A 121,896-nucleotide genomic window follows, 5' to 3' on the forward strand; every position below is an offset into this window, starting at 1 on the left:
GAGGTGAGTAATAGGATACCAATGATGTAAGATTGTCTGTGCAATCCCAATACTTGTCTGAAACATAAAACCATTTCTTTTTTTCTTTTATAAATGTTCTCAAAGTGAAAAGTGATATTTGGGCAAGCAAATTATTAACTTTGAAAACAGAACTTTAAAAATAAACAAAATTAAGGACCTTGATGTTTATTGCTTCAACTTTAAATATTATCATGAGAGAAATGATTGGCTTTGAGGATAAATGTTAAATGGAAATAGTTTATTTTTAAGCATTATAAAGTTGCAAATTATCTCCAATAAAGTATATTGAATTTCATAATGTTTACATTTTTAAGTGAGAGAAGAAACCAAATTGGCATAGCATAAATTAAAACTTAAAATATAACCATATTATTAAAAAAATAAACTAAACTCCTAGAGTTGATAATCTAACAACAAAGCATTTTTGCATATGTTTATACTTCTTTCAATTCCAAGAACAGAGTCAGCACCCTAAAACAATTCAAAAGCCCTTAAACAAATCTTTTAGATTCTCAGCATTTAAATTTTGGACTCAACGTATTGCTACAAGGCTTTGCTGTTTATCTCTTAATCCTTTATTGTTTAATAATCTTTCTTCACAGATGGTGACATGCAAATTATATTTTCCCAATGTAAATAGTGCTGGGAATGCAGATTTAAACCTGAATAAATCAGATTTGTCTTAGGTGGCATTGACAATGAAGAGAAGGACACATGGAGGTGCCAAACAAACTTCTTGTTTCATTCCATTCCTTATGGCCTTTTGATTCCTAAGCAGGTGGGAAATCATCCAAACAGATTGTATCTCAGTATTAACTCAATCTTATCAACTGTTTACATTGAATTAAGAGTGAGTACTTGTCAATTCATATAATTACTTGAAGATGTTTATGCTTGCATTGCCATCAGTGAAAGGAAAACTGTCTGAACTTTGGCACAGTTATATCCTGTGTTCAATAAAACCCCTCTTTATGAACTGTCAGCCCCTTTCCACTTCCAGGTGACAAATGTGATTCCCCACCATAATCTAGAATTCCTCCTCCTAAGTGATAGTACCACCAAAGAAATCTATTCTCATTTAATTCAGTGGTCATATCCAAATTAAGCATATAATGCAATGCTAGGATGCTAAATACCAATTTAAAAAATTAAGAAATAAGAGGAGGTTTTGGTAAACCCTTACAACCAATGCCATTATTAAAACAAAACAAAACTTCTGAAAGCAGTTACTGTGTAAATAGCCTAAACAGTATTTAAAAAGAATAGACTTGGCACTTCAACTCACATTTCCATTCAACTGACTCTTTCAAATATGGTTTTGGCTTACTGAGCATTGGCAGGTGATTTTAAAGCTGATTTGGACGTGTGTTATGAGTGAGAAGTAGAAAACTATTTTTTCCCTTAATTTCCCAAACATATTTTCTGCATAATGATGATGATACTTTTTCTCCACAGTATCTTTGGTTTTCAAGGAGCACAGGGTAAATATAAGCAAAAAGAGGTCCAGATAAAATATTTGACGTTGGTTTCCAAGACAGCTTAACATTCAAAGAATTTGTTTTCTGTAGAATCAGCAGGTGTCAAACCAGGAAACCACCAGCAACAGAGCCTCAGTGATTCCAGTTAGCTGGGCATAGGCAGAATAAAACCAACAGGTATGAAGACTCAGTAATTAGAAAGAAAGACATAGGCTACAATTTGCCTAGGTCTGCAACAGCTATAACTTAAGTAAATAATTATCAACAAACAGGCAGAATGGCAGAAGTCAGAGATAGAACAAATTTGTATACAGAGAATAGAGGAAAAAGGGATATGATATCAGATCAACATTCAAAGCCATGATACTAAAATCTGTCTTCAATTTAGTACATTTGGCAAGAGAGAGAGGTCATTTGAAAGATACCAGCTCTTAAATTTAACTACTGTAGATTTTGATTAACTGTTCTAGGGCAGTCTTGGATTTTGGTATGTTTTTGAAGATCCTTGGGTGATTTAAATTGCAGCCAGAGTTAAAAAGCACTTGTCTAGAAAAACATAATAAGCAAATCTGAATGAAAAATAGCCAAAATTGTATGCAGATTGGTTATGGCTTTTTACATAAAAAGACACTAATGGATCCTTACTGAGATATTTAAGATCTTTCCTGGCAGTCCAACTTGTTGGAGTCTATGTATTGTAAATCTTAATAAGAAATACGAATTTTGTCTCCAAATATGTATTTTGCTCAGTTCTTAAAACGCTTGGAATTACCTGAGGGATAAGAGTGATAAAGTTGTCTTTTGTTATTCATAACAAGCCCCTTTCAACCATATCAGAGTTAATTGTTAACTTTTGGAAAGCCCCTAAAGATACAGGCTGGTTGCCAGGGAAACCAATGGACCATTAGAGGGCTGGAACTTTCAGCCTTACTCTACTCTCACCAGATCTCTGGGAAGAGGAGAGGGACTGGAGATTGAAACAGTCATCAATAGCCATTGATGTAGTCAATCATGCTTATGTAATGAAATCTCCAAAAGGAGGGGATTTGGACCGTTTTGGGACTGGTAATATGAAAGTAAGCAGATTAGGCCCACAATGGAGTCGCTCATTGCTAAGCCTTTATCAGCACACCAAAATTTACCTGAGTTTCTGTGCTTTGCTTTCCAAGAAAAAGAAGCTCTGGTTCAACCAGTCAGTGCTTGCTGACTCAGGACAGGCCACCTGACCCAGTTCCAAGACTTTCTTTCTCCATATGAAGAAGGCAACCTTGCTTTAACAAGTCAGCAATTGCTCAGTATAACTTTCTTGTTCCCACTCACTTTAATCTGTAAAACTCTCTTTCTTGCATTGTATAGCTCTTCGGACCTCCTTTCTGCTAGATTAGATGCTACTTGATTCATGAATTGCCAAATAAAAGCTTAGATTAGTAAATTGTCTGTGGGAAAAGAAAATTAACAGTGAACATGTAGAGGTGCTGGGAAGGTGGTATGCCTAGAAAGGAAATGGAAGCTCGGTACTCCTCCGTCATATCTTGCCCTGTGCTTGTCTTCCATCTGGCTATTTCTGAGTTATTTTCTGTTATAATAAGCCAATAGTCTAATAAGTAACTGTTTCCTGAGTCCTGTGAGCCACTCTAGAAAATTTATTGAATATAAGGAGGAGGGTCTTAGGGAATCTCTGATTTATAGCCAGTTGGTCAGAAGTATAGGCAATAACTGGTACTTTTGATTAACATCTGAAGTGGTAGTGGGAGGGGACAGGTTTGTGGAATTGAGTCTTTAACCTGTGGGGAATGACAGTATTTCCAGGCAGGTAGTCTGAGAACTAAATTGTAAGATACCGAGTTGTTGTCCACAGAGTTGGGGAATTGCTTGGTATTAGGGAAAAACCGACACACATCTGGTCACAGAGGTGTCAGAAGTGAAGTACTGAGAATGAATAAGAAACACAGAAGTGTTTTTCCTTTACAGGGTTCCTAAAATTATACACTCTCTTTTTCTCCCCTGTCTGCCACACCCATTTCAGGTTCTCCCAGTTAGGCCTACGTGTGAGAGGATGTACATCATCAAACTTGGAGTCCCCTTAAGGAACTGGGTTTTGTTTGTTTGTTTTTTAATGTTTTTATTAAGTTTATTTATTTATTTTGAGAGAGAGAGAGGCAGAGAGAGAGAATCCTAAGCAGTCTCCCTCCACACCCAAAGTGAGGAGCCTGGCACAGGGTTGAACCGCAAACCGTGAGATCATGACATGAGCCAAAACCAAGAGTCACGCTTAACCAACTGAACCACCCAGGTGCCCCCCTCTTAAGGAACTGTTAACCAGTGTTGACCAATGATTGTGGCTTTTGAGTTCTTTATGGAATCATTGAATTCTTCTAGTATTTCAGCTATACTCTAATGTTATACAAAATGTTTGATGTTTATTAATGAAATCAAATTTATATATGTGAGAGGCACAGATCTTAATTCTATAAACAGTTTGAAGAGATATGATGAATGTACATACCAGCGATCATCAACCCAATCAATATATAGCACATTTCCATAATCTCAGATTTGATCACCTTATATCAACTTCTATTTAGTCAACATGCTCCAGGGGCAGCTCACCTATTTCTATCCCCATAGATTAGTTTTGCTTTTTCTTTAAGACTACATAACAGCAACTATACAGTATATGCTCAATGTCTGATTTCTTTCACTCACCTTCATGGTTTTCAAAATCATCCTTGTTGTGTGGGTATCAGTAGTTCTTTCTTTCTGTAAGTAAGTAATGTTTCATTGTATGAATATACCACAATGTATTCATCCATTGTCTTATTGATGGACCTTTGACTAGTTTACAGTTTGGGGCTATTAGGAACAAAGCTGGTATAAACATTCTTGGAAAAGTCATGTTGGGGAAGTGTGTTTAAAATTCTCTTGAGTAAAGTGAAAAAGAGTGAAATTGCTGAGTATGGGTAGGTGTATTTGAACTAAATAAGAAATTTCCAAATATTTTTCCAAAGAGTTTTACCACTTGGTACCCAGTGATGGTGGAGAAGAATCCTAGTTGCTCCATATCATCATGAGCGTTTGCTGCTATCAGTCTTTTTAAAAATTTTTTGATGTTTTATTTTATTTTTGAGACAGAGAGAGACAGAGCATGAACGGGGGAGGGTCAGAGAGAGGGAGACACAGAATCTGAAGCAGGCTACAGGCTCCAAGCTGTCAGCACAGAGCCCAACGCAGGGCTCGAGATCACAGACTATGAAATCATGAACTGAGCCGAAGTCGGATGCTTAACAGACTGAGCCACCCAGGTGCCCTGGTGCTATCAGTCTTTTTAATTTTAGCCATTGTCGCCAGTGAAAATAGTATTTAATTGTGGTTTGAATTTGTTTTTCCTTGATGACCAATGATGAAGAGCAGAGCTTCTGAAAATATGGTTTCTGGACAAGCAGCATCATTAGGAAAGTTGCTGGAAATGCAAAATGTGTACCCCACCCTAGGCTTAATGAATCAGAAACCCTGGAGTTGGAGCTTAGCAATCTGTGTTTTAACAAGCCCTGATTCATGATTAAATGAACTCACTTAATCATGTGATTTTTCATCTCTTAAATTCTATAGCAAAAAATATAGGTAAAAGTTAGATATCATAATTTGTATTTAATAGGGATTATTTTGCAGAATAGAAAATAATTATGCTTATATAGATAATTTTCTTGGTTATTCCTACAAACAAAACTAGAACTCAACCAAAATGCAGACACACACACACACACACACACACACACACACACAACACACACAGCACACATACACAACGCCCAAGCAAACAAAAGCAAACAAACAAAAAAATAAAATAAACTAGAACTCAGCCAATTTGAATGTCTTCAAACATTTAGTGCCCATATATGTAGGTACCTGTTTGACTTTCTGAACAGTAAAACTTAAATAATTCCTTTGAATTCAAGGAATAAATTAAGAATGAGATTTTAAGGAAGAATACTATAGCATATCAGACATGTAGAGTCCTGTAAATACTGTTATTTCCTCCAGTTTAATATTATTATCCCCAATTAAAACCATATTATGCTATACAACATGTAGCAACTTTACAATTAGCACCTACATTAATGTTCAACGTTTCTAACATGGCACAATAGTGGGCATATTACAATCTTTATCATTAGTTTAAACCACTGTTAATCATCATAGAGAAAGTTTCCCTTGTACTTTAAGATTTTAATAAAAGTAGGAAAAAGTTATTTAACTCGGGTTTGTGCAAAGTCACATTTCTTTACAGTTTTCCAAAATTCACACGGTCTTAGGTACTTAATGTTCAGTGGTATTCCAGATTATTTTATCCACCCTATTTTTGATTTCATTTTTGTCCTACGTATTCTCCTCACCTTACACACATGCCAATCCACTTATAGAATTCATTTAACTCTGAATTTCCTAAAAAATATTTACAGTTGGGATTTATGTGTATGACAAGTTTAGAGTAACATTGTAGTAATGAGTTGATCTTTCAGCAAAGTATTATAGTCGTGCTAGATAATAGACATTCTCATTCTTGGAAACCTTTCACCCATGCCCAAACCGGAAATTTCTCAGCAACTACAGTTCTCCACAAAATCCAGTCTTTCATTTTGTTTCTTGGACTTTGGTTCCCCCTTTTCACCTTTTCCAACAAATCTCCCACTCATATTATCTCCTTTTCTCTCCCCTACTCTTCAATTTCTCAGTATTCTTTACTGTCACAATATAGACATGTTTTTATTCCATTGTTCTGTTCAACCCATGCCTTTGAAGATCACAGATGTCAACCCCAAAGAGCATGTGAAACTGTCAAACTGCTTTAGAAACCACCTACAAAATAAATGTTATATCAGCTATTAAAGTTTATATGTATCTGTACAATATATAATTACATATATGTATATGTAAGTATTGAATGTGGTACATTAGCAGCTTATTCTTATTTGACAGATGAGGAAACTAAGGATTAGAGAAGTAAAATCATTTGTCTAAAATTTTCATACAGTAGGTAGCAAAGCTAGAATTTGAACCTCAAGCCCCCTACGTTCTATTACAGCAAACTGCACTTCAAAAGATGGTGGTAGGTAGCCTAGATGGAAATTGCCCCCTCCACCAACACCAAACACACTCACCCATAGGACCAGCTACATAATTGGCAAGACTTAGTGCTAGATGAAATGAGGGACCCTTGTTCAAAAATGAACAATTTCAAGAAAACAAAAGTAGATCATCAAATGAAGTGCAGGCTCTTCTTAGCATGGAATCTTATGTAACTGAAGTTGGTCCTGCTCTCACATTATCCATTTAGTAATCCACTCATTTTCTACTATAGGATACCAGTGTTCCATGCAATTTCAACTACCTCGTTAGAGATTTTCCATTTCCTTATGTTAGTTTCTCTTATTTACTAATTTTCTATGTGCTTCCTGTGTTAGGTTCAGCACAGGGTTCTGTTGATATAATTTCCTATCTTGTTTGCCTCATGAATTCCCAATAATATTCTCTCTTTTTTCAAATAGCCATATATTTGAAGTCCTCACAGCCCACTACTTCAAGAAAATAAATTTTTTAGCTTGGCTGTATTTCACATAAAGTGAACTGGGCCCATCCAACTCTGGAGCTATTACACAAGACTTGCTCCATGTAATGGATCCATATAAAACTATACATTAAAATGCAAATAGTAGTTTATTGCAAACTCCTGCTAATTCTGTGGAATGTATCTCTCAATAACTTCATGTAAATTTAATAAGAGTTTTTCTGAGGGGGGGAAACACTTTTTTTTCATTTTTGGCAATCAGTAATTACATACATTTTAATCATATGATGATATACTACTTTTCCCTTTTACCATCACAGTGGAAATTTAAACCTAAGACATTTTAACATTTTAGAACTTAAGCATTCAGCTATATCACTATGAGGCTCAGTGGTTTTGCATTGCATAATTTTGAAAAGCGGCTTTTCATAAAGTGCATGCATGATATTGAATTGTTTAGCCGCTTTAGGATTGACTGTATAATTCTGAGGCATAAAAATAAAAATAGGGTTTTATCTGAATGTCCTCCTTAGCTAAATTTATAGTTTCATGCTTTTTCCTTTAATTTACATTGTTTAAATCTTTAAGGAGATCTCCAATAAATAGCACTCCTTTTCCCTGCCTGAGTTCTGATCCAATTGAGAAAAAAGAGAATATATGTTTTTAAATGTTTATTTATTTATTTTTGAGAGGGAGAGCACAAGTTGGGGAGGGGGGGAGAGAGAGGGACACAGAGAATCCCAAGCAGGCTCTGTGCTGTGAGTGCAGAGCCTGATGCAGAGCTCAAATTTATGAACTGCAAGATCATGACCTGAGCTGAAACTAAGAGTCAGATGCTTAACCAACTGAGCCATCTAGGCTCCCCAAGAATATTTTTAAAATGGGACACAAGATAACCCTTTACAATGGAAAAAGTGTAGGCTACAGCATATGACTTACAATTCTGAATCTCAGATTTATACAGATTACTCAATGCATCTCCAGGACAGCCTCTGACATGGAGGTTTTTAGTTATCTAATGCTATATGAGAATGTTATACCCAAAACTTTGTAAAGTAAAACAATCAATTAGTATGGTCACAAATAACGGGAGACAGATTTGGCTCTCTTAACCTAACAGACCTATTCATCTAGAGCTGGGCTGTACACTCCCACGATCTGGGGAAGGAGATAAACAGTTTTGTTGCAAAGTCCTGTACCGATGTTATGACTAGCTCCTCAATGCCAGTCTTTTGTTTTTCTTTGGGATTCTCCTGAGACCACTGATGGACAAATCACATTTACTGTTAGAAATCTCTGAAATAAGTCAGAATAGAATTTAAAAAAAAATACAAAACTCCAAACCACTGTATTTTATTACTTATTCCACATTTTGATATTCTGTCTAGTCCAATAATCTAGCATACATTCTGCAGTGAAATCAAATGGCAAGATCAAAATACTCCAATAATAAAATATCACCTTGATAGAGATGATCAAAATTTACATATAAACCTACTTTCTTTATCAAATTCCATTATCTCTAATTTTTGCCTTTCCTAGCCCTTACTTTGTCCTAGAGGTGGAGAAAGGAAAATCCACCAATCAAACTTCTTTATAAGTTGGATTCTAAAATAATTAGTAAAATCAAAATCCCTTTCCCCCAGGAGTTAAGTGTCCAAAGAAATTAAAGTCAACAATACTCTCTTCAAATTCATACGTTGTTCAAACTTAGCCAGAAGACTCTCAATGCTTGTGTAGATTTTTTAGGCTACCTCTCACTGGAATAAGATTTATTATGAAATTTTTATGGCCTCACAAATGGAATTAATTTCATGTCAAGTTTCTGATGTTCGTCACTTTTAAAGAACACTTAAAGATGATAACATATGCAAAATTAATGTAGAATTAGTCCCACGCTCACCAAATTTAAAAGCGAGCCAACCTTTTTCCCAAAAGCGGTTCCTCAGGCAAAATTATGTTCCTATAATCTGGTACTTAGTGTTGCCAAAAACAATGGCAGAAACTCAGTTGTTTCTGAGGAAAAGAGGCTTGGAAGAATAAGTATCAGATCAATCCTCCAGGATGTTTTCAGACTATAATACTTGTGAACATAAATTCAACAGAGAGAAATATCCTAGCAGAATTTTAATTTTGCCAATATGCAATAACCATTTCTGGGAGAAAACTCTAATCTGCATAATGTTTAAAGTCTTCTTTCCAAATGATTGAGTATTGCTGACTTCTTGCAAAGTTTAAAAATATAGAGTAATGGAAGTCTGTGTTGTCAGGTCTTAGGTCAGTTTCCCTGTAACCAGAGCCTGTGGATTCTTGTTCCAGGGATTTATTGAGGGTATGCTTTCTGGTAAAACCTATACGGAAATGAAGACAGCAGAATAAATCAAGAGATGATGCTAGACGAAGTTGTGGGTTTACCTGAAGTTTAGATTTAGCTTGACCCAGTGGAGAGCTCTGTAGAGTAATGGCACAGAGGATACAACTGGGAGTTATAATAGGACTCTCAGCAGCAAGGGAATCTGACAAAAGAGATCTGCATGAGGCACCAAAAGCATCCACTAACAAAGGGTAAATGAAAGTAGGAAGTTTGAAAGAACAGAGTTTCTACTGATTATTAAAGCCATATTCCATAAACAATTATCCCTGAAGTGGGTGATAATTTTGAGTTTGCAAATCTGTGAAAAGCTGTCACTGAACACCTTAAAAATTTGATACCGTATTTTGAATTTTACTTTCAATCAAATGAAGATACATGAATAGGAAATTAATGAATCCAGAATCTATTTCTTCTGCCAGGAGATAATTTAAATGTAACAATAACTTTACAGAACAAATTGCTGGACCTGGCTACTAGAAAAGGTTTGGACATGAATTTTGAAAGTATAACATATCTTGGTTCTTTCTGAATAAAACCTAAAATGAATAAGCTTTCAGAAACTGCTTTAAAATTTTTTCTCTTGTTCCTATTAACTACTTTTGTCAGACTGAGATCTACACTGTCAGAGTCGAAAGCAAGGAGAATGAAAAACAAAATAAAACATTGAATCAGTTTAGATGTCATTTTCCCGTATAAGTAGCATTCATTCAACCTGTATTAAATAAGTTAACAAGCAAAGAGAAAAAGAAGTTCATTTGTCACTGTAAAACTTTTTAATACCAATGTATATAGAGTTGCTCCAAGAGTGACATCAGGTGCCTAACTTAGGGAATCACCACTTCATGTGAGAGTTCTGTTGAATCACAACTGAGGGACAAGTTATGACCATAAGAGAGATTCTCTATGTTAATCATGTGTACAAATAATTTCAAAGGATGTCTTAAAATTTGTGTGTAATTCTTTATTTTTTCACTGTTTTATGTTCTGGTTATAGCTATTGGAGAATGTATATATTTTGTTATCTGTTGAATAGAATGACAAAAACACCGAGCCTTATATCTTTGTATGAATTTTCATTCAATTTTTTAAATAATTAATCAATATTATATTTTACAACAGTGTTGGTCCAAGATGAATTTGAAGTTTAAAAAAATAACAGAAGAAAATAGTTTCTTTCACCAAAGCTAGTTTGAGAAGCACTGCTCTATAGGGTATGTGAGAATCAACCACCTTGAAGTTAAAAACTAGCTCCTTGCTCTACCTGTGCCTATAAAGTTCAAGACTGAGCAGCAGCAAACTTGTACTCTGGAGCTGTCCAAACCTGACTAAAATAAAATAAAATAAAATAAAATAAAATAAAATAAAATAAAATAAATAAAACTATGCTTTTGCTAGGTCAGCGCCCCAGGCTAAGTACCTCCCACTCCTTGTGGTAAGCAACCAGATAAGGTGCATCCAACACTACTGCCAAGGTCTACACCTTTCCTGATGCCTCATTGACCTTTAAGCTTCTGCTAAGACAACAGTTCACAGGGTCAGTACTGAGAATGGTGTAATCTTTTCTGAGAAGAATGTTTTTCCTTTTCCTCTCATCTCAAATGCCCACTCGTCACCCTAAAATCGTTATCTTACTTTCTTTTTCTTAGGAAAAAAAAATTAAAGAATCAGGAAAGAACATCTTTATTTCATCTACTACATATCCAAAAACCTAACTTTTTTACCTCAAAAAGGATGGATTCTCTCTTAGACTGGCTCTCCTTGTATGTACAAAAATTCTATCCCTTCTCTCCTCAACAACAAAATGTTTTATGATTATTCTTTTTTCCTCATCTCTTTGATTTTCCTCTTTCTACTGAATTATTTACAAATATGATATCATACTTCACTCCTTAATATGGCTCATCTCCTCCAGCAAATGCACTATTTTTCTGTTCAGTTCTCTCTAAAACCAAGTTAGATCCATCTACTCCCCCCATCATTCCAAAGTCTTTGCTCCTGTTGAGGTTACCGATGGCCTTCATTGAACCAAATCCACTGGTTTACTCTCATCTTATCTGACCTGGGAGACTATTGATTCTTTTTTTTTTTTTTTCTTTCTTTCTTGAAACATTTACTTTTTTTGGAATTCAGGACTTGATGACCTACGAATTTTCCATCTACCTCATTGACAAGTCCTTCTTAGATTCCTTTGTCCAATTCTCCAGACTACTTTCTAAATGTTGGAATGCCCTAGATTTCTCTGTCCTTGGCCCCTTTCTCTTCCTTGGATGTGTGCAATGCCTGAGTGAATTCATCTGGTCCTGTAGCTTTACACCTTCTATTTTTTGATATCTCCTAAATTTATATCACCAATACTGGCATTAACACTAAAATTTTCAACCAACTATCTAATTAACATCTCCACTTGAATGTCTTTAAGCATCTGTCACTTAATATGTGCAAACTGAACACTTGGATCCTCACTCTCCAGACTCTCAGCCACTGTTTCCCATTTCACTAAATGGTGCCAGGATTTGCACAGTTGTTCAAGACAAGAACTTTGGCATTACATTTAACTGCTCCCTTTGTCTCACAACCCAGAGAAATGTAGGTAGAAGCCATTGACATTACCTGCAGGTCTAGACCATTAAAAACAGCAGCAGATTTCCATTCTCTTTCCCTTTTACCTTCTTAGCTAAGCTGGAGGCAATGTGTACTGAGGCCTTAGAGGGTAACAGAGACAACATTTGCAGGCACCTGGATCCGTGAATCATCAGATTGGAGAAAAATCTTCCACGTGGGTCATCCAGTAAAACAAACATTAGACTCTTGTGTAAATGAAAAATGAGCATTTGTCAGGTTAAACTACTGAAATTTTAGAGTTGTTTGTCAGAGCAGTGTGGCCTGTCCTTACTAATATAAAAGTTCCTACTCAGAAGGATGGTATTACTTTTCAACAAAAACAAAATTGATCATGTGCTATTGGTTTTGTGGTGACACAGCAGGAGGCAAAGGAACTGAAAAAAAAATAATAAGCTTGAAGGCTGGTGAGCCATATTATTTTGTGGCAAAATATTTAATAGAAATTTACCTGCAATAACTTGAAATGAACACTATATACGTACTGAGCCTATAATCTTATAACAGTGCCTAGAAAGTGCCAGAATGATATTATCCATCAGCTATTATGAGTTCCTTTTTAGAAGTCCTTATAAAAGAGAGAGCTGCCCATAAAAGAAGTAGCTCATTTTCAGGGAAAGATCAAAGGGAATGGAGAAATTTCACCAATCAAGGGTATTAAAGTTTTGGAAAAATCATTACTCTGGACCCTAAATAGTTAAGAGATAAGACAAAACAGGAAAAAAGAAAAAGAAAAAAAAAACTTTGAGCAACAAAAATCCAAGAAAGCTTTTAAATTAAACTAGGTGACTTAGTTTTGCAGGCAAAGTCAGATCAAGAATATTACTCAAGACCCTTAGTCTCTATAGCCTCAAGGTGGCTGTCATTAATCAGAGAGGAGGTAGGTGGAGATAATAAAGGAAAAAGTCAAGCATGGGAAATAATTTTAGGTACAAATTTGTGTTTATTGCCAAATAGATCTGTCTGAAAGCCAATAGATAAAAAGCTTCCTAAGTTTTCAAGAAAATTGTATTACCAAAGAAACTGCAAGCCTAGTTTAAAAAAAATAGTCTATGGCTGTCTACTATGTTCTAAACCTCTACTGTAATAACCTAACAGTAACCTGACAAGCAGGTGCCACATCTGTGTTTCTCTAAAGAAGACATACTTCCCATCATCTCTGCTATCTGTGGCCATGGTGAATAGTAGACAAAAATAAAATAAAAAAATAAAAAGAAATTAAAAAAAATACTTTCTAAAGAGAGAGGAAGGAACCATGAAAAATATTGTTTTACAGGAATGTTATCAGAGAACAAAACCAGAATCTACATGACATTTTCCTTACCCCAGGTTAGGTTTTCATAATGCACATCCAGCAGATTCTGATAACTTTTGTGAAGCTATGACTGCTCTGAATATTCCATTCTGCCCATTCTGAGCCAATTTTATTATAGTTGTTCCATCCTCAGTTTATCATTATATATTGGGTATGGAGATGCATATATTTTTAAATAACATACATTATCAGTTCATAACACAAACAATATCTAGGCCAAATAAAAATAACTGCTCATCACCTGGAGAACATGGGCTAGTAGTTAAATGGAGTTATTAGAATAGGGTCAACTAGTAGCTAGATAAGATTTTTTAGTTACCTCACATAGGAAGGAGGTGATGTGTCCTGTGTATTGGGCAATGGTGAAATGAATATTTGGTGGCCAAATGCATATTGTGGCAGAGACTGGCTAGATTTGAAATATTTTACCTTTTTCTTCTGCACACATAACTTGATTATATTTCACAGTTTTGCTTGCTGGAGTGATGAGATAGAGTACTGACCAATGGAATAATGGTGGAAGGTATCTACAGTTGACCATTGACCAACACAAGTTTGAGCTACTGGGGTCCACTTATAATGGGTAATTTTCAATAATTATATATACTTACAATATTGATACAGTAGAGTACTATTAAGTATATTTTCTTTTCCTTATGACTTTCTTAATAACAGTTTCTTTTCTCTAGCTTATTTTAAGAACACAGTATATAAGACATGTACAAAAATATGTCTTAATTGACTGTTTACATTATCAGTAAGGCTTTGGTCAACAGTAAAATTATCAGTAGTTAAGTTTTGGGGGAGTCAAAATTATATGCCCATTTTTTTACTGCATAAGAGGTTGGTATGCCTAACATTTGCATTGTTCTAGGGTCAGCTGTATAGTCTACTAAGCCAGACTCAAACAAACAAACAAACAAACAACCCTATGAGATCCTCCATTCTTTCTTTCTCTGATAGGGATTGTTTTGGCAGAGTCAAAAGAAGCAAGAAGCCTAAAATACTGCTTGACAAATAGAAAGGAAGCAAAAAAGCTGTACATATCCAGGAGACTTGCCTAACTAGAAACTGGGCTAGTATTGGAATGATAAATAACGTTTTATTATGTTTGCCCTGAAAATGCTTTATTTGTTATAGTTGTTATCTTTTTCTGCTAATAGAGTAGGTGGTATTATTTATGTTATTATTATTTTATACTTTTTAAATTATATTTTCAACCAATACTTGACTAGGAGTTACTTGAGGGCAAGACAAAGCCTTAGTTTTTATTCTAATCACTTATTAAAATATCTTTCAAAACACATTCACTGGGATGTAACCTGTTCAAATAATACTATATGCTATACCCCATTGCACTGTAGTGGTAACTTCAGAAGCATTAGAAGGTTAATATGAGGTATCTCATTTTTTAATATCTAAATATATATTAACATATATTAGTATATATGTTAATATATACTAATAGTATAGTATAAGATGTTATATATCATATGAGATATATTAATGAGATATGATATGGAAGAACATGTATTTCTTTACAAATTTTTGAAATGTGCTAAAATAAATACTACCTGTCCAATATTTGGGCAAAACTTACTAGCTTTGGTGTGATAAAACCTGGAAAAAAAAACCCTCAAGCTCAAGATAATATTAATTCAAGTGAAACAGAGATAAATCTACCCTGAAATTGATTTCATTGAAATCTTCAGCAAAATTCTTATTCCACTAAGAAAAAAAAAAACACACTAAGTCCTAATTATAAACCCTGGATTTAGCTGTTAAGACTAAAATTAAAGTTAAATTCTCCAATGATACATTCACTGCAGTAATCCTTATTTTTAGTGCCATAAGATACATGACAGATTCCTATGTATCACACCTAATCATGAATATATTTTGGATTAAGGTATCTAATTCCTATAGAAGAAGACAAATAGTAACTTACCTCTATGTTTAAAGGACTATCCTATATTTTCCCAAACCTACATACCCATTAAAATTTTGTGTTATTTCTTAAAATATCCTGTCCTCTGCAGTTTGTTTGTTTGTTTGTTTGTTTTTTGGTAACAATCTGCAGGTTTAAGTCAGCCTATTAAATATCTTCTATGAAAAAAATTTCAGTTTATTTCAAATGATTTACCACTAATAATACATATACTTTAACCCAAACTTACCTAGAATAATGTTAATATTTTATTGGAGTAGAATATTACCCTTGAAAACAAAGGGCAATTCCTGAGTCCATTTTTCTGAACTATAAGCTTTCTTTTCAGTGTTTCTTATAATTTTTCATTTATCACAAGTGTCTGATAAGATAATTTTCAAATTCTTTCATGTCATTTACTTCTATAAGGTGAGTTTTGGTGATAGATAATGCAGGTGATCTTTGTTTAAGTTTGGTTTGAAAAATAAGTGTCTAGAAATGTAGTGGGCAGATTTTGAAGGCAGCAGAGATGTAGTCTATGTGGTCACTGAAACTGGTGACTATTATGAGGAAGATGTCTACATGGGCCACTTGAGATCATGTCATTCAGCTCCCATAACGTCTAATTCTCACCGAGACAATTGGGAAGCAATGAGCTTCATTTCACATATACTTCCTCTGGCCTCTCTAAGACCCTCTGAAAATTGGAAGCTGGTCAAATTCTTATTCTGAAAAGTAGATAATGGGAGAAAACTGTCAGTTATAAGAAAGTCAAGTAGAATTGTAGGTATAAGTTTTCCGTCTCTTAAAATAACTTAAACATTTGAATCGATAAAGTCAGTATCTACTCTTGAAGAACCCAATCACTGACTTTGAGGGTTTTATTCTATTCTACTGGCAGCTATGGCCATTCAAATCTGGTTTTAAAAACTAAGAAATAAGAAATAAATGTACTGTTTAATTTATCCAGGCACAGGAGATGCTGGGCATGATCAGAAACAATAGTCAAAAATCAACTCTGAGAGCAGAGCCCAGTTCTGCTTCATCTTTATGTTCCCAGCGCATTATAAATTGTAAATATTCCTGTGAATATATTAAGAAAAAAGAATTGGTATATTGGTCTAAAGGAGAAAGATGCACAGATGGAACATTTAGGGTTGGACTTTCAATGACAGTCTCACTCTGGTGGGAAGTTCACACTGATCTTCAAAAGACCTCTCCTGATAGCCGGATTTTGGTTTTAATGGAGTAGAATCTATACTTCATTCTCTGAAACCCAGTATTTATTTATTATGGAAAAGTAAATTTATCATGGGTCAGAGGAAATATTTACATTTAAGGAAAATAATGCCATGTAATGTTTTAAATAAAGATGTGACAAAGCCAAAGTAGTAATTACACAAGGGATTTACAGGAATAACACAGAAAGCAATGTTTCCATAACCCCTGGCTCCTCTTTCTCCCTCTTGCTGAACTTGAACTTGTGTCTTTGTATAAACATGTTTGCTTCTTTGTCGTACAGAAGATTGGGTGAGAAAATAAAGCAAACTTTATTAACTCAAATAAAAAGATAGGTGGGTCTGTTCAGGAAACAAGTTTGGATTATTGTCTGGAGGTAAATTTTCTTAAGGGAATCTACAAATAAATTATGCTAACGTTGAAGTTCTTTAAATGTATTTTTTTTTCCTGCAGAATCTTTAAAGGATATATCAGGTAAGAAACAAGTAAGGGAGACAAATAATAAAACAGTCTTTATGATGCATAAAAATTACCTGATTATACTAAGGTAATACTAAATAAATTTAGTAAAATATGAACTGAATTTATAGACAAAAAATTACATTCACAAAAGCAAACAAAATGTCTCCCATGATAAAATATGTGTTTTTCTTTGAAGAATGAGTTATGGGATAGTAGTATAGGATAGTAGGTTATTATGTATCATAGGATAGTAGTATATAGTAGGATGTAGGATAGTAGTATATTGTTACATGATAAGCTAAAATGGAAAAGATAGTAGTAAGTTGAATAAAAAATTATTAAAGTTACATTGGAACCAGCCATATAGAAGATTGAGGTGCAGTGGATGAATATCATCTAATTCATTATCAAGTCCACAAGAAAAAATAAATCAGTCCATTTTTGTATTTATAATTTATTAATTTTAAATAAAATGATGCTTTAAGTTAAGCAATTTAATTGAAACATCTGATACCTTTATAAATTTAATTAATTAGCTAATTAATTTTTATTTAAAAGATTGATCCAATAATCCTGTACAATCACAACAGCAAAATGCAGTCGAAACTGTACTTTCTACTCCAAATAATATACAATAAAACCAAATAAAATGAGAGAACAGGTAGCCAATAATTATTATAAGGACTATTCTTCTGTCACATGTGCACACATATAGCAATATTATTTAGTATCATCCTTTGAAAATATAAACCATTAAATAAATTTTGTTATTTTAATCTAGTTTGCTAAATAAACATTGCCTGGTAGTCAATATATAATTCACTTTCCAAAAACTTCTCAAACTGATGTTTAAGCCACATCTTCAATTCCAACTAAAGTAAAGTGAGCTTAAAGTTGCCCTTTGTTTTTTACCTAGTTAAAACTGGAATAAAATTAGTAGGTAAATTAAAGCAACAAATAGTTGCTGAGATATATTTTTTATTAGTAGAAGCGGAAGATGAATAGACATTCCTGGGTGGCTCAGTCGGTTAAGTGTCCAACTTCAATTCAGGTCATGATCTCATGGTTCGTGGGCTTGAACCCCCCCATCAGTCTCTGTGCTGACAACTCAGAGCCTGGAGCCTGCTTTGGATTCTGTGTCTCCCTCCCTGTCTCTCTGCCCCTCCCATACTTGAACGCGCTCTCCCTTTCTCTCTCCCTCTCTCAAAAATAAACAAACATTTAAAAAATTTAAAAAAAAAGATTCATGGACATTTCTAAATTCAGAGCTAACAAAATTAAATTTTAAAAATTAACTTTGCCTAATTCTTGCATATTTACCTGGGTAAGTAGAATTTTCATCTTTGAAAATATACTTTTATGGTTTATATAAATGTAGCAAAATATCTGGATGAAGAGTAAAAAATAGTATGGCCAATCATCCACTTATTCTAGTTACTCACATAAATCATACTATATGCTAAAATTCATGTATTGAAAAAAAACAAGGTAGACATAAGAGCATTCTAATGTTTTATACTAGCTGCGTCAAACATTTAGTTTCAGATACATAGATTTGTAAATTTCAAAATGGAATTCCTTCCTTTCCTCCAGTATTTAGACATTAGTTGAAATTTATGAATTCTGAAAAACACATAACAAGATAATCTATAAAGTCAGAAATTTTCCTCCTCATTAGTGAAAACTGCCTTACCGTGTAAAAGTATTATTATTTCTCTCTTTCAGAAAACATTCTGAGGTTTTAATTTGTTTGCTGTTTATTAAACAAGCTCTCTCAGCTTCCATTATATCATAGTCTTTTTCCTTGTATGCTACTTTTTGTTGCATTGCCTGTTTTTTCTCTGCTTAATTTGTTTTTCCTCACATTTTACTCCTGACCACATGTTTTTCTCCCACTGTACATCATTCAGTAAGTCATTCCCGATATACATGGTACATTTTGGAAATTTTCTGGAGTATTATTGGTTATCACGATCAGGAGCATGTTTAGTGCGAAGGGAATAATTAATTATGCTGAATGTCCCGCTCTCTGTGGGATAATTTTATGAAATGAGAAATGACTCACAGCCTGAACAACTTTAAAAAGTTTCACCAGACATTCACGGTAGTAAACGTGATGAAATATTTTGAAGTGAGCATCTAACTCCAATTCACATGAAATTCAATTGATGTTTAACCAAGGGTACTATTGTAATTTTTTTCTATTTGGCCTTTACCAATTACCAAGTCTAGCTTCCTTTGACCTAAAATGCCTAAAGTCTCCTTACCTCTCCTCTTTTGCTCCCAGCAATTCAGTTCTGACACTACCCAGAGTTGGGACAAACTTTACAAGATAAGGGCATAGGCCTCCAAAAAACTGTCCTCACTTTAGATACCAACCTTGAGCCCAGGAGTTCCCATGACACCAGCCCTCTTGACAAACTGGCAACATGCTTGGGGGTTTCCACTACTCCCTCAGTTTGAATAATTCACTGGAAAAAGTCACAGGACTCAGGAAATGCGCTATACTTACAGGGTTTTTGTTGTTGTTATTTTTGTTTTTGTTTTTAATAGCAGAAATGGATACAAAACAGGACCAAAGAAGAGATGACTAGGGTGAGACCTGGGGGGGTTCTAAATGCTAAGTTCTTCATCAAGTCAAGTTACATCACTCTCCTGTCACACTGATGTGTAACAGTACACACAGAATGCTGTTAACCAGGGAAGCTCACCCAAGCCTCCGTGTCTAGAGATTTATTGGGATATCATTACACAAGCTAATTGATTGAATCGTTGGTCTGGCAGTTGAACTCAATCTTTTGGCCCCCTGTCCTCCCCAAAAGTCAGATATCAATTGGATCAAAGCCCCAACCCTCTAATGACATGGTTGGTCTTTCTGGTGTGGCCAGCCCTGATCCTGGTTTTCCTCATTAGCAGAAACCCAGCTATGGTCACAGGGCACTACCTTGCATAACAACGGTACACCTGTCACTTATGAAATTTCAAGGATTTGGAAGCTGCCTCCTAGGAACCAGGGATAAAAGCCAGCCAAATTCTTTATTACACAACACTCCCTATTACCTTTCCTTATTTCAGATTCTCATCATCTTTCCAAAGACTTGTGTTATCATCTAAGTTTTGTTCCTACTTCCTACGATGGTTCTGCTTCAGATCCATTGTCTGTAATCTTATAGGAATAATCTAGCTAAAATGCAATTTGAGCAATCTCAGTCCTTTGTTTGAGTCCTTTAGCAATGCTCTGAATTAAGCAAATCTAGGTTCCTTAGCATTATGTACAACACTCTCCGAAAGCTTCACCTGCCTAGTTCTCTAGTCGTATTCATACCCCAAATTACTTTTTTCCATTTGAAAAAAAAAAAACTTAGTTGTATATCCCTCCTAAAGTGACTGATATTTCTCTTTTGGGTGCTATTGCTCATTCTAATTTCTTTTTTAGAAGACCTTTCCCTCCCTCTGCATAACTGCATAACTCTTTATAATTCAAGATTCAGATTAGGCAAAATTAAATCTTTCTTGCTCTACTCAGATTGGGTGGGGTTCCATTTTTTTTGTATGTGTTCTTTTGGTACTCTGTACACTATTTTTGGGAAGTCACTTATTTTCTATTAAAAATTTTATTTATTTAAATGTCTACATTGTAAAATTACCCCTGATACTTGTTTTCTTCTTTTTAATTTGTAAGAGAGACCCGAGTTTTTATATGGCTCTTAAGATTTCCCACAAGAAAGACTACATTTTCCAGCTTACATCATGGGTAGTGTGCCATGTGATTAAGTTCTGATTTAAGGGATATAAGTGTGATGTAAGACTTCCAAGAAGTGCCCTAAAAGGGAAGAATTGGTCCTGTCTTTTATGTTTTTTTCTGTGTGCTAAAGTGAAAATAATTCAGAATGGAATCAAATAGTGCCATAAGGTGGAAGCCATGTGTATCGGAAGCCGGTATGAACTGTTTCCTGAATAATTGTTGTCTTTATCATTCTTAGACTATCTTGATTTTTTTTTTCCACAAGAGAGAAATAATGTCTGTCTTATTTAAGTAGCTATTGTCTTGGTCACTCTGGCCAAAATCCAGTGCTGATTGCTATTCTTCTTACAAAGTGTAAGCTCTTATTATCTTCTTAATTTCCAAGAACAAGAACAATAGCTAGAACTGTATGCACTCAGTCATTGTTCATTGAATTGAAATAAAATATAGATGAAAGAGCAATTGATTTCTATTTATAAGGAGATAATGAAGTATTTGTTCAATAGTTTTAATAGATTTATTCCACTGAAATAGGTTTTTTGGATAATGATAATTTAAAGTTTTAAATATATGAAATTGGTCAAGCGAGTAAATATCAGTTAGATAAAAGAGACACATTTTGGAAAGACACATTTGGCCAAATTACCCAAATGGCAAAATCTATTATAAAAATAGATTGTATATTTCAAATAGATTGTATATTTCAATATTATAAATTGCATATTTACTTTAGTATTGAAAAGCTTAAGGTAAAAACATAATTATCAATATACAAATTAATGGGAAAATATTTTGGTTTATTTATTTGGTTTGCTTTCAATAGAGTATATCTTTATCAATGTCAAACACAATGCTCCCACTTTTGGGCTTTTATTACATCACTTCTTCCTTGTTTTCCTCTACTTCATACTTTCCTATCTTCTTAGGCTTATTGGCTGACTCTTCTACTTCTGTTCAAACCCTATATGTTGCAGTAGCCCAGGTCCTGTCTATCAGCCCCTCACTCCCTGGGGAATCTCATTGAATCCATAGCTTTAGTTACCATCTATAAGCCTGTATATCCCAAATCTGTGTTTTCTGTCTGTACCTCTCCTTGAAATCTCGATTTGTATATCCAAATATTTACTTAAACTTTACATTTTAATACCCAGTAGTCATCTAAGACAACATATTCAAAACAGAATTATTGAAATACCACATAAACTACCTTCCCAAAAACAAACCTGCTTTTTTTTAAAGCAGTTTTTTAACATTTATTTAGTTTTCAGACAGAGAGAGACAGTGTGAGTGGGGAAGGGGCAGGGAGAGAGAGAGGGAGACATAGAATCCTAAGCAGGCTCCAGGTTCCAACCTGTCAGCACAGAGGCCAATGCGAGCTCAAGCTCACAAGCGGTGAGATCATGACCTGAGCTGAAGTCGGACACCCAACCGACTGAGCCACCCAGGCGCCCCAACAAACCTGCTTTTATACCTGTCTCCTATCAATGAAGTCCATTCAGTAGCTCATATCAAAACCTTAGATCATGTTTTTGATGTGCCTTATTTATCATATCCATTTGTATTCAATGACAGATTCAACTCTAAAAGATATCCACATCTCTTGGAATATATCCAACTCTTTCTATCAAATCTACAACTCTCCTATATCAAACATCCATCTCATTCATTTGAATCACTACCATAGGATCTTAGATAGTCTCCTCTTTTTGTCTTGTTCCTGGGCTCCTAGTTTCCCTCAGAAACTTTTCTCCACATATGGAGAAAGTCCTTTTACATGTAAGAAGGAACATGCCATTTCTCTACTTAAAATAAGACATTTAATATATGTTTCAAAAGAGTAAACACATTCTTATAAATGGATTGATTATTCTAGTCTTAATAATAGGAAGATGATACTTCTAATACAATTGAGTTAAAAAACACTAAAAGTCCCTTATACAAGATGTGGAATAGAATAATATTCAGCCATAAAAAAAGAATGAAATCTAGCCATTTGCAACAATGTGGATGGATCTAGAGGGTATTATACTAAGTGAAATATATCAGGGAAAGGAAAATACTGTGTAGTTTGTCATATATGTGGAATCTAAAAAAACAAAACAAAACAGAAACAGACTCAAAAAATACAGAGAACAAACTGGTGCTTCCCGGGGGGATGGAGTGGGAGGGATGGGTAAAATAGGTAAATGAAATTAACAGATTCAAACTTTAGGTTGTAAAATAAATGTCATGGGGATGTAAAATACAACACAGAGAATATAGTCAATAATATTGGGAAAACTTTATATGGTGATAGATGATAACTATACTTAGTGGTGAGCATTTTGTAATATATGTAGGTATTGAATCATTATGTTGTACACCTGAAACTAATATAACATTGTATGTCAACTACACTTCAATTTAAAAAATTCCTTTATGTGTCATTCACCTATATATCTATAAAATATAATTCAATGTCAGCAGTAAAGTCATATGTTTTATAATCTGTAAAGTTGGTGAATTGTGGTACATTATCACACACAAATGATCCATCACATAAAGGTGTATTAACAGAACAATAATAATTTGAGTCATATGCTAAAAATAAATGAAACTGGTGATTTGGTTTCTTGTTTATTGTGTGTGTGTTTCCTTATTAACATATTTCTCATTCAAATCTGGTGATAAAAATTACTCTACTTGGATTGTTTTCCAGTGAAAAGATGGAATAAATAAAAAGAATTTCTTAAATACAGAACAATGAAAATTTTATTTTCATTTTGTTTCATTTTGCTTTAGAGATCAGCTTCCCTTAGAGGCAAAGTGTTTTCCCTTCCCATATTATCACATTATACCTTGATCAAAGTATCTCAGTAAACAAAGTCATCTAGCCCTCTATTACTAGGTAAACTCCCTATTATTGAATTTTCTTTTGTTCCCCACTGAATTAGTGTCCATTTGCTACTGTAACTTTTTACCACAAACTTACTGGTTTAGAATAACAGAAATTTCTTTTTTCTTTTTTTGCATGTAACAGTAGTTCATTCCTTTATTTTTATTATTTTTTTCAAGTTTTTATTTAAATTACAGTTAACATAATGTTACAGTATAACATTAGTTTCAGATGTAGAGTCTAGTGATTGATCACTTACATACAATACCCAGTGCTCATCACAGCAAGTGCCCTCCTTAATGTGATCATTCTGTCTGTAGCTCAAAAGTTTAAAACCATCTTATTGGGCTAAAAGCAAGGTGTCAGCATGGCTGCATTACTTCTGCAAACTACAGGGGTCTGTTTGCTTGCCTTTTCCAGCTCTGAGAACACCTGCTTCCCTTGGGTCAGGACCATCATTTTTTATCTTCAAAGCCAGTACTGTCCAGTCAAGAGCTTCTAAGGCTGCCACCTCCCTGGTTCTCTCTAGTGTTTCCCCCTTTCACTTTTAAGAACCCTGTGATTGTATTGAGCCTGTCTTAGTCTGTTTAGGCTGCTGAAACAAAATATCAGAGTGAGTAGCTTATAAACAACAGTAGTCTACTTCTCACAGTTCTGGAGACTTGGGAAGTCCAGTATCAAGGCACTGGTGGATCTGTGAACTTCTCACTGTTAATTTCACATGGCAGAAGGGGACGGGAGCTCTTTTGGGCCTCTTATATAAGGGCACCAATCCCAATTAAAAGGACTTTGCCCTTATGCCTTAATTACATCCCAAAAGCTCCACCTTGAACACTATCACAGTGAGCATTAGGATTCAACATATAGGGGTGCCTGGTGGCTCAGGCATTTGTGTCCAACTCTTGATTTCAGCTCAGGTCATGATCTCATGTTTCGTGAGTTCAAGCCCCATATCAGGCTCTATGCTGACAGTGTGGAGTCTGCTTGGGATTCTGTCTCTCAAAATAAATAAACTTTTTTAAAAAAGGAATCAACATATAAATTTGGAGGGAGTATTACAAACAGTCAGTCCACAGCAGGGAACAATAGTAATAATCCAAGATAATCTCTGTATTGTAAGGTCACTGAATAGCAATTTTAATTCCATCTGTAACCTAATTCCCCATTTTAATGTAAGCAAACATGTTCACAGGTTTTTGGAACTGGGCCTTGAACATCTTTGAAGAATTATTACACTTACCACATCACCAACTGGTGGACTACTCCCGTTGAGTTGTCAGGGGATGGAGAGATATATTTTAGAACTCAAAAAGTGCAAATGATGTGTTGAAAATTAAATTTTCCATTCTCAGATTAAACACATTTTTATTCATCCAACCACATCTTCAGTAAAACATTTATTAGACACTTACTCTACCTACAACCCTTGGAAACAGACACACCACCCATTCTGATGAAATTTATAATTCATTGGGGGAACAGGCACACTGGAATTTGTGTGAATGTTACAGAGATACACCCAAAATTATGGGATTTGTTACAGATCCCCAGATAGTCAGTGGTAGCTAGTTCATTAAGAGAAGTGGGAAATTATTTCACCTAAAAGAATTATTTCCCAATAGTAAATATTAGACATTGAGGTAGATGGAGAAGTTATCCAGAGCCTTTCAGTATAGTTCAAATCACATCATGTAAAAGTCTGGCCTGATCTTAGCACTTTTTGAGATAAAATTCAGTTTCTTAAAAAATGACTGGAATGTTTGTTTTAACCATAGCAGGTAAACACTCCGATTGTTACACTAGTGATCAGATTGTTATCAGACACATCAAAGACAGGAAGAAAAGAGTAATGGTGGTTTTTACTACAATAACATAGCAGTATAGTGTATAGGCAATCTAGAGAGAACATTAAGCTCTGTGGGAGCAGTGCTAGAGTATGAAGCCATTTTCTTTGTTACCATAGAAACAGCAAAATGTCAACTATTTTTAGAGCTTTGTTCCAAGATTCAAGCATCCATGCTAGTTATCAGTATGTTTAAAGATGCCAGAAACATATGCCAAGTAATATAGCTAGAAATTTAAGTTTGTAAGGTAATTTATTTCCTCTAGAACATTTTAATAATATGCATGTCCCCCACATTTAGTGGTATTTATGCAAATAAATGTCCACACTTTATAAAAGATTATATAAACAAGTATTATTTTATATACACATATTTAATAAAATAAGTTACTTCCACACATGGTTTTTCAAGGGTGAGTATAACATTATAGTGTTCATAGCTATAAACACTATAATTAACTTGGTACACAGACACTCAATTAGTTGGTCTCTGTTATCACTTAGCTAATTTCTTTCACCTTCAATAAACATCTACTGAAAGCCAGGCACCCCACTAGGTACTGCAAATATAAGGATGACAAAAGTGCCATATTTTTCCCCAAGTACGTATTTTCAAACGTGAGCTTGACCTTAAGATGCGTTATATTATAAAACCTGACAAAAATTTTAGGACAAACAAATGTTAATTAAGGTGCCTTTCTCCAAAAATAAAATGTTGGTTCTTAATTTTTGCCAAGAAGCAAAAATGAAGAATGGATTCATGTTTAACTGTAATTTTCTTTGTGTTTGATGCTTAATGAAGATCCTCTGGCAAATAAGAATGTAAAATCCATCTGTGCAGAATGCTTTACATATTTGTATATAATGGAAAATTAGTAACTTTTATGTTTTTATGGGTAAGACATAAACCATGCAATTAGGAAGAATTATGCAGTTATCAAAATTTTGAATTACCAAAAGTACTGTTCGCTCATTACTATGTATATATAAGATGTTTATAATTCATGACCTTCATCTTCTTTTTTTATATTTTAACTTAAAATGTGTGTTAGGGGTTTATAGACAAATGTAATTATTGAAAGCAATTTGAGAAGAAAGTGATCTGGCAAAATATTCTCACACTGAGATTTACTTTCTTAGATTACCACTGATGCCTCATGAATTCTGTAGATAGAGACAACTAATTGAGAATAACATGGTCAGAAGACCTTTTGCAGGAAAAATATCCTCTCATTTGGAGTGACTTAAATACTGTTGTTACACAGTCTTTAGTAGCAAGTTAAAAATCAAGTTATTAGGCAAATTTATCTAACTTAAATGGATCAAAAGTCCATATTTAAAATTAAGATAACAAACTTGTATGGATTCCTTCAATAGGATTGGTGTTTATTGGTTAAGAGGTAATAGGCAAGCCTTGATAGCAAAAAAAGAAAAGAAGTGGGGGGAGCATGGCTGCAATAAGCTAAAGTTGCCATCTCTTTAACATGTGGAAAACATTTTACAATATTCCAAAAATACACATACAGATATCTGCATATTTTTTAAATGGCATTTGATGGTACTTTAATGAGTCACATATCCTGAGATAAAAAGTTAATACAATTATCTAGATAATTGCATGTCAAATTATTTAGAATCTCCAGCAGAGAAAAAAATAAAGATTTTACTCTAATTGCCAATTTCCATTTCCTTTTGTGCTAGAAAATATGTCTTTGCATAGTCTGTTCCTTCCTAAATGTGAAAGCACGAACACATTATTCTTTACATTGACTCTGCAGTTTGCTGTAGTCATAACTTGACCACCAAATGACCTCATGTAGTGCATGCTACTTAGGTTTGCCTTTTGGACTGAGAACTCATCTTCCAAACTGATAGAAGTGTTGACTGCATTCTCTCTAAGAATTGCCCTCTGTGGAAATCTGTTGTCTCGCCCCAGGCTTCATGCATTCATTGGGGCAAATAGCATCCAATGATGGAGGATATATGAAAGTCTGGTCTTTATTATTTTCTCAATCAATATCCCATATATTTCATATGATACCTAGTATTGATTTACATGACCATCCCAGGTTCAAAGCTCTCTGTGAGATTAATTGATGCTTCTGTTAAAACAAGTCACAGTTCGACTTCTCCCTCTACTGAATCTTGGTCCCTCATGCCCCTATAGGAAACTTTTCTTAGAGCTCTCCCGAATAAACCTCTTGCACTCAAATCACCATATTAGAGTCTGTTTCCAGGGAATTCCAATAAATACCTTAAAGATGTATTTGGAGGGCTAAACATCAACTATATAACAAAACGAGCAGAGGGTTGAAAAAAGTTGGTTTTTACCATTTATTTACCTGTTATTGGTTAACACTTGTAGATCTCACATACTACTGGATTGCTTTATTAATAATTATCTATGAAAATGAATAAGTTCTTTTGCATACTTATTGCTACTATATTAGGTAATGTATAGGCAACTTCACATTCATTAGAGCTTATTTTTCTGCATTTATAATCTATGTAGGTGACACCATTGGTAATGCCTTAATTGGTAGTCTTTTCTTTTTGGTAATGTAAAAAGTATATATAACATAATTTGTATATTCTAGGGCCAAGAATTCCTCTCAGGAAATAATTCACATTTTTCCTTTAATAAAAAAATCTGATTATAAAAATGAGTTAAAGATGTATATGCTATCCTTATTGTGTAATTCTTATTATCTTCCTCTTAATAAACCATGTATTTCTAATCATCCTTCACTTCTTTATTACCTAACACAAAGTACATTTACAATAAATGAATTAATTATGAATAAAATAATTGATTCTTACACTGAGCTGCCATATTCATCAAGAACAGGCAAATAGCACAAGTTAAGGTCAACTAACATTTATATGTTAACTTCCTTGTGCTTTTCTTATGATGTAGGTTAAGCAGGTTGGTTAGTGTATAAGAAAGAACCTATTTGGAAGGTTAGATCAAGCTGAGTTCATACTTCAATTTTGCCATTTATTTGTATGACCATTGCAAGTTAATAAACCACCTCATTTATTTTTATCTTCTTGGTTTGTCTTCATTCTTTCTTTACTCTCTTCCTTCACTTCTCTTTTTTTTCCTTCCTTAACAAAAATTAATTATAGTCCATCTGTTGTGGACTGAGTGCTATGTGGGTGTTTACAAACAGGATTGTGCACAAAATAAGTTTATATCCTTAACTTTCTTACTATTTTAAATAGTAAATAAGAAGAAAATAAAAGGGTGGTGGTGGTGGTGATATTTAACTCAGTCTAGAGTTTTTAGGAAAGGTTTCCCAGAATATATATTGACAAAGATGGATTCAGATACAAGATTTTGGTAAGATGTAGAGATAGTGACTGAAGAGGAAGGAGAGGATCACTGACAGAGGTTATAAGCAAAGGAATATGTGGAAGTGTGGAGGCAAGAGAACAGAGTATAATGGGAACTTTGTGTATTTTAATTTTGGGGACTTATTTTACCATGAGCGAAAGAAACGCTCTTAGGTCTAACCAAGAAAGAAGAGGGACGTGTAATAAGAATCCAGGAGTGTCTGTAGGTCCTTTGAATGGCTGCAATCTGTCATAGGCAAGCGATCATGATCTGATCCTTTGGACCACATGGTGTTTTATGTCTGCTGCATTCGGCATCTCTGTTTCAGTCATCCCTGTGTTTCTATTTTGCTCTAACTTTTTTTTCTTCTTTTTGTGTATAATGGAAACATCACTTTCCCAATCCCACATCTACATCACTACTCATTTCAGAGACCAGCAGAATCTTGATAAGGAGCCCTATCTCCCCAATACAGTTTACTGCAAGTGAAAATTCCCATGGGATCATATGTCTTCCTGATATCCAACCTTACTCTAAATGGATTAGAAAGATGGTATGGTTTGGACATTGTGGGCCAACTTGAGAGCTCATTTCTGTAGAAAATGATTACTAAAGGAGGATTGCCCTTCTGGGACTGGGGCATAGAGTGGTTGGGGTAGAGGAGGGAGAGATAAAATATTTATTGCCTTGCAAGTTATAATAAGGACTTGGGACTTTATGCCAGAGGTATGAAAAATAGAGATTTGTAAGTGACATGACAGGATTTTCTTTTTTAGAAAGTGTACCTCATGTGTCAGTGCAGAAAATTTATTTGAATGGGTCAATATTCAGTGTAGGGAGACTTGTGTAGCCCAACTGAAATACAATTCACTAGTGGCAAAAGATTAATAGTTCATAGAGACTGGAAATAAAACCAGGTCACAATGAAAACTGCAAGGAGCCTGCAGGATTACATTGTCCTCAAGGTTACTATTAGGATTTCTATCAGGAGCAGATCCAGGATTTGGGAATCCAAAACACTGACAATTTGGGGATATTCTTTAATGAAAAAATACATAAAAATAAAATTTGGAATAAGTGCAGATATTTATTTGTATCAGAAAGGAGATAACAATGAATTTAAATGTGTTTCCAACTCAACTTCCCCTTTCACAATTTCACGAATGCTTAAGATACCCCATTGTCACCCAACATGAGGGGAAGCATGGCAGAGAAGAAGCCAAAGTGGAAATACACAATGGTCCTGACTGAATGCAGTAAAAGTTACTGAATTTTTGGAAAATTTAGCATACATATGATCATATGAACATATTGCTTAGGTCCCTTCTAGAGACATTAAAGGTTAAAGGGTATTGCAGCTTAAGCTTTATTAGTTTCATTATAAATCTACCTCCAGTTATTAAATGTGACAGATCAAATTATTCCAGGAAAGCTGAAAATTCCAGTGTCCCCACAAAGCTATAAATATGTTTGAATCAATCTAATATGTCAGGAAGAGAGTAATGTTATTCCACAAGACCTCAGATGTAACTTAAGGCTATATTCAATGACTATTCTTCTTGTATGTATAGTAAATAGAGCAATATTTTAAATGCTTACATGTGCCCAGTAGTCAATGCTCTGAAAATGAAAAATACATTGTTTCTTGGAACTATATGTTGTTTGAAATTTTTAGGGTTCAGGTTTACTTAGGATAATCTATTTACTTCTAAGTTACTTTTACTTTTTTAATATTTAATATCCTGAGTATACTTTGAGAAATATTCTCTTTCATTGTCTGCAGATGACTGAAATGAGTGAAGGAGTCACAGTTCACTGGTTGTATTCATGCTCCCCTAAAGGGGTAGCATCCAGGTTTAAGAATAATTATCCTAAAGTATTCATTGTCCTTTGAAAAGTGATTTTTAAATAGATATACCAGGAATCCTTGTCTTACAAGAGTACTCGAAATAGGCAACTTTTAAAAACAAGTTCAAAGTTTATTTCCACTGAGTGGATAGGGAGTTCTTTATGGTCAAATGAGAAATAAGAGCCTAATTTCTTGGACTTAGAAAATATTACAATATAATAAATTTTATAAAGGGATTTTTAAACTTAAAAATTGATAGATTTTATATCTACATGACTTTTTATTCATCTGGTTAACCAGAAAGTTTCCTGTATGTATTTCTGAGCAAGATAACATTATTACTTGGTTTTTATAAAATATCTCCATGTAGAGCATGTCGTTTTACTTTTTGTAATTTGTGAGTGTTTGATGCTCATGAAAAATGTCAGATTGACATCCCTAGATACCAGAGTCCTCAATTTGTGATTTATGTAAGCCTTGGGGAAGCACAGCCTTCTCAATGATCCTAGCCAACATAGTTACAACAGAGCAGTTTAAGCAATAACTGGATGGCTCAGGGCTTGGCCTCTTTGCTGAATCTGTCAGCCAATGTACCAATTAACTCAAATACAATTTTTATGATGTGTACCAATTTCATTGGAAAAGTGAATACATGGCTGTAGGTTTTACAGTTGCCTCAAGAAACAAAGAGCCTAAACTAATTGCAAAAGCTGTCACTATTGTCATTGAGCCACTGAGTTGAAAAGTTTACTGAGCAATCTCTCACAGTTTGCTTTGTACCTACAGTCATGCTTTTACCTAAATTATATTATTTGCCTTGGAGGCAAACACAAAACAAGGAGAAATTAATTAAATAATCATATAAAGGCAGAATGTATTTTATTTACATGGTCATAAATTTCACTGTATATATTGAAAAATCTCATTCTTCTCAATTATAATGCTTACTAAATCTATTGCTAACACTTCTTATCACGAAACATTTGGCCTTCATAAAAATGTTGTTTTTAAAATGTGTAAACATATCCTATATAAGATCTGTTTCTGTGACTTGCTGATGATTCCTAAAAAGATGAAATGTGTGGATGGCTTCTCTCTTGATTATGAAAATCAGACAATCTTGTGGATCTGTGAAACTAAAATAAAAATGAGACACTTCTAAGGAAACAGAAGAGTTTGATCTGAGGTTAATATTGGGTAGAAGGGAGGAGGGTCCGTGGACAGTTAAGAGTTAAGGAGAGTCTGGTTCCTTGTGCAGAGTTTAGGCTGAAGGAAAATGTACTTGTCCCTTTTTTTACTTCCATAATGCCATTGGTGGGTTATTGCTTTAAAAATGGCCACTGGAGTCAGAATAGCAACAGCGTCAACCCAGATCTGACTGGAATCAGAGACTATACTGTCTAGAATAAGAATTAATAAAATATGCCTAGAGAGACAGACAGAAACTTTTCCCACCCCATCACCTCACAGGTTGGGCTAGAAGATCATAATTTGGGAATTAGAAACTTCTGGAAAAGAACAATACCCAAGCATGAAGCATGGAGAATGGCCTGACGGATAAGGTCACCTGCAAGATTAGGCTGAATGTTCAACTATAGAGGTCTCCTTGCCCTGGAGCATATTTTTTAACCCCCTCCCTTAAATTCCAAGGACAGATGCTAAAACCAGACTTTTAGCCTTTCTTCCCTCCCTAACTATCTAAGGTAGCTGAAAGAGAGCTTATGGGGGTGGAGGGAATAATAAGAAATCTAAGGAACCAAAATGCATACAAAAATAAGACTACAAATTGAATGATTTATACTACACAAAACAGAATTAATGTAACTGTGAAATAAAAATAATAAATAGGTCTAAAATACCCCAGGGGCGCCTGGGTGGCTCATTTGGTTGAGTGTCTGACTTGGGCTTAGGTCATGATCTCGCAGTCTGTGAGTTCCAGCCCCATGTCGGTTCTGTGCTGACAGCTCAGAGCCTGGAGCCTGCTTCTGATTCTGTGTCTCCCTCTCTCTCTCTGCCCCTCCCCTGCTCATGTTCTGTCTGTCTCTCTGTCAAAAATAAATAAACATTAAAAAAATAATAATAAAAAAATAAAATACCCCAAAGCATTAAGTAAAAATAACAATAATATTAAGCAGAAACACTAGAAACATCTATGGAATAGACAGTATTTAAATTTAAAAAATGGTAGCTTGGAAGAAAGGCAGAATGTATACAGCAGAAAATCATCTTAAGAAACTCCTTTAAAGAAGATAAAATGATGGGGCGCCTGGGTGGCTCAGTCGGTTAAGTGTCTAACTTCAGCTCAGGTCATGATCTTGTGGTTTGTGAGTTCCAGCCCCACGTAGGGCTCTGTACTGACAGCTCAGAGCCTGCTTCGGATTCTGTGTCTCCCTCTCTTTCTGCTTTTCCCCCACTCATGCTCTGTCTCTCTCTCTCTCTCTCTCTCAAAAATAAACAAACATTAAAAAAAATTTAAAGAAGATAAAAATGAATAAAAGTTTGGCAGTTCATGGCACTGTAAATAAAAATTAAGATATGTGGAGTCTAGTAATAGGCATATCAACATCCTCATATCTGAAGTTCTGGGCACAAAAAAATGTAGACAGGGAGAAAAATACTGAAAAGATAATGACTAAGAACGTAGACTAACAACAACCTAATCTCAAGACCAACTTAAATTAAAATTTTTTGATAATGAAATATAAAAAGAAAATTCTAAAGCTTCCTAAGAAAGATAGTATATTCTACAAAGAAACTAATGAAATTGACACTGAACTCCAACACTGGATGGGAAGTTTTTAAAGTGCTACTGGCAAAGCCCAAAGCTAGAATTTAAACTTAGCCAAATTACCATTTCAGTGGAAGGGTAAGGGGTGCCTGGGTGGCTCAGGTCATGATTCTCAGATCATGGAGCCTAGCCCTGCATTGGACTCCACACTCAGCCTGGAGCCTGCTTGAGATTCTCTCTCTCTCTCTCTCTCTCTCTCTCTGCCCCACCCCTACTTGGCTGCTCTCTCTCACTCTCAATAAATAAATAAATAAATAAATAAATAAATAAGATGTTTTCTAGGGCTTTCTATCTATAGATCTTCTTGCTTAGTAATTATATGTGAATATTGACTACCATATTGGTAAGAGCAGTCCTAGATACTTCCATTCCACACAAATACCATCTTCAGATTTATTCTTCCAGGAACTACTCTGGCAAGAAAATAAATCAAGGAGGATTCTATGAGATATACTACAAGTGTAAGTAAATTAATAGTTTAGTGTAGCTTATTGTTATTTAGAAAAGTAAAACAAAACCAACAAACGAAACATACATCTATTACAATCAGAACTAAATTACAAATAATGTCAACATATTTGGATAAAGAAAGAAGTGAATAAGATATAAGGAGATGAGCACCCTATATTCAAGGAAAAGATACTGGTATTTATGAGCTTAACAAATTGAAACAGAAAAGGATGAAATATGTATGTATATAAATGTAAAATGTGTAACTTTTAAAATGGCATAAAATGTTGATCCATCTAATGGAAGCCAAGAAAAAGCCAGGAAACCAGGAAGAAAAGAAAAGAAAGAACTGTGATAAATAGAAAATAGAAATTTCAAAAATAAGTTCTAATTTAACAATATTTTCTCATGAATTAAAAACACAGATTCTTAGATCCATGATAAAAGGCAAATCAGCAATGTTTTGCCCTAGAAGAGATATATTAAAAACTATATATGTATAGTTTTTTATGTTTATTTTTGAGAGAGAGAGAGAGCACAAGCAGGGGAGGGGCAAAGAGAGAGGGAGACAGAATCTGAAACAGGCTCCAGGTTCCAAGCTGTCAGTGCAGGGCCTGACACGGGGCCTGAACCCAGAAACCATGAGATCATGACATGAGCAGAAGACAGACACTTAACCGACTGAGCCACCCAGGCATCCCAAAAAACTATATTATATTTAAAAATGAATAAAAATATGAGAAAAGAAAGCTTCAAATAGAAGGGAATTCATGTGTAAAACAAAGAAAAAGAGATGATATCAAGTAGATAAAAGAAACAAAACAGATCTAATAAAGGAATGTCAAAATATATAAAACAGCTGAAAGAATTATAGGAAAAATATCTCAAAATACCTTACGATATTCTTATATTTATTTGAAAAATGTATCAAACTAGCAGGAAAAATAACTGAAGTTATAAAAATTTGAACATAAGTATTAACTTTGAAATATATGTGTATGTATATATGTGCATATACATACATATACTTTACATTTCAAAAAATACATATTCACACTTAAAATGTGAAAAACAAAACTGTGCACATAATATACAAAAGCAAGTCTCAATAAATTTGATAGAATCAACAACTTAGAAATGATGTTTGTTGATGACAATGTAAATTACTAAATATGAGTAAACCATAAAATCATATAAAAATTATGTAAAGATAAAGTACAAACATATTTGTACGTGTATGTGCATATACTCTTACTAAATATGTTTTATTTTTTATAAATAAAGTTATAAAGATCAGTTAAAAATACTTAGAAAAAAAGAAAATGAAAACACTACATTTCAAAAGTGTAAGGAGTAGCTGATAAAGTAGAACTAAAAAGGAAATAAATAATTTTATGTGTATTTAAACAGAAACAAGATGAATTCTAAAAAAAAGTACCTGATTTTAAAAGTTAGCAAAAGATCAAGAGATCAAACCCAAGGCAAACGGAAAAAATAATAACTGTAAAACTAGAGGTCAGTAACATAAACAATAACAACCAGAAGAAAAATCAATAAAGAAGATAAACAAAATTAAAAAACAGCAACAACTGTGTTTTAAGGAAGAACAATAATTTTGCCAAATCTCTGCAACGAGGGATAAAATAAATGAGAACATGCAAATACAATTCTGAATGTAAAAAAGAAATAATTGCAAACACCACAGAAGATTAAGAGCTTAATAAAAGAACATAGTGAACAAATATACACCAATGAATTTGGAAACTCATGGAACTTAAGAGAAAACAAATAGCCTTTTATAGTCTTATATTTTCTATCTTTTCATTTACTTCCAGGGACTTTTCGTTTACCTCATAGTGCATAATTTTAAGATTGGCTTTAAAGTCTTTATCTGATCAGTTCAACATCTGGGACATCTTGCTGCTGACATCTTTTTATTGACTTTTTTTTTTTTTTAGAATAAAACATTTTTCTGATTTGTTTGATGTTGAGTAATTTGTATTTTCATCTTGTGAAAATATAATATATATACTCTGGGTTATGTTGTAAAGCTGCTGCAAAATATTTCAGTCTTTGTTTGAGGAGACAGTCAATCCTGTTAGTCTTACACAGTAGTTCTGTGTTGCTTTTTATTGGAGTTGATTGTAATCTGAGTTCAGTTCTTCAAGACTTTGCTGAGCTGGTTTGAGTCTGACCCATGCATGTCAGAGGTTAGTCTGGAACTTGTAAGGGTTCATGCACAAAATTAAGGATTCTCCTTCTCTGGTTCACTACCTCTGTATCATCTCTTCATTTTCCAACCTGTATAGGCTCCCTTTCCTGTTTCCTTTGGCCCAGAGTATACTATGATTTCTGTCAGCATTTTACCACTGGCATGGTATAGCTTCTGGACTGAGATATACTTATGGAGCATGACCTTAAGAAAAATAAAACAATTTTTTTTTTACTCTCCTCCATAATCCACCTGCTTTTGTTCACGTTTTCAAGCTCTCAGGTATTTGTTTCTGTGTTTTGCAGAGTTGGTAGTTGTAATCAGTGGGAGAGACAGACTGAAGCCATCACCATAGGAGACTCTCCTTTGGGTTTTATATTCATATTTCTGAATACTAAGTAACTAAAGAGTATACTGCTTTAATTCCCACCCCTTTTAAGATCTTGGAGATATTCACTGCATTTTGATTTTAAGCAGTGTGCCTTTATGGAGAAGTTACCATCTGCTAATAAGCACAGGAAGATAGGGTTGAAAGATGCAGCACCTGATCTCAAGAACTTTGAAAATCAAGAATAAAGACAGTTTAGTTATTTAAAAAAATATGTATGATAAGGATAACAATAGAGACATGTACAGGATTCTATGAGAATTCAGAAAAAGAGCTGTTAACATAGCCTGTTAACTCTTCCTAGAAGAGGATATTTCTGAACTGAACCTTAAAGATGTGTAGTAATCACCTAAGTGAAGAAGTGAGGGATAGGGGAAGAAGTCCTAGGCATGAACAAACAAATCAAAAAATAACATATTGACTGGTATAGGGAGGCTGGTGAAAACTTTAGTGAAATCACATAAATCAGTATTAATACCACAGCAGGTATGCAAAAGTATTGATGGAGAGATTAGTAAGATTGTATAAATGCTAGGGGAGAGACTTGCTCTTTATGACATTGTAGAAACAAGTGGAAAGGCATGCTATGGGGAAAACTAAATGGCCTGGTAGGCTATGGTGGTAAACCTGATGGGGCTAGAGGGAAATATTCCCTGAATTAAGGCAAAGAAGATAGAAATGGAAAGAAGTGAATGGAGTAGATTCAGGGAGATTATGGAACTGATGTGAGAGGGCTTGGTAGTGGACTGGATGCTCCAAGTATGGGAGAAGTCCCCGGATATTTCCAATTCTTGCTTGTTTTATAAGGAAAGTGGTTCCATCAAGGATCAATTTAAGAATTATGGGTTGAATCTTGAGAAAAGAGACTGTTTGATTTAGATTATGTTGCAATTTGAGATGCCCATAATTTTCTCAAGTGAAGACACCAAATCGGCACTTAGATGAATGCAACTGGAATACTATCTCTCTATCTATCTATCTATCTATCTATCTATCTATATTATATATATATATATATATATGTGTGTGTGTGTGTGTGTGTGTGTGTGTGTGTGTGTGTATACATATATATATATATATATGTTAGAGCTGCATGTAAATCTTTGTCATAGCATTATAGATGTTAGAGATAGAAGGGACGTTGGACATTTAGTTGATTTCTGTTATTTTTCAGAGAAAACTCTCCAAATAGAGAGTTAAAGTGATTTGTTCAGTTGGTAATTTCAGGCAAACTAGGGATCAAATACAGGTATGTTGTATTTATATCACACATATTAATACCATGCTGCCCTGCACTACTGTTCTATCTTTGTGGGGTAATACTGTTCTAGAAATTAAAAATCACATGCTCAGATGCAGGTACATGAGTCACAGCTTGATTTTATTCCGTGGAATTTCAAAAGAGTAGATTTCATTCCTGCTCACAATTTATGTCTAAATTTCCAATGACAAAAGCAATGGACAGAACAAAATGGGAAAACTAGTGGAAATGAAGAAATAGAGTTTGAGTTTGACTGAACCTGAATAATTTGAAAAATAAGTACTTGAACTAGCTAACAATGGAGGGTGTATATGTATATATATATATATATATATAGTGTCTAGAAGACAATCTGGCACAATAATAAGCTCCCACTCAAGCAATTGTAGCGTTATTAGTTTGAAAACACAGCCACTGAGGTTATTCCTACAGTGTTCATTAAATTGTGAAAGACTATTCTGAAACTAATGGTCTAGAAGAGCTAAAGCACTGAGCAATCCAAGGGAGACAAGAACTACTGAGGTGTGTAGTTATCACCTGAGGATAACTTTCTTGTTCAACAAGTTTCTTCTTGCAAATGAAACAAAATATAACCACTCATGAATTCACTCTTTGCTCCAAAAGCATGTGTATAATACTTGATATAGTTGGAATTTTCCTACAACTATTAGAAAACCAGCTTCTGGATCAAAACCAGATATATTTTTGCTGTCATAGCCAAGGTAATGTAGAAAACTTCAAGATTAGGGGATTCATTCTCACTTGTCGATGGAATTGACTCTGTTTTTGTCCTCCAACCTTTGACTAATATAAATGCCATGACTATTCAAGAGGATCTTGATCCTGTTTATTATAGCAACTGTGAGATGGAGGGAAGTGGTTAAGTCAAACCCCCTTTTATTATGATTTCAATAGATCTACATTAAACCTATAGTGATCAAAACCAGAGATCTGTGAAAAGCAGTAGTGAAGCATAAAAGTGTAGCTAAACCATCGAAGTCACTCTGTTCCATACTCGGAGACCTGTCCCGTGAAGCTCTGCTCCACTGCCAGGCTTGGCTAACTGACAGACTAGCCTGGAATGTTTCTATAATTGTGATATATTAAGGAAAGTCTGTGCTCATTTAAAAACAATAAGAACAATAATGAAAACAAAAACAAAAACAAAACAATGACAGGCCCCAATCTGGTAATTACCAGGTTCTGATAATGCGAGTGTAAATTTGTTTTCTTAAGTTCTATAAACAAGTAGGAGTTTGGATTAGATGGCTTTGAAGGATTCACTTCCACTGTAAGAATCTGTGATGCTGTGGTTTGTTTAGTGATACATAGAGATTCCTCTCTGGCCCTTCAGAAAACCCTTATCCCCAAGATACTGTTAAAATCTCTTGATCTAGTTAAGCAGAAATATTTTATCTTTCCAGACCTTTTAAACATGTACTTAACAAAGTATACAGTTTCTTTACACTGACTGAGAATATGAAAAAAAAAATGAAACTCTGGCTGTCAAACTCACTTTGAGGAGATCTTTGAGGATTCTTATTTCTTTATGATCATGACTCTTAAACTCTTTTTTATTCCTTTAGCAGCTAAGACCATGTTTGGCACATGTGATCCATATCGAAACATATTATCACATATTAATCACAGTACTGAATTACAAGCAAAACCAACCCTAGCTGATTTAAACAAGAATGAAAAGTATTGATTACATTTTAAGTCAGAGAATTTCTGGGAGAGCTGGAAAGTCAGGGCACCAAGAAAGGGAAGCAATGCAGCCAGAACCTCAGCCAACATCATGTCAAACAGTGTCAGTCCTGGGTTGGCACTGCTTCCTGCTGCCATCACTGTGCACACTGGCACTTGAAGCTGGTGTCACTGTCACTGTTGGCACTAACCCCAGGATTCCTGTCATTGCTAGTCTTGCAACACATGGAAATGGACGTTGCTGCCTCTCCAGTTACTGCCAAAAGAAATTCTCTGTATTCATTTGAGTCCATTTCTTCGGGTTCAAAATCTCAAGAGACACATCTCATCAGCCACCCTTAGGTCTTGTGCATATGCCTCAGCTCCCAGGCAAATGTATGGCTTTCCTCTTAAACACACAAATGAAAGACTTTCTCAGAAGTAGACAGCCAAAAGAATTACAAATGTCTATAATAAAGGGGCCGAAGAATTAGCTGCTGAAATGAACAGATGAATAAAAAAGTGAACATAGTCACCTTGCATAAAAAATGCACTTCAAATAGACAACGATTTATACTGCAATGGAGAGATCAAAGAAGCCTGTCATAAATAGTAAATTTTATTTTTTTAATAAGATATCCACAATGAGCATCTTACTGTGCAATGTAAAAAATAACAAGAATGGTTAGTAGACTACTAAGGAGAAGAAAAGAGAAGAGAGACAAGGATCGTAGTATTAAGAAAAGTGCATTGTATCCATGCCCTGCTCTGGTCTATATGCTTCAGAAATTTTAGACCAAGTTGAGAAATAAAACTGCAATCAGCAGCTGGGTTACTGATAAAGCTAGGTTGGGAGATGCCACTTGGAGCTGGAGTCAAAATGGATCTAATAATTCCCTGCACTATCTGTGTCCAGGTGAAAGAGAAAGAAGAGAGAGAACTGAACACCCCACATCAAGGTCATTTGTGTGATTAGTCAACTAACTCACTTTACTTCTAAAGAGAAGAGTAAGAAGTAGGGCAAGAAATTCGGGTTATTTTAGGAAACATAGCATAGAATCAAGAGAAATTCTTAAAGGGTTTACCATATATTATTCTTAAACTTCATTTCGTAAAATATCAGACTTCACTATTAATCCTAAGGATTAACCATGGTATAACCATTTCACCTGTTAGTTGAATTATTTTCCCCCAAAATTCATATGATGAAATCCTAACCCCCAATACCTCAGAACATGACACTATTTGGAAATAGGGTCATTGCAGATATGGTTAGTTAAGGTGAGATAAACTGAAGTACATTGGGCCCCTAATCTAATATGACAAGTGTCCTTAAAAAAGAGGGAAATTGGAACACAGAAGCACACACAAGGAGAACGCCATGTGGAGAAGAAGGCAGAAATGTGAAATGATTCTTCTGCACAACAAGAAATGCAAAGATTGCTAGCAAACAACCAGAAGCTAGGGGGGAGACGTGGGACAGATTTTTCCTCACTACCCTCAAAAGGAACCAGTCCTGACAACACCTCGATCTCAGGCTTGTGGCTTCCAGAACTGAGAGATAAAAAATTTCTGTTATTAAGCCACTCAGTTTGCAGACCTAGCAAATTCCTACACAGTTCTAGGGAGATCGACAGAAGTCAGGACAGTCACATTTCCTATTTGCCAAAAACACTGCCCATTTATAACCACAGATCCTTTGAGGCTTGTATTTAGTCTAAATTGTCCTTCCTTCTACTTCCTTATTTCTCCCACTCTTCAGAGCCAACTTCCTTCAAAGTATACACTTGCTGTTTCTACTCTCATTATATTCCCACTCCTCAAACGAGAGCAATCTAACTTGTTACTCTTACTCACCAGTTCACCGAAATTGCCTCCTTGAAAGTCATGAATGACTCCTAGGTTAAGATTTGTTACATGATGTTCAGAACTGTTTAAATCATTCCCTTCTGCAGCCTTATTGATTTTTTTAAATCTCTACTGACTATTATGACATACTCTTCAGCTATTTTGTTTAGCTCTTAGCGATTAAAGACCATTCTCATTTTTCTTTTCTTCTCCTTCTGTGAACTCACCTGTAAATGATTTTATGGACACTACCTCTATATTGATTACATTAGAATCTATATCTTTAACTGTGACATCTCTCATGAGCTCAACTGTGTATTTTCAAAGTTTTGGTGGACATCTCCACCTGATTATCCATATATTATATATTATATATATACAATTATATATACAATATATATATAATATATATAATTATATATACAATATATATTATATATTATATTGTGTATATACATATATATATGTGTGTGTGTGTATATATGTATACACACGCACATATATATGCGTTTGTGTATTTGTGTGTATATATATATATGTATATGTATATGTATATATATGTATACACACGCACATACACACACACACACATATATCTTTTAAGACTGAACTTATCATCTTTGTTGCTCCCATCACCTGCTCCTCCACAAGCGCCTCCAGAGGTAATTTTTTTCAAAACCCACTCAAAAACCTAGGTGTCATTCTAGATTCTTCCTTCCCTGTCCCATCCCAATTCAGTAAGGCATCAAGACTGATAGAGGATTTTTCCTTACAAATAAAATTTCAAATAGCACAAAACAGTTGAAACTCTCTTGTTATCAAATGCATGATGCATTCTTTAGCATATATAGCAATATTTGACAGTCTCCTAAGTACCCCAAGCTGTAATGAACATATTCTTCAATAGACTCAATTTGAGCAAGCTTTTTTGTTTACCTCAAGGTCAAGTATGTGTGCTTTCTGTGTGTTCCTTTAATATATGTTCCATTGCTGATGGCACTAAATTTTAAACTCCTTGTTCAGTTGTCTATTCCCTGCATGGTGAGTTCCTCAGGAGCTAAGACTTAATTCTATGGCCTAAAAACCAAGATAGTAATTGTAAGGTTGATTGACTACATTTGTTGAATAATTGGAAGATACCAGAATGTTTGGAAGCACTTGTTACTTTCAGTGATATCATAACTGGAGAGAGAGAGAAAGAGAAATTTTACTGTGACTGAACTTGAATGACTTCCTCTGAATGTCAGAATTCCCCAAACAGTAAAATATCACTGACATAAAGTAAAAGTATACTATTTATCCTCAGGGTTTCTTTGAGATATTAAGTAGCAATAACCTGAATTGTAGCACATCCCCATCCTGTAAAGAACCATATTTCAGATTTCTCTTTCTCCACCTGTGTACATGACCAGAAACAAGGCAAGTTAAGTCCCCAAAAGGAAATCTATCTGTTGTGTATACAGTTGACCCTTGAACAATGTGGGGGTTAGGGGTACCAACCTCTCATGCAGTCAAAAATTGGCACATAACTTTTGACTCCTCCAGAAACTTTACTAATAGCCTACCATTGACTGAAAGTTTTACCAATAACATAAACAGTTGATTAATACATATTTTGAATGTTATATATATTATATACTATATTCTTACAATAAAGTAAACAAGAGAAAATAACATTATATATATTATTTATTTGTTTATCATATATATATATATATATTTTTTTGTATAGGGAGAGACAGTGTGTGAGTAGGGCAGGAGAGGGAAAGAGACAGAGAGAGAGGCAGAGAGAGAGAGAATAATAGCAGTCTCCACACTCAACACAGAGCCCAATGCAGTGCTCCATCCACAACCCTGGGATCATGACCTGAGCTGAAATCAAGAGTCAGATGCTCAACTAACTGAACCACCCAGGCACTCCAAAAACAAAATATTAAGAAAATCACAGATTGGGGCGCCTGGGTGGCTCAGTCGGTTGAGCGACCTACTTCGGCTCAGGTCATGACCTCACAGTTTGTGAGTTTGAGCCCCACGTCGGGCTCTGTGCTGACGGCTCAGAGCCTGGAGCCTGCTTGGGACTCTGTGTCTTCCTCTCTCTCTGCCCCTGCCCCACTCGTGCTCTGTCTCTGTCTGTCTCAGAAATAAATAAACATTAAAAAAAGAAAGAAAGAAAATCATAGGGAAGAGAAAATATGTTTATAGTACCATACTATAAAAAACCCACACATAAATGAGTCCACAATTCAAACTCTTGTTCAAGGGTCAACTGTAGTAGAAAATGATGATGAAGGGGCACCTGGGTTACTCAGAACTGAGCATCTGACTTCAGTTCAGGTCATGATGAGCCCCACGTCGGGCTCTGTGCTAATGGCTCAGTCTGGAGCCTGCTTCGGATTCTGTGTCTCCCTGTCTCTCTGGCCCTCCCCCACTCACACTCTGTCTGTCCCTCTCTCAAAATAAATAAACATTAAAAAAAGAAAGAAAATGATGATGGATTGGCAAGAGACAAACAGAAATCTACCACATTCCTTTCTTCCGATTCATTTTACAAATTTAGCTTTTACAAATGATTCTATTTCAACAAATATTTCTACAACTATAATTAAAAATTACCAGACTAGACAAATGTAAATGATGAATGCAATACATAGATGACAAAATTTAGAATGCTGATGAAGTCTGCATGACTTTGGGGAGAAAGCTGATATGACCAGAATAAAGAATTAATCTTCAAGGGGTGCCTGGGTGGCTCAGCAGGTTAAGCATCTGACTCTTGATTTTGACTGTTGATTTTGGCTCATCATCTCTCAATTCATGAGTTCAAACCCCACATTGGGCTCTGCACTGAAAGCATGAAGCCTTCTTGGGATTTTCTGTCTCCCTCTCTGCCTCTCCCCTACTCTCTCTGTATCTCTCTCTCAAAAATAAATAAATAGACTTAAAAAAAATTAATCTTCAAAATCCAATATAAAGAAATCATATTTATCCCTTTGACAGTAAATATTTTAGAAATCAGTGAAATGAAACTTCTAAAACTAAAGTAACAAGAAAAGTCACGAAGTGCAAAACATTAGATTAAAAATGGTTCCAGTTCTGGATCTGGTTCCTTCTGGTCAATATTTAGAAAACAGAGTTGTGAAATTCCCACTCTACTTTTTAATGATCTGCCTTCCTGGGGCACCTTGATGGCTCAGTCAGTTGGGCATCCAACTCTTGATTTTGGCTCAGGTTGTGATCCCACGGTCCTGGGATTGGTCCTGCCTCAGGCTGTGTGATGAGCATGGAGGCTGCTTAAAATTCTCTCTTTCTCCCTCACCCCTCTCCCATTTGCATATTCTCTCCCTCTAAATAAATAAAAAAAGAATATACCTTCCTAAAAACCTGCTTCTAGTTGTCCTGAAGTAGGAGATCCTAGATGATCCTTGTCCTTTGTCTCAAAAAGATCAAAAGAAACATTAAAGGCCAGAGATATTTTTGTGAGTAAGCACTAGAGTAGCAAACTCAGATACTTTCAAGGAAAGTAACAAAAATGAAAAAGTAGTCTCATTTGGTGAAAGTATCTGTACTTTGGCGTAAAGTAACAGCCATTGGTGATCTCTGAAAAGGACTGATCCAATGATGCCAGGTTTTCTGAAATTATTTTCCAAAAGAAACAATAAAAATATATTTATAATTTTTAACGTTATTTATTTTTGAAAGAAAGAGACAGAGCATGAGCGGGGGAGGGGCAGAGAGAGAGGGAGACACAGAATCTGAAGCAGGCTCCAGGCTCTGAGCCATCAGCACAGAGCCCGACGTGGGGCTTAAACCCACAAACCGTGAGATCATGGCCTGAGCAGAAGTTGGTTACTTAACCAACTGAGCCACTAGGCACCCCCCCAAAATATTTTTAATCTAAAATCTTCAATATTTAAGTATTGATTTATTATTTTATTACATTGTGCAGGCAGAAAAATCCCAAGTCTGCAGTCTTGACTTAAGACAGCCAATTTGCCACCTCCGGTTTACAAAAGTCCTTGCTACTCTCCTTGATAACAAGAGAAACATTTTGTGTTGTAATTTTTAAGTAGGGATTTTAATTCACTAAATAGCTTAGCTTTTCACATTGTATTGTTTTGTACTGTCTGGTGGTCCTTCATGCGTGGGCCACTTGTCTCCAACAGCTGCCTCCTTCAGGGTAGAGATAAGCTTATGCTTCTTTGTTTTCTCTCTCAGAAATAATGCACAGTAGGTATACAGTAACTCCTTGTTAGTGGGATAAAATAAAGGTCCTGGGCTCTTTAGCTTGCCTCTTCTAAGCCCTTTGAACACATAACACAAATAACAAAAATGTTTCATAGAATGTCCTGCCAGATCCATGGCTTGGTCTATCATTTTACCCTTAAATCAAAAACAAAAACAGCAAACAGATACCTTGCTAGCCCCATTTTTTGTGTTTCACATTAAAAGGTCTGCACAGTATTAAATGCAGGTTTAAGCTTTTGATTAAATTAAATTCCATTTATCCATTCAACAGATATTTATTGAATTCCTGTTAAGTGTTCTGCAGACTTCTAGGTGCTGCAGATGAAGCAGCTAATAAAGCAAAGTTCCTGCCTTTATGCCTAGTAAATATTTGCAAGAGGTTTTGCAAATAATATGCTTATAATAAGATCTGTTTTTTTTTTTCTGGTCTTTATTTTAATATTAGAAAATACTTTATGTTAAAGATATAATTTTTTGATTTATGATCTACTCTTAAGTGAACACAAGAAGTCCAGTTAGAAACTTTGAAGTAGTTATACTCAATAATTAAACAATCAAGAAAAATCCATTCTATTTTGTTTAAATGATTCAAAGGGAATTGAAAGTAATGGTCTATCTGGCAGAGTTGTGTGTAATTATTTTCCATTAATATTTGCAATAGACCAGAACTCAGGCTTGGAAATATACAGTGCTATGGGGGATATTACGAAAAAGACTAGAAACTAAGTAGGCTTGTATAATGTTGTACTAAGTAGCATTTTATTGTTGTTATATAAGAAAATAACATATTGCTATTGCCATTAGTGCAGCTAGCATGGAGATTCAGACCTTCAGGAATAAACCCTGATGGGGTGATCTCTGACTGATGTTAACATTTTCCTCTTAGCAACACATACTTGCAAACAAAACAGCATATATTTGCTATGACCTTGGGGAAACATCAGTTTCCTAAAGATAAATTGACCAACATATAAAAGGCATGTAATTCCAAACTAATCAAACATAAAACAACTTAAATAACTGGCATTCAGGAAATGAGCACAATAAAAAGGAGTGCAGAATCATGTCCTTATCTTGAATTCCTTTTACAAAAGTTGCAAATGTTAAAAGGATGGCTACTGCTTACACAAGTACTTCAGTATTTTTGCTCAAGCTGTTCAGAGCCTCCAGACCTCCCAGGCACATAGAAAGTTCTGTCATTCCTTCTGATTCTGCCCTTCCTTGTTTGCCTCTGGGTGAGTGTGGGGAAAGAAGTAACCCATGAGGTCTATACTAGAGCCAGCGTTTCCTGGCAAGCCTGATAAATGAACAGCAATTAGTAGAGTTACTTGCAAGTCAAGATCAAGCAGCAATGGTGAATTTTTCGTCTCTGCTTCGTCCCTACCTCTCCCTACTGTATTTCATGCCCTGTCACAATCCTCTTACTCCTTAAAGTGCCTTCCTACTTTCCAGATCATCAAATAGCACCTCTGCAAGCATGGTAGTAGGTAATCAAAATTAGTGAATTGACTTTTATGATTTTTTCTTAATATTTATAAATTTACCCAAAGGCATAGATGGTCTTGAGTCTGTACATATTAAGATTGTTCTTGAAAAAGAAAGTGCACAGTATGGGAAATAAATTTGTTTAGGATATGACTTTTTGCTCTTTAATCTCAAAAATTACAATGAAGAATAATGCATATGTTGAGAAATTTGGTGATTACTTCTTGTCTCTGGCAATTAACACTCATTTCAAGGAATAATTTACTCCTCACACTCACAGAACAGATTATGAATTTAACATGGTATAATCTGGAGACTGTAAAACAGGAATTAATGGAATTAGGTCCTGTTTAAGCATTCTGTATTTAGAATAGTCAAAAGACTAAAAAAAGAATTCCTATTTGGATTTCTTTTTGGATTTTCACTTTGGATTAGGAAAAGCCCAGGAAATCACCTAATAAACTTGCTCAAATTCTGTGAAAACTAATTGTGAAAGGCTCATTATTGTTGCACTGTTCATAATTGTATTACAATCAGCTTTATTCATCAAAAAGTTCTATGCAAAATGTGTCTCTTTGCAAATCCACCATTGGTTAAAGTTCTGCCTTTTAGAGTCACAAGAAGATGCAGGTTATGTCTCCATATATGGCTAGATTCACATATATTCCACATAGGGAATATTTAGTAAAATATAGGGTGCAAAAGGAATGGAAAATTAATACATATGGACCTTAAGTTTGGAAGTACTGCAGGAAAAATTTTAGTCCCGCAATAAATATTCATTAAGCTGTGCACTACACTGGTGGGCACTGGAAAAGGTTGTTAAAATAAATTGTGTGAAAAATATAGCTTCTGAATTCATATATATGGCTAAAATGCATAAAATTCTTTCAAATTTCACTTTGTTTTTATGAACAGTGTCTACCATTTATATTTCTTTGTATTTTACAATTGTATGATTGAGCTCAATAACCTTCTCAACCTAAAACCACATTGCCAGACCTATCTCCAGCTACTCCCATGCATGCACTATTTGCTCCAGGTGGCCTGAGCTACTCAGCCTTTTCCTAAACATCATTTTGGTTTTATTCATCTATGTCTGATTCCTTTCTTCCAATAGTTCCTCCTATCTCTTTGAATTATCTATTGAAATTCTACTCACATAATCTTTGTGAAGCCTTTCCTTGACTATAGTCAGAGAAGTCTCATGGCAAAGTACAACATTATTAAGAACAACTATTCTGCTTTTTAATAAACATGTATATGTGTGTATATTTATATATGCACGTGTGTAATTTTCCATATTGCATCATAGATTCCCCCCCCCCAAAATGCTATTTTCAAATAAGTGTTATCTTCTTATGGATAAACACATCAATTGGTTGTGTGTGGGCTATGCCTGCAGAAATGGATGCTTCTCAGTCTACATGTCCTCATAAAGAAGCTCTGCGGTCTACAGACCGATTGCTTAAAAAGGATAGTCGAGAGGGAAAGGGTCAGAATATGTTTCATAACAGATGAGATTGTAGTGGAGACCTGTGGACAGATACACTTTAGAATGATAGTATCCACAAATTTCTAATCTCTGATTAACACCGTAGAAATAGATCGGAAATTTTCAGTCATGGATCAAGATTGGAAGAGTTACAAAAACACTAGAAACTTTGTAACTTTTGCACATACGTCTTTAAAAAAAAGTTTTTACCTTTTTTTTTCTAGTTAAGCAAGGTATACTTGACAGCAGCAAGCCATCTGTGATGTGCAGCTCCCACTGTCCTGTCATCCATTCCTTTTGCTCCTGCTAATGTCCGTCAAAAAATGTTCTATTAATGAAGAATTTTTATTAAACTTGATCAGTGGAAAATTCCACTCTGGTCTTAGCCCTGATGACTCTCTCAGAACCTCACTTATTGGTTACTTGGGCCACCTTGCAGAATATGCAAGTCTCAGTAAGATGAGCCCACGTAGAACAGTTTAGCGGTAGCCATTGGCCTGGGTTGCATCTGAGAAATCCCAAGCTGGCCATATAGAGAGAGAGGGGAAGACTAGAGCCCTGGAGAAATGGCTCACCTTGTTAATAAAACCTCTTCTATACCATCTGATTTGATGCCAAAGCTCACAGCTTCCCAATATCATATGAGCTATACCTATCTAATTGCAACACATGTCTTGTTGGAAAGGTGGAAAATTTAATCTATTTTGCTTTTAAACACTTAACGAAGATTGAAAAAGAAAAAGATGAAATTGAATAGGTGTAGGAGTTTTGAGGGATTTGAGAGCACACGTTTTCACATGACCACAAGAGGCAGTTATCACACAGCAAGGTTTGTTAAGGGGTGCTTGGACATGGTTGTGTCCAAGAAAGAGAAGTGAAGTGTCTCATAGCATTAAAACTATCCAGACGCTTACAGTGAGGAGACATGATCTCGAAGGGTAGGAGAGCAAGGGAATTCCCATGGGAAAGAAGGATCACAGAGGAGGCTAATGAGTGTAGGTGATGTCACTCAGCAGCATGCTGCGGAGACTCTGGGTCAGAAAGCCCCAGAAGGGTAGCAACAGCAATGTGGGGTCTTTATGGCCTGGGAATGAGGTCTTTATGGCCTGGGAATAACTTCTCTATTGCTAGCAGATGGGGGAGGTGAGGTTTTGCAGGGTATGCAAAGCAGGCATGCTCTAAATGGCTAAAAATCTGCTTGTTTCAGCTATTTTTAAGTAACTGGATATGTAAAAATTTGAGTTTGGCACTGGCAGGCTGAATCTTCCAGAAATAAACAACTTAGGTGCTAATACGCAGAGGCCATCTTTGGCTTATTTATATAACAATAGGATCGCACTTCATAGGGAAAAGGATTGCACTTCATCTCTGGAGACCATTTTAATAGGACATGAGACTCTGGAATGTATGTTCTAGCATAAAACAAGAATGAAGGACAGCAGTTTAATGGGATCTGAGAAGCCAGCCTGAGCCTTAGCAGTGGAAAGACCTTAAACGGTCCCAGTAAAGGTATACAGTACCCACCAAGGGCCAGTACCCTCTACTGAAAGTAAATTCCATTATGCTTTCCAAAGCCTTTCCCTGTTTCTTCCTTCAATCTCACAGGTACAGTTCTTTTCCAAAAAACACAAATAGAGTTCTTATCAGTTCAAAGCTAGAATTTCTTTTGTCTTCTTCAAAGTGGTTTAAACATTTCTATAGATATTAACCATTATAACCAGTTCATGCTTGATTTTATGCAAAATTATATGTGTAAGAATTATATCCTACCTAAAACAAAGAACAATATTTTGTTCTTTAGATATTTAGATTATTACCTTTATGTATTTAAAGTAGATTATGTGTCGGGCTGTCTTGTGCCATACCTTGGCAACAAATCTTGGGGTGAAAGACACAGTTCTTGGCCTCATAGAGCTTGTGTTAAAGAGTCATCCAGGGCTAAGGTATGTAACTAGACTGTCTTCCTAAACAGCTTGAGTGGATAAAATAGTGCCATGCCAATATATTCTGGGAGTGTTATCAGGTAAGCTTATACATTCTAGTTATTGTAAGAAGTCCAGTAGATCAGTAGCAATAACTCCCTCCATTTTGTGTTTTGTGTGTCTTTTAAGGCTTCAAGTCTCTGGAGAGAAGTCTGGTCAAGATAACTTCCGTATAGGTGAGGTGACTACAAGAAAAAGGAAACTAAATGCTGAATGATGGTCTGCAAGAAGAGAACCTGGCATGGCAAATTTCCTGGCTCCTCCAAAGTCCACATGTACTAAAGCAGATTCCCCTTTTTGTGTTAGGGAATCATAGGAGTAAGTTTTCCACTCATATAACCCTTAAGGAAGGATTCACATATAATTAGGACCCTTGGGTACTAATTAGACCTGAGATCGTTCAACTCTCTGTTGCTTCATGGGCAGGTGGTTGAAGAGATTCAGGTTGTATGTTATCAGGGCCATTGAGTACGAAAGTACTCTTACTTAAATGAGGTACCTCAGAAATGGGGAGAATGCTATGGCATCTTCCTAGGACAGGCGATTGCTGCTTACTCCAGTGAAACCTTACCAAAGTGTTAGGTTTGTGGTACAGAAGTGTATTGGTTTGCTAGGGCTACCATAACAAGGTACTACAGACTGGATGCGCTTACACAATAGAAATTTATTGTGTCACAGTTCTGGAGCCTAGAAATCCAAGATTAAGGTGTCAGTGGGATTGATTTCTTTTCTTGGGCTTGAGGATGGCTTTCTTCTTTCTTCTGTCTTTTCTTAGTCTTTCCTCTGTGCATGTGTGTGTCTGACATTTTCTTAAAGAGAGCAGTCATGTTGGATAAAGTCCCACCTACATGACTTCATTTAACCTTCATTACCCCTTTTAAAGCCCTATATCCAAATATAGACACATTCTCAGTTGCTGAGGATTAGGACTTCAGCATATGAATTTAGAGGGAATATCATTCTCATAATAAGGGGCCATGACTGAATCCTGCATTCTACTGATATATCTACTTAATGAGAACATTGTGTAGGATTCTTAAGGAAACAATAATTTGCAAGCACCTAGCTCAATAAAGACAACATCTCTTTGTCTTGAGCACAATCTCTATTTTAGTTCATTATTCATATATGAAATCACTATATGAAAGACAAGAATGCCTCAATAATACTAAGTTGTGGTTAGATAGGGTGTCTGCTCCTTACAAAACTGATAACCCTACCTTAAGTCAAACCGATCATTCTTCTAAAACAATTGGCACCCTTGACCCTGTAGTCAGAGATTCTGTCTTCTGTAATGACAAAGGGTACAATTCTCCTAAAAGGTGACCTTCCATAATTATAAGGTGATTTTCTGTAGCTGCTTATTCTGTGGTATAATTGACAGCTATGCTCATTAAAGAAAAGAAAATCACGTATTTAGTCTTTGTTGGGGCCAACCACTTGTATGTGAACAATTAGTATGCAGTTGAAGACAGCGGTAGGTGTGTTCTAGGCAGAGAACAGCAGCTATAAGAGCACACGCACAAAGAGGAGACAACTTACAAAGAACTGCGGTGTTTGGTATGAGAGTTGTGTAAGGAAGGTATTTCTGAAAGCAGAAAGTGAGGCAGAAAGAAGGAAAAGTAAGTCACAAAGGACTTGGGACATAAAACTAAAGAATTTCAAGCTTATTCTGAGGCTTTTTCCCTATTATTGTCATTGTTTTCTTTTAAATGTAAATTTATTTTTGTTCTTTCATAAATGATCCATTACTCAGAATATGTGCCTCCTGGGAGTTATATGGAAAAACAGAATTGCAAGTTCTCACTGTTATCAACATACTTTAAAAGTTTAAAGTTCATGAAAATATTATGCAGGTGCTCAAAATATATGATGGATCACAATGCATATCATAAAATTATTCAGCAATGCAACCTGTGCACAAGAGGAATTGGAGTTAAATGATTGAATATTCATAAGCAAGAAGAGAATACTGAAAACAGATATGATACTTAAATTCTCAGTTTCAAAGGTCAAGACAATTAATTGGCAAAAACTCTCAAATACTTGATTAAATTTCTTTTAAGTGACAGTGGTTTCTGAATTCACTTGTAAGGTACTGTCATACCATGTGATAAATGATAAACTGTAATTCAGACACTGAATTAAACTCTGGAGGTTGTGTCTATGCCTTTAAAAATATTCATGGCATTACTTTATTCCTCATGAGTGAAATGCCGCTATTTATTTATTTATTTATTTATTTATTTATTTATTTATATGCTGCTAGTTTAGATCTTTACTTATGGATTTAACTTAGGAGTTTCCCAGAGAAAGCATTCTACTATGGGCCTGCAATGTTGTGATGCTTCCTTTTTTTGTGACCTCATCCATTGGCTTCACCCTCACTTCATTTATTTCAATAGAATGCTGACATTTGTCTAATATTATTTCTAGGTTATCCCTACCAGGCTTTTGACCTTTATCCTCCAATCTGAAATGTCCTTTACATAGGTCATTCCTGTACATTATAGAAAATCTCTCTTCTGCACAATACTCTCTTCCCCATACTTTCTCCATATGAGCAGTGAATTTGAAAGCTCCCTACCCATCAACTTATCAACTTACCTTATCATTGGTCTTCTTTATTTTAATGAAAGAGTATTATGTGATTACAGAGTTGTATATGTTAAAGAAATAAATTATTCTGACACTTGTTAAAATGACAAGGAAGACTTTTTTCAGGACTATTGCTATGAATGTCAATACTATTGCAATAGAGAATAAAAATGGGGCTCAATTCCGAATACAAGGACAAGCAAGAATTTATAACTAATGACCAGAATGAGGGGCATCAGTGGATGGAAAATTACTAAGAGATAATAAGGGTAGGAGGATTTTTGCTAACCCAGTTTAACAGAATTCTTGCTGAAGGCAGGCCGGAAGACCAGATATCAAGGGTGGGGGATGAACAGTTTGATCAGATATCAAGGGTGGGGATGATTCTCATTAAACTGACTTAGCAGGATTCTTGCTAAAACCAGAGTAGGCCAACTAAAGACAAGGCCCAAGGATAAGGCCTAGTTAAAAAGTGTTCAGAGGAGCCTGACTAAAGTTTGAGCAAGGAGATAATCTTTGTTAGTAATCTAGAGTTACTTCTTTTTATAGGAAATATGAGTTACCTCATTGTTTTTTGTCTTTTTTTTTTAATCTGTCGGCTAATTAAATGGGATTTGTTAGCTAAATTATCAATGCTTTCTCTGGAAACTGCTCTTCAACTGTTGCAAAATAAAATTAGGAACAGTAAATATGTGATATCTTATCTAGGTTTCTGGTGAAAACTTCCCAACCCAACCTTTGCATATTCATCTTTTAGCATTTGTTTCCCACTTTTAAAAATAAATTCTTCTTTGCCAAAATGTGTGTAAAGTTTTTGTGACTCAAAACACTATGCTTACTCCCTCAATGTTCTTGAATTTTAATGTTTCTCCTATTTAAACATTCTTTTCTTTAACTCTCTGTCCAGATTCTCTGACACATACATATATGTCTAAACTACTCAGATGTGTCAAAAAAATAAACTACTCAGATGTATCTGAAATTTCCTGCTGACCTGTTCTCATCTTACATTAATATCATGCACACAGCAGTAAGTCTTTGTGAGGGGGAGATTTTGGCCTTCAATACTGTAAGGGATTATGTTGGCAGCCATTTCATTCTTCTCATTTTTTAAAGCTTTTTCCTCATTTCCCTCTCTAAACCTATGAAGAGTATTTTAATCATAATATATTTTTCTTTCTTCCAGCAGTTTGCTTTTGGAAATGTCTATTGTTGCATAATAATAAGAAAAACAATCTTGACGTCCTTGACCAATAGTGCATTCTTTTTATAAAAATCAGAACAATTGTTCTAAACTTTCTTCATATTTCTATTTATTTCCCCAAAGTTCAACAAATAGTCTATAATTTTATGGCCCCTTGTGATGTACCACTGTGCTTAGTAAATCTTGACCTCTGACATTCTGGTCAACCTGTGTAGCAGAACTTTTGTAAGAATTCTCTAAGTCAATGTTGAATAATGTCAGAAACTGCAATTTGGATGGCCTCCCTCTTCCAGTGTAAATGCTACTGTTAACACACATTGTATCATTGTGCTAATCATTCCATCTTCTTCTCATACATAACAAAAATAAGCAGAAAAATTTCCCCCAAAAGCTCTAAAAGTCTTTGTTCATAAACAATACCGTTAGATGAAGCATTTTTATCTTTGCATGTGTTGGTCTTCTCTGACTACTGTATATGTGTTTCTTCATTCCTTGATGCCTGACATTCACCTACTTAAATGTCTCCTTCAGCGACTATGACATGGCCTTCCGTCACAATCAAACATCATGAAAAAGTTGTTTTCTTCTTCCATTCCCATCACTATGGTGACTATGTACTGGACCAATCATCCCAAAATGAAAACAAGAGAAATACTAAAATACCAAAATAAAATTCTAATTTCTTATCAAATGTGCAATATGAAAGAAAAAAAAAGGTTACTGGAGCCAAAAACTTTACAAAGACAGAAACAGGTAGCTGAACAATGTGCTAAAGTAGCTTACACCTTAAGGAATTTTAGTATGAAAGGATCTACCTGCTCACTGAGTAACCTCTGCTAAGTATCTGCTCAGTTACTCTTTGTCAGGGCTGGATATTTTGTTAGAATCCTGACACATTCCAGTGCCAAGCACAAGCCTTCTCACTATCCTTGGTCCTGAAATGCTCCCTTGTCCCTGCTTCAAATATTTCTATTCCATCATTTTGGTACTTATGAGAATCAAATGAAGAATTCTCAGCTGATTGCTCTGTACCATCTGATATAATACAAGATTCTGTGAAATTGTCCTTGGGACCAATCATCTTCCTCGGCAGTTCCTGTGCTACTTTTCTTCGCCATCTGAACTCAGTACCATGCCAAACATGAGAATTTTCTGAGAAACTTGCAAATAATGAAAGAAAGAAGGAGGGAAAGAAGAAGGGAGGGAGGTAAAAGAAGAGAAAATTGCTCACAAACTATTATTTTTAGATTCCCTCAAACTATTTACATCCTTCCAGCCATCCAGTACCTCAAGTTTAGATTCCAAGGTGGGAATGAGAGAATTGTATTTCAAAAGTTCTCTTTCTTGTTCTCCCTCTTTTTCATGTTGTCTGTCTTGCCCTTATTTTCATGTTCTCATTTTTATGCTCTCTCTTAAACATACCTCAACACAATACCAAGTTTTATTTTATCCTGTGGACTTCTTTAAAATTTTCCCTGAAAAATGAAATGTTTTTTTCTGAAATGTTGTCTAATTAAATGTAGCTAATTGCACAAGCTGTCATTTACTCATTAATCAAAAATACATTGAGCATCTACCATCACCCAGAACTGTTTTATACCTAAGGACTAAGTGATAAATGATATAGGCAAGATCCCTGCTCTGATATAACTTACTTTTTAGAGGGTGGAGACAGATTAATATACAATTTCAAAATAGTACAAATAAAGAAAATACCACAAATTATTAAGTACTTTGCATATACTTATACCAGGGTAAATACATATAAAGTAACTGTTGTCAGACAATTACATTATATTGAGGAGTCAGGGAAGATTTCCTGTAATGGTGACATTAATCTGATATTTTAATCAAAAGAAAGAACTAGCCATGTGGAAATGATGGAGAGGAACATTCCAGGCAGAAAAGAAGACCAGAGTGGCTGAATTGTAATGAATAAGGGGGAAAGTTTATTGAAATTTTGCAGCAGTCAGAGCATATTAGACTGTAAGTTGGGGGAAAGTATTTAGATCTTATTTAGATGCAATGAGAAGTCAGTGGAGGGGATGATATCTTAAAATATCAGTCTAGCTAGTGCCTGTACAAGTGATTCTTAAAGATTTCGGTCTCAGTGTTTCGTTAAATTATTAAAACTTTTGAGTACCTCAAAGAGCTTTTGTTTGCATAGTGCATATCTATTGATAGTTCCAATAGAAGTTTAAACTAAGTAATGTGGTGTTATTTATTAATTAAGTTAAAGACAATAAAAAATTACATGTCAACAAAAACAATTTTTTATTGAAAGTAACTAAATTTTTTAAACCATAAAAAGAATGAAAATATTAACATTGCTTTACATTGTTACAAATCATTTCAAAGTCCGTCTTAATGTAAGAGCTATATTTTTATATATGCTTCTGCATTAAATCTATTGAAATGTACTTTTGGGTTTAATTATATGAAAAACAAATCTTACCTCCCATAAATATATAGTTATAAAAGGGAGGAGTAATCCATTATTTTATGTTATTTTATTACTTTATGTTATTTATTTATTTATTTATTTATTTATTTATTTATTTATTTTTGAGAGAGAGAGAGAGAGAGAGAGCAAGAGAGAGAGTTCGAGCAGGGAAGGGCAGAGAAAGAGGGAGAGAGAGAATCCCAAGCAGGCTTAGTGCTGTGATCACAGAGCCTGATGCTGGGCTTGATCATGAGATCATGATCTGAGCCAAAATCAAGAGTTGAACGCTTAACTGACTGAGCTACCCAGGCATCCCATAAATTAGGGGAGTATTTTAATAGCCCTATCAGATTTCTGTGGATATTCCTCTCTCATACCATACCAAACTTGCAAGTGATAGTTCCTTCAAAGTTAGTTTCAATGTGCATTTTGAAACCATTAGTGAACTTTTCATACTTAGCTCCTGTAAAATATCTTGATTTATCTCACATTTAAAATGAACACTTTACCATGCATAATTTGATAGAACAAACATTATTCAATAAAAAGATATAGTTGCATGAGCTATGCATCTCTTCTTCTTGACACATTTAATCAAACATTTTTTTAAGTCATACTTATTAGTATCACCACTGACTTTACCAGACAAGTGTTTAAGTATTGGGAAGTTGTTAAACTCATGGTAGTAGATTCAGTTTTGTAAACTTCTGACTTTTCTCTTGAAAGATAAAATTTTATAATTGGCAATAAACACTATCAGTTCTTGAAGTGAAAATCTTGTTTAGTTCATTTTAGAGAATACCTATGACTAAATAACTTCAGTTTTTCTATGATTCTCTCAAATAAAAATATTCTATGAGTCAGAAGCTGCTAATTCGTCTCACGTCACCAACAGTTGAGTAAGTTTTACCTCATACAACTATCATACCTTTGAATGTAACAAAAGTGTTTTGTATGTACGTCACACAGATATTTAAAAGTCATGAATTTATAAGCTGAAGTTTAATAAATTTAATATTTTTCCAGTTTATCAAGGGTATTTGTAAATTAAACTGACTTTTTTTTAATTTTTTTTTTAACGTTTATTTATTTTTGAGACAGAGAGAGACAGAGCATGAACGGGGGAGGGTCAGAGAGGGAGACACAGAATCTGAAACAGGCTCCAGGCTCTGAGCTGTCAGCACAGAGCCTGACGCGGGGCTTGAACTCACACACCGTGAGATCGTGACCTGAGCCGAAGTCGGACGCTTAACCGACTGAGCTACCCAGGTGCCCCAAACTGACTTTTTTTTAACTGTAACTCTGTTGGTGACAAACATAACGACCAGCAGTATAGTCTTATGTCATTGCCTCCATTTGTGCTAATACACCAGCTGTTTACCTACCATCGCTTTTGCATCACCTGTACAAATGCTCACACAGTGAAAAAGGCAAATAATATGTTAGTATCATGATAAAAATGGTTTTGACCTCAAAGACACGCTGAGTCTGAAAATCTCATGGTCTCCCTGAAGTCCATGGACCTTACTTCAAGAACAAACTGGGTTAGAGAATAACTGAGGTGGAGGGTGAAAACAGAAGCAGTTGGGAAGCTTTGTGTAGTTCTTGAAGATGGAAATATGAGGTTTTCATTCAATTTGGAGGTAATGAAACCATAAAGAAGTAAACAAATACAGATTATGTTTTGTAAATAGGGCCGATAGAACTTAGTGTTGGATGTGTTGTGAAAAATGAAGGTAAGAGAGGAATCAAGAATAACGCCAAGATTTTGCTTTCAGGAAATAGAGAGCCTCCAATGACACTTATTAAGATGAAGAAGATAGGCAGGGACAGATTTAGTGTGAGAAAATGAAAAGCTTAACTATGGGAGTTTTAAAGAAACCCTTTCCATATTCTCAAATCTTGGCTTTTTCTCTCTAGATCTAAAAAGTCTAGTGTCTAATTTAAAACCTGAAACTGGACAAAGTCTTCTTCATTATAGACATTCTCTTCTACCCTTTTCACCTTTCCTATTTGCTTGATATAATGGTAAATAGCTAAATAAATGAATTTTTAAAAACCCTAACTTTAAAACCACCCTCCAAAAACCACTTTAATGAGAATGTATAACTTTAGAGAACAGTTCTCCAGCTACCCTCATTTCTGACATCAGTAGCGAATTCAGGGATTCCAAAGACAACCCTCACTTCTGACACCAAATGCAACTTTGGGCTCCTTAAAACCACCCTGAGGTTTGATAACCCGCTAGAAGGACTCATATAACTCACTGAAAGTTGTTATACCCACAATTATAGTTTATTATAGTGCAAAAATACAGATTAAAATCAAACAAGGGAAGAGACACATGAGACCGTCAAGGGAAGTTCTAAGCATGGAGCTTCCAGTTGTCCTCTCCCAGTGGAGTTATAAAAAGTGCTAACTTTTCCAGCACAATGTGTGATAATCAAATTGTCAACAAGGGAAGTTCACCCAAGCCTTGGTGTCCATAGTCTTGGGGCTTGGTCATATAGACATGGTGGACTATTTATATAGCTGACCTCACTTTCTAGGCTCTCTGGAGTTTGAGCTGATAATAGATGACCCAAAGTCTCCACCATATATCACATTTTTATACAACTTGGCAGAATTTAAGATCTTCAGGTAAACAAAAACACTTTTATCTAATAAAACATCCCAAGGGTTTTGAGATTACCTTTCATGATAAAAGGGCAAAGTTCACATCTCTTCCTGAGCAAAGGTAAATCATTTACCACACTGACAATGGGTTGTTTTGTTCTAGGTAGTTTCTTCTAACCCCTTCATCCTTCCTCTTGGCTTAGCCTTAATGGCTAAATGACCAAATAACTAAAATGCTCGCTACCTGTCTAACTCCTCATTCCTCAAAATAATACTTAGTGAGAAAGGAAAACATATTAGGTGATATCTTAAAATATTTTTAAATGTATATAAACAAGTTCGGTGTCATACTTGGCTAACATATTTTGAATATTTGCTATGTGCTAGGTACTGCAATTTTAATTCTTATGATCTTATGAAAATAATATTTGCATCCTAATGTTATAGGTAAGGAAACAAGGCCTAGAGAAGTTAAGCAATTTGACAAGAGTCATAACCAAGGTGTATTTGTCAGAGCCACGGTATATATGCCAGTGGGACTCCACAGAGCCCTCTCCTGATTACTAAGCTGTATGTATCAATAAATGAGAGGTATTGTATCTATCTTACAGGTATTACTATTATAATCATTTACAGTTCCTTCTCTTAGAATCCTAAATTTATTCTTCTCATTCATTTAGGTAAAATTTATTCTTAGAGATTTTTATTTCATTTAATTCTGGGCACTTGACTTTCTTAGCACTGCCTATCCACATTTTACATATTGTCTCTGACAATGTGCATGGCTATGATAGCTTCCTTTCCACAAAAATACAAGGTTATACACTATTACTCTTCCTTTAAGTACAAAGCCTAAAGTACTCTTAATCTTTATTCTTCTTGCTTAGCATACTCTACATACTGCACATTGTTCTCAGTGTGTAGAGACCCCCTTAATATATCTTTGACTATTTCCTACATCTTCACCAGTTTCTTTTTCTAAGTGAAAAGCACTTTTAGGTGGTTATTCCCATTTTTTCTTGTCATATTTCCCATCCAAAAATGTCTTTCACTGAAAAACTTTCACTAAAATTATAAAAGTAATCACAGGATTCTTTGAAGTAATTATATCGCCTCTTGCCCTCCCCACAGTTTTTTTTTCCCCGTGAGAATCATTTAGTGTCAACCTTCAGAAACAAAATACTATTCAATACTTTTAATAGTCATGTTCTCCATCTCCTTTTTATGGATAAAATTTCCAAGACAAATCTATCCTTTCAGTAGATCGTAATTTCTGAAGACCTTATTTCCAGTGATTTCAAACACTGTCAACTGTTTCTACATTAAATGAAATAAAAAGTGGATAGAACAATTTGGCAGCATAAGTACTAACAACGGATACCCTCTCAAAAGAGCTCCAAAATTATCTGACTAAGCACCTTCCTTACCTCCTGTTCAATTTTATTCTCTTTCTTGTCCTTTCCCTGTTGTATTTTTTTTTTCTTCATCATTCCTACATTACTACATTATATCCAGTGTAAAGTTGTGGAGGTTTTTGCTTTTAATCCTAATATCCCTCTACTTAGAGGTTTCTACATGTGTCTGAGAAGAGAAGTTCATAGTGTTATTACCTACAGCTAGATAAGAACTAGTGTGGTGTGGTTAGAATTCCAAATGTGGGTCTCCCAATTCTGATGGATCTGCTTCTGTTGCTGTCACTTTACATTCATCTCGTCACCTGGCTCTTCTATATCACTTGTAAAACCATCCATTATTATCCTCAACCCTGGATCTAGTTCTTTGAACTTGTGTAAGATCTAGTTTGACTCCTCTTCTTTTTTTTTCCTTTCTCTTCTTTCTTTCTTTCTTTCTTTCTTTCTTTCTTTCTTTCTTTCTTTCAGAATGCTACTTATACACCCAGGTAAAAATTGTTTAAAACCATCCCATTTACCAAGGTTTAAAGGGGGAAAAAAAGAGGTTAAATTACCATCTCAAGGTCACTAAGCCAGATGATGATAGATAGGCCTAGTTAATAGAGTCCCTTATTTATCAAGCTGCATTACTTCTAAGTTGCAATATAATAAATTTTATACTTTTTAAATATCCTATACTAAATAAAAATTAAATCACTAAAGCATGATTTTTATAAGAATTTAACTGAGGAAGATGGTATTCTTTCCAAAAATGCTTTATTCCAACTCAACTACCATGATCTTTCCTTTATGTAGTTTCTAAAAATTATTTTTGCCTTGAAACTTCTTGATTAGACAAACATAGGTTTTCTCTGGTGACAAATAAAATGATGTTATGTTGGTTCTTCATCACAATCACATCATCATAAAGATGTTGGCACAATTAAGGTTTTTAGTAGAAGTAAACTTATAATGAATATTCATGTGATTTTTGATAAATTGCTGAAACATTTCCTATGAGTAGTAGACTTAATTCATAGGTAAATTCATTCAAAACATGTAATTTTAACTTTCAGCACTTCAACTTACATTGCAGTTAAAATGGGATATTTAAGCTAATCTCTCTTAACATTATAAATAGAATCACTTACATCAACAAGCAGTTTCTATGTTAATTCTGGCACCACCAACTTCCCCTTCATTTAAATGTAATAATATTTAAGAGTTATTTCACTGTAGAACTTTTAACCAGATGATAGCAATAATTTCTTGTGAAAACAAATTTAAAATTAAATATCAAAATTCCATTCTATCAAATTTTGAAGGATTCTAACTAATGAGCACATCTTCTGATATCTTTCCCTATATGATATATTTGGGAAGTTATTGAGACTTCCTTTTTGTTTCTCTCATGATGGATGAAGTTACATTGTGGCAACAGGTAATTCCCAAATCACAGTGATTGAAACCTAAAATGAGATCATTTTAACTTGCACTACATGTCTATCAAGGGGCACAATATGGGACTCAGCTTATCACCATCACCTTAGGTTCCTTACCAATAGAGCCACCCCCGTCACAACTGGTCCTAGTATTTGGAAATATTGCCTGACCACTATTTACTTACCACCTCCAACCACCCCTTCCCTCCTAGTGAATTCTTTTCTTTCCCCTTTTTTTGCAGTTTTGTGTTCCTGTTTATTTTTTCTTCGTCATTCCCAATATCTCTCCTTATCTTTAACTTTATAGTTCCATCATCCCCAATTTTGAATTTTCTAGTTTACTTGTGATCTCTCCTTCCAGAAGTTTCCAGTTACTACTGAGGATAGAAGTATACCATATTTATGTCTGAATCTGGGAGGATACAGAGAGTTCTGAATTTGGTTTCACTATCAATTAAATGTTCAGCCTTAGATGACATATGCCACTTCTATTCACAATTTATTGCCCCTAGCTAGTTATATGACTGCATGTAGCAACAATAACCTAGGAAATACAATACTACTGTAAAACTGGAATGAAGAGAGACAGAAATATTTAGTGAACAACATCAATGCCAGACAGTCTACTTTATGCCTATCAACTTGGTTCATTTTTGTTTTCAAGGCAAAAGACATTTCTTTCCTTCCAAAAGGAGATAACCCTAAAATTCCATAAAGTCAAGACCCATCCCTCAAACCCATGATCTCTAAGTGATGAGCAGTAGTCACTACAGCAGGTCCAGTTGTGATCCTCTCTTGATCCACAGATATATCAGAAAACTGTATGCCCACTTCCAAAAAATCTACAGTGATTGAAAACAAAGCAAAACAAAACAGGACTATCAAAGTAAGCACTCCCATTCACAAGTAGTAAAAAAAGGAAAGGATGTTAATGGTCCAGAGCAATTCTGAAATCCCATGGTCAAAAGCTCCAAGAAGACCCTATACTGTTTGTGGCAAGCATATCTCAGTTGAGCCCTGATTCCAATGTCAGGAAATTCTGGTCATTGGCCTCTTAGATCCTTAGCTCTTTCTCCAAAGATATCTTCTCTCTTCTATTATTCTGGCACTTCTGAAGAGGGTATTGAAAACTTTGATGTCATTAGGGACTGATCTGCTTTCTTAGCCTACCTCTCATCCATAGAAAGCTGAGGACTTCAAATAAGCACAGATATTTTTTAGCCTAGGCTCAGTGGTTACTTTGGCAGGATAACTCTCTCAAGAAGTTAGCTTCAAATCTGTTTGATTCCAGCCAGTCCCATGAGCCATGAGCTATATCCAGAGTTAATGTATCTCTCTTGGTTTAACTATAGGAACCTTGAGCCTCTTCAGGCACAGTGGGAGAGTTGTACCCTTAAACTCGTTCCCTGAACTATTTTGTCCAATGAAATGAATATACGTTCTATCACCTTAATCCATCAAGTAGTTTTAACAATGGATGTGACAGCCAAACCATTGATTGCATTCTTGCTGCACAGCTGAGTTTTAATCAACCTTTGTTGTTTGAGGAATTTCTCAATAATATCTTTTATTGCTCGGGATTGAGAAGCAATTGCTTTTTCCAATCCTATAATTCCTTACATTTTTGGATTCTCTCTATGCTCTCTCGTTTCTGCTTACAAACTGGCCAGTTATTTTTTAATGCATTTCTTCATCTCTTCTTTGTATTTCTCAAATGCAGCCAATGATAGCTAGCACACATTACTAATATTCTATTTTCCAAACACATTCCCGAAAGTGACAAGGTCAGAAGATTATCTGCATTGCACATTTTACAGCTTTATCATCATGTATTTCTCCATTGTATATCATGGATGAATATCTTTCTAATCTCTAATAACAGTTTCCTCACTACTAGGCAAATTTCTTATAGCAATGCAAAATATGTTGTTTTGTTATTATAGCACTTGTCTTTCAGTGCCAAATTTGCATCAGTTAAGATAGGCTATCTTAGGCTGTGAAAAAAAGAAAGATAGGAAGGAAGGAAGGAAGGAAGGAAGGAAGGAAGGAAGGAAGGAAGGAAGGAAGGAAGGAAGGAAGGAAGGAAGGAAGAGAGAAAAAACCCCTAAGTATCAGTATTTAAGGAAACAAAGTTTTAGCTTTTGTTCTCCTTATATGTGCACTGTTGTTTAGCAAGAGTACTGTATACATACATAATCTTAGTTCAGGAAACTAATCTATAACAGCAATCTTGTAAATATTGCTGCTTATGTGTTAGGGTTTTTTTTTTTATTGCTTTGTAAAAAATTACCACAAGCTCAATGGCCTAAAATAACACTTAAAACAATGTACATTTATTATCTTATAGTTTTTTGTGGATCAGGGCCTGGGCACAATCTAGCTGGGTATTCTCCCATCATATCAAAAAATGGCAGTCAGCATTCTTTATGGAACCATGGTCCTCATCCAAAATCACATGGTTGTTGGCAGAATTCAGTTCTTTGTGGATGTAGGACAGAGGTCTACTTATGGTTGTTGACTGCTACTCAGGGTTTGCTCTCAGGTTCTAAGAGTCACTCATAGTTCTTTACCACTTACCCCACTCACAGACAACATGTCAGCTCACTCTCTTAAGGTAAGCAGGAGAATTTCTCTTTTAAGGGATTCCCTGATTAAATCAAGCCTGGCCAGAATAACTTTTTTTAATTCAAAGTCAACTGATTAGGGATGTTAATTATATCTGTAAACTCTCTTCAGATTTTCCATATAATGTAACCCAATCACAATAGTGATATCTCAGTGGGTCTTCTCCACTTCAAGGGAGAGGGGATTGTACATGGAATGTATACTAGCAGCAGGAGCTTTAAGGCCATCTTATGCCTACTATGTGTTATAAGAAAGAACAAGAGAAAATTTGAGGGTTCTGTCCTGCCATTCAATGCCCAGACCATAGTTTCCTTCTGCTCACAACCCATTGGCTAGAACTAGCCTCATATCTCTACTGAAACAGAAGAGGCCATAAAATCAATCTTACCATATTTCTGAAAATATTAAGTCTTTGATCAATGATTCCCACATAGCCTGCAGATAGAAAAATGTGTAGAAATCACTATCTACTAAATCTTTTAGATATCTATTAACACAGACTCAAAACCAGTGATATAAGAAAGCAACATTATACACTTGTTTTTTGTTTTTTTGTTTTGTTTTTTAATCATACATATTAGTCTGAGTGTAGAGCCCAGATTTGGAATATGGAAGAGAAGGAAACAGCCTCTCTGAGGTTAAAGAACTTGCCTTTGGTTATACTAGGCGTTAGTAACAGAGTTAACATTTAACCTAGTTTGCCTATGCTCTCTCCACTGTCCAAGCTATTTTCTATGTACGTGGACTGTGTAGGAACACTGTTCTGTGAATTTCCAGAGTGCTAGAAATTTGAAGTAGAGATTTTTCATGCTTGATAAACAATAATCATCTAGTAATTTTTTTCATTGATTTGCTCAAAAACAAGTATTGATCATCCACCACATTTCAGGCATTAGCTTTGAAGTAGAAATAAAACAATATTAAGATACAAACCAGTACTTCAAATTTGTTTCATTAAATTTAAAGATAACTGTGTAGAAGACTCTTCTGAAGTTTCACAGTAAAAAAGTTTCATAGTTTTTAATAGTAAAGATAGAGACAAGGAGCTATCTTACCTCAGCTCTCCCTTTCCTTCTTAGTATGAGAATTCTTTTATTCTACGATGTAGGAACATAACTATATTCTGCCTGTGAGATGTAAGTATAAGCCTTGGAGTCTGGTTTAACAGCCAAATCTAATTCTGACACCCTTCTACCATTCAATGTTCTTGTCATCATTCTTAGAGACGTCAGTACCCATGAAAATGATTTGCACAATATTATGACTTCTCAATTTCTTAGTCTTATCAACCCCAAAGATCTATGTTACTTCCTGATCTCACCCAATCATCCACATCCCCATCTTGATTCATAGTAAGAGTTTATCTCTTAAGCTTCTTTTCATTTATTATTAAAATGTCACATTACTTCCTCCCTGTACCTTACTCTCAGCTGATGACCTGACACACTCATTGAGCCTTTGCACTTACTGTTCTGTCTTCATGAGTGCTTTTCTGTGCATGACTGGTTTGTTCCTGGGACCTTCCCACAGAGTCAGTTAAGAACAGGAGTCTGAACGGGCTGGAGTTACAGTTGAGTGAAGCATGACCAAAAGCCAAAAGTGAGAATTGGCATTATATACAGAAACAAACAAAAAAACAAGAAACCCTGAAGTTAAAAAACAATGCAATAGCTTTCTCACAAAGTAAACAATAGTTGAATAAGCAATGCTGGAACTGAAAAGATAAGACATAATAACACCTTTGTCAGAAAGATATTGAGAAAGAAAGGCCTGGAAAATGTAGTTGACCAAGGTCCTTACTCTCCAGCAACAGAGATGAGTTGTGTGAATTCCTCCTCAACTATATAATGGACTGAAATACAAATGTTAAAATATATATAACTATATTTATTGATTTAGAAAAATGTCCCTGATATATTTTTAATGAAAAAGGTTTTTAAAAAAAGAACGAAATCTTGCCATTTACAACAATGTGGGTGGAGCTGGAGGGTAATTAAGCTAAGCGAATTAAGTCAGTCAGAGGGAAACAGATATATGATTTCACTCACATGTGGAATTTGAGAAACACAACAGATGAACAAAGGGGAAGGGAAGGAAAAATAAGATGAAAACAGAGAGGGAGGCAAACCAGAAGAGACTCTTAAATATAGAGAACAAACTGAGAGTTGCTGGAGGAAAGGTGGGTAGGGAGATGGGCTAAATGGGTGATGGGCATTAAGGAAGGCCCTTGTTAAGATGAACACAGGATGTCATATCTAAGAGATGAATCACTGGGTTCTACTTTTGAAGCCAAGACTACACTGTATGTTAACTAACTTGGATTTATTTTATTTTATTTTATTTTATTTTTACGTTTATTTATTTATTTTTCAGAGAGACAGCATGAGCAGAAGAGGGGCAGAGTGAGAGGGAGAGAAAATCCCAAGCAGTCCCTGCACTGTAAGCTCAGAGCCCAATGTGGGGCTCAAACTCAAGAAACCATGAGATCATGACCTGAGCTGAAACCAGAGTCAAACACTTAACTGACAGAGCCACCCAGGTGTCCCACTAACTTGAATTTTAATAAAAAATAATAATAATAATAAATTTTAAAAAACATTTTTAAAACTACTAAGAAAATAAACAATTATAGAGAAATCAGAGTGGCAGTATGTAGTTCAGAGTGCAGGGGAATAGGCAAGGCCTGTCAAGTACAGTGAAAATAGCACTCTAAACTCTCAGGTTGAAGTCTGGCTTCAGCAGTAACTAATTGAACAACCTAGGAAAGCCACTTAATATCTCAGAGCTTCTGTTTCCTCATCATAAAAATGCCTACTTCTCAAGGTTGGTATGAGAACCAAATGAAATGATATATAGTAAATATTTCACCAACACCCCCCCCACACACACACAAAAGAAATCTGTATAATATACTCTGCTTTTTAAAAAACAATGGAAGGCCATAACCCAATATTAAAACTAATAACTTGGAGTAAAATTATGGGTAATTTATTGATTTTTCATGTTTTTCATATTTTGTTTTATACTGAATATACCAATTATGTAATAAGAAATAATGGAGAATGACTAGTTTGGAATAAATCATCCAAATGGTCCATATGCATCCTGGCATATGAAAAATATACATTGGGACAGCAGATGAGAAGGACAAGACAAGATCAAGAGTCATAATCTTCATTGTATGCATTAGGTATACTCTGATAGAAAATAATATCCATGTGGCCAGCCTGAAATGTAAGAAATAACATGTACGGAACCCTAGAAAGATTCACTAGTAGAATGACAACAACAAAAAAGGCATTTTCCTAAATGCCAATATTTCCTAAATGCCAGTTATTTTTATAAGTTCTAAAGCTCAAAATAAGTTTGATAGATCATAGTGTTTGTTTCAGTTCTTTATATTACCAATTCTTAGAGTTTACTTATTGGGAGGTATGTTTCAATGATACCTTCAAAATCTATAAAAATTATATTAGAATTATGTTTTTATTAATTTATTTTTTATTTATGGGTGGAATTAGTATATCTACCTTTTTTTTTTCAATAGGACTATTTATAGGATGCCTGGAATATAGGCTATTACTAGGAAAAAATGTGGTGACAAGTCAAGGAACTAAAATTTTTAAAAGAGGGTTTGGTTCCTTGGACAATATGACCTTTGCAGCAGCCCAGTGCTCAGTGGGCATCTGCACTTGATTTAATGCTCTGATGTTGCCATCTTGAAATTCTTAATAATTTTTTAGTAAGAAGCACTTAATTTTATTTTTCCTTGAGCTACACAAATTATATAGCTGATTCTGCTTATAGTATGTTATAACTTGTGATCTGCATTGCTCTGAGATGAGATGGGAAAACTCACATCATCAAACATAAAAGATTAATTCATTGGATGTCAAATATACAGATATTAGGAATAGTCAACTGACAATTTGGGCAATGACCAAAGGAAATATTAGTTTGGAAGATATCGGGAAGTTTAGTTTTAAAACTTGATAATTACATAAAGATTATTGTTTAAGATTTGTATAGAGCAGGATATCAAAGCTATGCATGCATTTATGATTAATTTCAAAGGTGTTTTGAAATCGCTTTAACTATTTCCTGATATAAAAAAACTCTTTTGTAAAGGATTTAAGGTAACAGAATCAGAAAATAAAGTAGGATTTCTAGAATTACATAGATTATTTCAGCATGACTTTGTCTATGTCAGGACTTGTTACCATCAGAAGCTGGCGGTTACAGGCAACCCCTGGACCTTGTGAGTGGTAAGAAGCAATTGAACAATTTTATATTTATTTATTGCCTATAGGATTTACCCAAGTATTGTCCCTGTTGTGTCAGCATTTTTTACAAAGTCTTTGGAAAAACAGGACATAGGGGACAATGGCAATCTTTAAGAAGAACATTTTTTTTTAATGTGAAAGGTGAGAAAGAAGAAATTTTGTTTTTCTAATAAAAACAGAGCACAGCTTGGTGAATATGATACCTTCTCACAAACCCATAAAGAACTGAAAGTTTATGCAATTTAAAAATACCTCAGGAAATGTTCATGAATATCTTTTAATTCCAAGTCATTTAACTTGCATTTAAACATGCTAGCCTAGCAAAATCATATTGGTAATTTCATTGGTACAAATGAAATAGATCTGAATGGAGTGGGATTTGGGGAAAAGAAAGAAAATTAAAATTATTGCCTTTAGGAAATAACACTTTTATGACATAAGAAAATTTTAATAACTTTAAGTTTATCTACCAAAAAAATCTTTTTAAAGAGTTTGAATCCAAGCAATTAGTCGAGCTGGAGAGACTATTGTAAAAATTCTCACTCCTTTAGTTACAAGCTGACTTAGGGTATGTGATATAACATTTCTCAAGAGCACACTGTTCATCTGGTTATAATGCTTTTTTTTTTCAATGCTATTTGGAGACTGAATGTAAAAATATATGCAAAATGGTTGGCCTGTTGATGTACAAAAGATGCAACTTCTTGATCTCCATTTTTATTTAATAAAATTATATATCCATATGCCACATGTATACATATTTGGCAATCAGTTTGTTGTCTATCCACTCTGTGGGCATAAAAGAGAACCCAGGGTCCATCTTTCTCCCTTCTCAACTCTCCTCTTAATTCCTCCAGTCTTCCCCAAGATCTGACTTGTTCTTTTCTCAGCCTCTGGCCTATGTCAGTCCCATCAGGTACTGGAAGGGTTTAATGGGCTTTAGCAATCCCAGGTGGGAGGGGAAGGAAAAAAGATATATATATTTTTTCCCAATCCAACTTTAAAATGAAACAACTAGCAGGCAAATATATCTTACCATACCTAAGTTTGTTTGGCCACTTAGCATTAACTTTCATATGTTAATATGCTAAAAAGAGTTCCGGTTTTTCTTTTCCAACCATCCTAGAGGCTCCCTTCTGCTCTCCTAGATTGATCAGGTGGTGGGTAGGAGGTAGTGTGGTGGTACCCTGCACTGAGAAAGGGATAATCCTGGGAGTCAGAAATTCTGGAAAATAACTATTTAGAGAAAGGTGCATAGTTAGAGTGTATTTTATATAATCAATTAGTTGGTAAGTGAGATACATCTTTGAACATTTAATGGATAAATGGACTATTCTGAGGGGTTTGGATAGTTTTACTGCAGGAAGATGAACAAAGCAAAGTATGCTCTATAAATATTGATCTCAGTGGAATCAGACACAGACTCTCACTATTTAAATCTTCATAGGGTCCAAACTTCCTGCAAAAATTACAAATTATTTACATTAGAATATTGGACTAAAAGCAGTACGGCTTCTTACAAAAAATGATTAAGAAAGCCTGAATGATTAAAAAAAAATAGCAGTGGAAAAGAATAATGATTGTGTGGTAGTTTTCCTCTTTGAATCTAAGGGTGTAAGCACTAAGGAATATAGTAGAAATAAGAAATTTTAATTTGTCCAAAAATGACAGAGAAAAGACAAGCAGTTATATTATTTTAAAAAATTACTTGAACAATTTAAGGTAGGAACACTTCAGTGTGCTTTTGTTTGTCGTTGGGACAGCACAGTTCAGATCATAAATTACAGGCCTGGGAAATGCTATAGTTTAGTGAGATTAATTTTTTAATGTCACACAATGCTTTGACATTGCAATCTGTACTTGTGTTTGTGTGTCAAAGGCCTTTACATTACTTTATACGTACTTTATATAGAGAAACTATGTTTGAACTTTGTCTAGGTGGTTAATTGCCCTGATATTCCTAAAGGAAGAATCTTTATAAAGGAAGCTCCCTTTCCTTCTCATGAACGCTGTATCAGGGACTGTGCTAAGCTACCTAAGTCCATACATTTGGGAATCTCTGTATTCTATCTAAGCCACATGTACTGCCTCTAAGTTGGCAGATTCAGACAACTTCTTCCTCCACATCATGGGAAATTAGGAAATAGATGTCTTTCATGGTTAAAGGCTAGTATTTATATGGTTCTCAACAATTAATCAATGAAAATAATATCAACTTAGAAGTTTAAAAAGCTATGAGAGATATCCAAAAAGTGAAATATCTTCCAAAGTAATAATAGTGTGTACCTCTCCATAGGTACACATAACATACACATTAACACATATTCCAAGGCACATACATACACACACCACACTCACACATATAAGTGAAATAACATTTTTAAGGAAATCAACAACAGCTATTTTACATATTAAATATAATATAATCAAATACACGAGTAGTCTTATAAGACTAAATATGTCTTAGGAAACATGTTCAGCTTTATTCTAACTGATTTATGTATGAATTCCTCACATAAGTTATATCTATCCTAAGAAATTAGTCAGTGTGGTTAATATGCACCTTAAAAATGCTGATGGGAAATACAGAGAAAGTAGTATCTTCTTCTGTCAAAGGACGTGCATTTAAGATTAGAAAGCAATAAATAGAAGTTTTATAAAATAGAAAACAGTGTTATTAAAGGGATTGTCAACTGAAGTTCAAAATACTAAATTAAATAACTTGGTAACACTCTTTAAAAAATATCCCTCTGTTTTAAAAAATATTTTTAAAGCAATTACTCATTCATTAATTTTATAAAATTGTTGGTGTAAATCAGTATTAAATCATGTAACTGATGCTATACTGTCCGGAGTAAGTAATTTAGTTGTTTTTTTTTTTCTTGCACTCGTTTCTATGCAGTGTCTCCACTGTCTGGGGACAAATAGAAATATGTACACCTAGAATATTATTATGAAACTATCTTATCCTAGACAAATACTGTATGGTATCAGCTATATGTGGAATCTAAAAAGTCCAACTCATAGAAACAGAGTAGAATAGAGGTTACCAAGGGCGAGGTATTGGAAGAAATGGGGAAATGTTGGTCAAAGGGTTCAAACTTTCAGTTATATGATAAGTAAGTTGTGGGGATCTAATATATAGCATGGAGATTATAGTTAATAATACTGTACTTGTACTTGAAAGTTGCTAGGAAAGAAGGTTTTAAATGTTCTTATCACAAAAATGAAATGGAAGTTTTGTGAGGTGATAAAGGTGTTACTTAATGCTATGGTCATAATCATTTTACAATATATAAGTGTATCAAATCAACTTGTACACCTTACACTTATATAATGCAATATGTTAATTATGTCCCAATAAGACTGGAAAAATAAAATAGCATATGATTATAATAAAAATTGAAAAGATAGATTGCTTGCATTCATCAGTTATTATGCATAACATGTGGCCCTAAAAGCACTCATTCATTAATGTAGGTGGTGCATCTTTGCATTTTATTCAGCATGTGACATCATGATAGAGTGATACAATTTCATAAAATGTAAAAATATGTAAATTTTACTCCATGCTATAAAAAATACTGTGATTTACTTAGTCTTTCAGAAATTCAAAATATGTTCAAATGTAAGTTTGGTTTGAACTAAATTATAATACAGAATCTAATTCTTTTTTCCTTTGCCAAATCTCAGATCTCCATGTGTGCACCAAGACCCATTTTTAAATCACGTTCAATAAAATAGCTAAATTTATGTTATTTTTCAGTTAAGGATGATGTTTGCAATCTAAGACAATTATCCAAGATGCAAATTGAAAATTTTACATGCTATTATATTAAAACCATTCTGAAGGACTTTCTTTATAATAATACAAAATAAATTGCAAGCATTAACATGGTCTGTGAGATGTTCAATGATATCTCCTCTCCCTACTTCTCCATCCTTATCTCAAGTCTCCAGTTAGCACCTGCTTCATTCTTCATATCAGGGGCTACAGAAACAAAAGTCTTCAGAAGTTTGACAACTTACCTAAATGTGTGTCCACAGTTGGTCCCTCTTCCTTAGGTCCACCCATGAATTCACCTGCGGCTATAGAAAATGGTTCTTGGCATATCAGTAGCATTTCACTCTAAACACTGCATCTCTCTCCTTTGCTGCATGAGGGCTCATTCTAACCCCACAGAAGCTTGCTGACTAGGGGCAGTTACAACTGAAATTCTTGAGAATGACTGCTTCAAGGGTGAACCTTCACCCAATGGTGAAGTGTGGGCAGGTGGAGGTTGGTGAATAAATGCCCGTCTCTCCATCTTCTCGTGGAACAATTCAGAAGGATGTTCTACATGGTTTCTCAGAGGGTCCCCATTTTGAGCTCCAACTGCCTAAAATGGAAACCCACTTATTAACACACACCTATTTGTGTTTCTTTCTGTTTCTTTTTCAGCTCTTTTTCATTTGTGCTTCTTAGGATCATCTCTCAAGCAAGTACCTATTCCCAAGTTCTTGTTCCCAGGTTTGCTTAATTTAACTTAAAAGGAATGGGAAGCATTGTGTTCATCTGAAGAATCAATGACCAACACCAAAACATTTGATTTCTTTTAAGCAAACGAACATGGGGAGGAGGGGGTCTTCAGAGGTATAAGTCCTTATGATTAAGCTTTCTGATACTGAATTGCTAGAAGTTCCCTGCATATATTGTTTTACTTCATGTGTCTATGTCTTTTGTGCTATTTTCTGAATGAAATGCCCTTCCTCAGCTTTTCACTCAGGTAATTTCTTACCTTTAAGAAGCAGTTCAGGTATTCTGAGAAACCCAGAGCCAAATTTCTTCCACAGAAACAGGCATGGATTTCATACTCTACACATTATATTGAGATGATCAGGCTAAGTTCTTTGAAAATAGAGGCCACAACTAATTCACCTTTGAGACTCCAGGATAGCACAGTGCCTGGTATGAACTCGGTACCTATAATACTAAATGAGTTAATACCTTCCCCCCCCCCCCCAAAAAAAAAAGCACATAGATGTCAGGCAATGCTTTAAGTGCTTTCCTATATTAACTCATTTAATCCTCATGACAACCTCTTGAAGTCTGTACCATTATTATCACCACATAAAAATGAAAAAGCTGAGGCAGAGTGAGGCCAAGTGAACTGTAGGTCACACAGCTCGCAATTTATGAGCCCAGGACAGACTAAGGCTAGAAGCTATGTTGTTCACAGCTCCCTGTCATTGCTTCTCATGAATTAAATATCAAACCATAACACCTAACCAATATAAAACACCATTTCCCAAGGCGCCTGGGTGGCTCAGTCGGTTAAGCATCTGACTTCAGCTCAGGTCATGATCTCATGGTCTGTGAGTTCAAGCCCCACGTTGGGCTCTGTGCTGACAGCTCAGGGCCAGGAGCCTGTTTTGGATTCTATGTCTCCCTCTCTCTGTGGCCCTCCCGCATTCATGCTCTGTCTCTCCCTGTCTCAAAAGATAAATAAACATTAAAAAATTTTTTTAATTAAAAAAAACACAATTTCCTATCATTTTTAGAGACCTCTATATCTAATCTGAGATAGTCCTTATTCTGTGTCTCTACCTAGTTTTCAAAAGAAGAAGCAAGAATCCTCTCTCAAATTACACAATACTATTTACAAAAGCACTAGTAAAAAAACATTTGAAATGCAACATTCCTAAACATCATACGATTTGTAAGTAATCATTGTAGATTTCCTTGTGTACCAGAAATTTATTTAAAAAATTTTAACATTCTATGAAAAATAAGATGCTCTGGGTGTTACTGGTTTTTAGAGGTCACTACTCTTCTGAGAAAAGATTCAATGATTATTTCTGAAAAGCGAATGACAAATGATCAATTCTCAATGCATTGTTTTGCTATGTAAATAAAACCAAAATCTTAGGCTCCTGCTACAGATGCTGTTAATGGCAATAGACTTGGTAAATTTCAGAGAACAAGCCTCAAGTGATACTGCAAGTCCTGTTTCACACTGTGTGCATCCTGTTTCCTGTCGACAATGGCTGTAATGGGCACATAAACTAAAATTTACACACTATTTAGTCTGCAAATGTTCTGTGTCCTTAGCCTTTAGCAATGGAAATATGCCAGTATCTTTTTCTTACATAATACCCTATCTTTATCAGATTTGAGGCAATTTTATCTATCATGGAATTATAAACTGTTAATGTCATTTGTACATTAGGAGGCTCCTAATAAACTTAAATCCAGATAAAGAGTTAAACTTAAATTATACCACAGTTATCTGATCAGAAAAGCCTACAGTACATATCTAAAATATATTGCATTAAAAACAACTTTAAATGCATAACCTACATAAACTTGAGAAATTATTTACAAATTTAGGAGTCCTTGGCCAAATCTCCACTGAGAGATGAAACTTCTAAAAGCATTATCTAAATGAGTAGGGCAAAGTGAAGAGATTTATTTTGTTAGCCAAATCATATAATTTAACATTGACCTTTACTTTTTTCCTTTCCTAAATTTTCTATAATCTCATTTAAGCCATTATTTTAGGTATATGATTTATTCACCACATTCTTCCTTTCTAAGTAAATCTTAATAAGCAAACAAGATTTTTTAAATGTGATGAGTATTTAAAATTTCAAACTCTTTTGTTTTTTCTAATAAACATTCTAGTAATAATTTACCAGAAACTACAGAGCAGAATAAAAAGGAAAATTAAATGAAAGGCTATGACCATATGTAGAGTAGGATATTGACTTATTGACAGCTGAGTTTATATATCTCACCAAATACATTATTTTTATTTTTTCTAAGAGTTATTTTCCAATTATGTTTGTCATAAAGCATGGTAATCTCTCCAGCATAGAGAACTACTCAGTGAAACAATGTACTTTAGGTTTTAGGTAGAAATTTTAGAATTGTTATGAATGCCTTTCTTCATTTGTATGGAATTGGGGTTTATCAAAAGTGGACGTACTATTTCTTGAAGGCTTAAATCAGGGATGAAATTTGAAGACAGATTTGGCTTAACAATTTTAAAAATTTGATCTGAGAAGTTATGAGGTAATTATCAAGTAGCATTAATGAGTATATCTTAATTCTGTAAAATAAATGAATTTTAAATTATTTCTTTAATGTTATACTAGACAATTACTAGATGGGAATAAAAAATCAATTTATTTGCATATTTATGTTTCAGAATTATCAACACATTTTCCTCGTAAATTTCCAGATTCTTGCTTATTTTGAAGTGTCAAAAATGAGGCAATAGTATTTTGCAATGCTGTGAACAAAAATTGTGTTGTTGATGGAGATTAGGAAGATAGACTTGAAAGGCTTTTGACTTGTAGGAAGTGGTTTGCAATTTGCATTTACCATGCATTTCTGGAGTTCAGGGTTAACTACAAAGGACCTGTGAACTTGAATATCTATGTGTACAAAACTGCATAAAATGAATACGTAGATAACATCACACACTTCTTGTTCCATTGCCTAAAACATATGCATGGTAAGGAATGTAGATACTTACTTAAAGCCATTAATTAAATCACAGTATTTTTTGTTATGATATATTTCTCGATCAACATATGCTGTAAGTATCACAACTAACTTGGTATAAAATTGCATTGGCATTATAAAAAAATCTTCATATTCAAAACACTTCAGAAACTTTCCACCAAGGGGAAGACTTGCCACCAAGGAGAAAATTATTTATATGTTCAATTTCAGAGTATTTACTGTTCATATTGACTGATGTAGAGAATAACTTCAGTATGTCATTGTAGTAAAAGAACCACTTTCTACTAGGAGTGAGGAGGTCAAGGACATGAATGGATTGTAGAGAAAAAAAATTCCTCTTCATTCCACATTTACATTTTTACTAGAGATCTGAACTGTAATATTTAGGCATCAGTCAAAGAGACCATAGAAGAAAAAACAATTTAAACAATGAAATGTATGCAGACTCAAAATCATTCTTACTTTCAAAAGTATACACTGTCATTAAACCAAACTCTCAACTATGAGGATAATTGAAATTTACCCTAATCCTGTTTTATGGGCTTTTCTTGTTATGAATGTATGTGGTAGAGAGACTAATGGTCTTCCAAAAATGTCCGGGCCCTATTCCCTAGAGCTTTTTGATATGTTTCATGGCCAAGGGGAATTAAAATAATAGACAGAATTAAGATTGCTAGTCAGTTGATCTAAAAATAAAGAGATTAGCATGCATTATCCTAATGGTACCAGTGTAATCACAAGGGTACTTAAATGCGGAAGAGGGAGGCAGAAAAGTCAGTGTTAAAGTGATGCCAAGGGAAAAAAAAAAAGACGTGGGGCTCCTGGGTGGCTTAGTCAGTTAAGCATCTGACTCCTGCTTTCAGCTCAGGTCATGATCTCACCATTCGTGAAATGGAGCCCCGTGTCAGGCTCTGTGTTGACAGTGTGGGGCCTGCTTGGGATTCTCTTTCTCCCTGTCTCTGTTCCTCTCTCTCTCAAAATAAATAAACATTAAAAAAAAAAAAGCGTCAACTGGACATTGCAGTTTTTGGAGCAGGACCATGAGCACCTCTAGAAGCTGGAAAAGGCAAGAAGATGGATTTACTCCAGAGCCTCCAGAAAGGAATACAGCCCTGCCGACACTTTGATTTTAACCCAGTCAGACACATTTTGGACTTTCAACCTCCAAAACTGTAAGAGAAAAAAATGTGTGTTGTTTTAAGCCACCTGGTTTGTAGTAATTTCATACAGCAGCAATAGGAAACTGATAGAGTATGCTAAGGTCTATGCATTTGATAAATGTATAAATTTTCATGACATTTGACATAATGACATTTTTGATATAATGAGAAAAGATGCCCTGCTTGTCCTTAGAAAAGAACATTTGAGCAAGTAGGATGAGGCAGAAATCTGGATAGGTGTATCAAGTTTATGGGGGTGAACAAAGCACTGGACCAAAACTGTTCAATCAGGGCCATTCCAGGACAACTTGGTCTTTGACTTGATCATCACAGCACTGATTCTGCACAGAGACAGGCAGAACAACTTAATGAAACTACATGATTCATAGGCAAGTGTGAATACTCCACAGGAGATGATGGGACTTTCTGTGGGAGAAGAAATCCCTGGGTAGGGGGAGGTAAAGTTAGAAAGGAAATTATGAAGTTATTCTGGAAAAGGCAGAAGCAGCTCTAAGTATAATTTTATTATTGAAAAGACTTACATACTCAAGGGTAGGAAGGGCTAGGCATTTGATTTACATTTGAACGTGTCTCAATGGATTAATTAAAGAGGAAAAAAATGCAAATAATAAACGAGGAATGTAATTTATGTGTTCAAAACCAGAGCACTTCTTCCCTGGGTCTTCTGTCAAGAGCACTTCCTTTACAGTGCCAAGGCAACCAGGTACTTGAAAGCTCGTGTTTGCTTCATGGACAGAGAATAAGAGCAAAAGAAATAGATGTCCTGAAAGAATATTTTATCTGGTCATGAAAAAACACAATGAACTATCCTTGCTCAAAAACCTTGCTCAAAAACTTTCCAGTGAGTCAAACACTAATGTCACTTGAAATACTACAATATTTCTCTCAGTGTCTTGGACTTAGACTAACCTGGGAAGAAAATGTCAAATTTTAGTATTTAAATTGTTAGAATAAGCAGTTAGTTAGGTCTAACAAGATGCCTGGAGGCCAGCAAGGAGGAAGTCATGCTACTTATGAGAAAGTTAGAGGACCGTCCTGGTAGCATTCCAAAAGAAAGCCGCAAGAAACCAGATCAAACCAGACAGGCCCAAAGTAGCTGGCAAAGTAGGCTGGAATCCCCTGAATAAACAAGGAAGAAAAGGCACATAACCCACATTCTTGGAAGAGACCACCCTGCTTCAAAGAAATCCCCACCTGAAGTAATGAATATTCCACCCATCTGTTAACAACTGTCTATAAAAATAGAAACCTAAACCCAGAAACCTAAACCCAGCTCTCCCTTGAGCTTGTCTGCTCTATGCTTTCACTTTAATAAGTTTTCCTGCTTGTACTGCTTATCCACTGTGTTGTCTGTCCTTTTAATTCTTTCTTGTGACAAAACCAAGACATTTTGGCAAATCTTTTGGATGGGCTGGGTTGAGGCCTCAGGGTCTAGGTCTCCCAAGTCCACCTAGCAACAGAATCACCTTTATGAACTTATATGAGCCATATTTAAACACAAAGTTATGAAAAATGGCTTAAAACAAAAATATAATTTGTTATATTTTATATTTAGTTTTATTTTTGTCCTAAGGGTAAAACCTGGTCAGCTGGAATTTGAGAGTCTCCTGTCTTCATTAGGAATTCAATTATATAAGCAATATTTTAAGTTGGATTTCTAAAGATTGTCTGTCTCTCTCTTTTTTAACTCTTTCTCATTCTTTCTCCCTGGATACATAGGTACTTTGATTATTATCGGTATCCTTCTCAATTTTGACATCAGCTCCATATCCTAGATATTTTATTTTGGCCATCTATATTCTAATATGAAAAAGTAAAGCAAACAAACAGCAAAACTTTTTTGACTAATGCTTAGGGAATATGCATATGAAAGTTACCAGGTTCCAAAAGCAGAGTAAAACTAAGACCAAAGAAAGTTTTCATTAAAACTGTTTCTCAGAGGTCATTTCTTTCACACACTTCCTAAGAATGACAACATACTGATCACAGAAGGAAACTTAGAATCATAGGTAATCAGTGATAAATGTCAGCACGTCCAATCAAGACCACAAAGGAAATGTAGAAACATCACCCAAACGGTGGCCATTTTTACCCTTAAAAGAGTGGTGTGAGTAAATATGTGCATGTGGAGCTGGGAAGGAATTTCATTATAAAAACACTCCAGGACTCTGTGTGAAATGTTCATGAAATTAAAAATAACAGAATTATGTGTAAATTTCCAACAGAGATGCCTACAACTACAATATATACTTAGTCATTACTGGCCTCCTCTGACTGAGACACTCATTTATACTAAATGTGAAAAAATCACCACAATCAAGCTAAAACACTTATCCATCCCTCCATATAGTTACCATTGTGTGTGTGTTTGTGTCCATAAGATTTAAGATCTATCCTCTTAACATATGTAAAGCAGACAATGCAGTATAATTAACTATCATCACTATGCGGTTCCTTAGATCTCCAGAACTCATTCATCTTGTATAACTGAAAATGTGTACCTTTGGGAGGTACAATATAATTAACTAAATTATTGACTTCACTATATTTCCCCAATAATTCCCTAAATACCCCTAAATGCTTGCTTAATTTTCCCTTGTCCAATGACTAAGACTGAGCATAGTTTCATATATTTAAATCCCACTTACATTTATTTTTCAGTGAACTCTTTTTATAATCTTTTCCATTTTTCCATTGAGTTTAATCTTTTTTTATTTTTAGTAGCTCTTTATTTTTTTTTCAACGTTTTTATTTTTGGGACAGAGAGAGACAGAGCATGAACGGGGGAGGGGCAGAGAGAGAGGGAGACACAGAATCCGAAACAGGCTCCAGGCTCTGAGCCATCAGCCCAGAGCCCGACGCGGGGCTCGAACTCACGGACCGCGAGATCGTGACCTGGCTGAAGTCGGACGCTTAACCGACTGCGCCACCCAGGCGCCCCAGTAGCTCTTTAAATATTAGGGATATTAACCCTTTCTATGTGTTCTATATTTTATTTGTCCCACAGTTTGTTTTTTGGCTTTTGTTTATGGTTATTCAGTTTATGTTTGAATAAAATTCTGTTTTTATTTTAATATACTCAAATTTAGTAAACATTTTAAAAACTAAAACACTTTCGATTTTGAGTTATTTTTAGGAAGAATTCTATCCTCTCCCAGATTTTAATGAAATCTACCCATGTCTTCTTTTAACTTGTAAAGGGTTGTATAGTTTCATTTTTAATATTTAAGTCCTTGGGGCATTTGGATTTTATCATCTTATAAATAACAAGGTAAGGATCTACATTTATCTTTTTATAATGGTTATACATTTGTCTCACCATAATTGTTTTTAAAACGCCAATCTTTTCCCACTGATGTAAAAGGTACTACTATTAAATATTGATTTTCTCTAATATTTAAGTCTACCTCTAAACTTCAGATTTTTTTTCTATCGGTCTATCAAAAATTACAACACATTTTTTTAAACTGTGGAAACTTTATGATTTGTGAAGTATAGGCTTCTTCTCTTTGTTATATGACTTTCTTGACCATTAATATGTATTCTTTTTTTTCTGTGTCATTGTTTAAATAGCACTGGGTTGGGAGGCAGGGGCACTGTTTGGATATAACTGAGATTTTATTAACATCGTGTCCATTTTTTTTAATTAAAAGTAAAGTCTTTATTTGTATTTCAGGAGTGTTTTAATGTTTTTCCCCAGATATATTTTACATATTTTTATTATTATTTTATGTTATATTTCAAAAGGGAACAAAAAGAATATAAAATGTTTTTCTTGAAAATCATCAGTAGGTGGGAATTTTAGAAATTTTATCACAATGGTAATGCATATATAAATACTATACCTAAAAATGGAATTGAATTATTTAAAAAATAAGGACAGGGTGCCTGGGTGACTCAGTCAGTTGTGCATCCAGCTCTTGATTTCAGCTCAGTTCATGATCCCAGGGTCATAGGATCAAGCCCCACATCAGGCTCTATGCTTAACATAGAATCTACATAGATTCTCTCTCTCCCTCTTCCCCACTCCCCAGCTTATGCTCTCTCTACAATAAGAAAGAAAGAAAGAAAGAAAGAAAGAAAGAAAGAAAGAAAGAAAGAAAGAAAGAAAGAAAAATAAGGACATAAAGGATAAATAAAGTGTGGCAACACATTGCTAGTTTTAAAACTGAGCATTAAAGTGTATGGGGAATTATGATATTCTAATTCCAAACTATAGCAAACATTGTGTGTTTTTTTCAAAGATTTTTTTGTCAGCAAAATCCATCACATTAACTTAAAAAGTTATTTCAAGATTTATTGATATCAAAAAAAATTTTGCTTCCCATAATAACAGTTAAGAAATGAAGTGTATTTAATTACTTAAAAATCCTGCAACAAGGAACTAATTTGAGTTACCAATGACAAAAGCTGGAACTATTGGATATCAAAATAAATACTGCAGTTACTAGATTGTAACTGAAAATGTAAATACACATGAGTCTGTATTGATGGAATAAATTATTGAATAAATAAATGTAAGAGAAGAGATAAATCTTCCTTACAAAAGAATTAGAAATAATTTGTGTGGATACTTCCTCTTCCAGGAGGTAGAACTTAATTCTGCCCCCCTCCCACTTGAAGGCAGGCTGAACTTAGTGACTTGCTTCCTAAGAATAGAGCATAAAAAGTTTGGGAAAAAAACTTTCAGTGGAAAATCCTGGCAAATTCTACCTAAGCCAAATGATCAAGGTTAGCATCACCAATGCAAGTCATGTTGATAGTATATACCCACTGATAGGTTGTGATAAAAAGGCATTCCACTTCTTTGGTATTTTTTTCCTAAACTCAGTCTAGTCATGGTAAAAACATCATCACCAATGCAAGTCATGTTGATAGTATATACCCACTGATAGGTTGTGATAAAAAGGCATTCCACTTCTTTGGTATTTTTTTCCTAAACTCATCCAGTCTAGTCATGGTAAAAACATCAGACAAACCCAAAGTAAGAGATACTTTACAAAATACCTCACCAGTATTCCTCAAAACTGCCAAAGTGGTAAAAAACAAGGAAAGACTGAGACACTGTCATGGATAGAGGTAACTAATCAGGCATGACTAGTAAATACAATGTAGAAAAAATAAAATAAGTGCAATGGGGAATTCTTGATTAGAACTTGGAACAGAAAAATGGCAGTAGTGGAAAAAAGTGAAATCCAAATCAAACCCAGTTTAGTTCATCATCTAGGCACCAATAGTGATTTCCTTGTTTTCACAAATACACTATGGTAATGTAAGACATTAACAATGGTGGAAACTGAGGAAAGAATATGTGGGGAACTCCTATACTATCTTTGCAATATTTCTATAAATCTGATTCTTCCAAAATAAAATGTTTATTAAAAATTAAAATTTCTAATCAAATTTAAAAACTTAAAATATATTGAGTCCTAGTATAATCAGCAATAAAGGATCAGAAAACAAGCCTGTTACAGGTCTGCAGGTGGGGAAGACCACCATCAAACTATGATGTAATAGCAGAGCAAAAAAAGGGGGAGAACTGTCAGAAGACTAGAGGCTAGAAGAGAGGCAGAATAATGGTAGCTCTTTCTTTTAATGTTTCTTTATTTATTTTGAAAGAGAGAGAGAGAGAGAGAGAGAGAACACACAAGTAGGGGAGGGGCAGAGAGAGAGGGAGAGAGAGAGAATCCCAAGCAGGCTCCATACCACCAGCACAGAGCCCAAAGCAGGACTCGAACTCATGAACAGCGAGATGATGACCTTAGCTGAAGTCAGACACTTAACTGACTGAGCCACCCAGGCACCCTGGTAGCTCTTTTTTTAATCTAGCTTTTTTTTTTTTTTTAAATCCAGTTGCAGGTTAAAGCCCCAGTGGAAGAAAAAAAAGGAATCTTGTAGGAGGCTAGTAAAGTCACAAGCAAACCAGAGTGCTTAGACATGGGACATGAGTAGAGCATTTTCCAAGCCAAAAGCTTTTAGTCACTTTCAGATGAGCTGAGGGAAGGCCCAGGAGTTATAAAAATCTTATTCCATTTTCAACTCTGCCAGTAATATGCTGACAGTGAGCAAGTCATTAAATTTTTCTCATCTTGGTTCTCTCATCTATGGGTTGAAATCCATCCATAGTTTTGATTCTATGAATTTACAAAGACAAGTTTTTTAATCCTTTTGGAAATGTTAAATGAAGTTGTATATTTGACAATGACATAAAAATTAAAATAGGTTGCAATATAAAAAGGAAAAAAGTTTTGGTCAATATATAAAGGTTTAAATTTTCATTTTGGCAAGTCCTTGGACATGGTCCAAGGTAATTTATCATACGATTACAGCGTAGGCAGGTTTGACCATAGTCATGCCTTTAATTCCTGAAGTATTCATCGTGCTTGCTATAATAATACCTGAAAATATCATTCATAATCAGAAGAATATGTTGAACTGCACCATGAATGTGCAATCAGCAAGATTCAGATAGTGGGGAAAATTATAGCTCAGTTTTTCAACAGATAAATTTTAAGGAAAAGAAGGGGATTGATGAGGGACCTATTAAAAGAGACTTAAAAGTCATAGTAAGTTGAAAAAAGGGAGAGGATAAATATAATATCAAAGGATACATATCTGGGTTACAAAATTAAAAATCAATGATCTTTTTGAAATTCAGAATAATAGTTACCCATGAGAAGATGGAGGGCTGGTAATTGTGGTGTGGCACATGGATGGGGCTTCTGTGTGGCTGGCAAAGTACTGTTTTTTTTTTTACCTGAATAATGATTACAAAGGGTGTTAACATTTAAATAATTTTTATGGCATGCATTTGTTTTGTGTGGTTTTCAGCACTTTTTGTGTGTATTACAATGTGTGATAAAATGTTCAAAAAGGTAAAATTATGATTTTTTTCCAAATGTAAAATAAACATACGTCTAAGGTTTTATTTAACTCACTAGTTAATGAGGGAATCAGTAAGACATCATATAGGGGGGTCAAAAGAGAATTGAAAACATTCGCACATATACTGGTCATCAAGAATACTAAAATGAATTTACAAATAGATGCAAAATTATCAACATCCATAGGGCAATAGTCAAATGCATCTCCTTAGGGCTAATCTGCATATCTGTGAACAAGAATCACAGGCATTACTATCCGTGTTCATAATTTATAGAACTGTAATATGCTTCAAAGACAATGAAAAGGGAAGATAACTCTGAAGGGTGAACTGGGCAGGACACTCAGTAATCTTTTCCCTATTTTAAAGTCTTTTACTATTATTCCTGACATTATAAATACTAAGTATTGCAAAACAGCACCATCCATTGTAAGAATGGCAATGATTTTATATAGCTGGGGTTAAAAGGACAGAATGGATGGGGTGAGAAACGAGGCTGGAAAGACGGGCAGGGCCCATATCATGAAGCTGAGTGATGCCTTTTATTTTGTTTGGCACTGGGGAAGAGGTAGAGACAACTCTGGATGGCCCTGCTTGTCCTCTCCTCTTCTTTTTTTCTGTAGGATAGGAATAATTTAGCATAGCAGTTGTGAGTTGGCTCAGTAGAAGAGTGTGGTAGACTCTGGAGGTTCTTTCTTTCAAATAAGGGCATTTCCTCAACCAGTGCACTCCCATTGATACACAGCTGCTATCTGTCCTCCTTTCCTTATAAATATTTTGATGATTGGGGCGCCTGGGTGGCGCAGTCGGTTGAGCGTCCGACTTCAGCCAGGTCACGATCTCGCGGTCCGTGGGTTCGAGCCCCGCGTCAGGCTCTGGGCTGATGGCTCGGAGCCTGGAGCCTGTTTCCGATTCTGTGTCTCCCTCTCTCTCTGCCCCTCCCCCGTTCATGCTCTGTCTCTCTCTGTCCCAAAAATAAATAAAAACGTTGAAAAAATTAAAAAAAAAAGTATTTTGATGATTGAGGTAAAGTCTCTGCCTTGAAGCTCTTCTATGAAGTTGTCAAGTGCAGCTATGCCCATGTCAGACATACTTTTAGGTGAAGCAGTGCAGGTGTGGGAGATCTTTTACGCTTTGCTGTTTCTCTGCCTGTGAGCTTCCTCGGTAAAACATAATATATAACATTTGCACTGAGGATGTAGGAACTTTTTCCCCCTTTGCATTAGAGGTAGTCAATGAATTTGTTTTCTGTTTGGTTTTTTTATTGCTATTGCTGGTAGTAGAAATATCGTGATTTTTGAATTAGTATAATCCTGTAGAGTATTGGAAGAACTAGTGTGTTCCAGTATTCACCCTGAGCTGCTGTCTTGAAAAATTACCAAATTACTATGATTGAGAGTAGTTGGGGGTAATTATGGAAAGGGAGACTTGATTTATTTTCTGATATGTAAGTTCTTATAGAATTTCCTTACCCCAGGTGTTTATGTAGTTACTCTTAAAATGGCTAGTAAAATCATATGTCAATTTTGACCACGTGATTAGTAGTAGAACATGGGTGTTTTCTAGATAAAAATCAAATAGACTTTCAGGTCGAACTAATGAAGCAATTAGTTCTTTATTTGAAAATACATATTTGGTTTATAGATTAATATTTTTCAGTCGGTCCACAGATAAAATTCTAATTCCCTCTTATTTCAATCACCTTTTCCTTGAAGAAGTGAACTATATAGTTTCCCCCAGTCTGGATCTCACTGATTGCACATTCATGGTGTGGTTCAACATGTTCCTCTGTCTTCTCTCATTCCTGCTAACTAGCAACTGGGTCCAGAGAGTGGATCAAACTCTGATCTGATCTCTTTGGAAAACTGTAAGCGGGATATGGCAAGGCTATAGGAAACCTATAATGTTTGTCTCCTTTTGTGACCTTAGCAACCATTGTCGCTTAATGCCTATATCTAAATATTTGTTTGTTTAAAAACAAATAATGCTATTTTTTTGTTTAAAAACAAATTAATGCTATTATTTCACTTTTCTTTGTTGGTTAGAATAATTTTAAAAGAAATACTTCCTCTTATCTACTGTTTGATTACTCACCGCAGAATTAATAGGAAAGGCAGGAAAACAGCTTAATTCTTATTTTAAAATTTTTATTTAATTTATTTTTTAAATTTACATCCAAGTTTGTTAGCGTATAGTGCAACAATGATTTCGGGAGTAGATTCCTTAGTGCCTCTTACCCATTTACCCCATGCCCCCTCCCACAACCCCTCCAGTAACCCTCAATTTGTTCTCCATATTTAAGTCTCTTATGTTTTTGTCCCCTTCCCTGTTTTTATATTATTTTTGCTTCCCTTCCCTTATGTTCATCTGTTTTGTCTCTTAAAGTCCTCATATGAATGAAGTCATATGATGTTTGTCTTTCTCTGACTGACTAATTTCACTTAGCATAATACCCTCTAGCTCCATCCACATAGCTGCAAATGGCAAGATTTCATTCTTTTTGATCACTGAGTAATACTCCATTTTATTTATACACCACATCTTCTTTATCCATTTATCCATCGGTGGACATTTGGGCTCTTTCCATACTTTGGTTATTGTTGATAGTGCTGCTATAAACATTGGGGTGCATGTGCCTCTTCAAAACAGCATACCCGTGTCCCTTAGAGAAATACCTAGTAGTGTAATTGCTGGGTCATAGAGTAGTTCTATTTTTAATTCTTTGAAGAACCTACATACTGTTTTCCAGAGTGGCTGCACCAGTTTGCATTCCCACCAGCAGTGCAAAAGAGATCTTTCTCCACATCTTTGCCAGCATCTGTTGTTGCCTGAGTTGTTAATGTTAGCCATTCTGACAGGTGTGAGGTGATATCTCATTGTGGTTTTGATTTGTATTTCTCTGATGATGAATGATGTTGAGCATTTTTCATGTGTGGGTTGGTCATCTGAATGTCTTCTTTGTAGAAGTGTCTATTCATGTCTTTTGCCCATTTCTTCACTGGATTATTTGGTTTTTTTGGGTGTTGAGTTTGCTAAGTTCTTCATAGATCTTGGATACTAACCCTTTAACTGACATGTCGTTTGCACATATCTTCTCCCATTCCATCAGTTGCCTTTTAGTTTTCTGATTGTTTCCTTCACCATGCAGAAGGTTTTAATTTTGATGAGGTCCCAATAGTTCATTTTTGTTTTTGTTTCCCTTGCCTCTGGAGACATGTTGAGTAAGAAGTTGCTGTGGCCAAAGTCAAAGAGATTTTTGCTTGTTTTCTCCTCAAGGATTTTGATGGTTTCCTGTCTTACATTTAGGTCTTTCATCCATTTTGAGTTTATTTTTGTGTATGGTGTAAGAAAGTGGTCCAGGTTCATTGTTCTGCATGTCGCTGTCCAGGTTTCCCAGCACCACTTTCTGAAGAGACTGTCTTTATTCCATTGGATATTCTTTCCGGCTTTGTCAAAGATTGGTTGGCCATACATTTGTGTGTCCATTTCTGGGTTCTCTATTCTGTTCCATAAAAATCTGGAACACTTCACGAATTTGTGTGTTATCCTCGCACGGGGGCCATGCTAATCTTTCCTGTATCGTTCCAATTTTAGTATATATGCTGCCAAAGTGAGCACGAAAACTTCTTAATTCTTTATTATTCCTTTTATTAGCAAGTTTTCATGATAATAAGTTAATTTCTATAATCTTCTGAAGGTAGACAATTATTTTTAAATAATATTATGTACCCCACAGATATAAATAAGTTTGATGTGTTCAATCCATTCTAATTATTAAAATTCTTCAAATTCAAATGGTTTCATTTTGTTTAGTGGAAGACTTGCAGTGTCAGCCCTTGAATATCTTTTATATCTATTCTATTTGTCTTTGATAGTTACTTGCTAACTGACATGACAAGATTGACCGGCTCAGCATGTTCATTTCCTGTCTCAGACATCAGCAATATCTCCACTAAACCTAAGCTGCTTTTAATAAGGGGTGATATTCCAAGACCACAATCTGGGTCTTAATGCTAGTGCATTAGTAATTATATATAGGTCTTTATAGTGGAAAGAGGTAGGAAATATTTACAGGTAGGAAAAATATATATCCTGTGTCCAATATAAAAGACTAGAAACTGTGACCAATCAAGTATCAACTTGCAAAGTTGATACTGATTCTTGCAATCAAATTTCAAGACTAAGAAGATTTTATTAAACTGTTTCTTATTGCATCTATGTGTCCCTTATTTCACCCTAAGAATTCAGTTTCTCATTGGCACAGGGAATGATAAATTAGAACATCCACTAATTACTCATTTCTTAAATTATTCTCAGAATAATATAAATACTACCTCCACTCTGATTACTGAAATTTAATAAAAATAGAAAAGCTTCCTTGAAACCTGGTCCTTTCTAAAAGCACAAGAAAACTAATTTCACAACAAAAATGTATCAAAAGAAAATAAACAACAGAAATATATCAAATTCAAATTCCATACAAAGTTATAATAAGGAGAATAAGGAACATAACTGTATAAATTGTGTAAGTTCACAAAAGATAAGTATGAAACCCAGCCTAATTTTAATGGGCCTTAACTTTTCCTAATGCAATGGAAAAGAAGGTGAGGATTCCAACTATCAACTTACTACACTGAAGTTATAAACCAATCATATTAGACTGGAAAATAAATTAGAGTATAGCAATTTTACAAGGGTTTGTTGAAAGTACTGATATTTATACAGAATCTATTTATTGATAAATTTAAGAAAACTAATTGGAAAAAAATCTATGAGTTAATTCTATGAGCAATAATAGAATTCAGTAAGGTAATTGGACATATATCTGTCAGGTAAAAGATGGCCAGGATCGTGACTAATTGGCCATGATCATAATGGCCATGGCCATGATTAATTAATAAACACATTACCTTTTGCCAAAAAAACTACAAAACTGAAAAAATAAATGTAATATAACTGTTTCTAGACACTGAGGAATCTGAGATCCTTAACATATGAGAGACAATGAAATGAACCATACAACATCAATCACTTTCTTAAAAGACTGTAGTGTGGGGAAGAAATATCAGTCTCATTTAGAAACTGAGAAGTTTACAGGGGTATTCCTTAAACAGAAAAAAAGAATACGATTTTAAGTTGAGGAAATAGCAAGAGTAAGGGGGGCAGAAATTTGCAAGACAAAGTATTAGAAAGAGTATAAGAAATTTGTGCAAGGTTACCTTTGAGTCTGGCTTATTACCAAGCAGCTCACATGCAGGATAAAACTCCATGAGTATTGGCAAAGAATACTTACCATAAGATATAAGTTAATAATTTTCAGAGCTCATGCAGAGCTGAGGGACATTCAATTTCTTAACATCCAAAATAGGAACGCTTTAATGAACACCCTGGGAATTCATTATAAATTTAGGTGTCATCATACCTCAGTAATTAAGGCTAATATGCACCCATAATATCAAGCTTTTAAATAAAAGTCTTTAAAGACAAAGCTGATACTTAAATAACTGCTGATCAATGTTAACTCATCATCATTAATGAAGACCAACAAAATTCTGATATTTAACATCATAAAATTCAAATACCCAGCATCCAATAAATAATTATTGGACATCTGATGGGTTGAGAAACTGTGCTGTCATCAGGGAGAAAACAAATATAAAAGCAGACCCAGATCACAGAGATGAATTTTCAGAAATAAACTTCAATATAGGTATTTAAAATATGTTCAAGAACATTAAAAAACATAATGAAGGTAAAATATTCAAATTATAAAAAATCAAATCTCTGGAGCTGAATTAACATTATTGGATAAGCTTAACAACAAATAAGGCATTGTGGCAAAAAAGATCGGCGAAAATTGTTGTGAAGACATAGCGATGAAAAATATCTGTGAAACAGAGAGAAAAGAGGCAAAAAACTGAATATTTCCTAAGTGACTAATGGGACAATATCAAGAGGTCAGACATACCTGTAATTTGAGTCTCTGAAGTTGTGAGAAAGGGAAACAAAAAATGGAGAGCTAGTACCTAAAAGTTTCCAATTTTGACAAAAATTATAAACCCACAAATCCAAAAGGCTCAACGAATCCCAAGTAAAATGAACACCTTTCATATCTTAATCAAGTCTTTAAAAACCAGAGATAAAGAAGAAATCTGAAAAGTGGTCACAGTCTTACATTAGGATGTAAGAACTCTTAAACGAATTAGCAGTGACTTCTTAACAGGAATAATGGAGGCCAGAAAACAAAAATACAACATCTTTAAAGTTGCTGAAGGAAGAGAAAACAACTGTCAACCTAGATTCTATCTTGTGAAAATATCCCTCAAACTGAGAAGGAAAAAAAAATTTAAGAGACATTTTCAGAATATCAAGAGCTGAGAAAATTCGTTTTCAGCAGACCTTCACGACAAATGTTAAAGGTGTTCAGGCTAAGGGACTTGTGTACTTCTGCACAAAGAAGTGAAGAGAACTGGAAATCATTAACTTGTAGGTAAATATAAAAGACTGTTCTCATTTAAAATATATATTTAAGAGATTATTGTGCCCAAGAATGCTGGCCACCATGCAGCATCCACCCTTTTCTTTCTCTCCTGCTTCCGACTGTTTGCATACAAAAAGAGTAAATCCACACATCTCATAGTTCTCTTTCAGATCTTTACACAGGCCTTTAATGTAGTTTCCTTGTGTCCATATTTTCACAATATCTCTCTCCTTAGTTCTATGAGCTTGCACACAATTTCAACACATCTAATGAAAACAACAGTAAGTTTCTGTCTCTCCTCTGGATATAGTACTTCAAATATAGTCTCATTATAGTCAGCAGTCAAGATGAATTTAAAAATGTGTTCAGGGGCACCAGGGTAGCTCAGTTGGTCAAATGCCTGATTCTTGGTTTCGGCTCAGGTCATGATCTCACTGCTCGTGGGTTCAAGCCCCACGTCAGGCTCTGTGCTGACAGCGCAGAACCTGCTTGGGATTCTTTCTCTCTCCCTCTCTCTTTGCCCCACCCCTGCCCTCTCTCTCTCTCTCAAAATAAATCAATAAACTTTTTAAAAAATTATAAAAATATGTGCAAAGTAAAAGTTATTGAATCAGGAAGGTGTGTGTATAAATATATACTAAATATTCTTTAATTTCAGTTCTGTAAATGTTTTGAGCTCCTAGGTGGCATCCCTGTCAACTATTTTCTTGAAATCAATAATTTGAAAAGACTAAAACTAAAACAGGTTTCTTATACATTTGTTAACTTCCTTTGTAGTAGACAAAATTTTAGAGGAATTAAAGCATCCACTACTGGAGATCAAAGACTTTTTGAAAGACTAAATCACATGCTCCTGGTGATCAAAGGCTCCGATAATTCCAGATCTTTTTTTCCACTGACCTCTGGGGCTTTGCAAGAATAAATCACTTAATATCTACCATTCTTGGTTTCCTTTTCTACAGAATGTAAGCTATGGACTATATCAGTATTTCTTAGATATGTGGGTGTCTTAAAACAGTGGAATAAGTGGATGTTGAACCAACTTGGAGTTGTCATTTTTTTTTAATAAGGATGTAAAATAAACACAAAACCTGCCATCTCTAGTTAAAATGTTTCATTCATTTTATTCATTGTTTATTCATTCATTATTTATTCATTCATTCATTGTTAAAAGAATTTTTTAACAATCAAAAAGGTAGAAGGGCAACTTCAAAATAAGTAAATCCTTCATATTAATATATATGTAGTTTAAGAAAAAATTTACATATTATCTTTTTATCCCCATTTTTACCATGGACTGCTTAAAAATTTCTTAAATGTCTAAAATCATTCCATGAAACTATGCTTAAAAATTATTGAATTAAATGCTTTCTACTGTCTCTTTCAACTATAAAACTCCATGATCTATATTCTTATTTTGATACAATATGTTAATCAAAGGTAATTTACATAACATAGCATTATGTCAAGTAAATGAAATTTACTTAACTCCTTGTAATTAAAATATGCAAAAAAAAATTAAGAACAAGGGAAAATATCTCCTAATGTTTGATGTAGTACTTCACCACACCATATTTGAATACACACTATACACATTTAAAGATGTTTTAAAAAGTTCCTGTGGGAAATGACAGTGTCATTTGGGCCGATTAAAGCATCATTCTGGTTGCACAAACTAGAAAGAGAAGTGCCACTGTGGTAATACTAGTCTTTATCTTAGGGACCAAGAGTCATTTTGCAAATTTGTAGTATCATTTCCCTAAACAACTCAGAACCAAATTGCACTTCAGTTCCTCAGTTCTACTTTTTTGTAGAGGCAGACACACAGCTCTGGACTCTTTTTTTGTTATTGTTTTTTGGGGGGTTTTCTTTGGCACTGCTGACAGAGTTGAGATAACTTTTTACTGTACCATGTATAACTGTGAAATACCATTAACAAGCGAAAGATGTAATAAACTAGACATCTCTTCCTTTTAGAGAAAGAAGATGGAAACATCTTTGGTTTTCTTTTCTCAATTAAATATGTGTGAACCAAAGGAAAAAGCTTTTTTCAAGTTAATACATGGTTTAGGAAAAGAAGAAACCAGCAAAGAAGCCAAAATCAGGTAAAATCAGTTTTATACTTCTAAAAACATGATTGATGTTGAATATTTGTTAGCAGTTGTTTTTAAAATATCTGGTTGAAAATATATTGACTGCACTGTTAAAACTGGAGGAAAAAGGTCTCTTTGTTAGGCGTAAACAACTGTCAAATCTAAAGTGTTTTTATTTTTTTTAATGCAACAATTTTAACCACACAAAAGAAGTAATAACAATCTTAATTAAAATATAGCCTCAAATACTTCCTAGTCATTGTGGGAAAAAACAAATATATTTCACATATGCTCTCCTAATTCCTCCACAAATTGAATGAAATTCATTAGGAAAACCATTTTGAGTGCGTGGAGAGTGGGTGGTGGATGAGAAGGGATGTTCAGGTGATTACCAATTCCAAATTTGTTCGACAGTCAGAAAGAAAGATTTTAATTGTCATCCAAATAGTCCTGAAGCTAATGCGTTTTCATTTCAGAGCTAAGGAAAAAAGAAATAGGCTAAGTCTTCTTGTGCAGAAACTCGAGTTTCATGAAGAACCCCCCTCCAGCAGATCTGGGAACTTGGCCAAAGAAACAAGGTGAATAACTTTTAATTATTTCAGAGGAGATTTTGCTGATTCTAACATTAAAGGTTTAAGAAAGAGGAAATTAGGGATTTGCATTTTATTGGAAATTACACCGTAATATAAGGAAGGTTAGAGATCTCATTTCAAAAAAACTAGGAATATTCCATAAAACTAAACTATTTTAATAGCTCAAATTAAATAACCTTATAAAAATTTAAAGGTGCTCTTTTAAAATTATATACCTGTCAATTTTAAATGATATATTTTACTCCTTATTAACTGATGAAATACTCATTAATTTAAGAGTTTTCACAATGTAATATTGTCATAGAGGAGAGCTATTCATCTCTTCCTTTAGTAGTTTGAAAAAAAAATTCCTCTAGGTATAAAAGAAAGAAAGCACAAAAAGGGATGTTTTGTCACTTTAGGCCATTTCTTCAATTCAAACAGAAAATGAAATAGCCTTATCTACTAGTATAATACAGATTCTTCCAAAAATGAAATATGACCAATAAAAGATCCAAAACAAATATATTATACTCTGTAAATTATAACTCTAAAATACTTGTTGTATTGCAGCTTTTTAAATATATTTCTTATCCCTTTAGAACTTCATTAGCCAAACTTCCTGTATCTGTTTTTTTTTTTTTTTAAATTGCTGCATATTGTGGTAAGAGCTTCAAGGAAATTGCAGTTAAAAAGTTTGACTAAAAGACACTGTCAGTTTATGTTCTTCTAATTGTTGAATTAAACTGGATATGCAGAAATGAATAAATTGTTTTCTTAAAAAAATAAAAAAGATAAGTGACCTGATTTCTTTTCCTTTGTTCTTAACCTAACACATGATTAATTTTAAATAAAATGATTTGTACACTCATGAGAAAATAATGAATGTTATTTTATTATATGTTAAACTTGACCAATGATTTTGAAGTTTCCAATGTAAAAGCAACTTTCATTGAATAATAATAAAAGAAGAAACCCCATGAAATATGACTGAAAAGAGCAGTGTAATAGCATATGTTAGAGCAGATCCATAAACAGACTTTCTGCATACTCCATTATAAACATTTTGTTTCTTGAACAGAGTCTCCCCTGAAGAAGCAGTGATATGGGGTGAATCATTTGACAAACTGCTTTCCCATAAAGGTTAGTGGTATTTTCCCCAAATGCTTTACATCTTAATGGAAAACTGCACAACATATGCATGTAACTATACAAAACAGGCTGCAATAAAAATGTAGTCTGATTGGTAATTGACGGCAATCTGAGTTTCTGATCAAGAGAAATAACTAAAAGAATAGTCAACAAATGGAAAGTATTTCTTCAATATTCTAATTTTGCTGAGAAATACTTATTGTGGTTGAAATATTACCTCTTTGTGTCATGCTTAACACTTTCAAATTTTTCATTTATTGATTTTTTTAATGAGGTCCTTGGATTTTTTTACTTTTAACATTTATTTATTATTTATTTTGTGTGTGAGAGAGAGAGAGAGCAGGTGAGGGACAGAAAGAGAGAGGAAGAGAGAATCCCAAGCAGGCTCTGCACTGACAGTGCATAGCCTGATGCAGGGCTGGAACTCACAAACCATGAGATTGCGACCTGAGTTGAGATCAAGGGTCAGACGCTTAACTGACTGAGCCACCCAGGGACCCTAAGATCCTTTTTTTTCTTTATTAAAATTTTTTTTTAATGTTTATTTATTTTGAGAGAGAGAGAGACAGAGCATGAGTCGGGGAGGGGCAGAGAGACAGAGACACAGGATCCGAAGCAGGCTCAGGTCGCCAAGCTGTCAGCACAGAGTCCCACGCTTCAAGATCATGACCTGAACCAACATCAGTTGCTTAACCAACTGAGCCACCCAGGTTTCCCAATCCTTGTTTTTTTTTAAATACTTGATTATCCTATGTTACTTTTATTTTTAAGTGATCCAAAATGTAAAGAAATTCTTTTATTGGAAATTCAGGAAACCCTCATGAAAATACTTATTTTTCCAAATTTTGTAAATATTTCACTCTTCATATCAATAATCTCTTATGATGAGTTTTGTAGGTGACATGGAAGGTGAGGACAAATATTGACTCCTTGTTTGACTATTCAACACTATGATAAAGCATGAGTCAGAAGATAGGCTGCCTAGATTGTTACTCTTTAGTGTCAACTTACATAAAGCAGCAGGGGTGTGAGCATTTTTTGTCTTTATTGAGTCCATGATTCCTTTCACGAAGCAAAATTGATAAGTTTAACTGAGTAAACGATGGGTCTATGAACCACAGGGTTGATCATTTTCGGCAACCAAGCAGAGTTGTTTCAGAAACACTTTACCATCACACACTTCCTCAAGTGCACCACCTTTACTTGTATCTCAAAATTTCCCTGGTTCCTCACCTCATTCTTTGTCTAAAACACAAACCCTCCTTGCTCTTGCCCAGACCATTCCAAGATGAGGCTAGCTAAACTACTGTACTGTCACTCTACTGTTTATAGTATTGCTAGTGGAGTTCACGTTCTAAGGTTTCTGTTGGAAAAAGAGGTTTCTGTTGCTAGGACAGCTAAGAGTGCACTACTTGTAATTCAGCCTCAAGTACTGTGCTCTGTTTGACGAAACACCAACTTTTCTTGTCTGTCTTCATTTTCTGTATTTTTCTCCTTCCTAGTTGTCCATCTCTGTAAGGTCTTGGTGTTCTGTTAATGCTTCCCTGAATTTACTGACACAAGAATTCTATTTCTGTACACCATCCCTGAATACTTTCCCTCTTCCAATGAAAATACATTCTACTTCTGAATTGTAATATGGACTGAGAGAAAGAAAAATATAGGTAGAAAAACCAAGGCTTACATTTAAGCAAGAATGTAATCAATGAAAATGACATAAGAAAGAAGTTGATGCTAAAAAAAAAAAAGTAACTTCTTACTCCTTTCTCCTTATTTCACCTTAATACTGTATCAGTCCATATTTTGGAGAAGAGTAATTTAAACATCTTTCCTCAACTGCTCACTTTTCTTCATCCCCGATATCCAATCATTTTTTAACTATTATTCCAATTCTTGCTCAATATATGTCAAATCTGTCTTGTTCTCACTAACTCCACTGTCTTGGTTCAGGAATTCGTCAGTTCTTAAGACGAATTACAGCAATCTATATAAAACTTTCCTCCATCATTAATTATGCTCCCCAAATTTCTTTCTTTTCTTATTTCTTAGTATTTCCAACATTTGAACACATCCCCCTTTATTCTCTTCACCAGTCACAGCAAGAGAAAAAAGGAGTGGAATTCTTTCTTTTTCTTTCTTTCTTTCTTTCTTTCTTTCTTTCTTTCTTTCTTTCTTTTTCTTTTTTTCTGGAATTTGATAGTTTATTACAAGGAAGCAGATGTCTTTTCATCTGTGGAGGCTCAGCCCAGTCCATCACCTGATAAATATTAAGTTCTTAAATAATATAACCAAATTTGTTGCGAAGAAAATGTTAGCCCACGTTTCCTTTGACATTTGAGTTCTGGTTCTCTTCAGCTACATAATGATTGCGTAATCTTAGTTAAGCTTCCTAATGTCTCTGACTTTCAGCTTCTTCAACTGTAAATGGAGATAACAGTGTCTTTAACTCCAATAGGAATGGGTTTCTCTCAGGATTAAATGAGATGATGAATACGAAACCAGTAACTGACACTCCATAAATGTGAATTATTACTGCTATTATGAAAAAATTAGAATTATCAACAATGAATTTAATAATCTTTTTCTATTTTCCAGTTCATTCCCAACATGGTTAAATTTCAATTAAAAGAAATATATAAGCTGTATTTATTTATTGAACTTAATAAATTGGTACATAATAATTTCATCATATTCTCACGACTCAGAGAGAAGAAAGATTTAGCAAGGCTAATTGGTCCTACAGAAAATTCTCCCCTGGCATTCTGTAATCATTTTGCTTTGCAAGTAGTCAAACCTGAATGGAAAAAATTGAATCTGCTGCTGTCTCTCTTTTCTCTGCTGGTGGAAATATTAAAGAGCTGTAAAATAGCAATTTGAATCAAGAGAGTTCAACATGATAACAAAAGTCAGCACTGACCCACTTGGACATTATTATCATTGTTCATGATCAAAGTGCTAACTAAATTATATGGCATTCACAAAAAAATTATGTTACTAGTATTCGTTTAATCAATCACTCAAAATCCAATTATTTTTAATTGCAAAGCTTATCATAATATTAAATAATAAAGCTTAAAATAATCAGCTAAAAAGGTCTTTTTGGTTACAATGGTTAAATTCAGCTCAATTCTACTGACTTGACTCCAGACCAAAAAAAAAAGGAAAGATCTTACTCATAAGTACCCTCCCCCCCCCCACACATATGCACACACTTAAAGAAAGATCTTACGCTATCAAATTTTATGTAATTCCCCTTTGGTTAAATGAGTAAGTTTCTCAAATTCTATATGTCATGTCTATATAAAGGAAATAGAGATTGTATTAAATTTAGGCAAATAGGAAATGTAGTGATACATAATAAAATGTAAAATCAAAATACGATGGAAATTTGAGTATTTAGTTTGACAAAAATGGCTGATATTTAAAGCACTGTATGCTGATTATTAGTATCTTTAGAAATGGAGCCACAGTGTAGATGGTTCTTACGCTAGATTTTAGGGGGTTAATCAAAATTCACCAGCTGGACAAGAAGAGAGAACACCCAAGTGGAGAGTCATCATAGGCGTGGGGCATTAACCAGTTTAACTTAGGGAATTAAAAACAAAGTAATTCTTTGTTGAGAAACATAATTTGAAAAAGGAAGCATGGCTTAGAGTGACACACAATAGACAGATAAGACTAAAACAGAAAAAGCATGATTTTTACTATATCTTCCATGGAAGCGACAGAATTCATGGAGTATTTAATAATTCCATTATTTTATCCAAATTTCATTCTTCAAATGTAGTTTTACTCTTTTAAAAAAACAGAAGATAAAATACAAGTAAATCTAAACAAAGTATGGACTTTAGTTAGTAAAAAGTTTCAGTATTTGTTTATTATCATATATGTACCTTACCAATGTAAGATGTTAATAATAAGAGGGAACTGGTTGTGGGATATAAGGAAACTGCACTATCTTCATAACTTTTCTGTAAATTCAAATCTATTCTAAAATAAAATATTCCTCATTTGTTTCTATACAGATATTAGGATACATTTTTTCCACCATCCCCGTTTATTGACAAATTTGTCTGGAATTGTGAAATGAATCATAAAAGTCTATAATTTAACTACACATATAAAAATCAGTAATTTTTTTAATGTTTTTAATGTTTATTTATTTTTGAGAGAGAAAGAGAGAGAGAGAGAGAGACAGAACACAGCAAGGGAGGGGCAGAGAGAGAGGAAGACACAGAATCCAAAGCAGGCTTCAGGCTCTGAGCTGTCAGCACAGAGCCTTGATGTGGGGCTCGAACTCATGAATGGTGAGATCATGACATAAGCCAAAGTTGGACACCCAAATGACTGAGCCACCCAGGTGGCCCTCCAAAAATCAATAATTTCCGAATCCTATTTAATAGAAATAAAATTTATGAATAAATCAAAAACCAATGTCAGATGATATCTAATTCATAATCACCAATTTCATATTTAGTTATCAGTCTCCTCATTCACTGATTGACTTTATAAAAGTAAATGCTATTAATATGAAGTTAGCAAACCAATTAATACCAATAAAGTTATATATATACATATATATATTATACTTACATATATATGTATGTGTTTGTATGTATATAGGTATGTTCCATGTAAGACATCTTTGAAAATAAAATCATGATGTTGATCAATATATGTTTGAAAATTCTTAGCTAATTTTATAAATGTTATATAACTTGCAATGTATCATGTAGCCTTTCAAAAAATTTTTAAAGACATTGGATAAATGGGTACAAGGTTTCAACAGGCAGAAGAAAAAATAATTCCTGAGCTGAGAAAAAAAGGCAGGAAAAGTGTTGTAACTTGGAAAAGCAACCAGTTATCTTTCACTGAGGCAGAGTACTAAAAAAACACATTGGAAAATCAAGTTGGGGACAAATTTTGGAAGAGTTTGTCAGAAAACTCTGATGGACAGAAAAGTAGAATTCTATACATGTAATATGGACTACCCACAAGGTTGTTACAAATATAAAAGCTAACCTCACAGTAAGTGCTATTTTGGAAAGAAAATGGATGAACTTGGTGATTGATTGAGTGTGTATGTGTGTTGTAAAGTGAGATGGTGAAGAGATATGAGACGAAGAAAAAGGATGAGCCAAAGTTCCCTAGATTTTATTCCACATTAAATAGGAAGATGACAGTGCCTTTTAAAGATGAGAAAAAGAGGTGGAAGAACAAGATTTGTGAGAAGATAACAGGTCAGAGTTTGAACTTATTTAGTTCCTGGTAAACTACATCAGAAGTTTCGCAAGGTTTTATAAGCATACACCTGGAATGTGGAAGAGTAATCGATCATAAATAGAGATTTTTCTAGCCATCTCACATAATTAATAGTTGAGGATGTGAAAGAGGATGTTATTTCCTGCGGGGAGTCTCTATCAATAAGAAAATCTTTCCACTACATAACTGTATATTTTCCTATGCACCCTTTTTTCCAGTCATTAAAAATAATTCCAATATTTTTGACCTTTTCATTAATGAGTATTTGCTTGACTTTTTGCACCCTGAATTGTGGTTCAAATAAACTTAATTCTGGGAATAATTCATAATAGATGAGAGAAATAGAATATATAGGTCATTGCACCCCCTTGATTTAAAAGTATAAACTAATTATACTGTGGAAAATACTTATTACTGACTGAGTAAAGGCTGCAAGGAAATGAGTACTTCACTTTGGGGGAAGGAAATGAGTACTTCTCCTTACACTTTCTACCTTGTGGCTTTTCAACTTGCCCTTCCCGATTTTCGGTTACTGATTTTCTGCACGATAAGGGATTCCAGTGTTCTGCAAAGTTAAATTTCTGAGTCAAGCTGAATCAAGCTAAACACTCAATTTCTTAATCTGTTTAAGAATAAAAATAAGTAAAATCCAGTTAAAACTAGGAATGGGTTACATAAGTAAATCATTATTGCAAAAGTAACCACAACATTCTGTGTAGGGTCAAGAGCTATAAAGCCCAATATTCAAGGGGAAACAATGCAACCTAGTAATACCGTACTTGAGCTTCCAACTTCAGAGTTTCTTGACTTTTTGTTTCATTTGGTTTCTTGGCATCAGAAAAATACTCCAACAGATGCCAGCGTTTCAATTTAGAAACATGCAATCACAAGTGTTTCATATTTGTATGACACATTGAGCCAGCTTCTTCCAGTGTGAATTCTAATCCCAATAGGTTCCATCAGGCACTTATGGCAGCTGCATTCACCACTGCTGCCTTCTAAAGGACTGTTTGGTCAGTTACTCCGTCCGTGTGAGCCGTGGTTCCATGATGACCTGACAATGCAGCTGCCCAGAGTAAGAGAAACAGGAAGTCACTCATGTGCTGGGATAATCTTTCGCAACATTGCTTTTTACTGTTTTTTTTTTTAAGTTTTTTTTAAGTTTTTATTTAAATGCTAGTTAGTTAAGCATATTACTTTTTAAAAAGTAATTTACTTAAACTTTTAAAATGAACTACTTCTCATTCATTTTTTTTAAAAAATTTTTTAATGTTTATTTATTTTTGAGAGAAAGAGACACAGTATGAGCTGGAGAGGTGCAGAGAGCCAGGGAGACACAGAATCCGAAGCAGGCTCCAGGCTCTGAGCTGTCAGCACAGAGCCCCACGTGGGGCTCGAACTCACGATGGTGAGATCATGACCTGAGATGAAGTCAGAGGTCCAAGCGACTGAGCCACCCAGCCACCCCTCATTCATTATTAACTCGTTTCTTGAATCAGTATTTCTTCTTCTTTATTGTATTCATATATGCAACAAAATCCATTCACTTTGATTTTCCCACTTATCAGCACTTTTTAGCACCTAGCACTTCTCCTAGTCGGAGTTGGACTTCACTCTGAGTGTCCATATCAAACTCAAGACCAATCGTGGTAACAAAGGCCTTTTGCATGATATTTCAGAGCACAATGGCAGGCATATAGTCAACACTCATATTTTATGAATTACTAAAGGACTATATTTTAAGAAACATTTGTGCTATTTTCTGAAGTCTTCAATTTGAATTCCATACAAGCCGATTTTCCTGGGCTGCTCCAAATAGAATAAATCACCCCACAAATATCCTTCCTTAGTCCTTGGTATAGAAGTGTGTGCCTTGTCCATTAACCTTCATATCACTCAACACTAGGGATTTTGTAGTTTTATGGCAGTTTATAACTTTGAACAAAATACACTACAGTTCAGACGTCTGCTCTATAGTTTACCAGCTATAAATTTAGGGCAACTTAACTCTTTGAATCTCAACTTCTTTATTTATAAAAATGGGTATAAAAGGACTTACTCCACAAGGTTGACATGAAAATTAAATGGAGCCACACTAATAAAAGTCATATAGCATTGTGCCAAGACCTTAGCAAACACTCAAAACTTCCATTATAATTAATATTATTGCATTTTCAGTATATAATACAGTTCTCGGGCTCATACTAGGTGTTTCATAAATAAAATAGATGAAGAAAGTTATTTTTAATATGTAGCAATTTCAGTCGCCTGGCATATGGATGATCCCTTTTGGATGTTAGTGCAAAAATTGAGATCTATTAATAGGAAAAGTAATGATCATATTCTCCCAAAATTATGACATTTATTAACTCACTTTAGGAATAATTTGGCATTTAAAAATTGATCAATCATGCTTATGCATGTCATGTGGATAGAATAAATTGAAATCTGAAAAGTTTTTTCCTTCACTTGGGTCAATGTAACTTTATTCACAAGCCCAATAAAGCTTATAATTTATTTCCTCTTTTTAAATTAGGTTTAACCTGGAACAGATTATTGTCTCATTGTAAGATAGCAGGATTTTTTAAAAATTTTTTTTAACGTTTTATTTATTTTTGAGATAGGGAGAGACGGAGCATGAACGGGGGAGGGTGAGAGAGAGGGAGACACAGAATCTGAAACAGGCTCCAGGCTCTGAGCTCTCAGCACAGAGCCCGACTTGGGGCTCGAACTCACGGACCGTGAGATCATGACCTGAGCCAAAGTCGGCGGCTTAACAGACTGAGCCACCCAGGCGCCTCATGACAGCAGGAATTTTATTTTTAGTCTGAAACATATACATTTTAGGTCTTTGAGGAAAAGCTTCTGTGTATCAAAATGCTTCAGAGAATCATTACCCATTCATATTTCCCTTGCACCTTCTGAGAAAAGCACACTGCTCAACATGAGAAATAAATCTTGAAAATGAAACACAAAGTGAGCTAAAGAAATTAGGAAAGTGGTTAAATATCACCTATATTGATCATTCTTGCTATTCTCAGTGATAAGAATTTGTTGACTCACTCAGGAACTGCTTAGCACTAAGAGCTTTTTAAGAAAGTTCTGTTTAACCAGGAATTATCTTACCAGCATCTAGTGACTGTAGACAAGTTCTGAGTTGCTTGTCAGTCTTAACTGATAGCTTCTCAAATCTTGTAAGCCCGATCTTTGCTTGTCTTCCTAGTTTTTCCACGAACAGTTAACCATCAACATCTGCTCAGTGTTAATTTACTGAGAAAGAAAAATGGCAGAATCTCCCTCTTTATCTCAGTAAAAACGCCAGCGGCAGGAGCAGTGGGTAGAGACATGATTCTTTGGTCATGCTTGTGGTTGGAGTGATGCCATAGTCAATATTTTGGAAATACTTGTAGGTTGTCATGTCATTTTCTGTTCCTGTATCTCAAATATATGTTTTAATTGCTTCCAACATTAAAAAAAATGATGCTTCATGACAAAGAGGACAAGTTCTATATATAGGAGAAATAAATGGTGAAATGTAAAGCATCATTTGAGGATTGTATTACTTTCCCATTGCTACTGTAACAAATTACTATAACTTTAGTGGCTTCAAACAACACAAATCTCTCTTATAACTCTGTAGGTCAGAAGTATGGTATGGGTCTCATTGAAAAAAAAAGTCAAGGTGTGAATAGGCTGCTGTCCCTTCTGGAGGGTCTAGGGGAGAAACCCTTTCCTGCTCTTCAGGGTTTTAGCAGAATTCAGTTATTTGTAGTTTTGAACCAAAGTCTCCATTCTCTTGCTGGCTCTAAACTGATGGCCATTCCCACCTTTTAGAAGCCACCACATTTTTTGGCTCATGACCATCTTCTTTCATTTTCAAAGTCATTAACAGTCCTTCTTGTGTTGTATCTCTCTGACCCACTCTTCTGCCTTTTTCTGCTTTTAAGGATTTATGTGCTTAGATTGGACTTGATTATCCATCTGGGTAATCCAGGATACTCTCCCCATCTCATGGTCCTTAACCACACTCACTTTTTCCAGGTAAGGTAATGCATTCACAGGTTTTGGGGATTAGGGCATGGACATCTGTGGAGGGCTGTTGCTCTGCCTACCATAGGAAGTGTTACCTTCCTGAGACAGATACACTTCTACAATTTGTTTTGTTTTGTTGTTTGAAAATGAGATCTGGGGAAATTGAACTTATATGAAACTCAGTTTCCTCATCTATGAAAATGAATATAAGACATACCCCAAGCAACTGTTGTAAAAGTTAAATGGCTAAATGTGGTAGTGCATATAAGCAGCACTTAGCCCTCAGAACCTCTAAACATGTCACAAATGCCAGATCTCTTAATTGCCTTCATTCTACCAATAGATTCATTCTTCTTGCTTCACTCAATATGGAACTTTTTTTTAATTAAAATTTTTTTTTAATATTTATTTATTTTTGAGAGAGAGAGAGACACACACAGAGTGCCAGTGGGGGAGGGGCTGTGAGAGAGAGACACAGAATCTGAAGCAGGCTCCAGGCTCTGAGCTGCCAGCACAGAGCCCAACGTGTGGCTCAAATCCACAGACCATGATATCGTGACCTGCTTATCCAACTGAGCCACCCAGGTGCCTCAGAACTTTTTATATTAGACACCATCACTGACCATAAGGAATAGTGCTAGACAGAAGTGAGTATAAGAAACTAATATAGGTGAAAATGAATCAAGGGGGAAAAAAAGCTATCACTTTATTTCACAGTATTTTTTCACCATAATGCTAGAATGCTTGCTTCTTTTAATATATTGCTAAATTTAAGTCTTTTTTTTAAATTTTTTTTTCAACGTTTTCTATTTATTTTTGGGACAGAGAGAGACAGAGCATGAACGGGGGAGGGGCAGAGAGAGAGGGAGACGCAGAATCGGAAACAGGCTCCAGGCTCTGAGCCATCAGCCCAGAGCCTGACGCGGGGCTCGAAGTCACGGACCGCGAGATCGTGACCTGGCTGAAGTCGGACGCTTAACCGACTGCGCCACCCAGGCGCCCCTAAATTTAAGTCTTTAATATTTTTTTCAGATTCTTTGCATCTGTGATCATGAGGGATCTAGGTCTGTAATTTTCTTTTTGCTTTCTTTCTTAATATTTATTTTATTTATTTTGGAAGAAGCAGGTTTTGGTATGAGAGTTATCCTAGCTTCTTAAAATGAGGGGGAAAGTATTCATCTCTCCACTGTTTTAGAATACTTTCTCTCTTTTTTTAGGGAGAGAGAGAGAGAGAAAGAGAGAGAGAGTACACACATGTGAGCACAGGTTGGAGCAGAGTAAGAGACAGAGAGAGATAGAATCTTAAGCAGGCTCCACTCTTAGCTCAGAGCCTGACTCAGGGCTCCATCCCATGACCTTGGGATCACTACCAGAGCCAAAATAGAGTCAGATGCTCAACCACCTGAGCCACCCAAGTACCACTAGAACACTATTTCTTAAAGGTTTGATAAAATTCACCAAATCTGGGCCCAAAATTTTTTAGGGAGAAGAGAGAATATTTTTATTATAAAATCTGTTTATTAATTGGATTAGGGCAATCAGATTTTTCACTTCCTCGGTGTCATTTTGGGTAGGTTTTCTTTTTTTAATGATTTTCTCATTTTATTTAAGTTACATTTATTGGTGTGAAGTCGTTCATAATATTTACAGTCTTTTTACTATCTGCCAGATATGTGGTAATATCCCTGATTTGCTTCCTACTATGAAGCAGGCTTACTAGGGGTTCTATTTTATTAACGTTTTGAAGGAACCAACTTTTGGCTTTTGTTAATTTTCTCTATGTTTTTTTTTTCCTTCATATAGATTTCTGCTCTGTTTTTAATTATTTTTCCTCTCTACTTACTGTGGTTTTAAATTGTTCTTATTTTCAAGCTTCTTAAAGTAGAAACTTAAATCTTGATTTTCATACCCTTTTTTTATTAGTACAACTTTACATGTAATGAATTTTCCTCTAAATATTGTTTAAACTCTACCCCACAAATTTTGATGTGCCATATTTTCATTATAATACAATTGTAAATATATCATAATTTCTCATGTAATTCCATATTGACCTATGAATTTATGTGTGTATTTTATTTTCAAATATATAGAGACTTTTATAGCTATGTTACTAGTTATAATTTTTTATTAAAACCCTTGTGGCAAAGGACATACTCTGTAAGGTATCAGTCCTTTGAAGTTTGCTTAGATTTATTTTATACCCTATCTAGCATGTGGTCTGTCTTGGATAATCTTTTCTTGTTCTCTTGAATTTTATAAGTGTTTTATAATTAGCAATGAGGTCAATTTGGTTGATGTTTTACATTACTTTGTCAATATTCTGTCTACATGTTCTATAAATTTATACATGAATATAATTAAAATCTACAATTATATTATAATTTTTTTATTTCTTTCAGTTCTTCCAGTTTGCTTCATTTATTAAAGCTCTTCATATATTAAAGGTCTACAATTAAGATCATGTATATGAAGAATTGTTATTTACTACTTTACAATTACGAAATGGAAAGACGCTATTTTGAAGTCACTGTGTCAGGCCACATCAAATTGTGTTTTTGGGTTTGTTTTGTTTTGTATTGTTTTGTTTTGTTTTGTTTTCTCCTTCCCTCCCTCTCTACTGAGAGAGGGCCATATCAAATTGTTTTTATACAGATTTCTTATGCAAAACACCTTGTGAATAATTTTCATCTTTTTATACTACCTTCCTGGTATTTTATTTTTAGCATGAGTCTCTTATAGCCAATATATAGTCGTTTTAATTTTTAATAAAATCTGACAATCTCTGACTCTTAATCAGAATGTTTAGTCCATTTAAATGTAATGTCATCATTGATATAAATGGAATCTATAGGTTACATCTTATTTCCTGGTTGTCCCATAATTTTGTGTGGTCATTATTCTTTTCCTCCTTTCCTTTTCCTTAGATTAAATAATTTCTATTCAACTCTGTTCTAGTTTACTTGCCCTTTCTTCTTTAATTTGTTGTCATGCCCATTCAATAACTTTTGACCCCAGATATTTTTAAGATTCAGATCTAGAATTTCCATTTGATTCTGTAGTTTCAGTTTCTATGCTGAGTTTTTTGCATTTATTTACTCATTATGCCTTAACTATTATGTTCTTCAACAAATTAATAATAGCTTTTTTACTGTCCTTGCATGCTACTTCCAATATTTTGGATACTTCATGGTCAGTTTCTTTTTTTTTTTAGTTTAATTTATTTATTTTGAGAAAGAGAAAGAAAGAGAGAGGGTGGGAGAGGAACACAGAGAGAAAGAGAGACAGAAAGGGCTCACTTCATATGTTTCTTTTCTCACACTGTTTCCAGTTCCTATTACCAGTTGTATTATGCTTGACAACTCCTGCCTTGATACTGGGTCAAGTTTTATGGTTATGTATGGTCAGAGGGCAAATTGGGTTCCTGCTACTCTGTCATGGCCCTCTTATTTATAGTTTAATAGTAAATATGTCTTCTTATTAACATGGGGCTCTGTAGATTAAATCAAGAACTTTGTCTACTTTGTTTAGCTGGATTCTTCAGTATTGAGAACAGTGTCTGGGATATAATTAGCACTCAATAAATATGTTTTATTTTTTTTTATTTATTTAAAAACAATTTTTTAACGTTTATTTATTTTTGAGACAGAGAGAGACAGAGCATGAACGGGGGAGGGTCAGAGAGAGGGAGACACAGAATCTGAAACAGTCTCCAGGCTCTGAACTGTCAGCACAGAGCCCGCCACGGGGCTCAAACTCACAGACCGCGAGATCATGACCTGAGCTGAAGTCGGCCGCTTAACCGACTGAGCCACCCAGGCGCCCCAATAAATATGTTTTAAATAAATTAATGTGTTGCTCACTGGAGAATTTGGGATGAAAACAAACTTACTTAATAAGATAGTTGACCAAAGTTAGGAATACAAAATAGAATTAGAAATATGCTTGAATAGCCTGCAGTGATATCCAAAAGGGAGCAATGTACCCCAGGAAAATATTTCAGCTTGTCTGAAATTACATAGGATGGCATTTACCACAAACTCTAACCTTGAAGGTTGTGAATATTGATGTTGTCATCTTGTTAACACACCATGGACCCAGTTCTCAGTAGAAGGCTCACATTGGCAAAACTCATGAGGCCAACCTCCAACTTAGTAATAGAGATTCAGAAATAAAACCCATCAGTTGCCATTTCTCTCCCTTTCTGTTTGCTCAAACAAGTAAAATTATAATAAAAATTCTGCCTGACAAGCTTGAAATTAGAACATTAATTAAATATTTAATAACAATAAGCTAAGTGTTGACTTTTAAATGAATATATTATTAATTTAATACCTTATGTATCCATATTTATAATATGACAAGATTTTTTGTTTTGTTTCTTTGTTTATTGCCTTTTTATACGTACTGGCTTTAACAATTTCTTTCCTAATTATTATAGAATTGATGTTTTATGAAGAACACAAAACATTTTCCAAAACTTTTTTATTTTTAATGAAATTTTTTCTCATGTATTTAATTATTTGTAGATCATTTATTTCAGTAATTATTGAATGGTTTCTTCATGTTGGACATTTGGTGGCAAATTAGACAAGGGTCTTCATCTCATGAATCTTAAAAAGTAGCATGAGATATAAAAGCAAGCAAGCAACTGTAGCACAATGTTCTAAGTTCTTGGATCTTAAAATGTGAAAAAGAGAGTGGAAAGAGATGAAGGGCACCTGGAAAATTTTAAACAGCGAAGAAACATGATAAGGTCTATACTAGCAAGATAATACTGACCAGACTGTGGATAATGAACTAAGAGGTTGTGGGAAGAAATAAGGGAATCCTGGAGCCAGGGTCACTAATTAGAAGGTTGTTATAATAATCCATGGGTAAAATAATTCTAATAAGTAAAATACGTTTAAGAAAACCAGCCTCTTTATGTTTTTCAATGGGCAAATAGTTAAACAAATGGTGGCATATTATTATCTTACTTGTGATACTTACTGTATTACACTTGACCCTTGAACAACATGGGTTTGAAATGCACAGGTGTACTTACTCTTGGATTTTTTCAATCAACACAGTGCAATACTATAAATGCATTTTTTCTCTTACTTATGATTTTCTTAATAATAGTTTCTTTTCTCTAGCGTACTTTATTGTAAGAATACAGTATGTGATACACATACATACAAAATGTGTGTTAATCAACAGGTTATATTAGCTGTAAGGCTTCTGGTCAACAGTAAACTATTAGCAGGATAGTTTTTGAGAAGTTAAAACTTACAAGTGGATTTTTGATTGCATGGCACCCCTAACCCTTGCATTGTTCAACAACAACTGTATAGTTTTGGAAGATGTTACCTTGGTGAAAACTGGGTAAAGAGTATATGGGACCTCTGTTCTCCTACAACAACATGTGAATTTATAATTTTCTCAAAATAAAGAAGTTTAATTTTTTAAAATGTATATAGGCCAAAAAATGTAGACTATCAGGGACACCTGGATGGCTCAGTCAGTTAAGCATCCAACTCTTGATTTCAGCTCAGTTCATGATCTCACAGTTTGTGGTTCAAGCCCCACATCAGGCTCTCTGCTGACAGTGCAGAGCACTCTTTCTCAAAATAAATAAATATATAATCTAAAAAAAATTTTAAAAAGTAGAATATCATAAAAAGTTGAATGAGCACTAGTTTTAAAGTCAGTTTGTCTTAGAGAGGAATTCTAAGCCTGCCACATTCTAGCTATGAAAACTTAACCTGACTGAACCTTAAATAAATAATAGTCATCAAGACCATTATCATCACCACCACCACTGAAACCCATACAGTATACATACTATGTGCCAGTCACTGATTTAAGCACTTTGCATGTTTTAACACTTTTAATTCTCTCCTCTCTTGTTTACTTCTCTCATGGTTTGCTGACTTACTTTAGTGATATACTTGTATTTTGTGTCATAATTTACATCCTTTTATTTTCTTAATCCCTTGACCTATTTTTTATAGATATACTTACTTTTACTGTTTTCGTGCTTTCTACTTTTCTTACTTCTACTTATGGTTTTCCTTTCCTTTCATAGAGTTCCTTTTAGCATTTCTTTTAGGGATGGTTTAGTGGTCATGAATTCCTTTAAATTTTGTTTGTTTGGAAATCTCTTTATCTATTCTTCTATTCTGAATGCTAGCCTTCCTGCATGGAGTATTCTTGGTTGCAGGTTTTTATTTTTGTTTTTTTTCTTTTAGCACTTTGAATATATCATGTCACTGCATTCTGACCTCCAAAGTTTCTGCTGAAAAATCAACTGATAGACTTTTAGCGTTTCCCTTGTATGTAACTGTTTTCCTTTTTTTTTTTTTTTTTTTTTTTTTTGATGCTTCTAAAATTCTCTTTTTATCTCTACTTCTTCCCATTTTAATTTCTATGTGTCTTGGTGTGGACCTCCTTGGGTTGATTTTATTGGGTCTCTCTGTGCTTCCTGGATCTGGGTTTCTGTTTTCTTCCCCAGACTGTCAATTTTTCAGCTATTATTTCTTTAAATAAAATTTCTTCCCCCTTTTCTCTCTCTTTTTCTTCTGGGATCTGTATAATGAAAAAGTTATTATACTTGATGGTATTGCTGAGTTCCCCAAGTCTATTTTTCTATTTTGTCCTGCTCTTTTATTTGGGACATAGCCCTGTCTCCTCATTTTGTCTAGCTCTATGTATATCTTTCTATGTGTTAGGAAAGTCAGCTAGATCTGCTCTTGAAAGTAATGGCCTTATGAAGAAGTCTTGTGGTTCCCTATAGTGTGATGTTCCCTGTTCATCACAACCTGGAGCATTAGGGGTGTCTCCTATGTGTGTTATGTGTATTATACTATTATGGCTGAGCCTGGGGTGCCTGACATGAGGGTCCATTTCTCTCCCCTTTCAGGGCCTTCAGCATCCCTTCCTCCTACAATCGTATGGATCCATTTGACTCGTAACTATGTCTCTTTCCTTCCTACCTACTTCAATGTGTCCTCTTCCCTACATTTTCTACATTTAGCTGTGGAGTGTCTGTTCTGCCAGTCCTGAGGCCATTCTCTTGGTTATTTACACTGATGTGGTTGCTATTTAGGGAGCAAAATGAGCTTAGGGTCCTCCTTCTCCATCTTCACCTGAAATCAATGCTTTTAATTCTCTAAACAGCCCTATCTGGTAGGTATCATCATTATCTTAATTTTAAATATTGAGAAAATGAGGCAATTAAAGAAAAGTATTTCACTCAGGACCACATAGTAACTGGCTGAATATGAACTTGAAACCGAGTTATCTTCCAAAAGGCTTGATACCAATGACTAACATTGAAGGAGCTCAGGAAAAAAGTAAAAATGGAGACCCCCATACTAAATGTCTAAATGCTTAAGAGCTATAAATCAAGCTAACAAACGGTCAAAAATGTATATATTTCATCCTTCTATTTAGACAAATATACTGTGTAACCATTAAGTTTAAATTTAAAATTCTCAGACTTTTTACAGTTCTACTCTATCAACATGGACTGCCTTTCTTCTCTTTCCATTCATAGTTTGGCTCCACACTGTGAAAGTTCTTTTTGTACATTTTTTTGGACACCCCAGCCTGTAGATGCAAGTCCTGTCCTAAGGATATACATACCATTGAGTCAGTGTGCCTTTAGTGGATGAATTTAGGGAAGGAAGACCATGCAAACCCTGGTAACACAGAGCTTTTAGATAGGGAATTCCAGGGTCCTGTATACAAAAGCATAGTCTAGAATTGGGGGGATGAACTCCAGATAGAATGGTTTCTTGACTCTGTAGAATAATCCCCACACCTCTGAGAGAGGCGCTGAGAGATTTGAAAGAAACCCAAGCAAGGTCCTGAATAGGGGTTTGTCACTCTTACTCAGATCTAAGTGTGATACCAGCCTCATTTCAACAGGAATGATACTTACCTTTTATAATTGTGAAGATTACAGCTTATTTACATGATGTCCCTCATTATATTCTTCAAGATGTGTGTTATTTCACTGCATTAGAGGGAAGAGGTAGTTATTCTGTTAATATTTGCAATTGTACTTTAATATCAAGTAGTACATTACTGGAGGGGAGTTGGGCAGGGGATGGGTTCCATAGGTGATATGGATATTAAGGAGGGCACTTGTTGTGATGAGCACTAAGTCTTATATGTAAGTGATGAATAACTAAATTGCACACCAGAAACAATATGACACTGCATGTTAACTAACTGGAATTTAAATAAGTATTTGGAGTAAAAAATAATATTATGTAATATAATTTCTCAGCATTTAATTAATATTTTTTGGTTAAAATATATCACTTCTTTTCTTGGTAGATGGACTAGAGACTTTTACCAGATTTCTTAAAACTGAATTCAGTGAGGAAAACATTGAATTTTGGATAGCCTGTGAAGATTTCAAAAAAAGCGAAGACCCTCAACAAATTATCCTTAAAGCAAAAGCAATATATGAAAAATTTATACAGAATGATGCTCCACAAGAGGTATAGTAAAGATGATCGTAAAAATTTAAAACTGTTTGAAAAATTTTTTGAGAAAGTCTGCCTTGATCAAATTGATATCCTCATACATTCCACCAAAAGGTCAATATTTCACTGAAGTAAAAATGGGTATTAATATAAATTCCTACATACAAACAAAATTCACTATAAGACTTTGCCATGGAAATAAAATTATAATTGAAGTCATTACTTGGGGTTATTTTTATTCTACACTAAGAGTCAATGCAATTATTTGCAACATTTAGATTCATTCACTTATCCATATTAATAACCTAAATATAAGCAATGTCTCATCAAAACTAATGATTTCTGTAAGTGAGGAAGGCAAGAGAAATTAAGAAGTTTGTATAATGTGCCATTTTAGTGTGAACTCATCTACCAATGCAAAGTTTTGATTGCCCCAAAATAATTATTCCTCCACTTTAAGATAGACTAAAGAAAATTTCATAATAAATAGTTGAGGGAAACCTAATTTGGCAATGGTTCAAGTAAAAAGACAGTTGTGATTTTCTTTGACCACAAGCTCAGTGTGAGATAACTGTGTGATACAACTACTAAAACAATAGCTATAAAACTAGCCAATATTACCTGACTACCCTCAAAAGTAATTTAAATAGAGTTTCTATATTTCTGTGTGTTCAAAAAATAGTGTTTCTTCGCTAAAGGAGTAGAACTGGTAGTCTATCACTGGTAAGAGTTCTGTTTTACTATAAATTACTATTGTCCATGAGGTAGCATCGTCTATGTGGATATCATTTCACATGGAATGATGATTGTTTTTCTTGTTTCAGCATGTTTCAGTTGGTTCTGTGTTTCAGTGCATTATTCTGTGTTTCCCATGGCCAACCTTATACATGGATTTTTAAAAACAGCTAGTTTTATGGTATTACCTATGAGGGAAACGGAAGGACCCTTACCTGAAAACACCTCTACCAGAATCAGATATAGCAGTAGTAGTTTCATAAAACCATTGAAAGATTTTATATCTTTATAAGATCTCCATTTTCAGCACACATTTGCTTGTAAGAAAGCATCATAATAAAATGAAAAGAGCATGGTGATTTAAAAAAAAAAGCCCCACATTGAAATCCTAGATATGCCCCAAACTCACTGCCCTCACTCAAAATAATTTGATTTCTTTGAGGCTTAGTTTCCACTTTGAAAATGAGTTACCCTGATGGTCTTTATGATATTTACTATGTTTCATTATCTTAAATTAGCAGAAGTGAGAAGGACCAGGAGCGTAGGAAGAGAAGACCCTGATGAAATGCCAACCCAGAGTAAATCATTGGATCCCTAGACCCATAACAAAGAAAATCACCCAAGCATTCAAGTACATTATGCCCACTCCAACACTGGATCAGTCCTGCACTTTGTTTTTCAAAGGTGTTTACTTAAGTAGATTGACCATATTCATGCTTTTTTGTTATTATTATCATCCAGGTTAACCTTGATTTTCACACCAAAGAAGTTATTACTAAGAGCATCACCCAACCCACCCTACACAGCTTTGATGCTGCACAAAGCAGAGTGTATCAGCTTATGGAACAAGACAGTTACACACGTTTTCTGAAATCTGACATCTATTTAGACTTGATAGAAGGAAGACCTCAGAGACCAACAAATCTTAGAAGACGATCACGCTCATTCACCTGTGCTGAGTTCCAGGATGTAAAGTCAGATGTTGCCATTTGGTTATAAAGAAAATTAATTTTGTTTATTTTGATGGCAAATTTGTAATCTGCTTCTAAGATATAGAATATTTACTTTTTACAAGTGGGTACATCTTTTAAAATAAAATACACCATGTCAATGGATTTTTAAAATGTAAATCAAACCTTACATTCTAACAACACATACTGTATCTGCCAATTTATTCTGTAAAACCTTCCATTTGACTTCATTCCATTCATAATCACAAAAACATTACTTAATTAAAAAGAAGTAAAGAAGTAATAATATTTTATGAGACTGTAAAGTTGAATTAAAGTTAAGCTTTTGCAAAATTGTCAATGGTTAGACCCAATATCTACTTTGGATTATTTTTCTAGATTAAACAATTTATTGCTCAGATATCCATATATTCAGAACACAGTTTCCATACTGATGAAGACTCTTTCTTTCTCTTTCAGTCATAGAGAGTGTAGAAGTGATCTGGTTCTACAATAGGAGAAGACAATCATTTGCTCTTGTGTTACTAACACTGGTTCATGAATAAGCATTGTGTCACCTCTAGTTATAAACCAGAAATGGGAACTTTGGGGAAGACACATTCACATCTATAGAATTTCCAAGTTCAACATAACCCATATTGATAACTGAGAATAGGATCCACATGTGGGCTCATTCCTAAATGAACATGGGCTTATCCAATAAGTGGAGCACATTTCTGGTGGTCACAGAAACATGACCAGGTCATACATAGCTCCAGGTTGAGACTAGGAGCATCTTCTTACCTGCTAACATAAGTAACCTGCTACTAAAATAGTGGCAGTCAGTGGTTTGAATGACGCCCAGAGGAAGTTTACCCCCAGCTGTAGTTAGGTTTCGTGCTTAGACTTTTAGGATTGGGATGAACGTTAGAAATGAGAGGAGGTAAAAAAGCAAGGAGTCAAAGGCCCTGGAGACTCATGCATCTGCTACATTGGCTCATAGAAAGAAAGTGTTCCCCATTGATCATGTTCTTATTTCAAGTCTCATTGAATCATTTAATTCTATCTTATTCAAAATAAGATTATGGTAATAAATATATGTCTCTACTTTAGGGAAACATTTAATTTTCAATGTGTGCTGCATGTAAATGCCTATATAATTAAAGATGTCATACATTTGGCTTTGGCAAATGTTATATTAGTTGAAATGTAAAATATAAAAATCATGGATTACCTATAGTAATAAATATTTTTAATTTCTTCTTTTGTACAGTTAATGTTTATTTTACCATTAAGTGTTCTTGCTAATTATTGAATATTCTTTCTGTCATCAAATTACACATAGACATATTTTCTTATTTTAGAATGATAATGGAATAGAAAGAATTAAAATGTTTTGTCACTGATTTTAATGCTAATTCAATTCTTTATACAGTTATAGATATGAAAACAAGGTGTCATGCTTTTCAAAAATCAACCAAGAAAGTGATTTTTTTCTTTGGGTTATTTGTATTTTATTTTTTGTCTGATTGCCTCATGCACAGTTAAGACTTGATACAAGGTACCTTTTTTATGTTTATTTATTTATTTTGAGAGAGAGACAGCACATGTGGGGGGGGGGGAGGGGCAGGGGAGGGACAAAGAGAGAGGGAGAGAAAGAGAATCCTAAGCAGGCTTTGCACTGTCAGCACAGAGCCAGACACAGGAGTCAATCCCATGAACCATGAGACCATGACCTGAACTGAAATCAAGAGCCAGGTGCTTAATCGACTGAGCCACCCAGGCATCCCTGCAAGCTTTCTGATATCATCAGAAAAATCATGGGCTGATTTTAACAGCATTGTTCTAGGACTACAAATACATATTATGTAGGTTTTTTTTTTATTTGTAATACTTCACAGATGTGTCCAATATCTTGTTTAAAATATTCAATGGGACCCTTCAAAAACATACCAAGGATAATGTGGCCACAAACAGAAAACAAAATAAACATTTGGAGCAGTGAAAGAAGCCGAGCAAAACTGTGCAGACAGTACTGAGCAATGGCTGAAGGAATTGCAGAAATATATGATAAAAGTCTGAGATCTTGAGAACCTCAGTGCCTGGGCTCCCTAAACAGATGTATAAGCCTCAGAAATTCATTTAACTTCTAAACATATCTATCTTAACCATGTTTTGTTTAATAAAAGGGCTCAGCATTTCTAATTCTAATCCTCTTTATGGTCCCTACATTTACTGATTCTAAGTACATCACCTGATATTCTCCAAAGCGCCTCTTGATTAATGCCCGAGGAAGGAAAAGAGGCAAATATGTATAGTTAATGAAGGAAAACTTCAGACTAAAAGTTAATATGAGATATTGGTCTAATAGTAAGGAATAATTTTATAGAAAACTTAGAAATACATGAAAGGAAAGAAACCACAGGAAATGTAGCTTACATTTTTTTGACTGATCATATGTATAAAACAGAAAGTCTTTAAATGGCTTGAATAAGATAATTTGGAGTATCTTGAAGTCCATAGGCAAAAGTCAATACCTATGCTGCCATATTTTGTATATAATAGAAATTCAATACGTGAATATGGAATCAAATGGAAGCAAAAGGAAGCATTATGAGGAAAATTCACATTTCAGCAAAGAATAAAGGCATACTTTAATTGAATGTGGCATATTTTATTTGAATCCTGGGTCTGCCACTTACCAAGTGTAGTATGTTGGGAAAGTTACCTAAATATACCTAAATATTTTGAACCTCAATTTCTTATTTGTGATATTGAAATAAACATTTACGGTGATCTTAAGATGATTAAATTTTAAAATATTTGTAAAGTGCCAAGTATAGATTCATTGAGTTAGTGCATGAACATTAAAATATCGGAATTATTCTCAATATTTACGTTTCACAGTTTAATTATGATATAAATTTTCCTAATGTTTATGTTAAAAACAAATATATGTCCCTTGAGAATAATGAGATTTTTCTTGAATAAAATACGGGGGCGGGAGAACAGTTCTTGCTCTCACCTAATCTTTTATAAATTTGCCCTCCACTGAAAAGTAAGTAATGACATTTTAGTCATATAAAAATATTAGAAAATTATAAGCTAAAATATTCTTCTAAAGAAAAGCTGAAAAAAACTTAACTTATTAATTATGTGCAATGAAGTCCTTCTCTAGGAGAAAAAAAAGGACAAAGCATATTAAAGATACATACTTCCAAAAGTGCTCACAGATTTAACAATAACATTAGCTAAAATTTAAACACATTAATTTTATTTTCACTGTGTTACATTGATTGGTCTTCTATTTAATTTCCTTGCTTTTTAATTATTATCTATCTATAAAAGAGAAAACAAATACAAAGATCCTTGCCAATTTAACCATGGGTTTATTCATAAACATTAACTGGAATCTTTTCAATAATGAAGATTAAAGATAATATAACTTAGCCAAACCCAGCTTCTGTTGCATGTTGAATGAATGAACAAATATTTATTGAACACTTTGTGTTTGACTGGTACAGTTAACTGCTGAACATTCAGAAGTGAATCAAGCAGAGTGAAAGGGAGAGAGAAAGAAACTTTCTTCATGGTATGTTCTCTGATAAAATTTGCATAATACAATATTCAGCTAAAAGCCATGCTTTACACAAGATGTTCCTTCATATTTATACCAGATAGTAAATCCATCCATGACTGATGATGCAGATATCATTTATCTTTTGAAGCTAAGAGTTGGATAGCTAATTTCTTCACTTGTTTAAGAGAAACACAGTAGTCCCACTAACTTGTACAAATTTCGTGCACCTTTTATAAAATGAAAGCGGAACTAAAAGCATACACATATCTAAGAATACATTTTATTTAAGACTGAGGGGTTATGTTAATTTCATGTGTTTTTACTTTATAAACAACCAATTGTACAAAAGTCCTTTGTAGAGTAAAAAAAAAATCTAAACAACATTTTAAAAAACCATATCATTTGAGGAACAGTAGAGAAAAATGAACAGCATAAGTAGAAAAATATTGCATATGAAAAATAATGAGCCAGTATTAACTGTGCTTTTAAAGGATATGACCATTTTACAGAAAATACACATATTTTTTGTGGAACCTTGCCTTCAAATTGAATTTTGTAGAGTGGAAATGAAACTTTTAGAAGTAATAACCAAGGGAAATATTTAAAATATCACAAGTTTAGTAAAAGCAACAGTATTAACTTTCAGATAGTCTGTTTACAGTCCATTTCTGATGTCACTAGCAATACACAGAAAATAAATCATAATCAAAATAAATATTCTTTTTGCTAGAGCAAGGAAGGAGATAGAAAATATTTGGAAAGATGGCCATCAACATATAAAACCCAATAATTATCTTCTGAACATTGAACTATTGTTACCTGTAGAGAAATTAGAATATTTAAATATGAATTCAAATGATGTCAGATCAGTATTAACAATATCTGTAATACATTTATTTAATAACCTATAGTTTGGAATACTCTATACCTAATTTATCCTTATCTTATCATACAGAACCCCTGAAGTTCAGTAAATATTGGCTATACTTCACCTTTGTTCCAGTCACTGTACTGGATGGTAGGAATGCAAAACTGAAAACCATAGAGTATATTGTTGAGGATATTACACCCGGTGATACTCCTATGTAGGCAAACACATAAACTAGTCGTTTCAATCCAACATGCAAAACAGTCACAGATATTTTGCTATCCCTAGCTCTAAAAAATTGCCAGACATTTTCATGTGACGTAACGAAACACCGGAGTCATACCTTTGTGTCTTCACAATACGTCTGAGTATATTTTGTAGTATGAGGTGAGATATTGAATTGTTATCTTGCCATTGAAACTTGCTTTAAAATGCTTGTCTCTATAAACCTGAGATCTCATGGAAGAGATAAATGGACTTCATTCACATTATGATTTGATTCATGAAAGGCTACCTTTAAGTAGGAGATTTCAGAAAAGTATTTAGGTTTTATTGACCAAAAATTACTTAACATAGAGGCTTTGGAAGTAGATCTTTAATAGAAAGTGACAAGCAGAGTATTGAGACTCTGGTAAATGAATATCAACCAAAAAATTAGATGAATGATATCTGAAATTATGAAATATTCATTGAAAAATCATTATTGAAACCATAACACTTTACTTATTTATATTATTTATAAGCATATTTATTGTGAAATAAAATTAACATTCTCTAAAAGGAATCACATGCTTATGAAGGAAACAATAACCTTGCAATTTGGTCCACTAACATTATTTGCTAGCCATTTATAGTGTATTTTCCTGTTTGTTTTGTCTCCAGATGGCTATTTTGCCAAGAATTTGTAAGTAAAAGATGATTTCAGGATGGCATACACATATATATAAATATACCAGTAGTGTGATTTTTTAAAAAAATAATAATAATTACCATTATTTTTCAGGCTACTGGGTAAACTCTATTCTCTCTGCCACACAGTATCACAGTTTCTTCATCATTGAAGAAAGTCTTATAGGCAAATGTTTGGGGTGATATAAGACAATATTTATACTTTGCAAAAAAATTTTGACTTGAAAATTAGAATCTCTATTTAAACAGATAAAAATAGAAATCAATAAAATAGTAATTTTTGTGCTTTAAAAATCATATAAAAAGAAGCATTTTTTAAATCCCTGAATATTGCAAATAGTATTGTGTTTAGCAACTGTATCTGCCTAAGAAAGGAAATGATATCATTTAATCTTCATTTTTTCACTTTTCATACAGAATCTATGAATGTTTTAGAAATTAGGAATAACTTAGATTGGGGTCTCCATTTTCTTGAATGGCTGAGTCAGAAAGATTACATAAGATTACATAATTATCATAGAACATATCATATTCTCAGCTAATAAATATCTTTCTCAGCTAATTTTCCAGCAAATATTTGAAACATGTCCAAGTGGTCTTGAAGTCATCGGTAAAGGTTAAATGGGGAGAAAATATCTTAATTTTAAGAACATGCATATTGGCAACAAAAGCAATGTATACATTCTGGAAAACAAGAATGCATTATAGAAAACTGAAAATTATCATAATCTGAATCACAATCTCTGATATCACATCATGGTTTTAAAAAGTACTATAAACATATCTAGAGAAACAGTTTTTAATTCTACATATGATTTAAAGACAAATATAATGTATGAAGAAAATAAATTGAAGAAAAAAGACCTAATCTTTCAATTCAGAACAAACATTTTAGTGCACGTGTATATTTCCTTCCAGTTGTTCTAAAATCTATTTACTATTGTCATCATTCTAATGATGGATTATAAACATGAATATTAATTAAGAGAATTCTGTTTGTTGATAACAAACAATTAAATTTTCAAAATAATATTGAAGTTTGGAAAGAATAAATTCTCCTTATTTAAAAAATATAATTTATAATATCAATTTGAACTAGAGCAATAAAGCCATGAACAAAATATAGCCAAATCTCAAACATGACAGGTGATAATATACTTGAGGTAAATCCTAAAAGCAGTATGTGAAAAAATTAATGGATTACAAGGTATGAAGATAAGGGATGAGGAAGAGTAAAGGAAGTCCAAAAGCAGAACGATAGACATGAGGTATACAATAATGGCTTTTAAAAGTCAGTATATTTTTAGTTATAATGCTCTGGAGAGGCACCTGCCTGGCTCAGTCAGTGGAGCATGTGACTCTGGATCTCGGGGTGGTGAGTTCCAGCCCCACGTTGGGAGGAGAGTTTACTTAAAAATAGAATCTTTGGAGCACCTGGATGACTCAGTCAATTGAGTGCCTGACTTCAGCCCAGGTCATGATCTCATGGTTCGTGAATTTGAGCCCCACATCAGCCGGCTGCTGTCAACACAGAACCTGCTTCAGATCTTCTGCACGTCTCCCTCTGCCCCTCCCCCACTTGTGCTCTCGTTCTCAAAAAAAAATTTTTTTTTAAAGAAAGAAAACATTGCATGTTGGTTTTGACCAAGGGCAAATTGGCAAGAGTTGAAATTTTCTATTCAAAGCATGACATTGTTCTGGTAAGGGAAATCCACTCCATTATGGGGAAACTGCATTGGACAATTTGCAGATTTCTTACATTTTATTCCAACACTTAACACTAGTGCTGAAAGGAGATTTAGAGATTGTGTCCATCAATTTTCACATTTTAGAAGTCAGGACAGTAAAGTCATCTCTAGAACAGTTAGAACAATAATAAAGAATTTGTGTGAGAACATGATTCCGATATCAACCAATATAATTTATTTATTCATCTCATCAATAAAAATTTATCAGTACCTACTATCAGGATTTTCTTCTGATATAAAATACATTATCAGATGAGTACACCAAATACACCATCCTTTCAAAGAAGTCATCTAATTTGCTTTACTGAAAATTAAACCTTAATCAAAAATCAAAATAAAACTAGATTCTACCCTTCAAATCTATTTTT

The 121,896-nt window shown here is 34.5% G+C and overlaps 1 protein-coding gene, 1 long non-coding RNA gene and 1 other non-coding gene across 4 annotated transcripts; 1 reads left to right on the top strand and 2 right to left on the bottom strand.

The window, feature by feature from the left end:
• Window positions 1–62,760: 62,760 nt before the first annotated feature.
• On the bottom strand, window positions 62,761–73,287 carry LOC128313031 (uncharacterized). Of its 2 annotated transcripts, none has more exons than XR_008293140.1 (3): window positions 73,122–73,287; window positions 65,198–65,244; window positions 62,761–63,026 (listed from the first exon to the last, which is right to left on the bottom strand). It is a non-coding gene; the product is annotated as an uncharacterized LOC128313031 (long non-coding RNA). The 2 variants fall into 2 exon arrangements; XR_008293141.1 differs by lacking the exon at window positions 73,122–73,287 and adding an exon at window positions 66,278–66,370.
• A 14,890-nt stretch (window positions 73,288–88,177) lies between these two features.
• On the bottom strand, window positions 88,178–88,284 carry LOC113604008 (U6 spliceosomal RNA). Its single transcript, XR_003425824.1, has one exon. It is a non-coding gene; the product is annotated as a U6 spliceosomal RNA (small nuclear RNA).
• Window positions 88,285–92,884: 4,600 nt separating this feature from the next.
• On the top strand, window positions 92,885–115,684 carry RGS18 (regulator of G protein signaling 18). The gene is made up of 5 exons (XM_015077143.3): window positions 92,885–93,252; window positions 93,717–93,818; window positions 94,894–94,955; window positions 112,587–112,753; window positions 114,215–115,684. The coding sequence occupies exons 1-5, from the start codon at window positions 93,134–93,136 to the stop codon at window positions 114,470–114,472; spliced, it is 708 nt and encodes a 235-aa protein (XP_014932629.1). The 5' UTR covers window positions 92,885–93,133; the 3' UTR covers window positions 114,473–115,684.
• Window positions 115,685–121,896: the final 6,212 nt, after the last annotated feature.

The sequence above is a fragment of the Acinonyx jubatus genome, chromosome E4 (genome assembly GCF_027475565.1).
Source record: "Acinonyx jubatus isolate Ajub_Pintada_27869175 chromosome E4, VMU_Ajub_asm_v1.0, whole genome shotgun sequence".
Classification (NCBI taxonomy): domain Eukaryota; kingdom Metazoa; phylum Chordata; class Mammalia; order Carnivora; family Felidae; genus Acinonyx; species Acinonyx jubatus.

Excerpts from the sequence above, each read along its gene's own strand:
- RGS18 (XM_015077143.3), top strand. The coding sequence starts at position 93,134 with ATGGAAACATCTTTGGTTTTCTTTTCTCAATTAAATATGTGTGAACCA. Across the intron at positions 93,253-93,716 it reads AGCAAAGAAGCCAAAATCAG|AGCTAAGGAAAAAAGAAATA; the intron begins GTAAAATCAGTT and ends TTTTCATTTCAG. Across the intron at positions 112,754-114,214 it reads AGAATGATGCTCCACAAGAG|GTTAACCTTGATTTTCACAC; the intron begins GTATAGTAAAGA and ends ATTATCATCCAG.